This window comes from Vanellus vanellus, assembly GCF_965231255.1.
Source record: "Vanellus vanellus genome assembly, chromosome: 17".
Lineage (NCBI taxonomy): Eukaryota > Metazoa > Chordata > Aves > Charadriiformes > Charadriidae > Vanellus > Vanellus vanellus.
This window is the reverse complement of record NC_138922.1, coordinates 8,040,373-8,177,980: the sequence shown is the minus strand read 5'-3', so window position 1 is coordinate 8,177,980 and position 137,608 is coordinate 8,040,373. Positions and strand designations below refer to the sequence as shown.

Genomic DNA, 137,608 nt, shown 5'->3' with positions numbered 1-137,608 from the left:
TTTGCTGGGGCTTTGGTAGGAAGCAGATGTGAGAGCATCCCAAAGCACGATCGGTCGTTACTCACTCCGTTATATAAAACCATGAGAATTTCCTTCTTTTTCTCCCCCCCCCCTCCATTTCTTAGCACCAGGCCAGATTCCTGGGTGAGAGGCCAAGGCTGGCGAAAGCCACAGCCAAACGAACCCAGGTTGGGGGAAACCTCCGCGTGCATCACCAACCAAAGGGAATATCTCACATTTAGGTCGCTTAGCGGAGAGCCAAGGCGCCGGGGAAGGGAAAGCCACGATCTGGCCTCGTAACAAACCCAGAAACACTTAGGCCTCCTAATTAACTAGGAAATTCAACCCCCTCCAAACCACAGCGAAGCTTCAAAGCCCTCCCAACCTGACTCCGGATGCTCCTTCCCCGGTTCCCTGCAGACGGCCCCGCTCCCGTGGACCCTCCTCCCCATCCGCAGCGGCCAGCAAAGCCGCCGGGGGCAAAAGCTCCCCGGTGCTCCTCTTCCAAGGGAAAATGATTTCATGATCCAAATGAAAAAGCCATCAGGGAGGATCATTTTGGCCAAAGGTTTCGCTCCCTTCCAGCAAAACAGTAGGAAAAAAAAAAAAAAAAAAAAAAAGAAAAAAACAACAAAGGAGAGCTGAGAGAGACCTGGGCAGGGAACTTGGGGCAATCAAAAACTTGGTCTTTTCCGCACGGAAAAAAAAAAGTGAAACAGAGTTTAAAGTAAAAATGGGAAAGGAGCATTTTTCAGCATGACGCCAAAACATCTGCAGGGGGTGCGGGGGGGGGGCGGGGGGGAGAAGAAAGCAGAACATTTTCTATGCATCATAAAATCCTGGGCATTTCCAGACCGGCTCCAACAGCCAGTGCTACTGAACGGGGGAGAGAGAGCACGAAAGCAGATCAAGCCGAGAGCAGCGAGTCCGCACGGATGAGCTGGGAGACACATCGGCCCCACAGATGAGCGGTGGCTGGGGTGGTCCGTCCCCATCCCGAATTACCGCCCTCCTGGCTGAACCCCCCGGTCCTGGGCAGGAGGGGTTGGGAAGAGGCTGCGATCCCCCCCCAGCCATCCTGCCTGGGCTCCTGGCCCCCCCAAAGGAAAAGCAGGTCTCCGGAGGCGGCCCCCGCCACCCCACCTGGGAGCCCTCGTTCCGGATTTCCTACAAGGAGCCAAAGCCGAGCCGTCCCCAAGGAGAGCAGGGTCCCCGGGCAGGACGGGGCCACCCCTCCCGGCCGGGGCTCCCCGCGCCGGCATGACATAACCATGAACCGCATGAGGCCGAGCCTTTTGTCTGCGCGCCGGGAGAGAGGGAGGGAAAGCAAGAAGGGAAGAAAGAAAGAAAACTTCTGGAAGTCATTACGATTCCTCTGCTCCAGTCTCCTTTTTGGCAGACAGCTTCTCTCTCCCCTTCCCTCCCTCCCCCCGCCAGCCCGCTTCAAAATGCCAGCCTATGATTTTTAAATGAGAAAAAGCTGCGCTGTACTCCAGCGCTTGGATAAACTCCTACACAAACTTCCAGATGTGACACAACAGCCTGGAAGAGGGAATTCACAGAAGAATCTCCTTAAAAAAAACACACACACACACGCAGGGAGCAAAGGAAGCGCCCGGCTGCCGGCACGGCCGGGCGACGGATGGGTCCAGAGATCCCCGGTGAGATGCGGTGCATTACCTAGATTAGGATCGACCGGCTCCTGGCTCTGCCGGGGAGGGATGCTGGCTGCTGTGCCCAGCTCCAGGAGGTGAACACCGCCCGCCGCTCCCGCCGAGTTCACTCCCAAAGGGTTTGCGAACAGCGGGGAAGAGGTTTTGCAGTTATTTGTCCCCTGGGAGGAGGGAAATAACCAGCCCACCCTCGTGCTGCCCTCGCTGAAAGGCGATGGGTCCTGCTCCTCTCCAGCATCCTGGCACGGGAGCTGGCCTGAGCCCAGGGATGCGCCAGCACCTGCCCCGGGGAGCAGCGGGATGCTCCGTCCTGGCCGGAGGGGCTGAGGGGCTGCAGGAGCCCCCCCAGCCCGGCATCAGCAGGCAAGGCATGTTTCTCATTTGCCCCCAGGAGCCAGGAAGGGGGCACGGAGCCGGCGGAGGCTCGGCCGCAGCAGCAGGGTTTCCATCTGGCCAGGGAAGGGTGGGAGGCGCTGGATGATGAACCAGGTCACAGGAGAAACGAGTTCAGGTGCCCTGGGACAGATAAGATGCAGGTGAAGCAAACGGATTCTGACTCCTTTGCCAGGTTTGTAAATCAAAACAAGATCCCTTTCAGATGCAACCTCTCAAAATGAAGCATTTTTCTTTGTTAAGCCCAAAAGCGATGTTGGAACAGATGCGCTGAATTTTAAAGGACACTACATGTGCTCTCCCCTCAAAACACACCCTTTTGATAAAAAAAAAAAAATAATAATGGTATTTTTAACCCTGTGCTACAGTTGGAGCCTTCAAACAGCACTGTGTGCAGTGCCCGGCTCTCCCCGTGAGCTGGCACAGCCGAGGAGGGGGTGAGGACCCCGAGCACCCACCGAGGTGACGGGGGTTCCGCTCCCCCACTGCCCGCACTGCGGGAACCCCCCCGGGAGGGAGCACTTCGGGAGGCACCGCCGGGGTTGGGGAGCCCAAACCGCAGCACAGCTCAGTGGGTTCGGTTCACATCCCCGCCACGCAGGAGGCTCCTTGCTCTGGGGCAGTCAGACACACGGACACGCTCCTCCGGGAGAGCCGGATCCATCCAAGGCGATGGGGAGCGGTGCCGGCACACAGACCCACGGGACTCGGGGCGAACGCAGCAGGCGAGGGCTGACCGGCCCCCTCGGTGGGGCCAGCGTTGCCTTCCACGATGCGCTGGGCTCCGGCATGGCAGATCCCACAGTCCCATGAACCAGCCCGGCACAGACCTCAGCTATGCCTTGGCAGGAGACCCCGAGGGCTCCAAGCCCGATCCTGGAGGCCACTGGCCATCTGCAGCTCCACCAACTTCCATGGAGAGCTGGGGGCACTCGGCGGCTCCCCGGGATGGAGCCTTTGATCATCCACCTCCCGCTAATGGGAAGCGAGCGGAGCCGTAGGAGGCGGCTGCTGGAAGAGCCCTCTGGGTTTTATTGCAGACTGAAGGCAGGGCTGGTCGCTGTGACCGGATCGAGCCGTGTTTCTTTCCTAAAGCCATTTTCAAAACCCAAATCCCAGGGACCCCGCACCGGAGCGGCCGGGCGAGACAGGTGCACTCCTCCCAGTGCCACCCAAACCTCCCCTCCCCAGCGAGGGCATTCGCAGAGCTGCCCTCCACTCTCCGAACCAGGAGGAAAAAAGTAGGATTTCAACCAATTCGGGGGGCATCTCCCCAGAACAGCTTTTTTCAGCTCCCCCCCAACCCCCCCATCTCCGGTGCGCTGCTCTCCAGGCAGCAGCGCTCTGCAGGCAGACGCGGCGCGGGGGAAGAGGCAGATATCAGTACTACAATAGAGATCACAGGCCCTTTCAGTTACACTGTTATTTTCCTATTCAGAGCTCTTAACGCCAAGCAGGAGCATCCTCCCCACTTTCTCCATCCCCGCTCTTCAATCGCTCCCGCAACTCTCAAGAAATAGCCTCGTTTCTTGTCTCCGATCAGAGGAGCGGCCTGGCACGGACCCTGCTACAGCCTTTCATCCTCCCAGCCTTCACGGTGCTTTTATTTTATAAGTGAAAGTCAAGTAAGCAGCTTGCCTCCTCTTTTCTCCCCCTCCAGAGACACCCGCTCCTCCTCTCACTGCCTCGCCAGCACGCGCACCAGGACACCCTGCCCATCGCCGCAGCCCTTCCCAGCCCCGAGCCCGCGGATTCGGCACCGTGACCATTAAACACGTCCCACCCATGTCCCTGCTCCTTCCCTTTTGACCCAGGCGGTCCTCACCCGGGGCAGAACCTTTTATCCCACAGCCACCGGGAACACGCGGGTGGGAAACCAGGCTCATCCCCCACGCGTCCTCACAGCGCCTCGAGAGGTTTTCACTCAAAGACCACGATGGAGTAGAGGGGGAGGACACCTTGGCGGGGCTGACACAGTTTTAGAGTTAAACCCCCAAGATTTCAGGCTCTGGAGTATTTCTGAATGAGGACGAACTTCATAACGTCTTCCTAGCCTTAAGGGAGAGGAGGAACAGGAGAGCGGCACAGGTCCCCCTGTCTCTGCTCCAGCAGCAAGGGAGAAACCTCCCTGGCCCAGGCAGAGGATGCTCTGTATGGAAACACTGTAGAAAAGCCTGACGAACCATCTCCATGGGACTTTGCATCCTTGCTGGACACTCAGCACATCAACTGCCACCCTCCTCCTAACCGCACACCCCGGTCTCAGCTACCCCGGCCACACAAGCTGCCCGGAGAAGGATGGAGCGCAGCATCCCAGGAGCTCCATCTGCACCCCGGGGGCACGAGCCACCCTTCCCGGGGCAGGCGAAGGAGCTGCGGGTGCAGGAGTAGCTCCAGCACCTCCTCCCCACACCCTGTCCACACCAAAGTTTATCAGCCACGATTAATGCATGGCAAACCTGCTTTGCCGAGCCGACAAGCCATGCACCTCCACAGGCACAGCTCAGACAAGAGCCCTCCCATCCGATTTCCGCACAGGCAGCCAGCCGCACCCGCGGAAAGGTAAAAATCACCCGAGAGCGCCGCAGAAGCCAGCAAATGCCCCAAATTCCCTGGGGCCGGGGCAGGATTCACCAGCCACGTGAGCCCAAGTGCTTCCACCCCTCTCCAGGGCAGCTGGTGGCAAAAAAGACTTTCCAGCGACGTGATTATACAGTTTTAGCACCAGGGGATGATTCCTAGAAGATTACAGCCTGAGAAGAGCCACTTTTCTGCCCCACCACACTAAAGAAAAAAAGAAAAAAAAAAAAAAAAAGGTAATATAAACAAGCAATGGGCTCAGCTCTGGCACTCGGGCTGCGGAGAGCCAAAGAGCCAAACAAGATGCTGCTCTGCTTAATGGCCCAGCGAGCGACGGGACGCAGCACGGGTGCCAAGCTGGCCACTGCCTTCCTCTCATCTGTCGGCTGAACCGCGCTTTTTTTGTGTTGGTTTTAAAGAAACTCCCCCAGTTCTGGGTCAGTGACCCTGAAAACAAACAGCCACCCGCAGACACGCGACACTGAGACCCACAGCATCGTCGTCCCCCATGGCCCCGGGGCTCTCGGCAAGCGCCTTTCTCTGTCGGTAAGGAGTGAAAAATCAGGGACAAGGAAAACCCCAGCTTGCAGGACTGCACCTAACGCTCATCCCCTGCTCACAGTGGTGCTTGCAAGTGCCTACAATACCACTAATTTTCCAAGGACAAAAGTTAATCTGCTGGTATTTGCAGCCACAGAGGAGAAAATTCATTTCAAGCCATTCTTGGGGTGGGGGATTTTACAGAAAACAACTAAAAACATGCAGGTGTTAACACCTGCTTCAAAACAACATCATTAGGAAGGAGAAAAAAAAAAAAAAAAACCAGACTTGAAAACATATTTAAATCAGCAATCATAAATAATATTAGTCATAGAAGGCAATAAGAACGCACTGACTTGCAGCCTGTCCTTTATATTTCTGCCCAAAACAGAAGGCTTCACAAAGTTGCAAGATTTCCTAAGATGCTTAAATAAACACCGCTTTGAATTGCTTAGCTGGTGTGAAAGAGATTTGGGGGGAAACTGCTGGGAGTATTCATGACTGGGAAGAGAAATCTTGGTTTTCCCCTCCTGGGGGACATTTTAAGAAAGAACGCAGCCTGTTCACCAGATAAATTGTTGCTGAAGCCCAAGTGAAACAATATTCACAACTCTGGCAGACCCTCGCCACTCTTCCCGGGCACACCGACCTCAGCCAAGATGTAATTCCTAACAGTTCCCGCACACCAGGAGCGGAGGAGGACTCGCACAGGAGATTCTGGCCCTCTATACCGTGTAACATGTCCTCCCCACTACCGAACAGCCTCTCCCATTCCAGATGTGGGTTTGCTGCCCATACGTACTCGCCTGCCTTTTGCGCAGGCAGCGCGGCGCGGACCCGGTAACTTCCCCTTCAGCCGGGCAGCGGCTGCCTCTCCCGCACCAGCCCCTGCTGGAAGCCACATCGCTTCGCTTTATTTCATTTTGGGGTTTTGTTTCAGCAAATAATAAATGGAACTGGAGTTCGAGGATGGTAAAACGCTTGCGATGCTACAAACCGTGTGCTGGTTGCAACTCAACTCCAAGGGAGGCTTTAAAGGCACTAAAACCGTGGCAAGAAGCATTTTTTCTATTGTCTTTTCTATTCCCCCCCCCCCCCCTTCTTTTGAAAGCTTAAACTTGACTAAAGCGGCTTGGACACAGAGATGGTGCCGGAGCAGACAGGGAGTTTGGAAGGAGTCCAGACGCCTTTGCGGGGTGACGGCTCACCCCTTGGCCGATGCACGCCCTGGGGACTGTGACCCCTGCCTTGCCCGCACCCCTCCAAGCAAGGAGCATCCCCAAGGGGACTGCAGAGAGCGGGCCCTTCGGCCGGCCTCGCACACCGTGAATCATTTAGGGACCCCGAAGATGGGCAGCAAACCAACACTACCCCCCCCAGCACCACTGCCTCCCCCCAAATTGCCTCCCCCTTAAAACTCTCGGGGAAGGGACCGAGGAGCCTAAAACAGGCAAGAAACGGGGTCAGGGAGGCAGAACGGTTGTGCAAGAGGGGCAGACTGGGGTTGGGGTCCCTCCGTGTGTCAGGGGGAGCGGGGACACCGGAGGCCGGCCCATCCCCGGGGAAGGAAAGGCCGCCCGGGGCTCCCGCCGCGATTCCCCGTGGAGCGGCGCAGCGGAGCCCGCGAGAACCGGGGCATCGCGGCGGGACGGCTCCCCCCAACCCCGCACCCCCAACACCCCGGCGGGGGAGCACCGAGCCCCCGGCAACAGCCCAGAAAACTTCCCGGCCGAGCACCGGGGGAGGGGGCGAGCACCGCCCGGCTGCCCCCCCCCCCCGCACACCCTACCCCGGGGACGAGGAGCGATGGGACCCCCCCAAACCCCGGCTCCGTCCCCATCACCCGGGGGGGCTCCAGCCGGGAGGTGCCCCCCGCCCTGCCCGCCGCTCCGGGGGGGGGGGGGGAGGGGCCGCGGGGCTTACCTCGCCGCCGGCACCTGCAAAGGATACGGGTTACAGACCAGCCGGAGGCACCAGCTCCGCGGCCGGCTCTCCTGGCTCAGGTAGAAGAAGACGACGGGGGCCAGCGCCGGGTAGGGCAGCGCCTCCGCCTCCGAGTCGCCGCTGCCCGCCTCCCTGTCCCCCGGCCCCGGGCGGCCCCCGACCCCGGACAGGTCATTAAGGCGGATGAAAGTCTTGGCTCTGCCCGGTTCCGGCTCCTCCTCGGCCGCTCGCGGTCCATCCTCGTCCATCCTCCGGCCGGCGGCCCCGGGGGGAGCCGGGGCGACGCGGGGAGAGCCGGAGGGGGTGGGGGGTAGGGGGTGTCGCCTAGAGGGGCGCGGCCATGGCGGGGCCGGGGGGCTGGGGGCTGCGGCGGGGCGGCTTCAGCGGCGGGGTGGCATGGCCGGGCGAGCCGCTGCCTCGCCCCCCGCCGGGGCCGGGGCCGGGCCGCCCCCCTCGCCCTGCCCTGCCGTCTGCGGGCTCCGTAGCTCCTCCTCGCCGTGCCTCCGGGGGCCCGAGCCGGGCGAGCCGCGGGCAGGGAGGCGGCGGCGGTGGCGGGGCGGCCCCCGCTGCCGGTGTTGGCCCCCACCCCGCGGGGGCGGGCCGCCCTAGCACCTCTGCCTGCCCCCTCCGCGCCCCAACATCTGCCCGGGGCGAGAGGGGGTTGTCCCGGGGACGGGCGGCGGAGGATGCTCCCGCGGGCGGCCGCGCCGAGCCGAGCGCTCCGCACAGCTGGATCCCTCACTCCAACTTCAAGTCCCGGCTCCTCCTCCCCTCGCCGCCAATGGGGGCTCGCCCCCGGCCCCTCCGCGCCTCCCCATTGGCTGCCGCGGGTGTCCGTCCCGGCAGCACAGCTGGACGGGCAGGCACGGTCCCCCGGCGCGGCGGCGGGGCTGGACGGGGCGCACCCGCCCGGGGCTGCCCGGTTGGGGGGCCGGGCCCGGTCACCCCCCCGCCGTGGGGGGGGAGGGGGGGGTGTCTGTGTGGGGATCTGCAGCACCGAGCGCTGGAGGCGGGGGTGGGGGGAGCGCTGCGCTGCGTTAGACGGAGGCAGATCCCGGTGGGACCCACTGCAGCACCGGGAGAGGGGGAAGCCGGTGAGCGGCGCGGAGGATAGAGTGGGGGGGGGGGAAATATGGGGCAGAGGGGGGAGATGATGGGGCGGGGGGAGACGGCCCGGCTCAGCCCCTTCCTGCGGGAGGGTAGTAGTCCCAGGCGAGGGAGGCCCACCGGGGCCAAGGTGGCGATGGCAGCAGGAGCCGGTACCGGTAGCGAGGCGCTCGCCAACTGCAGCACTCGGTAGCCCGGGGTTCAGCGCCCTCCCGAGTGCCGCGGCTCCGCTCCCCGCGAGCCCTGCCCGACATCCTCGCCCTGCTGCAGGGCTCCGGGCGCCCCCCCCCTCGCCACATCCCCCACCGCATGCGAGCGGAGACGGTGCTGCTGGGCTCGGCGCATGTGGGTCACCGCCCGGTGCCCCCCCCCCCCCCCGACTTCCCGCGGGGGGTCACCCCGTCCGGAGCAGGTCGCCCCTGGGCTGGGCGGGGGCACGGTCGCGGCCAGCAGCTCCCAGGGGAGCCGGGCGGGGAAGGAGGGGACCCGCCACCCGCCCCGGAGCGACGAGTGCCCCCCCGGTCCCCCCTGCTCGGAGGACGCGGCCGGAGCTCCCTCTACCGGTGCGACTCCCGACCGCGACGGGAACCGGCCCCGACGGCGGGGACCGCACCGCAAAGAGCTCACGGGGGGGGGGGCGGACACACGACACACAGGGGCGAACCACGGTGCAAGCCAAAGACCTCCTTTCAGCAGGGCCGGAGTGAAGGATTTTCTGCAGGCACCACTCATTTTGAGTGCAGACATTGGCACAGGCTGAGCCAAGGCCCTGTTTCTTAATGCTTAAGATTTCTTGCCAGTTTAGAACTAGCTTTCCCTGGTAGCCCCTCATGTCATACATATATATATATATATATATATAAAATATATATATAAAGCATCCCCTTCCCAAGAGCTCCAGCTAGCCCAAAACCACCTGCAAGAGCAATAGGAAGATGCTCTTGTTTGACCCAAAATGCATTCTCTGGGCTGAATCCTGCTGGCCTGGGAGCACGCTTGATCTTGGATTCACAGCCTGTGCTGTCCAGCCCGAGACAAATCACATGGCTGTTGGCAAAACTTCAAGGCCAGCCAGGCTCTGCTGCAGAACTGCGAGAGACGGCGCGTGGGCAGAGGAGGAGATACAAACCCCACAGCCCCACCACACGTGGCCAGGAGACCCTCCTGCAGCCCAAGGGGACGCGAGCATGACAGCACATGGTGTGCGTGACACCAGGCGAGCGGAGAGCCTGCGACACGGGTGCTAAGGACAGGGACTCCCGTTTCTTTTCAACATTTCTGAGCGATTCCCTCTTTTGGATGCAACGCCCATGGAGAGCGCAAAGCTCAGCTGGTCTTTGGCCTCTCTCTGCTTCTGCCAAAGCACACAGCTGTACCAACACGCCAGGAGCTCCCTCGCTTCCCCAGCAAAGGCTCCTGCGGCGAGGGAGACACCAGCCTTTGCCCCCTGGGCAGAGCAGAGCCCAGGAGCCCAACAGCTCGGCTCTTGAACAAATGCAATTCACCGAAAGGTCCACAAACACATTTGCATGTGCAAGGTGCAGTCTTAGATCAAGCAATTTCCTCGCTACATATGTACAGCTTGGCCACAGCTGCTTTTGATCCGATTCTCTTTGTATCCTGATAATGTACAGAGAGCCTTTGTGTGTCGGTCTGTTTATTTAAATGGATTTGGAGCAAACATTTTTTTAAAAGCTGAAGCTTTGAGCCTCTAAGTGGGTTACCAGATTATATGCTGTCTCCATTTTAATTACATTTGGCTCGTTTTGTTTATTGCGTACATTTTCAAGAATTATGCTCGTCGTGAGAATTGAAAACATTTTGCTTTAGGAGATACCTGCTCTATAAAGGGATCCAACATCACACAGGAGAGACGATGCAAACCTTCCCATCTCAAAGAGCGCTCCCCCTCCAACTAGGGCAGGAAAAGAAGAAAGGCTCAACAGAGCGATATATCCTCCGAGTTTAAAAGGAAGCATCTGAATGTCAGGAGGATCAAGCCAGCACCAGTCTAGCAGGATTTTGGCATCCGCGTACTACAGCAAACACAGATAAGAACGCTCTTGCCAGGGAAGAACGATCTTGGTTGTGGATCTCAGAGGGATGAGAGCACGGAGCCTGTCACAGCCCGGCCGGGACGTTTGCCATTCCCTGTCTCAGCTGGCAGCGGAGCAGAGGGAGCATCCAGAGCTTTGCTGTCTCAGCTCGGGTGGGCACAGGAGTTAAACTGGGAGCCCCCCCAGCGCTGCCCCAGCCCAGGCATCTCCCCAGGAAGCCCTTCCCACCCACCCAGTGTAGACCGGGAATTTGTCTCCCTCAAATGCACCTGAGGGAGGAGGGTTGATCGGTTGAGGGGAGGGAGCACAGCTCCAGCCCAGAGCCTTGGTGAGAGGGATGGAAAGCAGCAGAAAGCGACCCTGGAGACCAGAGCTGCACATTTTGGGTTTGGGGATGTAAGTGAGAAGAAATTTCGATACAGCATAAGAAACTAATGAGGTCACATTCACCTCACACGCAGTCCTGGCCTCCTAATCATACCAAAGATAGCACAGGGGAGAGGGGCGGGGGTGAGCCAGGGATAGCTTGGGTAACGGCAGGAATTTTAGGGCTAGGGCATTTTTGGAGGAGACGGGGGGGAAAGGGGGCTCTGCAACATCAGTAAACCTCCAGCAAAGGATGCAATGCACTCCAAATTACTCAGCAGTCCCCCAACAGGGACAGGAGCTGTGCCAGCCAGGAGGAAGAGGAGGAGGAGGAGGGAAGCAGCAGCCCTTTCATCCCAGCACAGCCCTTTTGCTCTCCTTTGTCTCCACAGCGCAGCTGTCCCCCACCATTTGGGGGCTCTTTGGGGGGAGCACAGCCCTGCACTCTTAGCAGTACTTCTAGGAAAACATCACGAGCAGCGTTTCGTGTCAGTGGGGGAGCTTTAGCCAAGCTGATGCTCACCAAAGACGACTCTGGCGTGGTAATGGGATTTGGAGTTGGCTGTACAGGAGCTGCACTGAGCTGTAACGGGAAAAGCCTACATCTGTAACCGTTTTAGCAGGAGGCGGATTGAAGACAGCCTCAACAGAGAGACTCCAATCCGATGAGAACTAGTCGCTATTTGTTTTGCTGTTGACATACAGCTGCAGTAGCTGTGGGTGATTTTAATAAGATGGGATAATATTTCTATCAGTTCTGGGAGCTATAGATTGAACCCATATAGGCATCTGGCTCAGGGCTGAGTGATAAATCGCAACAAGATCCAAAGCTCTTCTCATGCCTTGGAACCGGAGGGAAAACACACATTTCGTTTCGGATGTCACAGTTTGGGGGCAAAGCAGGCCTCCCACGACCAATCTACAGGCTCAAGTGTTGTTGAAGAGCACTTTGACGGCAGCGAGCCCGCTCTGTCCCCGCTCCCCCGCCCCAGAAGGGACAGCGAGTGCTGCGGGACCGGAACCCTCTCCGTGCCTGGGGGTCCTGGCAGCCCCCATCAGTGAATTAACCTCCTGAGAAACACCATTCGCCATATTTCAGCTGACACAGCTACAGCCGAGAGACACCAGAGACCACCCTGCCCACCCCTCCTGCCTCTTCCCACCAAACCCGGCCCTGCGCAGCCCCTGCTCCCCCCCCCCACGTCCCCTCCTGCTCCCCCCAGCCTTGGTGCAGCTGGGTTGCTCCCATCCCTCAGTGCCCACAGCTGAAAGAACCCTGGGCTAACGATTTTAGCACATTGGCTTCTTAGGATAGCACCTAACGACCTGGGAGGAGCAGGACACCAGCCCCATATTCGACAGAGTGTGAGACAACAGCTTAACCCTCTCCAAACAGCTGCTCTTCCCAAAAGCTTATTTTGCTAATACCCTTTTTCATGACTCAGATGGTTTCTTGCCCTCCTCAGTTATCCCATCGGTGCCATAGTTGTGCCCTTCACCCTGAGCATCCTGGAATCCCGGGGCTTCCCCATCCGGTGCTGCATCCCCCAGCCCCAGGGCTGGGTACCAGCACCAGGAGATGCTGTGGAGGGTTTGGGAGAAGCAATTGCTTAATGAAAACAACTGCTAGAGGCTACAAGCAGGGCTTCATCTTTTATTTTTTTCTTCTTTAATGAATGTTTTTATTGTCTCTCTCAATCTTTATTAAGTGAAGAGCCAGACAAGTAGTTGGAGGAAAAATATACAACGGCATGAAGCGCAACCACTGTGCAGAGGGGACGTACACAACCAGAGCAATACATTTGGTGCGCAGAAAGGAATTAATAATTTAGTCGGGGGAATGCTTATTTTTGGCTGATGACCAGCGCTTTCCTGCATGATCAATGTTTGCACCTTGACTTTTCGGTACACAATCAATCCGTGCCTGAATACGGCCTGAGTTTTGGGAACTGCTACGCCTGCAAGGGCTGAGCCACTCGGGGCTGTAGCACCAGCGCAGCTGAACCTTCCGACTAGGTGAGAGCTGAATATGATTTGTAGTAAAAGTATGAGCTATAATAAAAATCTGTCTGCCCCCCTCCCCCCCCCCCCCCCCCCTCTTTAAGAAAATTGCATTTTCCTTTACAACTGCTATTCCCTCCAGAAAGGAGGATGGAAACTCCATCCCTGGAGGTGTTCAAGGCCAGGCTGGATGGGGCTTTGAGCAACCCCGTCTAGTGGGAAGCGTCCCTGCCCACGGCAGGGGGGTTGGAACTGGATGATCTTCAAGGTCCTTCCAACCTAAACCATTCTATGAAAACATCAAGAGGAGACGGAATCATCCTTTCACGACTATCCTGGTTGGGCAGATTGGGTATTTTAGTGGCCGGATCCTGGCTCTGACCCTCAAAAGGCACAAAGGTCCCTCAGCCCCACAAAGACAGCTGCCCCAGTTGGGACTCAAGGACCCAGCACCACACTGGACGTTGGCCCTATTCAATACCCTCTCTCATTTACTGTGGCTCCAACCAGAGCCCGTCCTTGTCCCTGCACCCAACCAAGGGCTACAGCGTTTCAGTAAGCGGCTAAGATGGTATTTATGTATCTCTGGAGCATTAGTGGAAAACAAGGCACAGCTTTCAAGGGGGGGGGGGGGGGGGGGGGCGCAAGACCCCAGCTGAAATCCAGCCTTCTGCTTCTGCCGTTTGGTCGAGGCAGTTCCCCTCCTGATGCGCTCGGGAGGCTTCGCCCTGCTCTCCCCTCGGCACCAGCACCCAGCCCCGCTCCCGGCTCACTCCTGGAGAGCCAGCTCTGCGGGATGAGGTTTCGGGTGAGCAAGCCCTGCCCCGACACCCAGCCGAGCACACGCAGGGGGATTTTGAAGAGTCTGTCCCCAGCCCGGTGCTGCCCTGGGAGCCCCTCTGCCGAGAGGGCACCGCTCTGCCGCTCCGGGGGCTGGAGCACAGCCTGAGCCTCCAACCATCCCTCAGCCTCCCCCAGATCTGCATTTCTTGCCTTTTTCTCCCAGGCTCTTTGCCAGCCAAAGCGTCTCCCTTTCCAATACCCTCCTCTCCCCACCCCCCCTGCATCGCTTTCGGCTTTCATCTGGTTCCCATGCAGCGCAAGCACGAGGCACGAGCAGCACGCCAGCACCGCTGCTATCAGCAGCTCCCACTCTAATTGAATCTTCAAATCTTGTTTGACAGGAAGAGACAAGAGGGAAACGAGACGCTTGTTGCCGAGCCCCGGATCCCCGAGCACTGCCGAACACCGGGATGCCGGCGAGCATCGCATGGCACTCCTGAGCACACCCATCTTGGCCCCCAGCAAAGCTACAAGTGCTTCCAGCATCCCAGTAAGCCCTGGGAGGCATCGCCACAGCTCAGGGTGTCCCCAGGAACATTGGGGTATGAGATGACAAAAAGCCAACAGAGCTGAGAGATCAGGCGAGGGGAAGGGCAGGACCACATGAGCCCCCGGCTCGCACCAGGCAGAGGATGGGCTGCGGGGCTCAGCCCTGAGCCTGGCGGGGCTCAGGGCGCTGAGACCATGCTTAGCACGTGCAGGTTTGCAAGGAAAGAGAAACCTTCTGAATAACGGCAGCACACCCGCAAGCCACCCCACCGCCCTCCCAAGCCGCTCCAAGCTGGAGAAACACAACACCCTCATCTCCACCCAGGAACGCACAGCAGCCAGAGGCACCCACGGACATCTCCATCTCCACCTCCCCTGCCCCAGCACAAGGCACACAACGGCAACAAGAGGTCTCACGGCAAGAATTTTGCCTGGGCCCTTACCTGAGCGCTCAGGAGCTCCAGCCAGAGGACACCTTCACCCCAGAGCTGCAGCAGCACCTTTGGGCAACCTCCTGCCCCCGGGGGCTGGTGGGGGAAGGCAGGAGCTGGAGCAGTGATTGGCACCTGCTGAGCAAGCGCTAATTGAGAAAAGGTGGGCTTGGGAGGAGGAGAGGGCATGGAGAGGACAGCAGCTCCTGGTGGCCAGGCATGAGCAAACCAGGTCTTGGTCCATGTGAAAAGGATTAACCAAAATTTGCCCTAGTAAAGCTTTTTCCAGCCAAATCTCCCAGCAAACAGCGGCCATGCTGCGACAGCCCCAGCGGAGCCCCGTGCTGTGGAGGTCACACTCATGAAACCCCCTTGCAGGGGCTGTGCTGCCGTGGGGAGGGGAGTCACCACCCCACCCCAAAGGGCCCAACGCTGGCCCCTGGCTCCTAGCCCCAGGTGGTAGGTCTAGGGGGGCACTGCACCCTCCGCACCCCTTCTCCCATCCCAAAACTGCAGCTTCCCCCACCAGCTGGGGAGCTAATTACCCAAATGGTTTTAAAATAAATGAATATTAAATGAGCACATGCCACTGTAGCAAGGACCAACTGACATGGCATAAATGTCTCCTGCTGTCCCGAGGAGCCATGAATAGCAGTGAGGGCGGGGGGACAGAGAAACAGCCTTTGGGGGGACTGGGAGGAGAGATGCTGCCAATCCAGCGGGATGCTGGGTCAGGACCAAGAGCCCGTGCGCTGCATCCCACCGAGATGTCACTTTGTGCCCGTGGGCGAGCTTGCCCTCGAGCTGGGGGCACCCCTGAGTGCTACTGGCCCTTCTGCGCCCCAAACTTTGCTCCTTTGCTGCTTGATCCCTCTCAATCATTATTCATATTCCAGCTGGCCCCAAACAACCCCTGATGTGGAAGAGGCTTCCCCACCCCTTTCCTTTTTTTTTTTTTTTTAAGGCCTCTGCTGGGAAATGTTTGTAATTAATGACCCTTTAAAGTAAAATATAATTAAAAATAATGTGCAGCACGCCAAAGCCTGCTGGCAGCTTGTGATGTGGGGGGCGGATGGGGAGCAGGGCAGCTGAGGGTGCTGCAGACCCGCCAACGGCAGTGCCCGGGGCAGGACGTGCGGGTACCTGCTGCGAGATGCTGAGGTGGGCTCGTCCTGGCCTCCTTTTGCTCTAAAGCGATTTCTAAATCACTGAGAGCACCCAGGCTTCCCTGTCGCACCCGTGGGGACGCTGGGGTCCGTTTCATCCTCACCCTCCTGCGGGAGATGGGCCGCGGGTGGCCCTGCCAGGAGGAGATGCTGAACACGAAGCACTGGGGCAGGGAGAGACCCCATCCCACCCACCTGCCCGTGGGGCTGTGATGGGTGGGTCCTCACCTGGAGGAGCCTTCTTGGGTAGAAAAGTCTAATTTTCACACTTTTAGAAAACCAGGGAGGGAGAAATGGCTTGCTGAGCCTCCTCCAAAGCCTGTGCACCCCAGTCACCCTCTTGCAGGAGCCGGAACGCCGCTGAAGCGTGCAAATGAGGACTGGCTCATTTAAATTTAATGCTGATGAGGAGATCTTCCTCCTCTTTCCAGCAGAGAGCAGATGTTCTCGTTTCACATAGGCAAGGCATCTCTAAATCACTTCCCCAGCAGCGAGGTGGACGGTGATGTCATTGTTTATAGGTTATTAGTTATTATTTCATAGACAAACCTGACATTTTACCCCTTTAAAGATACATTGGGATGGATTCTGTGTTTCTGCCACCGAAAATATCCTGGCAGTCCCATCGTTAGCCTCCTTCCAAGATTCGGGCTGCTTTCCTCAACGCACATAATTAAAACAGCGCTTTGAATTTTCAGCAGCTTGCAACATCTTCATAATACATGGGAGCCCAGGCAACAGCTCGCTGGGGAGCCCAGCCCCGCCGCGACACAGCGCCCGGCCGGCGCGCGAGCAAGGCGTGCGCGCGTGGACGTGCAAGATGCGAGCGAAGGATGCGGCGTGAGGGGCAGCGAAGCAGCACGACAACCCTGGTGAGCCCCGGGTGCGAGCCCCGTGCCGGCTGCTCGGTGTGGTCCCCTCCGCCGCGCTGCTCCTCGCCGTGCCGGTGGGGAGGTGCCGGTGGAGAGGTGCCGGTGGGGAGGTGCCGGTGGTACCCAAAGTGCTTTTTAGCCGGTTCAATGCTGAATCACGCAGCGCGTCCGTGGCCTTTCTCTGGCATGAATCATAATTACCTTAACGAATCCCCAGGGAGTGAGAGCAGCTTGCTGATGGGGTTTTAACCAGGCTGGTGGCACCACAGGCTGCGAGGGTCACCCCTCGAATGAGGCAAAAGAGAAGGGGTTTGGGGCTGCTCAGCCCTCATGAGCGCACACGGCCGGAGCCACACGGGGCCAAAACAAGACACATGCTTGCAGGAGGTGCTGGATCCAGTGTGTCAGGGCTACTGGTGCCAGAGTAGGGCAGAGTCAGCAGGTATCCGGCTGCCCTGTGGGGCACAGTGAGCCCAGGGGACAAATGTGGGGCTGGAGAGGGGACCGTGGGGCTGCAAAGCCCCATAGCGCTAAGGGGCACCCAGTGCTGGCCCTGTGCTCTTGCTCCACGCACTGGTGCTGACTCAGCGTGTCCCCCTGTCCTCCCTTTTCTTGGGGTACCACCGGGGTTTGGCGACTGCAAGGCAGCGCTGGAGCAGCTCGAGCCTTTCCCACAGGGGCTGCTCCCCCCGGTCCCAGCAACCGCGGGGAGTTTCCAAGGAGCAGCCTGAGTCCCCAGACCGCACAGGGATGGGGGATGAGGGACCTGCAGCTGCCCCACACCGACCGCCCTGGAGCTACCCAGTAAAACACAGGACACCGGTGGGCTCGGAGCCTCTCCCCTGCCTCCGCTTTGCTGCTGCTCCTGCTGCGCCAGAGCCGACGTACTCCAGCAGCCTCACTCTGCCTGAAAATACGGCACAAAAGGCAGTTTGGCGGTTGTTTCGGTGGGAAACTTGGACCCAGTTGTGGCCCAAACAACTTCATCTCCCCCAGGACAGACCTGGGCAACCCCCCAGCACACCAGACCTGGCCGTGGCGCTCGGTCACCCCCAACATGGCAAGTCTCGAGACCTGCCCTGAGAGCCGCTCTCCCGTGGCGGCCAGGTCCCGCTAGCTCAGGGCAGACCCAGCTCATCTTCCCAGGTAGCAGCCATCGCTCAAAAATCACCCAGGGCTTCCTCCTGCCTTGGCTCCATCCCCTTTCTCCACCCAAGCACCTGGCTTTGGCAGCCCAGCCCCACCACAGACCAGCGATGCTTTAGTTTGTGTCCAACCCCATGTGCATCCCCACTTGAGGGGCACCACAGGAGGGACAGGATCCCAAACCAGACTCCATTCAACGCTTGCCCTGCAAAACCTGAGCCTCAGATACCTCCTGCCTCCCCCCAGGCTGTCCCTGCTCTTCCCATGCCCTAGTTCTCACCCGTACTGGTGTGACTGGGGTGGCTCCCACCCACAGCGCTGCCGGAGCGGGCACACGGCACTTGCACGCACAGAGGAGCCGGCAATGAAAGGGAACATATTAGTGCTCCCCTAACCAACAGAGGGGAGTTAATGACATCAAACTGGTTTGTTGTTGTTGGTTTTGATTATAATTTTTTTAAGATCTGGCTTCTATCTGTCATTACCATTACGTTGCATAACAGGGGAGAAATCTGAATGAAGTTAATACCCGCGGAGCGTGGTGCAGAATATTCATGTACTGGGAACCAGAACGAGGCAAATGTGAATCTTTATTACCAGTGGAGGTTGTTAAATATTTATATTTTCTGTTTGAGACACGCTGTGACACATGAAACTCAATTAGAATATAACTAAAACCCATGCTAAATTATAGATAAACGGCAACAAATGAAGGGGAGCAGTCTGAGCTCCCCCGTGCACAGCCTGTGGGGACAAGGGTGACAACTTCGGGCAGCCCCACCGAAGGCACCGCCATCCCGCAGCTACCGGCACAGCGCTGTGTTTCCGCTGCAGGGCTGATTTTTGCCCTGAGACATCCCGACGGACGCCCTCGGGGGAGCGGGATGGATCCTGGCTCCCTGAAATCCACCCTGTGCCTTTTGTGCGGAGCAGCCCCAGGCATCCCGGCCTCCCCGCCGGTCCTGACGCATCGCGAGACCCCCCCCAGCCCCCTGCTCCTGGGCTGTGTTTACTTTAATACAAATGTGCCTAGGAATAAAACCACAGTGAAAAGGAAAGACAGATGTTAAAGAGAAATATATATATATACATATTTTGCTGCGCTGGTGCAGTGCTATGGAAATGGCTGGAGATTCCCATCCCTTGGCTTGCTGGAGATGAGCTAAGGACACGATCAGGGCCGGAAAATTAGGGCCTAAAAGGACCATGGGGTTAATTCTGTAATTATTTGCTCTGGGAGATGCCCGTCACCGCCGGCGAGGCTGGGGAGCGGGGGAGGCCACGCGGATGGGGGCTTTAAGTGGCTGCTGCCGGGGCTGAGATCAAGCAGTGCCTCTGCGCAATATCCACCGGGATATTGCTGTGGGCGGACAGACAGACGGACAGCCGTGCTCCCAGCCCAGACAGGCATTTTCTCCCCGACTCTGCGTGGTGCCAAAGCCCCCGGGCTGCTGGGATTCCGCTCAGTGGCCTTGCCGGAGCATCCCTCGCAGGAGCATCCCTCAGCGTTGCCATGGAGATGTGGCTCAGGAGGAGCCCGGGTGCTGTATCCCTCGGGGGGGGGGGGGGGGGGGGGCTGCGGGACCCCCACCCCACTGCAGCCCTTCCCCCCCTCGGCTGCCCCAGGAGATAAAAGTGGCTCTAGGGCTTCATTAATGCCGCAAGGAACTCAGCCAGAGATGAGCGCAGGATCTGTCCTGGCGATCAAAGCTGTGGCCCTTCATTAGTGGCAGTAACCAGGACTGTGCGTGATGTGAGAGACCAGAGCAAAAGGGCAGACAGACAGACAGACAGGGAGGTGGCGTGGAGAGAGAACAGCAGCATCCCAGAGGAGTTTTTGCCTGCGCTTCTCAGCTTTGCAAACCTCAAAGGACCCCAAGTCCCCACTGTCCCTCCATCCCACTCCCGTATGGGTAGAGGGACAGCGGGGCTCTGCCAAAGCAGCACAGGGATGGGGACACCGACCCCCTGCCCCGCACCAGCCATGACTAACCCAGCCGTGCTGCAGCCACGCACAGAGCTTTTCCTCCCTGAGTGAGGTTTCCAGCCCGATTTCCTCCTAATTTTGTCTCCTACCTCCTTTTGCTCTTCCTCGCTGGCCCTGCCTGCCCCCAGCATGGGGTACTCCTCCTCTTCCTCCTGTCCCCTCTTCCCTGGCTGTCCCCTTGCCAGCGCTGGCCGGCCTGGGCGCCGCGTGAGGAAAGATCCTCATTTTGCCAGCAGGTGAAGAACATGCCATTTATTGAAGAAAACAGTAATATAGAATAAAAATAATAAAAAAATTAAATTAAATGTAAATGATGACTTTGCCAAGGGTCATGAGCAGAATCCTTTCCTCCTGCTTCTGACTCTGCTCCCTCGGAGTGGAGGGATAGATGTCCTGCCCTTCCTGGAGGCGATGCCGGATCTCCAGGGATCCCACACCTGCAGGGAGAAGATCCGTGGGATCCCCAGACCTGGAGGGATGCCCGACCTGCGGGGATCACATTTTCCATGGGGAGAGGAGGGAAACTTTTCCCCAGCCTGCCCCATCCCCACGTACCTGCCGACAGGACGTCCCCGAGCCAACGCACCCTCTCGAACAGTTGAGCCCCCTCGTGCCGGGGGCGCCCGGGGCTGCCCCGCAGCCGCACCCCCCAGCCCACACACCCCATCGGTGCAGGCTCCGACCCCCGGTGTCGGACCATCCCCCCCAGGGCTGAGCCTCAGCAGACAGAGGTTTTAATTCCCTGTGCCCAGGAGGGCCGCTCGCAGAGCGTGCTCGGAGCCGGGGCTGAGCTCTTGGCCGTGCCGCCAACACCCCCAGTACGAGCAGGCTTATTATTATTAATAATAATAATAATGGCAGCATTTCCCGGTGTGGTGTCTGATACCAGAGGCTGATCACCCGGCTCTGGCGATCCGCAAAACAAGCCTCTGCCGGGAACACGCAGATCCTTGGCCGGGGAGGGGATGGAGAGCGGTCAGAGCGATGGGGAACTATGGATGGAGAAGGCAAAGCCCGAGACCTTCCCCCGCCAGAGCTTAGCCCCCAGCCCAGCCTCCCCGTGGGCTGAAGGGTCCCCAAACCCCATGGGGAGACCCACTCTTACCCCCAGCTCGGGCCAAGCTGCCGGGACACATCCAGCCCCCAACAGCCTGGCAGTGCCATCCCCCATCCACGCTTGGGCTGAGGCTTCGCACTGCGACCAGGAGCCCCTCCAGCACGTCTCTCTTCGTGCACTCTATCTAAATTAGATTTTGCTCCTTTCTCCGTTATCCCTGTCAACTCCTTAGGAGCTGGGAAATAGCTTTGTCCCCTTCTTCTCCCCCTTTAATTTCTAGTCATTCACCAAAACACCGGTTCCCTTTCTCGCCTGCTTTTCCTGGAGATAAACACGTCTGTGCTGACCACGCTGTGTACATCCTAGAGGCAGCCGGCATCGGCAGCACGTGGCGGGGGGAGCAGCTCCTGCCCCCCTCGGCAGCTGAATGAAGACATCAGTCACAGAAACCCGAGTTTTAAAGCACAAGATGGTGAGGAAGAGGTGCCGAGAGGGGCAGAAAGCTTGGTGCTGCCGCCACCCCGAGCAGGCTGCCGGGAGGGACGAGGGCATCGCATCCGAGAGCAGCGCCCGGCCCAAAGGCAGGACCCAAGAGCTGCTCGCACAGCCCTGGGGGGACGGGGACCCCCACTCCATCACACCCCGGCTGCAGGGCCACACAACCACCACCCAACGGCAGAGCCGGAGGTGACATCAGTGCCACCGTACCCAGCACCCCGGCTCTATCCAGGGCCCCGTGACTAATTTGGGATGCGGCGGACATTTTTAATATGCTGCTATAAATATTCATGGGCTGTCAGCTATGAAAAAGGACCCTGCCTCCCGCCGCGCTGCCCTGCCAGAAGGCAGCACCAGGGAGACAGACCGAGCCCTTGCTGGTGGCCACGGGGGCTCAGGAACCCCGGGGGCCACTGGGACATCCCCAGTTTACACCAGCAAGCAGCCTGCTGTGAGGGTGCCTGGTTGGCGCACACCTCGCAGATGGCCCAAGCCAGCTGCTGCCCAAATACTGGTTGAACTTCAAACCAGTTTCCTCGCGGCCGTGACGTTGCCGGCAAGCGCGGGGGCGAGCGTGCCAGCACGGGCGGGGGACGGCTGTCAAACCCGTGCCTCGAATCCCGCAGAGCCGAAGCTCGCGCCTGTCACGGCAGCCTCCAGTCTGCTGAGCTGCAAAAAGAAAAAAAACCCGATGAAAGCCTTGTGCTGAGTTGCAGTTCTGCCTCGCTGGCGTGCGTCGCCCGAGGGATCGCCTGCCACCGGCTCCCACGTCCCCACTCTCCCTCCCGGCCCCGCACCACTCGGGCACCACCGCTACCCCGGCCCCAAAAGCATACACACACACACACACACCCCCCCGTAGAGCTATACGGCCCGTCTTCTGCATTTCTGAAAACCTATCGATTCCTCTTTTATGTGCCTCACCCCAACTTATCGATCCAATTTAACCTCCGTAACTCAAACTAAATTAGTTGCCTTTAATCTGTGGATAATTGCGGCGAGCTCAGCTCTGCCTGTCCCAGATTCGCGGGTGTCGGGGACAGGGATGAGAGCGCTGGGTCAGGCAGGGACGTTCAGGTTCCTCGTCTGTGGGTGAAGCCCCCAGAGAAGCCAGCGGGCCAAACAAGCTGGTGTCCTGAGACAGTGGGGGAAGCGGCCTTGGGACAGCCATGCTGCGGTCAGAGACCCGGCTGCTACGGCTGAGGGCGCATCCCGCTATTCCAGCGGGAGATTTGGCCCCAAAGCCTGGGTGTCGCCCCCCAGCGCCTGCTTCCCCCGAGCCCCGGGGTCCCTGACGTGGGTTTCAGCCTAAGCTGACACCATGAAGCGTCGCTGCGTGCTCCTGCCAGGCTGCAGCACACGAGGGGTTAACCCCAAATCCGCCCGGCCGTGGGGAGAGGAGCAGCCTCAGCCCTTGCTGGAGCGGTGTATAAAACCCCAGATGAAAAGCGGACCGGTTCCCCTTTGATTAGCAGCCGAGGCTCCCCGGGAGCCCTCAGCATCTCTCGCCTCTAATTTAGCAGCTCACAAAGCGCCGAAGGCTCCGGAGATGCCACCGGCACATCACCTGGGCTGACAGCCTGGCACAGCACCGGGGGCACATACCCACGCTGGTGACGAGGCCATTTGGGACCCACCGGGGTCCCGGTCTCGCCGTGTGCCCCAAAATCCACCTGTACACCTGCAAACCTGCACCCCCCTTTTTGGACATCCTCCTCCACCTTTCTGTAAAGCCTCCAAAATACACATTTAATTTCGATTTAATGCAATAGTTACCACGGTCAGTAAATACCAAAACCATATTAAAGGAGGATTAATAGCCGTGTAATGGCCGAGTGTCTACTGCATAACCCTTAATAAGCGCTGATGCCCCCCGCCTCCCTCCCACAGGCTCTGCAGGGCCTCCAGCCGTCCCTTCCCATCCTTCCCCACCTTCCCAGCGGTGGCAGAGGTTGACAGTCCCATGAGAAATGGATGAGATCACTGTGGCGCTGCCAGGCAGGAGGGGGAGATCTCCAAGTGGTAAAACTGGTTAAAGGCATCAGTCCACAGCACCTGTTTGGAGCAGCTGAGCATCGCGTGGGGGTGACGATCCCCAAAATGCCTCAGCACGTGCTCACGGCCATGGCAGCCAGCCTGGGAATGGCTGCAAATTCCCCTGCACGGCTGCTGGAGCACATCTGTCCCTCTCTGCCCAGTAAAAAAATAGGCGTTAAACAGCTCGGCTGTATCCTGCTTGTGTTTTCTCCCTCTGGGAGTGAGGCAGGCAGCATCCCCATCCCACCTCCCCACTGCGCCCCCTGCAGCATCCCAACACCAGCCCACTCGCAAGGGCAGAGCCATTAGCTCGTCTCGGGGTTCCCTTCACTCCCCACTTTGGGGGGCACTGCCCTGAAACACAGCATTTGGGGTCCCAATTCAGGCTGGCAAAAGAGGAGCCGGAGCACACGGCGGATCCGGGAGAGGCTGAGCAGGGCACACGCTCCAGGGCCAGGCAGCGGTGGTGGATGGTTGGGATAGGAACAGCCAGGACACCGTTTCACAAGAGGGGAAACTGAGGCAGTGGCTGAGCCAAGCGGGGCCTCCCCGCAGAGCCCCCACACTGCAGTCTGGCACTGCCCACACCCCCCACCCCCAGTCTCTGGCACCAGTCCAAGTGGAAAGTCAGTTTAATAAGACAAACCAGCACATTTTGAGCAAGCGCTGGCCGGCTTCAGCTGCAAATTCCCTTGTCAGGAATATTGGAATTACCGGAGCTGGATGGTGTGAACATCTGTGCAAAGCACACGCCGGGGTGGGGAGGGGGAAGCGGAGCCGGCTCACCCACCAGCCCCCGCCGCTGCCTGCGGATGCTCCGGCATGATGCTGGAGGAGGGGGGCTGCGACCCAACACGGACCCCCACCACCACCTCCCGGTGCAAGGGGACCCCAGTGACCTCCCCAGAACACCGCAGGGAGGAGGCTGTGACTCGGGGGACTCACCATGCCACCTCACCAGATGCGAATTCCCTTTGGGTGAATATTGGAGTAACCGGGCTCCACACACAGGACGGGTGCAGAGGGACTCCTCACAGCAGCAGGGCTCCAGCCCCACATCTCCTGCCCTCCCTGCTGTAGGATCCCCTAATATTTTGGGGTGCAACAGGGCATTTCCATCACTTTCAGAGCAGCTACGACCAGTGCCCAGCTCTTCCCAACCCTCTCCTGCACCAGCACCGCTGCAGCCCCCAGCTACCTAAATCTGCCCATTTATGCCCCAAAATAACCCTCAGGCGGGAGCTAATCAGCCACTCAGGCATGAGCAGATTGGGTGCTCAGGTGTTGGCTAATTGGGTGCTCAGGTGTTGGCTAATTGGCCACCCAGGCATGGCACAATCAGGTGCTCAGGCGTGACCTAACTGGGTGCTCAGGCGTGAATGGGTTGCGTGTTTGGGTGTGAATCGGGCTCCCGCACCCGGGCACCCACGCGGGAACCAACCGGGTGCAGAAACCTCATTTTTTTGCCCAACGTACCTTCTTGGAGGGGCTGGAAAGAGGGATGCCCACAATTGTATCCCCCCGTGCACACGCAGCCCTCCACGTGTGTCCCAGGGGGGGTGGAGGGGGACAGACACTGGAGCAGGGTTGGACCCGGGCTTGGGGACGCCCCTCTCCATCCTCCCACGGATCCAACATCGCAAATAACAAACAGCTTTCAAAGCTCCGTCTCCCATTGATGTCACATCAATGCCAATGGAGATAAAAGCCGAGAGACCAAGAACCAGTGCCGGCTCTGCCAGGGAATATTAATTAGAGGGAAAGCCTCATTAGAGCAGCAAGGGTGGCCGCCGGCATTGCCTCCCCCCCTCTCCCCTCTCCCCCCCCCCCCCCCCCCCCCCCCGCCATGTGTCCCGGACCCCCCGAAGGGGCACAACGGGCGTCAGCCCTCCCGGCTGCCTTGGTGGGCTGAGCTATGGGGTGCACCCAATGTAAGAGTTCAAAATTAAGATGTTGAAAGGTAAGGGGGGGTGTGTGTGTAATTAAAAATTAAAGAAGGGGAAGACCTGCTTCTCCCCATCCACCACTGCTGGGGCTTCCAGGTCAGCCCAGAGCCCCGGGCAGGGTGATAAACACCCCCCCCCACCCCGCACCCTCTGGAGCAGCCTGATGACAAACCCAAGCGTTTGTGGGGAAAAAGCAGCACGTGGGTTATTTAATGCGTTTGAAGTTGTTTCTTTTTTTTTTTTTTAACAGCTCTGCAGCTGGAGAGGAGTGGAGGGGGGAGCGCAGGATGCTGCCTGCTGCCACCCTTGAGCCTCCCTGCTGGGGGGGCAAAGGAGGTCCGGTGGAGAAAAAGAGTCCCCGACAGCTCCTGTGTCTGCCACCAAAGGGAACGCAGGAAGGAGTCAGGGAAATGGATATAGTGAAGTGGCACAGGACCCTTGAGCACCGAGACCCTGCTCCATCACCCCCCCCTCCCCGAGACCCCGGGCCGGCTGGGCAGCACCCTGCCAGCCCTGTGTCCCGTTGATCACCCCGGGGGAGCACCGGCTGGCAACAACACTTGCAGCAAATCACGGCGTTTGCAGTGGAATCGGTGGGTTAGCGACAGGAAAGTGATGAGGAAGGAAGCGTCTCTGGGAGGGTTTAACCACTGTGGATGTGCCGACTCCCTCAGCCACAGCCTCCTTCGGCACCGCCTGCCGGGGAGGAGCAGCACCCATGGGTGCCCCAGCACCCAGCCTGGCCTGGGGACATGGAGGGGACCAGCGAGGGGGGTGCTGCAAGTGAACTCAAGCAAAACCCCCCCTTGCCAAGGCTGGAAAGCTGAAAGGGTGAGGCAGACGGGTGGCTCCGGGGACGAGGCAGAGACTGTCCACGGGGCCACGCAGGACGGGACCACCAGCGGCTCCCAGGGAGCAGCCAGGAGGACCGAGATGGCACAACATCAGTTATTTATTACAGAGAACTTTTCTTCCTTTTTTGTCTTTTATTTTGAGAGGTGAGCCCGATTCATCCTGACAGAGGTTCACAGCGTGTTTTCGCCCGGCGGCTGCTTACAGAGACACACAAACAAGCAAGACGGTGTAGGCGAAAGGCACCCGGTGCCTGTGCCTCGGGGGGCTGGTGGGCACCGAAACAAGCTCAGCACATCGCCCCCAGCCCTGTGCCATCTCGGGGACAGCTACCACACGTGGACCTGGCCGGCCCCTGAGACGTCTGGGCTTCCTCGCGGGTGCTCAGCGCCGGCCCCGCTCTCCAAGGATGCTCTCCTGGCACGGACACAGCACCCACCCGCTGCGAGCGCTCATGAGGACGGGTGTCAAATCAATCCCCTCAGCAGAGATGCCAAGTTTAAAACAAAACAAAAAAAAAGACAAAAAAATCCGACAGAGGAAAGCAGCCAGCCATCTGCCAAACCAGCAATTTTCAGCTGGATTTCCAGAAACACTTCAGCTTTTAAAACCAAGAGAGGAGAGAAAATAAAACCCCTCCTCTTCCACAAGCATAGAAAGCATTCACAAAATGAGGTGCAAAATTCCTCTTTGACTTCAAAGGCATCTCTCCTGGCTTGTTACCCCCAAATCCTGGCGCAACCCACTGGAAAGCCGGCGGGCAGCGTGGCTCGGCATCGCTTCACTGCCAGATGACGGCATCCCGCCGGCCGGGGTGCTGTGCCAGGGGAGCCCTGGGGTGTCAGGGCGATGCTGAAAATGTGATGCTTGCTCGTTTGGAAGCAGGGAGGAGGAGGAGGGACGGGCAGGAGGAAAGGGAGAATGAAGTTTACACTGCAGCAAAGAGAGCTTGTGTGGTTGGCGACAGCATCCCGCTTCTGCTGGGGTGACTTATCTCCCTCTGCTCGGCACGCAGAGATGCCAAACCCAGCAGCACCATCCCCATGGCCAGGGTCAGCAGGACACTGTCGAGCATCCCCAGTGAGGATGGGTGAGACCCTCACCCCAGCCTAGGCTTTGCTGGGATAGTTCAGAGCAAACACCTCCTCGAACGCTGGCCTAAAGCTGTTTTTAGGGGTTATTTCCTGTGCTGTTATTGAAACTTTCTGCAAGCAAAGGCAGGGACCGGGCTGGGGCACGCGCAGCCCTGAGCACCCCGCGCTGGCAGCACCCACCCAGGGCACCCAGCTGAAAACCCAGTCCCAGCCAACCCACCCCACCAGCTGTCCACCCCTGCCTGCTCCAGGCCAGCCGTTCCCCCCACCATGGAGCAGCTGCCGGCGGTTCTCCTGCCAGCCCCGCTGCCTGCGGGCTTGGGGGTCCCCAGCCCCCCGTCTCCTGTCCCAGCAGGGAGGGCTGACAGCCCCAGCCCAGGCGCAGGCGGGACATCTCCCTGGTTGCCATCCCCTCTGGGGAACCCCAACCCGGGCAGCGCTGGCTGGGGGCACCCACCCACAGCGGTGCTCAGGAGCTGTGGGACACACAGGACCCCCACCTCCCGGGGTCCCCAGTCCCAGAGCCTGCTCCCTCCAGCCACCCCAGCCCCGGGGAAGCTCCCCACCTCGCCGTGGGTCCCAGGGGAGGTGGCACAGCCTCACAAGCCCCATCCTAGTGTGGATGCAGGCTGTACCAGGTGCCTGCACCCTTGGCAGAGCCAGGACGGGACGTTCAGCTGTTTGGAAGTGCTTAGGCTGAGTCTTTCAGCCACGACGTTTTCATCAGTCATGGTCATCAGCAGGTTTTTTGCACACACTATACATTAACTTAATATATGTTACAATCTACCCTGTAATGGAAAAATACCAGGGCTGTTGTAACTAGTAGCACTTTCAAAAGCACTTGACTCCCAAGTCATCCAGGTGCTTTTGAAAATGTTACCCTGGGTTGCTATAGGAACCCTAATAGTTTTCCCATCTGCCTTCTCCATTAACGCTGGGATTTATATTTAATTTGTTTTCCTTTTCCTCATCGAGAAGAGGCGAGGGGCGAGCGCGTGTGCAGGGGGAGGAGATGCTCCTGGGTCAGTGTCTCCTGGCCATGCCAAAACCAGCACCGGGACCAGAGCCGGTTCTGCCGAGATGCTGCCAGAGCAATGGTGCAGGCAGAGCCTGACCTGCTGCAGGCAGGGAAGGGCAGAGACGCGTTGCGCCGCCAAGAACCATCCGGGAGGCAGTTGATGTCCAAGGTGGCTTTATTACGGGTCTCTCCCGTGTTCCCAGGCTGGCGTGACAGTCTGTCTCCCCCTCACTCTCCTGCAGGCAGAGGGGCCGAGGGGCTCACGGGCAGAGCATCCCACGCAGCTCCTGGGGCGAGGTGACGGGCAGGGAGCAGGCGAAGTTGCTGCAGAGGTAGGCGGTGGCTTTTCCATCCTTCCTCTCCAGGGAGGCAAGGAAAGGCAACTGGCGGTAGAGGAACCCAGCGCTGTCTCCATCTGCCAGCATCAGCACCTGCCGGAGAAGGAGCTGTGAGAGCTGGAGAGCACAGCCAGCACCAGCCAGCTGGTCCTTCCCTCCCAGCAGACATGCCAAGTGCTGGCAGCGTCCCCCCACACGCTCGCCTGAAGATGGGAGGGGACAGGGAGCCGAGGGGACCTGCGCCAGCCCTCTGCCATGTCCCCATCATGCCTGCGCTGCAGGGGGCCCGTGGTCCACACCTGCCCTGGCAGCCTTGCCTCCCTTTTCCCCTCCGGGCACCCGCCAGACGGGGATGAAGCACAAGGACCAGCACACACCGGCCCAGAGGGGAATGCCCGAGCCAGCCCAGGGGCAGCCCCAACCCCGGCACCAGCAGTAGCATCACCCTGTCCCACCCTGCAGCCCAGTTCCTGCCCTCCAAACGCTTCCCAAAAAACTCAAGACACCAGCAAGCCGTGGGTCGGGGGCTCTCCCGGCTGACACAGCAGCACCAGTCAAGGGTGAGGGCTGCTCTGATAATTAGCTTTTCTGAAAGGGAAAATGTTTGTTAAAGCCTCAGGGCTTGTGGGCTAATCAGGGGAAAGGCCGGAGCTGGCAGGGAGCCTGGTGCCGACACGCATGCGAAGGGTGAGCAAACCGCAGACCCTTCCCGGGCCCAAGGCACGGCAGCAGCATCCCACCGCCGGAGCTGCCTCTCGCCCGCCCCGGCCCCAACCCCGCACGTGTGCCCACCACGGTGCCCGCCGAGCACTGACACGCTCGCCACATGTTCATGCCGCTCACACCGCCGCACTGAGGGATGCCGACACCAAACGCTGCCGCCCACAGCACACACATCTCCCACCGCGGCACCGCTCACCCGGCACACAGCATCCTCTGCCACCGGCCCTGCGGCCAGGAGCGAACCCAGCACCGACCCCCAGCAGGGACGCCCGTGCAGCCTCCCCCGTGCCTGGCAGGGGCTGCCCTCACCCCCTGTGTCCCCAGGGGGTCACCGCGTCCCCAAGCCCCTGCCCTGGGTAACAGCTGCTGCAGTCCCATCCTGTCCCCCATCGCCCCATATCTCCCGCTCGGCCTCTGCTTTAACCCCGCTCCAGCTCAGCCCATCTCCCTGCCTGCCTCCTGCTCCCCCCCCCAACCTCCTCCCTCCTCGCCTTTGTCTGGAATTAATTCCAGGAGTGATTAATTACCAATTCATGTCCAATCTGAAATTCATTATTCATTTTTCTCACAAGCTCCCTAAGGTCCTCTTGCGGGGCCAGGATGAAGGCGAGCGGCAGGCTAGCGCTCTGCAGCTGAGGAGATAATGGGATCCTTCATAATTACCCTAAACACCATTAACAGGGCAGGGATCTATACCAGGAGCCGAGATCCAGCCCCAGAGCAGGGATCCAACCCTCTCCACTCCTGGCCCTGGGACGTTCAGGGGAGCAGCCACTGGCATCGTCCCCGGAGCACTCGCATCCCCGTGGCAGCTCCTGCGGCAAAGGGCTCCTCTGGGCACAGGGTCCATTTAAACCTGTGACCTCAATGCCGTTTTATCATCGGCATCTTGTTACAGCAAGGATTTCAATGTGAGATTTGTAAGGAATTAATTACTGGAACGACCTAATTAATTGTGTTCCTGCAGACGAGCCTAGCCCCCAGCGCCCTGCTGGCACCGAGGGATTGGGGGCAGCAGGGGACACGGCGGTGATGTTTCCCAAACTTCTTGGCAAAGCCAATTCCCAAAGCTGCCGCGTCCCTGGAGCGGGTGACTGAGGGTTGCCCTGCCTTGGGCAGCTCTGCGGGGCGGGGAAGGAGAGCTGGGGAGCAGCTGGAGTGGGCTGGGTGGGAAAAGGAGCATCCATGTCTCCATGCGATGCAGCATAGAAAGAGGGATGGCTGTTGGGAGGCTGCGGGCTGCTCCCGAGGGCAACATGACCCTCTGAGCAGTGGGATTCTCCTCCCTTCCCTCCACCACCTCTGGAAGGCGAGGAGCCATCACTACTGCCAGAGATGAGGCTGTCTGTGGGGAACGAGCATGGCACCAGAGAAGCCCCTGTGGGGCTGCGCTCCTCTGGGGAGAGAACCTCCCCAGCAGAGATCCTCCTGCTGTGTTCCTTCCTCCAGGTAACAAACCCAGGCTGCTAAACGGGACGGCTCCTGATCCATCCCACCATCACAACACGAGACACACACAAGGGCAGACATGCCCAGACCCCTGCCCTGCCTGCTGCCAGCCCCCCGCTGCAGCCCCCCGTGCCCCCCTCTGCGCACAGACCCCTGCAGGCAGCCCGGGTGGGTGACACCATCCTCGGGCAGCTCCGGAGCATCCCCATGGAAATATCCACCCAGAGCACCCAGCCCTCCTCTTCCTCCTTGCTCCAAGAAAGGCAACAGCCCAGGAGAGATGGACCTCCCCCTGCAGAGCAAGCATCCCCCCCAGCCAGGCTCATTACCAGCTCAGCAGGAGGGAACCAAGCTGTGCTCGAGACCCCAAAGCTGTGTACCCCTCAGAGCCTGTGTGGGCTCAGGGGACCGACAGCTGAACCAGTTGCAGGGAAAGGGAGCGGGTTATTAGCAGTGGCGCTGGGCTCCTCGCTGCCACCACGTCCCTTCCCATCCCTGCAAACTGGGTCACCCACTGTAATCCTTCAAAGGGAGAGGAAGAGCACGGGAGCAGCGGCTCCGCCACGCAGCACGGGGACCGGCACGGCCAAGGGCGCTGCTGGATGGGAGATGGCGGAGGAAGGACCAGGAGCTGTGCCCCACACCCGCGCTCCTGGGCAGAAGTTGTGACTGTCCTCCAACACTGGTGTTAAACACCGCCAGGAACACAGGTTGGGGATGTGAACCTGCGTGGGCTGAGCTAAAGTGGGGACAGAGCGGGAATCCTGTGCTGACAGCTCAGCTCACCCCAGTTCACCCCAGCTGGGGTTACAGCAGGAAACTGGTGCTTTGGCCGCAGTGCCAGCTCCCCACGTGCTGCAGCTCAGTGTGCCAGTCCCTGGCATCAGGACCCCGACAGGCGGGGATGAATCTGGTCCAGAGGCTGTAGCGCCGAGTACCCTCGGCCGCAGCCCCGCTTCTCTCAGCTTGACAGCTTTGCCAAGGCAAGAGCCACCCGTCCCCAGGGCAGGGATGCTGCCCACCCAACGTGACAGGTGACGGGTGCCACACTGCCCTTCCCTGCCAGCTCTGCGGGCAGCAAATAGCTCCGTCCCCGCAGCAGCACAGCCCCTGCGTGGGATGTATGGAGCAACACATCCCTGAGTGGGGATGCAGATGAGCAGAGCGAGGCAGTAACCCCAGCACACAGCGACAGCACAGCTGGGGACAAAGATTTTGGGAAGAGCCAGCCCCTCCTGGGCGGGGGGACCCACAACTGGAGCGAGGTACCACCTTGCCGCTCCGCAGGGATGCAAGGGTGGCTCCAGGCAGAAGGTGACCCAGTCACTGGCTGCATCCACATCAGGCATGACACATCCGCACTGGGCATGACACATTCACACCGGAACAAAAGGTTTTCCCTCGGGAGAGCAGCACTGGGGATGCTGAGCTCAGGCTGAGAGCAGTGTAAACAGCCAGGAGTGACAGCAGACGCTGTCCCTGGGCTGGGCTGCCAGCTCTGTGCGCCAGGGAGAGGGCGCAGGGGCTCAGCCGTGGCCCCGCTGGCTGCACTTATAAACAGGGACAGGAGAGGATGCTCCCCTGAAGGGAGGCAGGACAGAGGAGGAGGATGGATGCTACAGCTGCACTGGGAGAAAGGATGAAGGCACCAGCAGCGGCAGCGGGGAGTGTGAGGGCAGCAGGCAGGCAGCAGCTGCGCGGGGGGCAGGGGAGCGCAGCAGGGCTGATGGGCAGCACAGGCACCTCTACCTTGTTTGGGCTGAAGATGGAGTGGACGCAGCGCAGCATCTCTTTGGTGTCTTCTCCTTGGGGGTCCCCGCAGATCACGACCTGTGCGGGAAGAGCGTGCATGGCAGGAGGGAGAAAGCAGAGCTGTGACTGTACCCACACCACTGCTGGGCCCCCTCCCTGCGGCAGGTCCTCTAGGGGACATACAAGCCCCAGCCTGTACCTGTTTGAGGGTGTGATGGAAGACAGCGGTGGCGCGGGCCATCTCTGGCAGGGTTATCGGGATCTTCTTCAGCCTCTCTGAGAAGGCGGCCAAGATCTGCCCGGCTTTTTCCACCCACTCCATATGGCCAGAGTAACAAGCTGCTCGGAGCAGGTTTGTGACAGTGACAGAGTTGGCGGCGGGCTCTGCTCCGTCTTGGTCTGTGGGGGACAACACGTCCTCGATCAGCCCAATGCCTCACCACAGCTTGCTCCTCCAGCTGGGCACCACCACCACCCTCCCTAAGCTGCCCCACACCATAACCCACACAGAGCACGGCCACATCCCCGAGCTCACCATTCTTCAGGCGCAGGAGCAGAGAGGGATCGCCAGCCTCGCTGGAGAAATACGCAAAGCCTTTGGGGTCCCAGAAGAGCTTGTCTTGCATGTGCTGGAGCTGCAGAGCCCACTCCAGCCAACCCTGCTCCAGCGAGGCTTCGTACAGGTCAAAGAGAGCCTGGATGACGAAGACGTAATCCTCCAGGAAGCCCTGGATGGGCACAGCGCTGCAGGGGCAGATGGGTAAGGAGCACCGGGGTCCCTACAGTGGCCAGGTGGGAAACGTTCTCCAACTCAACAAAGCCCTACCTACTGGTCTCTGCTACCCAAGGAGATGCCACCTCAGAGCTCAGTCTAAGATAAGCAGTGGCTGTGACAAGTCATGACACGGCTTAGCACCAGGTTTCTGTACAGCAGGGGAAGGCTCCTGCCAGTTTGGAAGATGAGGAACAGGAAAGGATTTGACCTTAATTCTTCTTCACTAGGTGGGGGGCACTAATCCATCCCAAACTGCACTGGAGGCAGTTCTGCAGAAGGCAGACAGCCTCCCCCCCTCCAAGTTCAGTCCTGCCTGAAGGAAAGGAGGACGGGAACTGCCAGGAGCCTGGGTAGCACCCACGGGGCGGCCAGTCGGTCCGGAGACACTCTCTGTACCACTGCTCACCTCTGCTCCACCGTGTTGTCTTTGCCCCGATAGCAGCTCCGCAGCAACCTCCCACTGGCGGGGTCGAAAAGGTGTCTCCGTAGGAAGGCAGCTGCCTGCGCAGCCCGGCTCACGTACTCCTGCTCAGCCAGGGCCGCCCCAGCCTGGGCAAAACCCGAGATCATCAGCCCTGTAGGCACAGACACAGGGACAGGCTCAGGGGGGCACAAGGGACCAGTGACGGTACCACTGTCTTTCCTTTAAAGGATGCTCAGCGTAAAGCTCATCCTCCCTGACATTCGAGACAGGTCAGGGCTCAGTCATCAGCTCTTCCACTCAGTTCAAACCACTGCGAAAGTCACTTACTGGCACCGAAGAGAAGGGCAGAGTGCTGGAAGGTCAGCCAGAGCTAAGCCTTCTCTTGTGGGCAGAAACAGCGTTTAAAAGTCCTCCTGTTTGCAGGACATGGTATAACTCCAGCTCACAACAGCTCCAGACCCAGCTACCCAAGCACTTACTGTTGGGAACACTGCCTGGGGTACGGCAGTTATTACCTGCTGCAGGACACCCGGACAGATGGACACAGAGCTGCGGGCCCCCCGCGAATGCAGCAGCGGAGACAGGCTCTGCGCCTCGCCTGGGTTCTGAGTCCCCAGCTCAGTCCCCTTCCCCAGAACCCAACTGGGGGAGCCGGGCTGAACCAGAGGAAGAGTTTTGCTGCTCTCTGCTGGCAACAGGGGAGGAAAAGAAAGCCAGAGCAATATCCCAACGCTCAGCAGCCCCATGTCTTGCAGGTGTGGGGCTGGTTCCCCCAGGCGCTCATGCAGCCCTGGACCCCAGCTCACCCACCGCCTCCGTGGGGGCCTGACCAGTCCCAGCAGGGACAAGCCCCCAAAATCCTGCTGGCCCTGGGCAGCCACGGAGCGGTCCGGTCACGGCACACATCCCCGGAGCTGAGCCACCTCTCACCATTCCATGCCGCCAGCATCTTGGTGTCCAAGTGTGGCCGTGGCCGCTGTGCCCGGGCTGCAGACAGCCTCCGCCGGCCCTCCCGCAGCAGGGCACCCAACTGACCCGGCTCCAGCCCGAACCGGGCCGCCGTCAGCTCCGGGGAGCACTGGACAATAAGGACGTTCTTGCCCTTCAGCTCCTGATGGGGGTCCTGAAAGGAGAGCCCCACTCTAGGAATGCCACCGGGCTGAGGAGGGGTTGGACCCCGCAAGCTTTGGGGCTGCTCTGCCATTCCCCCATGCCCAGGGGTGCAGGTCCCACACCGATGCTCCCAGTACTGGGCAGGTCTTTGCTCTCCCTCACCTGCATGGGGCTCACATTGCCATTCTCCTTCACTCCATAGTGGTGCATGAAGACATCTCCCAGCGTCGTCCCCTCTGTGGCTCCCTCAACAGGGTCAGGAAGGAGAGCCCTGATTTCCTCGGCTGCCCACACACAGAAAGCTCCTTCTCGCTTCTCTCCAGATGTGGCGGTCGGGTAGGAATCCGCATCTTCTGCGCTGTAGAAACCTCCTGCCTGGGAAAAGAGCAATAGAGAGACCCTCCAGCTGCCGGGACAGCACCTTCGGCCAGCTCCCCATCACTGCTGGGCTGGCAGCCCAGCCAGCGAGCCACAGCAGTGCCCCAGAGTGAGCTCAGCTGAGAAGGGACAGTCTTCAGCTGGAAGAGCAGTCCCGAGCCACGTCCCAGGGCAGGGTAAGCAGCTCCCTTTGGCTCAGCTCAGGGAACAACCTACATGGTCACTCAGGTCCCGTGAGACGTACAGCAGAATGTCTTGGGCGATATTGGCAAAGAATTCATCGCCAGAGATCTGTGGGAGGCACAGGGTTGACATCAACGTTACAATGGGGAGAGGGGAGGCAAGAGACACAGCAAGATATAAGAAGCGGTTCTGATTTAAAGAGCTGGCAAAGGCAGGGAAACACGTTTGAATGCCCAGGGAATTTAAACATTGGATGGATTCAGAGTATGATAGAAATCTACAGGCACTGGAGAGCAACCCTGGAGTTACACCGTGGTCAGCAGCAGCAGCACGTGTTTGCTGACTCTTGTAAAGACCAGCCTGAAAGCTGTTCCCTTCCCCCATCACGCTCAAAACCCCGGGGCTAAACTGTCACAGATTTGTGCAGCGTTCCTGTCCAGATGAAGACCAGTAGAAGGGGAGCATGGGACTGCTCCATGCCCATGGGATGGGCAACATCTTGGGGAACAGGCTTTGAAGCTGCTCTCCAAACCAAGCCAGCCCTCCCCAGCCAGCACTCAGCGTGCCAAGTGAGCCCCCCCGGCAGAGGGATGCCACAGCTGTACCTGAAATGCTCTGCTATATGTAGCTGCCAGCTGCCCCTGGTCATACAGCATCTTCTCGAAGTGAGGGACGTGCCAGTGCTGGTCGGTGGAGTAGCGGTGAAACCCCTGCAAAGACCAAGTAGACACATCTTCATCCCACATCTCCACCCTACATCTCCACCCGATGCCTCCCAGGCACACCAGGGGTTTACCCCTGAGGCTTTCCTCCTACCTGATCAATGTGGTCATGGATGCCCCCATGGGCCATCATCTTGAGGGTATGCAGAGCCATCTGCAGTGCCTGGGCACCTTCTGGAGTTGTTCGGTGCAGGGCCCAGTACGTGAAGAGGAAATTCAAATTCACTGAAATACAGAGAGAAAGCGAGAGGCTGTGGGGTGGGCTCTGCCCCCCGGCGCTCCCTGCGCCACAGTGGGGCTCAGCAGCAGATGCCAGACTGACCTGGGGTGGGGAACTTGGGGGATTTGGAAAAGCCACCGTAGTCCTCATCATAGGAGTTGGAGAGCTGCTGGAAACAGGTGGCCATCACCTCTTTGGATGGTGGGGGTGACTCCTGGCCCTGAACACGGATCTCAGACAGGTGTAGCAGTGTTTCCAGGATTTTCTGGCTGCTCTCCAACAGGGCATCTTTGTTCTCCTTCCACTAAGATGCAGAGTGAGAAAGTCAGTTCCTCCGTTTTTTGTCTCTCTTTCTGCTTCCTGCATTGCACCAGTCCAAACTGCACCTTCAGTTCTTGGCGCACCCTCCCCAGATCAGTTCCAATCCATCTCTAACCCAGACAAAGCTTTGACATGTTCTCTGGGCTACTGTTTCTCATGACTGTATCTCTTAACTCAGCCACCCATCAAGCCCAGACTAATGTCCCTGCTGTCCCTTTGGTTGAGCACCGCTTGCTAAGCCATTCCTGCTCCGCACCTGCTCTGCGATTCGGAGCAGCACAGTCCGAAAGCCAACACGATGAATTCCATCTTCAGGAGGGAAATATGTCCCCCCTGCAAAGGGCTTTAGGTCTGGAGTCAGCCAGACGCTCATTGGCCAACCACCTCCACCGCTGCTTGCCTGAAAGACAAACCATGGGTGCACCAATGAGGCAGCCATTGCCTCATTGCAAGAGGCACCCTCACAGCAAGAGGCACCCTCTCTTCTGTACCCCGCTGGCACATGCATGTGCCTCACTTGAGGACTGACATGTGCTTCTCTCCCTCCCTATGATCATGCATGGCCCCACTGAGATCACCCCACATACTGGTTCTTCTTGCCTGAGGAACGTGACCACGAACCTCATCTTGAGAGAGCCTCCCGATCCCTGCCTGTGCCTCCCTCACCTGCACGAAGGTCATGTACACTTTGTCCACATCTGGCCGCTCCTCACGATCCACTTTGATGCACACAAAGTTCTTGTTCATAATGTCTCCGATCTCCTTGTTCTTGAAGGACTCCTCCTCCATCACGTGGCACCAGTGGCAGGTGGAGTAGCCAACTGAAAACAAGCTCAGGCGAGTGAGGAAAGGCCCTTTGCAGGGAGCAGGACACACATGATGGGTTGGTCGCTCAGAGGTGGGACACCTTGCCATGGGGAACAGCTGCTGCCTCCCAGGAGAAGAGGTGGAGGAGAAAGGCCTCCTGCGCTCTCCAGCTCTTGCTCCCAAGACCTGGCCAAGGACTTTGGTAGCCAGGAAGGCCCCCGGATGAACCCCATCTTCAACGTGAGCTACTAAACCCTCTCTTGATTTGGTGCCCAGTGTCCATCCTCACTCATGCAGGAATTCACACACCAGCTCAGGACACAGCCCGGCCCATCTGGCCATCTACTGAACAACACGTGGGAACATGAAATATGTCTTGTTTCTAGTTACCTGACAGGAATATCAGCTTGTTTTCTTTCTTTGCTTTATCAAAGGCTTCCTGACCCCAAGGGTACCTGTGGAGGGAAGACAAGAAAGGAGCTTCAGGGGTCACTGCTGCCAGGACACGGGCTCCTCTGAAGCTGCCTGAGGAGCTGCTGCCTGGCGGAGAGCTACCAGGACAGCCTGAGCATGGCTGGCTCAGGAGCGTGGACCCCGAGTGGTTGGGGGGCCGCTCAGGAGGCCCCTCCATGCCCCACGGAGGCCAGGCTGCTCCGTCTGCCATCGCTTCCACATGGGGCCGGGGCGACTGCCCCGGCCCCATGGACACACGGAGAGGAGGAGGAGGGAGAAAAGCACCAGGCGCTCTTACCAATCCACGGGGTTGTGGGCATGCTGCAGGAGGTAGGGAGACTTCTCGTTAATCAGGCGGTTGGTGTGACGAGGGACGCCAGGGGGGCTGGGTGTCCCCCCTGTGGCCATGGTCATGCTCCCCGTTAGAAACACACACCTGCGATGCCAAACGAACTCACCATTCCCTTGCTCGCCACAGCGAAGCACAGCCCCTGGGGAGAGCTGCGACGCCCCAGGCCAGCATCACCTTCACCCCAGCTCCCTCGGGTGCCGGTACGGCCCCGGGACGGGCTGCTGCTCCCCGCTCTCCCCACACCAGGGAACCGCTCTAAGCCCCATGGCCGGGTGGCTCCACTGGGGCTTGGTCCACCTCCATCCCCCCCAGGACCCTACAAAGTCCTCCCCATTTGCTGGAAGCTCAGACAAGGTCGTTCTTTGGGGAATGCCACCCCCAGGGCTTCGTCCCCTCCAGCCCCCCACCAGCATCCTTTTGGGACACGGTCACCCAACAACCACGGGCAAGGGAGCAGCGTGTGCAGGATTTGACCTGTGTGTCATCAAAGAGGAAAATCCCCTCCCGTGGGTGCATGGGTAGGTGCGGGGTGAGGGTCCGGACAGGGCAGCACAGGCTCTTTGTGGTGAGGGGAGCAAGGGACAGGAGAGGACCGGAGAGATCCTCCTGCTGCTGGGCGGGATGCAGGGATGGGGCGCAGGGATGGGAGGGGGACGGACACACAGGGATGCAGGAGGGGGTGCGAGAGGGACGCAGGGAGTATGCACAGTCATGCAGGGACACAGGGAGGATTTAGGGGAATGCAGAAGGGGTGCAGGGAGGATTTAGGGCAATGCAGGAAGGACGCGGGGAGGATTTAGGGAGGATGCAGGGATACAGGGAGGATTTAGGGAGGATGTAGAGGGATGCAGTGAGGCTGCTGAGGAATGCAGGAGGGGTGTAAGGGTGCAGAAAGATTCATTAAGGATTCAGGAAGGGTGCAGGGGGGATTTAAGGGAGATGCAGGAGGGGTGAAGGGATGCAGGGAGGATTCAGGGGAATGCAGAAGGGGTGCGGAGAGGATTTAGGGGAATGCAGGAAAGATGCAGGGATGATTTAGGGAGGATGCAGGAAGGTTGCAGGGGGGATTTAGGGGAATGCAGGGGGGATGCAGGGAGGATGCAGGGGGATGCAGCGAAGCTGCTGGGGAATGCAGGAGGGGTGTAAGGGTGCAGAAAGGATTCATGAGGGATTCAGGGGGGCGCAGAGGGATTTAGGGGAGATGCAGGAGGGGTACAGGGCATTGCAAGGATACGGGGAGACTTTAGGGGGACGTGGGAGGTGCAGGGAGGACGCGGGGGATGCGGGGGGGGGGGTGTAGAGGGGAGCAGGAGAGGTGCAGAGAGGCGGTGACGATGCAGAAAGAGCACCGGCGATCGCTGCCCACCGCCCTGCGGGGGCACAGCGGGGATCGCGCCCGTCCCTCCCGGCACCCCCCCCCCCCCGTACCTGCAGGCCCGGCGCAGCGGCGCCGCCAACATGGCGGCGGGGGGGGGCGGGAGGCGGAGCTGCCGCCGCTCCCCGTCAGCGGCCTGAGGCCTCCGGGGCGGCGCCGCCGCGGCCTAGCCTAGCCCGTCCCGTCCCGTCCCGTCCCGCCTCCCCCCTCCCCGGGCCCTGCCCGTCCCGGAGCCGCACACCGGGTCCGCCAGAGCAGTTTATTGTCTCGCAGGGAGCCCGCGGCCGCCGCTCTCCGGCAGCCGAAGCACCGGCGCCCTCCGCCGCTCCCCCCCATCCCTTTCCCCGGCCCGGAGCGGGGCCCAGCAGCGGGCGAAGGGGCGTCTGCCCCCGCGGAGGCGCTCCCCGCTGCCCCTCTGGAGGGGCGGCGGCGGGGGGGGGGGGGGGGGCAGCGAGCGGGAAGGAGGCGAGGGGCGGGCAAGGAGGGGAGTGACAGCCTGGGGGGTGCGAACCAGCCGGGAACCCCAGCACTGGGGGACACACACACCCCATCTCCCCACAGGCTCCGGGACAAAGCCCCCCTACCCCGGTCGGGGGGGGGGGGGGGGGGGGATCCAGCAGTGAGACCCCATGCACCGCAGCCGCCCCAAACCACAGCCCTTGGGAGGAACCCCACCATGGCCGCCCTCGGCAGCAGCTCCGGCCTTCGCAGGGGAAGGGGGTCCCCTCTTGCCCAGCAAGCGCGGGGGCTCATGCTGGCTGCCCCCCAGCCGGTGGGCACAGGGAGGGGGGTGGTGTGAAGTGGGGAGGACACACACACGCTCCCTTGCAGATAGCGAACCGCCGGACCCCCCCCCACAAGGTCTTGGCGGGAGGAAAGGCCGGGGCGGGGGGTCTCTAACAGCCAGGGAAGGGGCGAGAGTCTACGTCCAGAACCTTCAGAGGAAGGGGTTGAGCCCCCCCGGAGCAGCCGGCGGGGCCGGGGGGCCGCTGAGCGGTAGTAAAGGCTGTGGCAAGTTGGGCAAGTTGCTGGGGAGTTCGGGGAAGGTGCCGGCCTGGGGGAAGGCGCTGGCGGAGGCGGGGAGGGCGGCGGCGGCGGTGGGGACACTGCTGAGGGGCATCGGGAGGGACGCGCTGTAGGTCATGGAGTTGGCGGGGAGGCCGGCGGGCAGCCCCGGCACCGGCGAGCTGGTCCGCATCTGGTTGAGTGTCGGCTTGGGCTGCTCGGCGAGGCTGAAGGGGTTGGTGGGGGACGGCGTGCTCAGACCTGCCATGGAGAGGATGGGAAGGTGTCAGGGCAGCCATACCACCCCTCCAAACCCTCCTCTTCCTCCCCCAAATACCCCTCTGCCCAGCCCAGGGAACTCCCCCCGGCCGGCAGCCCCCACCGCAGCGCCAGCACCTACCCGAGAGAAAGGGGTTGCGTGTTTTGGAGGCTGGTGCGGGCGCGACCAGGGAGTCCAGGTTGACCAGGGAGGAGGCGGCAGGGCCGAGGAAGGCCTCGGGGGTTTTACAGTCCTTCCGCTCCTTGCCGGATTCGGGCAGGGAGTCGGCCAGGTTGGTGAGGTCGAAGCTCTTCGCCCCATCCTGCCTGCCGCTGGGGAACAGGTCGCCAAAGGGGTCCAGCTCTGGGGTAGGAGGGGAGATGAGCCATGTGAGCTGGTCAGGGGACACCAAGGGTGATGGCATCCCCCTCGTCACCACACAGGGTGACTAACGGCACGTTGCGCCCCAGGTCACAGCTCAATGCGGTGGGGCCGAGGCTGCGGCATGGCGTGCCCGAGCTCCTCCCATGGGAAGCAGCAGGGTTGGGGACGTGAGTGCACGCAGGGACCAGAGCTGCCCCCTCGGCTGTGGGGCAGCCCAAGCCTGTCATGGCACGCATAGTTCCAGGTGGAGACGAGCTTTGGCCACCCCAGTGAGCAGCCACGTGCAGCCCAGCCAGCCCTGGAGCTGCCTCCCCGCACTGGGCATGGACAGGTCACCGTCCCCACCGGCCCAAATCGGCCCCTGCCCGCTCCCCCGGCTCTTACCGACAGGGCTGTTGGACTTGGCGGAGGAGGGCGGCTGCGAGGGCTCCTGCTCCGGAGGCTCGGCTGGCTCGGGCGGCTTTGCAAAGAGGTTGAAAGCGTCCCCCCCTGGAGCTGGGGGGGAAGAGGTGACACTCGAGGAGAGGGGGCAAGCAGGGAGGTGAGAGGGGGGAGATGTACGGGCAGGAGAGAGGCAGGGGCAGCTGCCTGCAAGGAGACGGGAGAGGAGGGTGCGTGGCGAGGGGACGCGGGGCTGGGGGTCAGGAACGTGCACTGGCCCGGGGTGCTGAGATGAGCCAGAGCAGGAGCCCGGTCTGGAGTAGGCAGTGCTGCCCCAGGCAGCTCCCGCGCTGCCCGCAGCCACCCCCATGCGGCAGGCAGGTCCCCTTCCCAGCCCCAGCAGGGACAGGTCTGCAGGAACGCTTTAACAACCAGCACTGGCCCCCAGGCCGGATTCTGCCCTCCTCCCCAGGGACCAAAACGGAGGGCGGCGCACGAGGGACCTCCGCGGGGCCGGAGGAAGCACCAAGGAGGAACTGAGAGTGGCACTGGGCTCTCAAACACTGGCTGCTCCTACAACTGCTTCCCCATCTGCAACGCGGCACCTGCGAGCAGCAACCGCCCCGTCCCAGCAGGGCACATAGGGCTGGTTTGGGGGGAGCAAACACCGGGGGTACACCCACCATCACCCCGCTGGTGGAGCGGTGCAGCGGCTGCTATCCGCTCCCACGGGAGGGCTCCCTTAACTGTGCCGCATTAATTAAAGCAGCCTATTCTGTGTAGACGTAAAGCCTAAAAGTTCCTTGAAGTCTCCAGGATGCCGAGGGGCGAGCAGAGGTCCCGCTGCGGGGCAGGAGAGCGGGGAGGGGGTGTTTGCAGAGCTGGCTGCGGGAGGAACGGGGGGAGCGCCCGGGGTGCCTGCTCGCAGGAGGGCAGCGACGGCCAACACTGCCCATGGTCCCCAGCAGAGCCGAAATGCCACTCGAGCCTCTTACCAGCGTTAGGAGGTTGCTCGGCCACAGCGGCCCAAGGGTCGGGAGCCGGTGTAGAACCAGAGACCTGGGCAGGGGGGGATGCTGTCGCCCAAGGGTCTGCCGGAGGGAAGCCAGAAGACAAGGGCGCCTTCCCCCAGGGGTCAGAGGCTGCGGTGGTGCTGGGGGGGAAATCCCAGGGCCCAGCGGAGGTTTGCTGGGTCGGGGCGCTCGCCTGGGAGAGGGTGTCCCCACCAGCGGCCGGGACTGGCACCCAGGGATCAGTCGTGCCGGCCCAGGCAGAGGCTGCCTGCTCCGCTTTGGGTTTCATATCTGAAAGAAGAATTATGGAGTCATTTTGGTTGGAAGAGACCTTTAAGATCAAGTCCAGCTGTTAACCTAACACTGACAAGTTACCACTAAACCATGTCCCTCAGCACCACGTCTGCCCATCTTTTAAACACCTCCAGGGATGACACTTCCCTGGGCAGCCTGTTCCAACACTCGATAACCCTTTCAGTGAAGAAATTTTTCTAATATCCATCCTAAACTTCCCCTGGCGCAACTTGAGGCCATTTCCTCTTCTCCTATTGCCTGTTCCTTGGGAGAAGAAACCGACCCCCGTCTCGCTACACCCTGCTTTCAGGTAATTGTAGAGAGCAATAAGGTCTCCCCTGAGGCTCCTTTTCTCCAAGAGGGGAAGCCATGGGAGAGGGGAACAGTGTGGGGCACAGAGGGATGCTGAGCAGTGGGGATGTGCCTGGGGGACCTCAGCTTCCAGCAGCACTGCCATGGTGTGCAGCGGACCGGACAGCAGTGGGAGGAGAAGTGAGAGGTCCTTACTGTTTTGCTCCTGGGAAGTGGGGAGGGACATAGGCAAGGGAGAGGTTTCTGCCACTGTCCCACGCTTTGGCAGCCCGCGAGTTGCCCCCACCTGGCATATCCCACGGGTCAGCAGACGTGTGGCTGGCGGGGGCTGGCGCCGGCCCAAATATATCTGCCAGCTCCAGGATAGAGGACTGCAAACAGAATGCGAATAAAGAGGTGAAGGAAGCCCAAGGGCAGACCTGCGGGGCCACGGGTTCGCCCCGGAGGCCAAGGTTGGCTGTGTGGCCCTCCAGTCCCCCAGCGCTGTACCTGGCTTTTCTTCATCTTATCTTCTTCCTCTTCTTCCTCCCTGCCCTGGGCAGTTTCCTCCATGGCCCTCTGCAGCAGGGAGTTCTCCCCTTGCCAAGCCCTCACCTCCTGTGGGGACAAGGGACGGGGCCCGTGAGCTCAGCAGCCCTGCAGCCACCACCTTCTCCAGGAGACAGACCCAGCGCAGGAGCTGCCACCGCATCCCCGAAAAGTCCCAGCGTCCGAGCAGATGGCTCCTCTGGGGCTGAGCCCGCCAGGAGAGTGCTCAGCAGACAGCCCCGGAGCAGCGAAAGCAAAGCGAGCGCCGGAGCAAGGCGGCGTTTCGGGCTCCGGCGCCCCAGAGAGAAGCCCAAGTGCAAGGAGAGAGGAGCACCCAGGGCTGCGGGGCACAGGTACCTTCTCGTGCTCCTCTTTGCTCAGCGCGAGCGCTAGCTGCAATTGCCTTTCTTCGTCTGTACTGGAAATTGGAGGAAGTGGCTTCTGCCAACAGAGGAAATTGGGTGACATTTCAGCTTGCCCTCAGCTCACGGGGCTGCTTAGAGGTCCCCGTCCTCACCACCGCCTGTCCTGCGGCCCCTCACCTGCCTGCCCAGCATCTCTGCACCCGGCCAGCTGGCTTTGCCTGAGGAGCCCCAGACTGGTGCCCCCATGATCTCAAACTGGCCCCTGCTCAGGCTCCCCTGTGGCCACTGCCCCAGCTCCTTCCCCTGCCCCATCACCTGCCACTGCACCTAGGCTGGGACAACCCCAAATCAGGCAGCCAGCATCTCCATCTCCCTTGGGAGGTTTTTGGAACTCCAGAGGGGATCGATAGGCGTCCCCTCACCCTGGCAGCCAGCTGGGGAAGAGGGTTTGCGATGCTGACCAGCCTCAGTTCAGGGATCCTGCCCAGCCCCACTCTGCTGGGGGAAAAGCACCCAGATGTGAGACAGATTTTGGAGAGAAGCTGTCCCCATACCACCACGGCAGCCCTGTTCACTGTCCCATGACATTCGTCCAGTGGCGTGGGACCAGCTGGGGCTGGGAACGGGGACCCCGGTGGGGGTGTGCTTGTGCGCTCGCCTGTACAAGTGTGTGTGAGCGTGCACACACGTACACAGCCCAGATGGACTCCAACAGGCAACGCTTGCAAAAGTGTGTTCCTACAGTGCTCATCGCAGCAGCGTGTGGAAGCTATAAATACTCCAATTCCAGGACAAAAATAGGGATATACACTCTGCTCTGTCTCCAAAAGAGCCTCCATCAGGCAGGGGAAGATGGGCAGCGGCAACCGCCGTTTCTGAAGCACGTCCCTTGCCCCAGCAGGACCGAGCTCACGGTGCTCAGTGCCAGCCCCAGGGGGGACGCCCGCCGGCCCGGGCACACAGCCCCCTCGGTCACCACGTCCCTCTGACTTTGTGTGCCTGGCCGTACCCATGTGCTCCACACGGGCCGTGCCAGCCGGTGGCAATCTCAGCCAGTGTGCAAATAAACCGTCCCTGGTGGAGAAGGGACCACGGCCAGCAGATAGGAGAGAGGACAGCCCTGGGGGAGGTTTCATGGTCAGGGACAGCAGCTCACTCGCTGTCCGCATCCCTGACTGGCTGCTCCTGGTGCTGTTTTCCAGCGATCCTTCTAGCCTGGTTCGAAAGGACTGGCCGGTGAGAGGGAGCATCTGGCCCCATCAAGCTCCCAGCCTGGTGCACAGCCCCGGGGGATGCTGCTGGCCCCCCACCCACCATACAAACCACAGTGCCGGGCAAGGCATCGCCTCCTAAAGCCTTCGCAGGAAGGCAAGAGAAATGGGGGGGCTTAGACCAGAAGTCCTCAGTGGAAGAGGGCATCCAGGTTTGGGGGGGCCGGATGGTGGTCAATGCAGGATACACCGCCCCCCCCCCATTCACCCTGAGGTCTAGGAGGCTGGATGGGTCTCAGCCTGGCGCTGTCCCCACTGGTACGAGGACGGGGAGCAGGGACAGCCCGTGCCTCCATCTGCCTGTTGCCGATTTTGGATTCCGGGCACAGCGCGTGCAGTTGCAGGTGCATGCGCTGGCCTTGGGCAGCCCCCAAAATCCTCCCTCCTCCCAGGGACATGACCCACCATGCCCACAGACAAGGCAAGGCGCAGGGCGATGCCCAGCCTGGTGCACCCCAGGGCAGGCAGAGCCACCAGCGCCACCCGAGCCACCCTACCTTCTCCGCCTCCTCCCGGCTCATGGCCAGCGCGAGCTGCAGCTGCAGCTCCTCCTCGCCCGTCGTCTGGGGCCTCGCTTGCTCCAGGTCAGAGGCAAACCGTGGGGATGAGGATGATGCTGGGAGATAAAAGAGGGAAAGGTGAAGGGGTGGCATCAGGACCAGGGTATTTTGGGGAGCACATCAGCAGCCTCCCCCGGGCCCCATCCCAACGCCCGCAGCGTGGCTACCCCAAGGGACTTAGCCCTACATTGGAGGTCCTCACCACAAACGAGACGTGGGTTTATGGGTCAGGGCACCACCAGCTGCCACTGCTCTTGGAGTTCACCACTGGCCCAGCCAAACCTCTGCCTGTGTCACAGGATGGAGCTGAGCTTCACCACCCCCCCGGCAAAAAAAGTAGAGGGGAGCAAAGGGCACCAGGTGGGTGCACACCAAATGCAACGCCTGCTTCCACCCCGCAGCGAGCCCAAGCGAGCCGCCAGCCCCGCAAGCCAGCCCCCAGGCCTCCGACAGCAGCACTCACAGTTAAAGGAGGAGGGTGAGCCCCGCGCCCGGCCGTAGTCTTCGCCGTAGGGTGACGCACGGCGGCCGTAGGTGGCCTGGTGGCTGCCGCTGCCCATGCCCTCGAGGGCCATGCGCTCCTTGGTCTGCAGCGCGTGTGCCCGCTCCTGCTTCAGCCGCTCCTCGTCCTTCAGCAGCGCCATCACCTGCTTCACCTTCTCCCGGATGTTGATGCCCTGGTCCTTGCCATCCCGGTCCACGTACTGGAAGTCCTTCAGTGTTTGGATGGTGTAGAGGTTCTCCCGGCATTGGTGGGTCACCTTCTCGGAGCCGGTTTTGATGAGGTAGTCCAGGAGGGTGAGGGCTTTGTAGACATGACGCCAGTTCTTGCCGCTGTCGTTCAGCCGCCGCCAGATCATACCCATGACCTCGGCGAAGGCCACCGTGTTGAAGGTGAGGTCGGCAATCTCTGACATCAGGGAGCTGGGGGGTCCCCAGGGATCATTGGAGGTGGCCTCCCGCACCTTGATCTCTGCCTCTGAGTAGTTGTGCACGATGTTTTTCACTTGCCGGCGCAGCGCCGAGGTCGTCATGGCTGTGCAGTGCCGGAGACCCACCGGCGGTGGACAGGAACGGTGGAGAAGGGATGAGCGCTCACAGCCGCAGCCTCACCGGCGCCTGCAGCAGGGAACAGGGACACAGAGACCTTAGCATCGCCCCAACCACCGAGACCCATCCCCAGAGCCCTCAGCTGGCACCCAGGACACTTCTCAAGGTGGAAGGACCCCATCCTCGGGGCATCAGGTGCACCCTGCTGGGCTGCCACCGCTCGCTAACTCAAAGATACGCAGGATGCAGGATGCTCAAGGGGAAAAAAAATCTCATAGCAAGCCGATACCCAGCACTGCAGAGCCGCCAAGAGATTTGGCTCCAGATTCAGCAACATTTGGAGGAGATTTTACCCTGCACTTCTGCTTCTAAAAGTAACCACCTGAAAATGGCAGCTCCCTCCTCCAGATCCCGCTGCCTCAGCCCCACCATCCTGGCAAAGCTGGTTTTGGGCCCACCAGCCCTCGTGCCAGCCAGGGGCTCCCCTGTACCCCCAGATGCGGGTCCACGTGTCCCCGCTCGCCCCGGCCATCACCCCGAGGCTCTCAATGCCACTGAGGATGCATCGTGCAAAACCAAAACCCTGCCATGAGTCAGAGCCTGCCATGACTTACCGGCGCTGGCAGCCGCTCGGGTGGGTTATCCCAGCAAACTCGTTAATTTTGCTTCCGTGTGAGGCTGCGGGTACAGAAGCGTGTGCTACTGCAGGGTTGTGAATTCAGGGTGCTATCCTCCAGCGCCAGGTCAGCAAGCAGGATGGATAATGCAACCCCCCCCTCCAAAAATCCCCTGGCTGCCCAAACCTTCTCTGCACCCAGACCCGGCCCTGGGGCAGCAGGGGCTGGCACAGCCGGGAGCTGCCCTGGTACCTCCCCAGCAGGCAGTGCCCATCCTTGGGACACACTGCACCCGACAGGGATGCAAAGTCATGTGAGTCAATCTGGACCCATCTTCACGTGAGCCCATCACCACTCTGTTCCCTTCTCTGTGCTAGTCCTGATCCTCACCTTCTCCCTGAACAGTGGGAAGACACCATTTGCCCTCATTTTGCCAGCAGGCCAAGCAAAGCCGGGAGGCAGAGGCTGCCTGGAGCTGTCTTGCCCTCAGCAGGACCCCAGAGCCGGGCTGCTCCCAGAGCTCCCGCTGCGGCTGCAACAAAACTCACTGGCAATTTTTTCCACGTGCGAGATAACGCTTGCGGGCAGAGGAATATCTCCCCCACACAGCAGTGCCTGCGGACAGCGATTACTGGTGTCCATCCCACCACCCACCTCGGGTACCGGTACCTCCCTGGACCACAGCTGCCGCGCCGTGTCCAGCCTTCTCCGGCTCAGGACACCGCTCCCTCCCGCCAGAGCTGGGCCAGGGCCGTGCCGACGTGCCCACAAGCCACGCACAGCACCCGCCATGCTCCCGCACAACCCGTGCGACCGGTCCAGCACTTCCTGCTCCCGCGGGCCAGCAGCCGGGCGACCCACGGCTCTGCCGGCGACGTCCCCCGTGAGTCAGAGAGGAGCCTGGCACCACCACACTCACGGGCGGCCGAAGTTTCTCTTGAGACACTTCCCTGTAAGGATTCCCTTTCGCAATGCAGCCCGTCAGCACGGCCTTTGGATCCCGCCAGGAGAGCCGGCGGTGCGGACAGCCACGCCATTGCCCGCCTGGTGCAGAAGCGCCTTCGGGACAAAGGCAGAGACGCAGAAAAGTCCTCCGGGACTTGGCTCCGCACTTGGATTTCCACCAACATCCAGGCGGGAGATAAAGTTGCGTTTTCCAAAGGTGCCACCGGCCCGGCAAACACTGGTGAGCACCAGCACTCCTCCTCTGGGGCAGGACGGTCCCTCCTGCCTCCAACAGGTCTCCTGGCAGGGCAAACCCCAGGTCCAGTGTGACAGGCTCCAGGCCGGAGGCCTGATCCCATCTGGACTTTGCCCACCAGGCGATGGCCTGGGAAGCCTCCATGGGACGAGGTGGGAGGCAGGGGCTGGGACAGGGCTGAGAGGAGCATGGCCCTGGATGGAGCACTGCCAGTGGCGTGAAAGGCAGCGAGGTTTATCGAACACAATATCCCCCACCACCATCACCATCACCACCACCACCCCCGGAATATAAAGGGAGTGAAACAGAAGCTGTGCGGGAGATAAGGCAGCAGCACATATGGAATTACTGCAGTGACCTTGAGCGGGAGGCTGCCAGGTGGGAGAAGGACACACGGGCGCGGGGACAGGTCCCCATCGCCCCGCGGCCCGGCGCAGGGGACTGCGGAGGCAAAGCGGAGGCGGCGGCGGGGGGAGCGGGAGGATGCGGGGGAACTAGGATGGAGGAGAAGAAGGGAGGGATGGAGGGGATGGGGGGAAGGAAGAGAGGGCAGAGGGACCAGACGGGCGGAGGGAGGGGGGCCGGGGGGGGATTAAAGCCTTTCTCCATCCCTAATCAGGTGCAGGGCCGGGAGGAGCAGCGCCGACATGGAGGCGGCGGCAATGAACGGCTCCCGGCAGAGCCCTCGGCCTCGCCGCCGGTTCCCGCAGCGCGCCCGGGGGCCGCAACCGCCGCGGAGCCCCGGGAGGCGCCGCCGTACCGGGCTGCCCGCCGGGGCCCGGAATCCCCCGGCCCGCCGCAGCCCGCGACGCGTCCAGAACCTTCCTCCTCCTCCTCCTCCTCCTCCTCCTCCTCCTCCTCCTCCCCCCCCCGCAGCCCGGCTGCCGAGGGGCGCGCGGCCCCGCTTACCTGCGCGGAGCGGAGGGCGGCCCCGCCGGGCCGCCGCCGGTGCCGGTGGGAGCGGGCTGGAGGCGGCCGCAGCCCGCCCGTTGCCTGCTGCGCGCCGCCGAGTTGCCGGGCTGGCTGGGCAGGTCCCGGCGGCAGGTCCCGGCTTAACCCCTTCGGCACCGACCGAGCCCCGGCCCGGCTCGGCTGCCGCCCGGGGAACGGGCAGAGGCGCTCAGCCTCTTCCCACCCCGCCACCCCCTCCCCCGGTTCCCCGCCCCCCCCCTCCCTCCCTCCCTCCCCCCCCTATCCGTCCCCGGTGCGGCGCGGTGCGGTACCGGCCGCGGGGGATGCGGCGCCGAACCCCTGCCCCGCCGCATGCGGGAGGCGGGGATGCTGTAAATGCTCAGTCACTGCCCCTCGCTGGCAGCCAGCCAGGCGCGGCTTGCTGCTGCTTGCTCGGCTTCATTTTTTTTTTTTTTTTTTTTTTTTTTTATTATTATTATCCCCCCTTTTAGACAGAAACCAGCATCCCCAGGGGCGGAAAGCAGCTCCGAGGGATGCCGACCCTCCCCACCGTGCGGCTCCCTCCCTGGTACCCAAGGCCACCGTTGCAATTTGGGTTCGTTAATTTTATTTTTTTATTTTTATTTTTTTTTTTCCAGGTTCTAAATTTGGAGCGGATTCTTCCCCTGCTCTGAACAGCGCCCGGAGCCTGGCTGGGGGAGAGAGGGAGGCATCAGATGACATGACAAAATAAGTCATGTCTCTCGATCGTTTCAATGCCACCCCCTCTCTCCCGGCCTCTGCCTTCCATTTTAATCACTGACAGGCCTTCAAGTATTATGGATATATATAATCTTTTTAATATCACTGACATTTTCCATAATGGAAAGCATCTCCTGTGTGCCGAGACATTCTGGAGGGGGATCGTGCCTTCCTGCTGATGCTCCTGCCGCACAAAGCACAGAGCTGAGATTCGTCTTGCCCCAGGCCCCAGCAGTGCTGAAGGTCCGAAGGTCCTGCCCTGGGTGGCATGGAGAAGGCAGCAGGGAGGCCACATGCCTCCAGGGGCTTTGCAGATCTCATCAGCCTGACTTTCCCAAGAGGCCCTGGCCACGCAAGCTGATTGCGCATCTAGTCCCACTCCCAGCTGCAGACCTTGAAAAGAGCACCTCCAGCATCCAAACTGTTCTCCAGGTCAGCCTGGAGAACATCCCAGCTCAGGCAGTGGGACGCATTCTTCATGGTTGCCTACGATCCAGGCTTTCCTCTTCCTCTCTTCCCAATGCTCCCGGTTCACCTGTGTCAGGCAGCCAGCTTGCCCCTCTTTGATTGATTTTTTTATAAGCAAAGTGAACCTCTCCCTGGGGACAGCACCCTACCAGGCGCAGCAGAGCTGTACAAACGTGGGGTTTGCTTTGCAAGGTGGCCCACAACCCCGCTGGAGGAAGTAGGACCCAGTGAGGCTCTAAAGCTGGTTTCCCTCAGCCTGGGACCCAGACCCCCCCTGCCATTGAGAAGCCTCTGGAAATGCACTGTCACCTCCTGCTTACAGCATTTTCCTTAGAATCCCCCTTCCCAGCTTCTCTAATAGTTATGGTGGTGTCTCCGGGCCCCGACTCATGTGACAGGTTTGGTATGCAACTCCCAAGGCCAGGAAGGTCACTCACCTCAGTTATTTAGCAAACACAACACAAATTATTAACACTAATACAAATAATGCCCATGTTTGGGAGAGGAGAGGGAATATTCTCCTTTCCTGGCTGCTAGGAGTCGGCATTATAGGGACTGGAGCATCCACGTGTCCTCAGAGCACTGGGCTGAGCAGCCCTGAGGGTCTCTGCTCTAACGACAGGACCCACATCTCGGCTCACGCCAGGCCTGTAAATGAGGGGTACGTGTTTGTAAAGGTGATCGGTGGAAGCCAGCTCTAATTCCACTGCAGTTCCAGTCATGTAACTTCTACAAATCAATACAAAAGAAAGGAGGGGGAAAAAAAAAAAAAAAAAAAAAAGGCAGCTGGCTCAGAGAAAGCTGCAGCAGCCAGACAGCAGTGTCTTGCACTTCTTGGCCCAGCACATCCCTTCCTGTGCGCTGCTTCTACCTCGTCCCTTGAGGACACTCTTGTCCAAGGCTGTAAGAGGCACCGGCAATATTTACGACCAAAAAAATTAGACTATTCACAGCATTCAGGTTTGTTCTCCTTTGCAGAAGTTCTTATGCCACCCGCCTGCCCTGGGCAACCAGGCTCCTCCCTTGGAGGGAGAGACCAGGGTAGGACATTTTTCCATGGTACGCGACTAACACAAAACTCACATCTACCTGTTTTTGTAGTAAGAAGTTTTCCTGTGAGTGGAGGTACCCATGGAGCCTGCTTTCTGTCGGCTGGGCTGGAGGCATGGATCGTGCGAACGGGCTTTGCCATCTTTGAAGGCAAAACTACCAAATAAAAGTGTTCCTGCCTTTCAGACAATCACGTTGCCTCTATAATGTGCAGACTCCCTTGTCTAGAAACAGATGGCTCGAGCTGTTTGAGTTGGGCAGATTCACAAGCTGATAATCATCTCCAGGGAGGCAGGAGCTATTGTCAGAGCCTGTGAGACACACCCCAACTTCAGGCCTTTTTCCTTCTAACTCTCAAAATGTTGCTGAAATTCTCACTATGGGAAGGCTGAGCAGAGACATTCCCTTTGTGGGTTTGTGCCCGCTGAGCCAGAAGAAGCTCCTGGCTTCCACAGAAGCCAAAGCGCTTCCTCTCACCCCGGTAAGAGCGAGCATCTCGAAACACGAGGGGCCTCACCTGGCCAGCAAAAAAACCCAAGCTGCTCTTTGCCGTGGTACTGCCAGAATCCAAGGGGAAGAATATATCCTCTCCCCAGAAAGGATAAATGAGGGTTAAAATGAGAAATTAAAAGAAAACAGTTCTGCAGAAGGAACAGTTATTTTACACTACGTGCGGCTCCGAGACGTGTGTCAGCGCGGCTGCCAATGTAAAGGAGCACGTGCCTGAGGCACACGCGCCTGGTGCAACTGCACAGCCACGTACAAAGTTTGTAACAGCAACGCTCAGCACGGATACGCATCTGCTGCCTAAGAACCCCAAAGGTGTCACAAACCTCAATTAATAATCCACACTGATGTCATTTCTCGGGGAATGCTGTCCAGCTGCTTCAGCAGGAAGGCAGCGCTTGACTGACATCCGGCAGGTCTCCCGATGCCAGGTCAAGAGAGACCCTGCACCCAGCTCGCTCTGCCTTGGAAACCTGCTCGGACCCACACAGAGTGTGCAACGCTCAGACATGGAATGTCTCCACAAAAACCTCCGTTCCAGCTGTGATGCACAAGGAAACCGACAGAAAGCGGCGATAAGCCCAGACGCACACGCAGGCTGACAGGGACAGGAGGGGTGACTCTAACACAAGGCCTTACCACGCTCACAATACTTATGGCATCATTTCACTCATTTTAATTCATGAGGGATTAGTCTTGGAAGGAAGCAACTAAGACTTGGCTCAGAATGGGGCATGGGTACCTTGAGCTGGCCGGAAAGAGATGGCAAGATAAGTAAACTCACGGGTGCAAAACCAGGCAGGGTGGCACACCCCTTGGGATCTTGCGTTTTCACTGGGATCTGGGAATGCCTCAGAGAAGCCTTCTGTCAGCAAGTCCCGAGAGGAGACTGGACAAGCAGTCAAGAATACGATCAAAAACGGGATAGATTTTTCCAAGTTACTGTCCTGGTAAGGGACATTCTCTGCTCACTCACCTGCTAGCCAAGCAAGATCGAGAAACAAAGAATAAAGACATATCTCATGTTGACTGGCACTTTTAAATTCTTCTTCCTTAGCAGAAATGCCAGTATTTTCTAGTCTTAACAGTTTCTGAGGCTGTGATATTTCTTGCCTTGTCTCTTCTTGGCAAGCGATCATCTGTAGAAGTAACAGATGATCTAGCAATAGCCTCGCATCACAGAATGTCAGAAAAGAGGCAGCCCAGTATTTCTAATCACCGCTTCAGTTCAGAAAGAAGAATCTCCACTTGATCTGTGTAAATATGGTTCTTCATTTATTTTTTAAAAGTAAGGCTATTTCTAGTCACAAAGGGCTTTACTCTCCCACTTTAGAGCATCTTCTTTCTCCAGGTCCTCAAATAAAGAAACCATTTTGCTCACCATCGAATTCAGCAGCCCATAAACCTGCAGCAGAAATTAACAGAAGACAGTTGCAGTGAAAACACGGGAAGAAATCCCGATGATGAGACTGACAGACAGAGAAATGGTTTCTCGCGCAGGAGCACATTAACGTATGGGCACGCACACAACCACATCAAAGTGGCTGCCTGCTAACACAGCTTAGCTCTAGTAATAACTTTTCTGGCTATGAAGTGTGTTTAACATTATCTGAGATACAATTAATTCTGCTGATCCCTCAAGAGTCCACAAGCATGCTAAAGACATCCCAGATAGAAATCCCGCATGTGGCTATGTGATGGCTGGATTGATGTTAACAGATTCCAGACTGGAATAAAGGACATGTTACCTCCCTTGCATTTCACACTTACCTCGCTACAGAATTATGGACATACGTTTGTCAGTTTAACAAAACGCTTACCTCTCCACCTAAATATCCAACATAAGCTTACAAACAAAGAATAAAACCAAGAAACAAAGATACAAGCTCTGGTCAGACTCACTTCAACATAAATTTTTTCCTGGTATGTCCGAAACAAAACAGGGTCCACCTGCTCCCCAGGAGGTTCTCCTCCCTGTGTAATTAGAGCTTCCAGGGGCTGTGCTTCCTCTTTCACCTCCTGCAGTGACATGGAAGGTTTCAGCTTCGTCTCATCTTTTAACTTTCTACTGTTTGGATGTTCCTATTCAGGGACAGAGGGAGGGGAAAAAAGGAAAAGTAAATAAATAAAAGTGACACAGGTCAGAACACCTTTCAGATTGCCACAAGATGCACCTCCCAGAAAGCAACACCGCTTTCACTGGGTTGGAAATCAGCACAAACTCAGGATACACACTCTCAGAATAGATCACACTGTCCCCAGCACTGCGTTTTCAACAGGCATCTTACCAACATACCTCTTTCTCTTTCCCTGCTGTCTTTGTTGTTCTTTTTTTGCCTTCTTTATCTTTACCACCAAATGACCTTCTCTCTTCTTTCCTAGTGGTTATTCTGTCTTCCTTTCCTCCTTTTATAGGTTGCTGTACTTCCACTAGAAAAAGAAAGAATTTCAATTAGCCAAAAGCAACATTTTCACATCCAGAAAGACAAGCCCACTGCACTCATGCAGTGGTATTACTTTTGCAATGTATTTTCCTCTTTTTATTAACCTGAGCTGCAATGCACTGAAAAACAATACCTTCAAGAGTACTTTGGTTAAATAAGGAATGAGTGAGTCTCAGATGTGTATCAGAACAAGCCTGCAAGACCCTAGTGAGCTAGGGTTTTCTGGGTTAGTCTGTCAGAAAACCACGGCTACATCTAGGTAAATTAAAAAGCTTATTTGTGCGGTGTATTTTTAAAAACATAAAACCACAGATCACAATTAGCATCGCACGATCTGCCATTTTTTCTCATGCACCTTCTTATAAAAGCTTTGAGGGGGAACTGCTGAAATGGCCATTTCAGTTGAAGTTCAGCACGTTTTCTGGATTTCCAACAGCCCGCAGGAACTGGTTGCTGTGCTAAAACTACCACTTACCTGTTTCCTCTGGAACAGCATCTATATAAACGGTGTTCTTCTCAGGCAAGCCAAGCAGGGATCTCAGCCTCACAGAGCAACTCACCAGACCATCGATTGTTTCACGCCACAGCTGGAGACTGACAAAAGTATCAGAATCAGAAGGGAGAGAATGCAGCAATTGCCATCTTGTTTTACCCTGTGCCCAGGCGTGAGCAGCCGAGAGCTGCTCTGTCCAACTAAACGAATAAAATAGCACCCACTGGCTAAAAAAAAATCTGTGCAGAGGGAAGCTACATTACTTTCCTCATGTTTGAACCCTCTGAAGTCTCAACGGTTTGCAAATCAATAGGCTCATATGGGCCCATAAATATTACAGGGAAACTAGATCTCCTGCTCTTCAACATGACACACGTTGGTAAATCAGCATCAACCTGCTCTCTGTGTTTACCAAGAGGAACATGCATCCTTCTAATTTAGAAGCAACTTAGAAGCTGTTGATGTGTTTACAGTCTGAGAGCCTGAGCAAAGAACAGAGAGACTATATGAGGGAGGATACAGTTATCTGAGTAAAAGGGTACAGAAAATTACCCAAAGGTTTCATAAATATAGACTAGAATAATCTTGCCAGAAATAATCTTGTATACTCCCCAAAATTACATGAATTTCATATGCTAAACTTATCTCCAGGAAAAAAAAAAAAAAATATCAAAGGCATTTGGGTCCTAGACAGCTGCTACAATTAAGCTATAAAAAAACCCCAGAGTGTAAAGATGACTTCTAAACCTCATAAAATTATCTGCAGTCTGAATCACAACGCTTGCAAACAGAGCTTGCTAAGGCTGTTGATCCCATGATGCATTTACAAGCTTTATCTTGCAATGGTAACGCACCAGATTTGATACAAAAGGTCTGTCTGAGTTGGCCTCTGTTTAAGACGCAGCTCCAGCGCTGCCTTACTGAGCTGGGCCAGCGCTTCTTCTCGCTGCTCCTCCTTGGGGATCGACTTTATAGCCTGATATGAGAGAAAGCACAGGGGCTGTAGACTGCTTCTTCTCAGTCTTCATTCCCAGTCCGTGGACCCTGAACTCAGAGCACACCACAGCTCTCTTCCTGGACTGAAACCAGGTTGCACTGGGCACTTACGCACCCAGATGTGGCTTCCTATACAGCTGGAATTTGACCAAGGTGCACACACGACCCAAGATCTGGGGAGCAATCCCAGACACCCTAGTTAGATTGACAGTAAGCCCCTTTGCAACTTCGCAGGAGTGCTGGAGAAGAGAGATTCTAGCAAGCTAGAAGGCCCTGAAGTAAACATTAGTTATAAAAGCAGCAGAGAGTTTTCCAAGAGAGCACGACAGAAAAACTGTGCCAAGAGAATCCAAACCACTCTTGCTTTAATCTAGGGAGGTCTGTACTTTATCCACAGCCTGTCACGTGTGGCCCCTTAGTGCTCTGATGAATAAGAAGGATTCTCCAAGGAGAGAAGCCCTTGGGGAAGCCACAGGAGGCTGCAGGATTAGCCTGCCCCCCGCACTCAGTCGTGGGATGACAGAAAGCTAATGGGGGAAGAGCTTAAAATATCTATTACATTGTGTGGTTCTCTTTTCTTCTTCACACAACAGCCCTCAAAGACTCTCTTGGGATTCTCTTTACAAGAGCACTGAGGGTGTGGTCAGCAGAGCTGAAGTGCTTTTCCGCGACACATGTCGTAAATCATCTCTAACTCGCAGCACATTGGAAGCAGACCTTTGGGTGGGCTCACACTGGGGTAGGCCAGGCTACTTGTAGGGAAAATGAAAACACCATCAGCTTGTCAGAGCACTAGAGGGAACAGGGGTGAGCACCTGCTTAAAGTCATCCAAGGAGAGGTTCCATCCTGAAGATGCCTCCTCAAGAGCGTTCTTCACACCTGGGACCTCTGTGGTGCTGCTCTGAGCAGGGAGAGCCTCCGAGGTACTCTCCCAGTGCTGACTGTGCTCCACGGTGCTCTTCTGCCCTGAGGGCACTTTCTCCTCAGAGGCTGAAGGAATGTACTGTCTCCATAGGTCATGCAGCCTCTTTACCACTTGATGCTGATAATAGAACTGTGATAACAGGGAAAAGGTAAATAGTGAAATGAGCTCTGCCTTTCCTCTACAAACCTAATTGCTAAAGCCACCATGGCAGACTATGCCAGCCTCCAGAGCCCCAGGGATGCACCAGCCCCACGGGTCTTCCCTCCCTTCTACTTTAGTTGTGTAGTCCATCAAATAGCAAACGTCACCTTGGGATTCTTCCAGTGGAACAACTCTTCCTCTGTGACACAGGGAGGAGACGGGGGGCGCTCTGGGGTCTGAACAGGATGTCGTCGGACAAGATGTTTTTCCAGATACTCTTCTACTATAGCAGCACCTTCCCGAGCAGCCAGGTCAGTCTGAGGCACCACAACAAGCACATGTATGAGTTCCCATTCCACATACAGACACACAAGCAAATTCACACCCACATTAGTAACCACATGTATACATTACATAGGGTTACAAAGACAAGAATAACTGCAAATCCCGCTAAGCAGACCGATAATTACAACAGCTTTTCAAATAAACCCTACAAACCCTCCTCCAAACCCATACTTTTCAAAGCATAGTGTAATTTTCAATTTATACCTGAACTGATATCATAGTGTATGACATGTAATCCCATCCCCACTAAGTAATGAAATTCATCACCAACAGAAAATTCATTCTTTAAAGGACCGGTGTGAACAGTTTAAGAGACACAATCATGTCTTTATTAACATTACTGCAGAGTTCTTCCATTTTATTTAGCAAACCTGCTCAAGTATGTACAGATACTCTGTAAATAAACCACCATCTCACTCGCAGCCCTAATTGCATAGCAATAAAAATACCATGTCATCCACTCCCACCCTCATCCTCTATTTGCATATTAAGTTCAAAGCTCACAGTTACCCAGTTAAATGCTTGGTTACCTCCAGTTTCTCTGTGAGGTCAGCAAATATATCCTCATACACAGCAATTCCCCAAAGGGTCACCTGCAGGAGAGCTCCTCCTAATAACAGAGGATGCGTCCTAAATTCCCAGGACTCGCTGAAAATGCCAACACTTTCTGACTTGAAAGTAAAGGAAAACTTCCTCGTTTCCCCAGGCAACATTACACCTGAAATACAAGAAAATGCATCAGTCTGCAAGAAACCACCTGGTTAACTTGACCCTTCTTTTCCAACCCCACCCCGAGTGTCCTTATCTCTGCATGAGATTTTTCCCATAGCTTTGCTGGTTATCACACTTCATCCCACTATGTTTCTCCTGCCAGATTTACTCCCAGCCACCATGTTACTGAACTGGTGTTATTTCCACTGCACGCTCCTTTTACAGCGAGCTCAGTACTCTCTCTGGCAGATTCTGCCCAGTTTGCCATCAGACAATGATTCACTTCTCAATATTCCACCCATTTACATTCAGAATAGGAGCAACCTCCTCCTTTAAGTCCCACGAAAGGGATCTGCCTCGCACACCTCTTTTGGTGTGAGTCAGCTCTGACACTCGGGTGGCTTCCGAAGGAGAATCACCCAACACGCTTGCTCTGCCATTAGTCAGACTCAGCATCTCGGAGAACTCCTGAATATGTGCTCTCTGCTCCGTGTATAAAAATCTCAGAGATCAACAGCTCTCATACCTGATCTGGTATCAAAGTAAAAACACGGCATCCTTATCCCCTTAGTTTCTCTGGAGGGAATCTTCTGGGGAAGCCTCATCCAGTCATACCAGACAGCAGTTGTGCCATCATTGCTCACGGTCAGGGAGCTTTCAGCTTTCTCACTAACCAAAGTCTCAAAGGTGAGCCGGGCAGCAATACCAATTTCATCCTACAAGGCAAAGAAAAAGACAAAGATAACAATTTCTAGTCTGTCTGGCAGGATTTACCTCGCCTGAAGGCATATCACAGATAAAGGGTTGAGCCTTGGTAGGAGAACTTGTAAGGCAGGTCCAATGAAGTGGTCATTATACAGAGAGCGCCTGGGAATCTGAGTTCACACCACAGACAGAGCAACCCCTTCTGTTTCTAGATCTCTCCGGACCAAACGTAGGGATAATCTATTACGCTCAGAATAAACCCCCCATTCTCTGGTCTGGGAGTGACACTCATTGTACAGCTGTGACTCGGGAACTCAAGCAGCCTTAGCTTGACTAAACAATAAAAAACGCACAATTACCCTGTGAGAAGTGGTGCCGTTGATCCAACGAGCAGGCTGGCCACAGAAATCTAGAGATGGACCCACTACTGCTTCTGGAACCACACTGGGGTAGCCCCTTAAGGGGTCACTGCTAAAGAAAACAAGAGCCAGCATTTTCACAGAGTGAAATTCACTGTCAGAGAAGGGAGAACCAGATCCTAGAAGAAATAATCCCAACTAATGCTTGTCCACAGAGTTATCTCTTTAGGGACAGAGTCCTGCAGATGTGGTAAACTTCAGCTAGCTACTTGTCACCATCAAGGAGGACAGGACAGCCAGAATATTAAAGAATGATAGCTGCCTAAGGAAGGCTGAGGGTACATGATTGAATGAGAAGAGGCCCTTGGGTTGTGCCCATTACAGATAGGCAGGACAGGGCGGGCAAAAAGGCAAAGTGATGATGGAAGTGGAAGGCTGGAAAAAGACAACCAGATGGAGGTAATTTAGAGCAGAATCCCCACCCTGCCTAATGTAAGCTCTGGAGCCACACAGAGGGAAGACTGGTGGAGGGGCCTCAAAAAAAACTTTTCCCTGATTTTTGCTCCTTAGGCACAAGGCCCCAAGGCACAAGGGAACTACTTGATTCTTAAATCTGGTGGCTTGAATATTAGAATATGCCTTTTATTGTGCCCCAGTGGAGATTCCTCCGAATACTGGCTAATGATGGTTAAGGATACCCTTACGGACTGATAGTACATACTTCATGGCAGAAATAAAGATTTTTGGGTAAAACTTACAGGGTCTCAGACTCTTCAGAAGGGGTGGAACATGGAAAAGGCTCTGTTGAGACAGATGTGAAAGGCCGCCCTTTACCGATCACCTCCAGTCCATCCAGATCCTGGATATACAGAAAAAGGACCAACTCACGATTTCTCGTTATATAGAAAGGAAAATTAAAATACCAGACAAATGTAGCAACTGTGTCAAGTAAAGTGAAGTTGAGATATCTTGCTCCTATGACGGTTTTTAGAGACAGCCAATGAATGTTCAAGAGACACAGGAAGCAACCAATTCTGGGTCTCCTGAGAATCCTAGATGACTAGGATTAGATGACTAGATGACTAGAGCATTCGCCACTACAAATGATGCATGGATGGGAAAAGTCTCTTTCACACACGTTTCTCATCCCCAAAGCCAGGTTTCAGAAAGAAAAAGGTGAGGTTTCTTCAGTTTTTAAGAGGTGGGGATACCTGCCTTCAGGAGATTATTTCAGATGTGTGTCTTCCACATGGGTAAAGGTGCCTTCCCTCTGCCCTGAGACACTAAATCAAAGACCTACAATAGCATTCAGCAGGTTTTTTTATTGCCTAGGTCTTGGCAGCTGCATACTCCTGGTTCAGGGTCCTATTCTGAGGTCCCTAGACCACTCCATGCAACACTCACGGAGCCTAGACAACTCTGTCATAGGTGTGGCCATAGGTGTGGAAACGTAGGAACTTCCAAGAGAAGTACTGTGGGGCTAAGTTTTAGATCCCTAATGCTTTTTCAGATCCAGTTCTTGTCAGATGCTGTAGAGTAACATAAAATTGCCAAGAGATGAGAGATGCAAAGAACATCCTCACTCCTCTAGTCTTACCGGCTTATAAAAATCTAGCTCCTCTAGGACAGATTTTAGCTCGTGCCGTCGCTCGTTCAGGAAAAGACTCTTATGCCAGGTTAGATGGAAAGGGATCCTCTTTGGAGGCTTCAGACCTGCGGAAATACCCATACAAGAGCTCACTGCCTACATGCCCACATGCCTATTAATTTCACTCTCTGCCAAACTTCGGTCTCATGGTGTTTTAAAGAGAAGGTCCAACTGATGACTGGGAAGTAGCTTGTGTTGCAGCTGTCAGAAGGGACAGCTATAACGTGAGCCGCCATACTGACAGGAGCCACTGCTTCTTTCTGCTGCTCCCTCCACACTTGTACCCCATTTCTGTGGAATCACCTCTCTGCAATGTTCCCTCACCCGTTTCCATCTGGACACTGCGGGGTTTCCCCACATGAGTGACTGGCTCTGGGTAGCCACGTTCTCTCTGAGTCAGTGTCATCATCAGGCCAGTGACTTCATCTCCAATATGCTCGGGCTGACTCCAGAACTCGCTTCCTCTTCGGTAGCCCTAGGGTGGAAAACAAGGCTCCCACTGACTCTTTCAGAGGTGTACAGCTGCCTGCTATTTTCACAGGGACTAGAAGCTAAAAGGAAAAAGAGGTCTAACTCTGCTTATATGGATATTTTTAAAGTCTATAAATTATCGCTTTCTGCAGAGCAAGCCAAAATTTCTATCAGGCTGCTGACAAAGACAAAAGAATTTTCTTCTATCTAGTGCTATGTGAAGGTTGAGTGATATTAAAATAGTGCCTCACACAAATGCAAATTCTCTGATAGTGCTATAAGTGTAAAAAAATAATTTTAACATAAGATAGTGCCATAGTCCTCCCAACTTACCCATACCCCTTTCTCCATGGCAATCACTAAAATTCAAGCCTGAAGCTATCAGATCTTTCTGTCCTTGGAACAGCAATTATGGCACATCCCACTTCCCAGTGCATGACAGTCTTTGGTGATAATCAAGAAATGGCACTTGCCCATGTACAGCAGTTTGTTAGCAAAGAGCCAAAGCACACCACCACTGTCCTCTGATTAGTATGGACAGCATAGTTCGTGTTTTTATTTTTAAAGTCACTGAAAGCTCTGATCGCACACTAGGCTGAAGGACTTAAGAGTGGCTTTGATAAATAGCTAATTACAGGTCTTCAGAGACGTTACTCATAACACCAGTGTCTTAGCTCTTTCACAAGAACAGAGCAATCAGGACGCAGAGGAAGCTGGTCTCTCACCTTTCCAGGAAGCAGGGCAGGGAGACACCGGTCAATAAGGTCACGTTCTTCCTGGATTTGCCTGTAATCCTCTGAGGTGTTCATCAGCAATTCATTCTCTGGCCTCTGAAGAATTTCTATAAAGAAGCAACGTCAAATCATTGGTGCTGCTCTTCTGGGCACACCTTTTACCTACTGTTCATGTATAACCCCCTTACACTGTCCCCCACCAAATCCACTGTCCTTCCCTGAGCCAGACCCACCAGCTCACCTCCCCACAGCATCCACGGCCACTAACACTAGCAGCATGGGGAGCTCTGAGAACATGCAACGGCAACAGGATTAACCCCAGTCAGCTATGACCATTACAGTTTGTTGTGATGCCATCAAACTCCCCTACCTGCCCACAGAATGAGGCCTCAGCTTTTCTCACCTCCTAGATATTTCTCCTGCTTTTTCCTGATTGTCATATGATGGTGCCAGTTCTGGAGAGCTTTGTGCTCTGCTGGTGGGGGCTGATGAACCTTCTTCTCTCCTTCATGTTCCTCCTTTAAAGCTGCTGCAGTAACATCTTGATGAGAAACCTCAATAAGATCTGCTATCTGAAGAGAGAGGAAACATTAAATTAACCTCTCTATGCGCACATACTGTCACCACGAGAATGGGAGAGGGGAGAAGAAAAGAATTCTTCAGATTGACAGGACTTCTACCTGATAACTCTGAGAGGAACAAGAACAGGGCACCAAGAACACACTCAGAAACAATGGAAAGATTTATCTGAGTAATTAGACTTGAGCAGTAGCATTGCTGCAACACCAGCTCTTCCCATGCCAGCCTGACGCCATCAGCAGAAGAGGAAGCCTCTGTAATTTTTCCCTCCATGACGTCCTCTTGCACACAGGACTTCAAAACCTGCTGGTGCAGTTTCTCAGAAGGCAAGCCCTCCCCACAGAGTATGAGGCTGGGAAAACCACACCTCAGGCCTGACCTGTTCCTGATAAGTGCTGAAAACCATTGAAAGGTACTGTAGGCACCGCACTCCACCTCTAGAAAAGTGCCACACAACATTTTCATAACTTTACAAACCAACCTGAGTGTTTCCTCTGGTCAAGGCCTCCTCCTTGAATTCCTGGAGACTTTCCAAAATGTGATGGGGGAGAATCTTTTCACGGTCATCACCAAACTGTCCTGGTCCTATAACGCACACACAAAAACCCCAACCCCAGAGCCAGGTCACTAAAGCTAGGCTTAGCAAAACCAAAACCCAAAGGCAGGTGTAAAGTTTAACCCTACCAGAAAAAGTCAGTGGTTCCCTGGGTGTCTTTGGGAAAGCAGGATATGCTACAAGGAGATCTGCTGCCTTCTTCGTTTCTTTGGGTCGATATTTTCGAACGAGGTATTCCTTCCTAACTGGAATTCTCCCAGCATCATGGGGAGGGTGTGGAGCATGGAGCTTCAGAAAACAAACAGTCACAATGCAATTAGGTAAATACTGACTCACCTTCATTCCTTCTGAGCCTTCTAGGATAGGCAGAGAAATCATATCAGCATAGGCTGTTCCTCCCCTAAGAGGCATGTTACATGACTGCAGAAATGCCAGCTTAGTTACTGTCTTACTATTCTGGACTCTGCTTTATAACTGGGGCAGGGAAAAGAGAGTTTTAAATCACTTTCCCAATAGTTTTCTGCTGTGTCACTTCATGTCAAATGCTTCCACTCCCACAGTTTGTCCCGAGCTTTAGAAGGGACACTGTGATAGTTACTAAACAACTTGTAAGTCTTACTAGACCAGAAAGTTGGAAACCTAATTTTGAAGAGGCAGATGACTTATCCTTCCATTTAAAAAGGCTGTGTAAGGATCCATAATCCTTTACTTTTAGCAACTGAGCCTGATGATCTGACAGGTCATAAAAAGCAGGACAGGCAAAATGGAATGAGAACAGAACTCCAAGAGTGGGGTTTGGTTTAAGTAAACGGACAGCACGCTCTGTTAAACACAAAATAAAAGGAGAGCGTCAGTTAAGGTAGCTGTTTCTAGCAGTAAAAATACATACTTTCTCAAGGTCTTCCACCTTAATTGCAAGTGCCTGGATGTCATCTCCTTGCAGAATACATGAAGCAGGCAGAGGCTCTTCTGCAACTGTTGAGGAAGACAGTTCGTTTGTTGTTTCCTTCTTGCCTGAAAAACAGACAAAGAGACCTCCTCTTCAGTCTCCCAAGGAAAACCCGTCTTCCCCTTTCAACCTGGTCATTCATTTCCAGCTAAACTGTGTTTTGTTTTTAAGGTTGCACAGAACAATTAAATTCAGCATCTCTTACAATTGGAAAACTCTGAGAAGCTGCAAAGACCAAAGCGGGCCACTAAGATTCAACCGTCTCACACTTTATTCTAGAGGAGAGACAACGGTTGAGATAAATACACCTGTGCTTCACGCTGGGAGACAAACAAATTCCTGGAAAGTTTCCTACTCCAGCTGCAATCACAGGCACAGAGCCTCCCCACACAGCTGCGCTACACTCACCAACCACAGCTCAGAGAGCAAGCCATTGGAGTTTCAGAAGCTCCGAAATAGAAAAAAAAAAAAAAAAAAAACCACAAAAAAAACCCCAACAACAACAACAAAAAAAACCAACAAAAAACAAACTCTTAAATAGCAAAACCCCTGCAGAGCTGGGCACAGGGCAGCGGTCCCCGGCACAGGCCCCCACGGTGCAGGGTAAGCAGAGGCAATCCCACAGGAGATTTGTTTCTCCCCTTAGCCTTTATCTGCAAGTCCCTCCAGCTGGGACTGGCTCCTTGGTGCGCGGGAAGCCTTTCCAGGTAAAAAAAAAAAAATAAAAAATTAAAAAACATAAGAATAACAAAAGGGGGTGGGTGGGGGGTGGTGCGTGTCACCCCGTGGGGATGGGGCTGCTTATGGTGACTTCAATGCAGGGCTCGGGAGCGGCGTGGGAGGAAAACCCCCGCCGCACCGAGGGCACAATCCAGGCCCGGGGCCCGGTCACCAGCTGCCGGGGCCCCGCGTTGGGTCGCGGCGAGGGGGCCGAAGCGGGCCCTGGGTTAGGCCGGACCGGGGAGGAAACCGGGCCGGGCCGGGCCTTGGGGTGCCGTGCCAGGCTGGGCCCCGCGTTGGGGCGTACCGGGGAATGCCATGCCGGGCCCCCAACAGCTCCGCCGCGTCCCGTCGACGCCGCTCCGCGCCGGGCTGCCATGGCAACGACATCCGCACAACCACCGAGAAGCCTCCCGCGCCGCCTAGAGGGGCTCCTCCCGCTGCGACTCTATGGTACCGCTTCCGGAGGGCGGGGCACCACGCCCCCTGTACGCATGCGCTATCTCCCGCCCCGCCTCAGCCATGCGCATGCGCAGTGCGGCAGCGCTCTGGCCGGGCCTCCGGTACCCAGCACGGCCCCCATCCCCCCCCCCCCCCCGCCGGCACCCCCGGGGACCTGTCCCCGCTGCCCCCCTCCCCCCCCGCACCGCTCTGAGCCAGCGCACAGCTCTCCTGTTTTATTCTCCACTGCTGCCGCTTACAACCCCCGCGATCCCGGTGCGGCCTCGTCACCGTCCCCCGTCGGGCTCCTCCTCGGGGGTCTTGTTTCCCCGTCCCGGGTGCGCCGGGGCGGCCAGCCGGGCCCAGCGGCGCTGCAGCTGGCAGAGCAGGTCGGGCAGCAGGGAGTCCAGCAGGGCCAGGCCCTCCCGCCGGCACCGCAGGCCGCTGGGGAAGGAACGACGGCTGACCCCCGGCTCTGCACGGGAGAACCACCCCACACGCTCACCCCCACCGCCCCCCCGGGGCTCACCCGCCATCCAGGACCAGCCAGCCCCGCTGCTGCAGCGCCTCCGCCTCCCCCGGTGCCCCGAATGCGGCCTGCAGGCTGAGGTGGGGGGAGAAGTGCCCCCAGCGCTGTGCGCCCGGGGAGGATCGTTGTTACCGGAGGGTCGTTACCGGCCGGCGGGTGTCGGTTCCCGGTGTGCTGCTCCTCACCTGGTGTGTAACCCCCTCGTCTGTGCGCAGCCCCAGGACCAGCACCTCCTCCAGCCTGCGGGCACGGGGAGAGCTGGGGGGGCAGCACGGCCGGGGAGGGGGTGCAGGACACACACGGACACGGAGACACACACACACACAGAGACCCTACTCACTGCTCCAGCGGGCTCAGCACCACCCTCCGCCTGGTGCCGTGCCCACGGCTCTGCACCTCCCGCATCCAGGCATCGGGCTCCAGCGTCTGGACACGGGCCTCCCGGCTGCGGCCACCCTCATCTCGTGGCACAAACCGCCCATGCGCCCCTACAATGGCAGATGGGGGGTGCACAACGGGGTGCAGGAGACACACATGGCCACGCATGCCACCCCTCTTCCGCATCACCCTGGCTTACCTGGTCCTACGCCGATGTACTGCTCAGCCCGCCAGTATGAGAGGTTGTGGGTGCTGAGGGCGCCCTGGGAGAGAGCGTTGTGTGGGGTGAAGGGGCGCTGAGCCTGCTGGGCAGGTGGCGTGGCATGGCATGGCATGGCATAGGGGGGGGCACGGCATGGAGGGTACCCCACCTTCCTTGCAAAATTGGAGACCTCGTAGTGCCGGAAGCCGGTAGCCACCAGCATGGCGCAGGCGGTTTGGTACATGTCGGCCAGGAGGTCCTGGGGGGGTGCAGGCAGAGCCCCCCCCAAGACCTGCGCCGCCAGTGCCGTGCCCCGCTCCAGCGTCAGCTGGTACAGGGAGACATGGTCATCGCAGAGCCCCAGCGCTGCCTCCAGCCGCTGGGCCCAGGCGTCCCGGCTCTGCCCTGGCAGCCCAAAGATGAGGTCGATGGAGGTTCGGCCGGGGAAGAGCTGCCGCGCTGCCTCCACAGCCCCCCGCGCCTCTGCCGCCGTGTGCTCCCGGCCCAGCAGCTGCAGCTCAGCATCATCCAGTGACTGTGGAGGGACCACGGTGGCAGTAGGGGGCACAGGAGGCTGTAGGGGACAGGACAAGGGAGAGCCCTTCTCACCTGGATGCCAATGGAGAGACGGTTGACACCGGCTGCTCTGAAGCCGGCGAGGCGCGGTGTGCTGGCGGAGCTGGGGTTGGCCTCCAGTGTGACCTCAGCACTGGCGGGGAGGTGGGCAGCCCCTGCCACAGCCTCCAGCACCGCAGCAATGGTACAGGGGCTGGCCAGGCTGGGGGTGCCCCCACCAAAGAAGACGGAGGTGACGCTGTAGGGCAGATAATGGGCAGGCTGCAGGTGGGCACCAAAGGGCCCCGGTGACCCCTCAAGCCCCCCCCACGCACCCACCTCTGCACCTGGCTGAGGCGGAGCAGGGTGCGTGTCTCCTGCACCAGGCAGGCACGCATGGCCGCCTCGTCCACCGCCGACACCACGTACTTGTTGAAGTTGCAGTAGGAACAGCGCTTGCGGCAGTAAGGCCACTGCGGGCACAGGGCGCTGTGGGGGACAGCTGTGCCCCCCCAACCCCGGGAACCCCCCTTTGGGATTGGGGGGGGGACAGCCCCAGCGTTCCCCACCTACCCCAGGGACACGAGGCGTGCGCCCTGTGGGTGCCACCCTTCATATGTGTGGCTCGGGCACCCCCTCAGCACCCCCTACATGTGCGCAGCAGGGGAGCCCCACCTGTGCCCCACATGTGCAAGGCTGGGATGCCCCCACCACGTGTGCGAGCCCCGGGGTCCTGCATGCACCCACGCGTGTGCGAGCCCCGGGGTCCCACATTCACCCTACAATGCGTGCAAGTCCCGGGGTCCCATGTGCGCCCCCCCGTGTGCAAACCCAGGGTCCCCATGCAACCCCCCCCGTGTCCCCTTCACTCCCCCCACGTGTGCAAGTCCCTGTGTCCCCTCGCCATGTAAATAAAGCCCGGTGTCCCCCGCTCACGTGCACGTAGACCGCGGCCGTGGCGGGGGCGGCCGGTTGCGGGACCGTCTCCGGGGCCGGTTCCGATGCAGGACCCGGTCCCGGACCCCGTCCCGGGCCGCCCCCGCCGGGTCGCGCCGCAGCGATCGCCGCCGCCGCCGGCCGCCACCCCCGCGCCGCCATCGGGTCCCGCGGGCGGCGGCACCGCCCCGGGGCGGGCACCGAGCCCCGGCACCGCCCCCCGCGGGTACGGTGGGGAGGGCAAAGGCGGGTGGTGGAGCAGAGCCTTTTGGTCCGAGAGTGGCTGAGCGGGGGACGGTGCCCGCTGGGGATGGCGGGGCCGGTGTCCGCCCCCGGGCACACGGTCCCGACCGGGCTCGGGCACCCCCCGCGACTCGTCCCCGCTCCCCCCGCGGCTGCAGGAGGGTTTTCCAGTTCAGGGGCCACTCAGCGTTTCTGAGAAGGGATCCGTGGCGTGTCTCCGTGCAGGGTTGTGCAAACCCTGCGCTGACGATCCCAAATGTTATTTTTTTTTCTTAATTTGCGCTATTAATAGCCATGGAGAAGTGAGAAATGCCTACGACAAAGGCTGTGGCCACAGATTCCTGTTCCCAGGCCAGAAGCGGGTGGTTTGGAGTAACCCACCCCTGACGTAACCCTCCTTCCCTGGGAAGACCCCCCCGTTACCCGGAGTTTCCGAGCTGGCAGCGAGCGCTATAAGAGTGGGACTGAGGTAGGGGCAAGAGCAGAAGCCCTGGAGCTCTGCCTGCAGCCCCACACACATGCCGAGGCCATGCTGCCAGCCATGAGGGTCTTCCCTTCCCCTCCTGTGAGTATTTGCAGACGTGTCTGGGGCCATCCTGGGGAGGGTGGAATGCCACGGGACATCTGAGGAGGTGGCCCGGGTGGGGAGGGCTGGATGTGCCCCAGGGAAGGGGACAGGGATGGCAGGGAAAGCTCCCATGGACGGTGCAGCGCTGCTCCTGGGAGACGAGCAGAGCTCCTGGGAGAAGGGATGGGGTGACAGGGGCCTGTACCCCCATGTGCTGGCTGTGACCCGTGCTTGCTGTGTTCCTCAGCAGCGTGTCTACCCACACGAGCCAGGGCTGAGCTCACCTTCATTTCTTACCAGCAACCCCACTGTGACGGTGAGTACCTCTGGGGCTGTGCAAAGGGGGGAGTTATCAGATGGGAAACAGAGATGCTCCTCTTACTGCAAACCTGTCCCGCACCTGGGTCAATGCTCTGGGAAGGAAAGGAAGATAGAAAGTCCTTCCCCTAGACATCAGACCCAGAGGTCCACTGTGTCCCTGCATCACTGTAACGGAGGTAACACTTTCTTCTCCGGAAAGGAAGGTTTACAAGGGTCCTAAAACCAGGGCAGGGAGGAGGAGACTGGAGTTTTGCTTGCGCACATCCCACTTACTCCAGGGTGGGCAGAGGTGAAGCTGGTCAAATACGGTGACACCAAGCACCACGAGAAGTTTGGGAATGGTGGAGGAACTTACTGCAGGGATACCGTAGGGAAAGGGTCTGACGCAAACCATCCCATTTGATTTTCTTTCAGAAAGCAGACACGAGCTGTGGGCTTCTTGTCCACTTGGTCTGCTTCCATGGGTAGAACCCACAGTCCAGCTGGAAGATCCAGGATCAAGACCTCGCTGATGCTTCACTTCTCTCCCCATTGCACCGTTTCCCCCCACTCACTGGAGGAAGCCCCAGCGCGGAGGTGGAGGCCCAGCCACTAGCCCTGCTCAGGAAGGAAGCAGGAGGGAGACAGCAGGAGGTCAGCGAGCGTTGGCAGCAATATTATCTGCATCTCAGCTGGGGTGGGACACTTCTGCTGGGAAGGAAGAGGAGCTCTGCTCTTCCACTTCTCAGCGTAGTATTTCATGGTTGGGAGGTACCAAATAACTCCCGTAAAACGCTGTCCCGGGTATGCTCTGCTTCACACTGCCACTGGGACAGGAACTTTGGTATTTCTGCTAAATCTTTACTGTCTGTCTTGTCCAAAACAATAAAATAAACTTCTCCAAGGTAGCTTGGCATTGTTTCGTTGGGGGTCAGAAGGCCCAAGGGAGGTGTGGGAATGGGGTGAGCTTTTCCAGCCAGCTTTACGGAGCCCCTTCCCACACAAAGTTTCACTTTCTAAAGCCCCTGCCCCTCATTTCAAGTTCATCAGCTCAGTTTACGTGACTTAGGAGTCCCAGCACAGGAGGCATTCACCTACTTTGAGAAGCCAGACCAGGCTGTCATGACTTAAAATATCAGTGAAATATCTACCAGCATCTGTTCAGGGACGCAAAGTCCTCTGAAATGGCTGCAGCCAAATTGCTCAGAGATGCAAGATTTTAAATCCTTCATAAGGTCTTTCAGTAACAGGAGAGAACTCCAGAAATAAGCATCCCTTCCTCACACCACAGTATTTCTGTTGGCAAAGGAACAAACCCAACTGGGGAAAAAAAGGCGCTCTGTTTTATTAACTAAAAGTGCCACCAGCCTGATGTCAGGAAGAGAAGGTATCCACTGCATAGCCCAAGGCACAGGTGAAAAGCAGAGGCAAAGCTGGCTGGAGTTGATTTATCCCAGTTTTTTTGCTCTCCCTTCCCAAGCTCAGACCTGAAGGTGCTTCTCCATCTGCTCCCTCAACTTGTATTTCTGAATCTGGAATATAGTGCAGAGAGGAGGAGGAGGAGGAGGGACTCAGACAGGAGATGGGACAGGAGGCATGGGCTCCTGCCCTGCCCCAGCCCCTCTTACCTTGCCTGAGACGGTGAGCGGGTACTGACCCACAAACACAACATACCGTGGGATCTTGAAATGGGAGATCTGGGAAGAGAGAACCAACCGCTCTGCAGCCTGCCGGGAACAGCACAGCCAGCCCAGCTGGCACTGCCCAAGCCGGGACTGCCAGGGCTGAATCCCCAGTTGCTCTAAATCCCTGGGCTTTCGTCTGCAAGTCCCCAGCAGCTGCTGGGTGTACTGGTCTGTCAGGGAATTGAATTACTGGGCACAGCAGAGCGGGACACTCACCTTCCCTTTGCAGAAAGCTTTAATTTCTTCCTCAGTGCAGTCCTGCCCGGCCCTCACTCGGATGCAGGCGCAGATCTCTTCTCCCATCCGTGAATCCTTCACACCAACTACCTGGTTGAGACAAACAGATGGTGTGACCCCTAGGGACATCCCTCCCCTCCTGCAGGGTGTGTGCTGGCCCATGGTGTGAGCCCTGACCCACATCATGGGATGCTGGAGTCATGGCATGAGGCTGCGTAAAGGCAGCCTGAGCTGCCTGACCAACCCACCAGTGCTTTCTACAGGACATCGAGCCCTCCTGGAAGGACTTCCCAACCAGAGGAAAGGTGGCAGAGCAGGCTGGGTGCCCAGACCCCAGCACCTTCCTTTGGTTTTGCAAAGTCACTGGAGTGAGGGCACAGCCAGACCAGCCGTGCGGCACCTCACTGTAGGTGCAACGTGGACCTGTCACCGCTCTGCATGCCTCTGCTTCCCCCCAAAATGGGGCAACAGGTTTCATGACCAACAGGGACACTTGGGAGGCTGCTTCAAGTGCTTTGGGATCTCCAGATGAAACAGCAGGAGAGGGATGAAGCGGAATTAAAGGATTAATTTGAAACCCTTATAATGGCAGATCTTAGCAAACCACTGCCTGTGACACCAAGAGATGGGCTTCCCAAGCCTGATCTCCCTCTAAAGTTTGCTCACGCTATTTCACAAGAGTCCTACTGTCATTCCCTGCCTTGAACCGGTATCTCGAAATCCTAGAGACACGTCGATCCTTTTGAGTCCAGAGCAGTGACATAAAGCCCTAGAAACTACATAAACAGGGCTGGTTTGCAACCCATCTGCACTGGGGCTGTTCCAAGGAGAGATGCTAGCCTGGCACAGGCACAACACTGACTAAATAACTGGTTTATTTATGGGGAAACTTGTCTGGCACAAAACCTGGAGGAGAACAATCCCAGCAGATTGGGAGCAGCTGCTCAATGCTGCAAATCATTGCTGTCTTGTGAAGGGGTGAAACTAAATCTCACTCCTCATCTCCAGGGACTCGTTGGAGGAGTCTTTTTGGATTTAGGAGTTTAGTAATTAATTGTCAGTAAAAACTGTCCTTCCAGACTGCTTTCCAAGTAAGAATTTCAGAGAGAAGCTACAAAAGCGGACAGGCAGTTTAAAAACTGCAGAAGAATGACAGTCACAACTTTGCAAACGTGAAGCTGGTGCACGAGGGGATTGCCTGAACTCATGCGCCCCATGCCAGGAGCTCTGCCTGCCCCTTCCGTGCCATGAGCCTTTCCCTCCCAGTCACCAGCCAATATTACACAAAAGGAGATGCTGAAAACAGGGAAAGACAACCAGGTCCCAAGCAGCAGTCCCAGCAGCTTAGTGTACAGGTTTCCCACCACAGAAACCATTGCAGCTCACCCACCCCACCTCCCCTCTGCTCACCTGGACCTCCTCAACTTTGGGATGGGTGTGGAGAAACTGCTCAAGTTCTGCTGGGTAGATGTTCTCTCCTCCCCGAATAATCATGTCCTTGCAACGGCCTATAATTTTGCAATAGCCGTGTTCATCCAGGCTCGCAAGGTCCCTGCAACAACATCACACTCCTAGGCCTGTCCCAGCTGGGTGGAAGAATAGCTGATGCTCCCACCCAGCCTGGTCTGGAGGCCAGGTCAGGGTATCCAGAGGGTAACGGCTGAGATGCCACCTGAACACATGGAGGAGATCAGAGAGCTCCTGCCACAGCTGGACACCGCCACGGGCAGCGTCCATACAAACAACTGGGCTCTGGGAGATTCCTGCCTTTGCTGTGTACCCCGACAGCCCCTCCATCGCACCAGTAGCAATGTGACCATCCCCATCTCCAGGGGCACTTGGCACCGAGGGCTCTGTGCTAAAAGCTGTTCTGAACTTTCATGGACAGATCAGAGGGCTAAACTGGGTCAGTTTTCCCTACTTTGGAAATCACAGCAAGGCACTCCTGTACGCAGCCATCCCCATCCAGCACCACCCTGCAGGACAGACTGGGAGGAGCAGGGCTGTTCCCAGACTCACCCCGTCTTGTACCACCTCTCAGCAGTGATCACTTCACTCGTCTTGGTGGGGTCACCCCAGTAGCCCAGCATGACGCAGTAGCCACGGATCTGAAGTTCCCCAGGAGTGTTCAGAGGCACAGGCTGCCCTGTTTCTGGATCCTCAATTTTTGCCTGCAATTCAAGAGAAGAAGGGCTTAGGAGGGGATGTCTGAGCCAAACGTGATGTCATGCTCCAACTCCAGCACCAGACAGGGAGGACAGCCTGAGGTCTGCTGTGGGCAAGGGACCTGGAGCAGGTGGGGAGGGTCATGGTCACCTCTGTGTGGGGAAAGATGCATCCCACTGTCTCGGTTTTTCTGGTGATGCTGTCATTGGGGAATCCCATGAAGGTGACAGGGCTGTTTTCTGTGGTCCCATAGGCAACCTGCAAACACAAGAGGAGAAACACGCCTCAAGGGAAAAAAGGAACGAACAGCTCCAGGCAGGCGAAAGATGAAGCTATTGATAAGCACAGGGGAGACTGGGGTGGGAGGAGGATGTCCTCACAAGTCACCCAGGTTGCAGGCAAGCATTCTGCTCTCCTGGCCAGTGGACAGGGCCCTCCAGACACTCCTGCCAGAGAGTTCTGGAGAGACAGCAGCTAAAGCAGCACTGCACATGCCTGCCACGGCCTTCCTCACCTCCATCACTGTGCTCCAGACCCCAACCACCCACAACGCTTCGGGTGTTATGCACTTTTGACACCCCAACTATTTTTCTTGGAGGGCCCCAGGGTTCACCCTCCTCTTTTTTAACCTATGTCTCTCCAAGCCCTGTTCCGTTGACCCCCTACCATCTCTGCCTGACACTGATCTTGCCTTGGTGCCCTTGCAGCCATTTACTCAGCGTGCTGAGTTCATCTGCTACAGCTCAGAGCACATCGGTCATTGCTTTGGAAAAACCCTGAAGCCAGCAGTGGGCTCCTGTGGGAGACCGCGTGGCCCACAGCACGGCTGCTTGCTCCAGAACCTTTTGTGCAGACATCAGCTCCTGTAACCCTTGTAAAGGCATCACGAGGCTGCACAATGCTCAGTGCAGCTGCACTTACAGACTGAAAGCCTCACAGCAGGACAAAAGCTTCTCACTGCTAAACCTCCCTCACCGCTAATCCCAACGGCAGGCTCTGAGTCACCTCAGCTGAAGGTCACTTCTCCTCAGAGGAAAATTCCAGCTCTTTATGCCCAACTCAGCAGCCAGCTATGACAGCAGGAGCTGGGCAGGAGCTGCTCTGGGCAGCTCTGAGCTGCACCAACAGCACCGTTGCTAGAATTGCTGCTTCACCTCCAGCTCTTGGGAGCTCCATTTCAGCGGTGGGACATGCTGAACCACTGCTCTGGTCTCTCTAACCCACTCAGCATGTCGTTTGTTGTCAGCAGGGCTTCTCTCCCACCCACTAATGTCACTGGTGGCTGCTTTGCTCACACAGCACAGCTGGGAAAGGGCTGATGCTGTTTGCTCCTTTCTCCTCCACATCTTCAGACTGACACATGAGCAGTTCTGAATTGCAACAGGGCCCGACCATCTTCCTACAGCCTTGGCATCCAGACCTGGGCTGTGCCTTTAGAGCAAACGCCCGAGCTCCGCCACTGGCTGCAAGGGCACATCTGCACAGTCACGGCTTCTGCTCAGTGCTCACCAAGCTCCAAGCACTGCACCCAAAACTAACGTGGAACTTTGCAAAGGACTACGATGAGGCATCTTGAAAAAACATGCATATATCCTGAACAAGCTATACGTAATATTGGTGGGAGCACTTGGCGCTTTCTGCTGCTTGGGGCTCCTGGAGGATCTCACGTTGGGCACAGTCTGTCATAACAGCTGATGCTCTTGTTTTACTGCACTGGGGTCAGCGTGAATCTGAGCCGGAGGTTTGCAGGAGCCTCCTCTTAGCCAGGAATCTGGAGGAGATCGACTTCAGAATGCTGCAGGGACCATCTGGTACAAACTGCTCTGCTAGGAGCCTGGCGTCCCACAGGGAGCGACTGTAAATAGGCTTCTCCTACCAGACTCAATGATAGCTTCCCAGCCGGGGTGGAAACCTACAGCGCCTAATGCTCAGACAGGATTTCTCTCCCACCCACTAATACGAGTCCTGTGGCTGGATCAAATGACTGACGAGACACAAATCCAAGATCTTAAACACTTATTAAAAATCCCAGCGCCTTTGTTTTTTTGTTTTACTCTGCTGGATGAATTGCAATGTTGGTCCCAGGATCCCAGCCAAGCCTTGAGTCAACCCTTTCTGCCTCTCCGGGTCGCTCCAGCAGTTTAATTGGACACAGCAGCAGGCAGCTCCCTGGCAGGATGATGCTGCGGGTGCCGCGGCTCACCAGGCTCCTCTAGATGCCTGGCAGCCTGCCGTGTACCCCAAGCACCGGCTGTCCATGTCTTGGCTGGCGGCTTGTCCCCATAAACACCCTCACACCCTCAGTAACGGGCTTCCCGATTCGGCCCGGAGAGAAACGCGGGTCTGAACCTCCAGCCTTCACTCTGCTGCCTGATGGCTGCCTTCCCCTCCCAGCCTGCCCGCACCGCTCTCTGCAGCCAGACACCAGCATGTTGCTCCCGACCTTTCCAAGACAGCATTTCTCTCTTGGGATAGTGCTTTCCCCATCTGCATGCCCAGGACCGAGGCAGTGGCTGGAGCAAGCCCTCGTGCCAGCGCTGATGTCCTTCCCGACCCTTATTTGACATGCGTAGCATCCTCCAACAGCTCCATCGTCCCAGCCGCAGCTCGTGATGCACGAGATGAAATACTTCCACAAAATCCCACATACCAATTTAAGCTTGGAGATATCCATGAAGATTCATAGCTTTCATGACCCAAAGGGACACTTAGCATCATCTAAGCCTTGTCATCTGGTATAATTCAGTCCAGAAAACCTCACCCAATAATTTCTGCATCAGCTCCACAATTTCCACTGGAGCTACATCTTGTGTCAAAGCAAATCAGAGGCAAGGAGTCCAGCTCAGGCCCTTGGCTTTGAGAGGAGCTACAAGAGTACAAAATATAATTGACTGGAAAGCTTTTTTTTTTTTTTTTTTTACTGTGAGGACCACAAGTGACCCCCCCCAACGCCCAGCACGACCCCTCAACGCCCAGCACGCAGATCAGTCCTGCCTTCTTCAGCAATGACAAGGACAGCTCCAAAACAAACTGCCGCTGAACTTACTCCTACCGACAAGAGATTCATTCTTTGTGAATCCTAAGCCTCTGTCTAAAATGGGAATAAAAAGAACATCTTAGCAGAACTGTGTTTTTTAAAGCACATTTCAAAAACATTTCCTGCTAGCACTGTTTAAACACTGGCCACTGCGGAACAGGCAAAACAGCCTGAAGAAGGAAGCGTCTAAAAATTAAAAATAAAGTAAAAACAATCAGACTCCAGTCTCTTTAGTAAACATTTGGGAGGCAGATTGATCTGGTGGGGAGAGCGGGGACTCTGAAGACCCTGGGTTTTTCCCAACCATGCCGCTTATTTACTGCATAACTTGGAACAAGTCACATCAGGTCTCCGCTCCTCGGTTTTCCCCAGCGTTCAACAGCAATAAAAACACCCATTTCCCTCCGCGTTAAACTGCTGCTGAAAGGCTGCGATGAAAAGGTTGGCTTCAGGACCACCAGTACCCCAAGTGGGCGGGACTGGAGCAGAAGGTCAGGGCTGCAGGACGCCATGAAGTCCTTGGAGGAACCCCCCCGCTAGACCTGAACGATGCTCAGGGAGGATCTTCATGCCCCTTGTCACCACCCTCTGGTTATGCCACGCTGGAGGATGATGGCAGGGCTTGAACCACCAAACTAAAACCTACAGAGAAATTGAGCTTCACTGAAGACAATATTGGCCTTGGAAAAAAAGCAGTAAATTGACCATGAAATAATAGGGATTTTCAGACTTCAAAGAGGGCGTAATGAACAACAGAAAGCAGGCTGGCAACGCAGGAGATGTGCTAAGGGACCTCTAAGAGGCCCTTCGAACCCGTCTCAGTGTAACATGTCGGATGGATCTAATTATCCCTAAACCCATGCCAAGTGTGTTGTCTGCCTCAGATATTTCCACCAAAGTCAACCCCAGCCCTTCCCTTCACAGCCAGCTCCAAATCTCTCTCAATGGAGCAACAATCTTCCCTCATTCATTTGCTGTCTACCAAGATCACCCTGAGTTTTGCTGTCCTTGGGGGACACGTGTCTCCTTGCTTTGGAGCTGTACCACTATCCCAAATTGTATTGGAATATTCCTGAACCTTCAGGTCAACTTTGCTGCTGCAAAATACAACTTCTGATCACGTCCAGCCTATGTCATACCGAGATTTCATTTCCTTCCCCAGCAACAGTACCATCTTTGTGCCAAAATCGTCAGGACACAAACAAGCAGGTCTTGTAGGACAAACCTCCAAGGGTGGCCACCCTGTTGGCATTTCTCCCCACCCGGAGAGCTGCCAGACAGTCTCAGTTTGGATGGGGCTTAAAAAAGTTCCCAAAAATATCAGGTGCCCAAAGCACCGTCTTTGTGTTGTAGCACGCAATGGCTTTGCCTCAGGAGGAGACCGCTGCAAAAATGGCAACCCAGCATGCCCAGGCCAGAAGGCTGTCGCTGAAAATTAACCTCCTGTTATTGTACAGTCAGGACAAGCTGCTCCTCGTGGTCTGGAGTTAAAGCTGCCTCTCTTCTTTTCAGGCTGAGCAGAAGTCTTGAGGCTTGCAAGTATTTCCCCAGTCCTGCCAGCATGCCAGAAGCACTGCCCAGTGGCAACCAGCAAAGAAACGTGCAGTTACTTGCTGGTTTATCCACAACTTGATAAAAGGTCTTTGCTATGTAATTAACTCCATCCTCCCTGGCACTGGGTGCCAATGCATTTAGGAAAAGTGCAATTAAAAGGACAAAGTGAGAGGAAATGTGCAGAGACAAAATGTCTTGCAAAGATAGAAAACCACTGGATGGGGCGTATCTGAATGCTCAAAGCTGCTGGAGAAGGAAATTTAACAACATCTAGGGGTAAAAGTAACATCCCCACAGATTTTGAGAGCTCAGCTCCCACCAAAGACATGGCTGGAAGTCCAGGGGCTCGTTGCTTCCACACTGCATTTTAAATGTTCTCACAGCACATTCCCATAGCTTCTACAGCTACTGAAACCACCTACTCCTCAGGTCCTCCCCAAAAATGAGGTTGGGATGGGATGGGGAGGTCTCACTTTGACCAAGGACAAGCAGGGAAGTTGCCACCGAGTTGAACTGATTTTCCATTTTGAGAACAGGGGGGACTTATGGCTGGGGAGCATTTGGGAAAGTCAGAAGCCTTGCATGGATCGGTTGTGTTCTGCAAGGGAAGAAAGCTCCACTCATCTTCAGAGCCTGCAAGAGCTGCAGAGAGGACAGCAGCCCTGGGCAGAGCAGCGGGCTGCTGGGGGATGCCTGGTGCCTTGCAGGGTGGACACAGCAGGGCAGGGGAGAGGCAGTAAGGGCTGGGGGAGCTTCACAGGAGAGGCCAAAAGTATCATGCAGCAGCTGCTGGGATCAGACAGAAGGGAAGGGTGGGTGGACATCAACAGGGAGCCAAACTGGAAACACACCAATGGGTGGAGGCCACGCTACAGTGGAAGAAAACCATCGGAAGGAAGGAGGTGCACCCACCACCACCTCCTCCTCCAACTCATCAAGCAGCCTGGGCCCCCACACCACAGTGAAGAGTACCCTTCAAGCATGTCAAATATAAATGATAACTTGAGTCTGAACTCAGAGAGACAGACACCACTGTCGCTGATGGGTTATTTGCACATCACTGAAAGCCACGGATTTCTGAGGTACTGCCTGGAAGGGGGCGGGGGAGGGCTTGGAGACCTTCTAGGGCTCCCCATGCCCACCTATCAGTGCTCCTCAAACACTGCCTGGAGAGTGCTCTGCACTTGTGACAACCTCCCCGGGACACTACAGAGCTTGCACCTTCTCCTGCCCCGCTCGCTGCCCAGCACCCAGTGCCAGGCAGAGATGAGGGCTCAGCTCCGCAAGGGCTGGTGCTGTGCGGGCTGTAAACGGGGACAGCATGGGCACCCCAGGGCACCCCCCAAGCTGCCTCAGCCCTCGCCTCCAGCCTGGAGCCCAAGGCCAGCTACACCAGTGCCACTTCAAGAAGGTGATTGCTATGTGCACGGACATACAAAACCAGATCTGTGTCCCCTTAAAAGCTACAGAATCAGGTTTAAGTGAGCAATGGAATATTTTAACATGGAGTACTGCATGTGCAGCTCTCTTGATATGCCAGAATTGTGAATACTAACAAAAATAAAGATTAAACGTGGAAAAGACCATCTCCAATGTTGTATCAAAACAGCTCTGACCTGCAGCACCAAACACCCCAAATCTATATTTACACTGTTTCAAAACCTGTATTTATTTACTTAGCCCACAATGCCTCCAAAAAGGAGAGGAGGGGAGTCCAGCATCTGCAAACTACCAGGCACCGGGAATGTTTGCAGAACTGTTAATCAATTAAGAAAGAGAGGATGGCAGGATAATCCTGCCTCTTCTGCGATGTCCTAGCAGCCCCGGTCCCAGGGGACCTGTGAGGTAGGGGCCTGGACGGGACCCAGCTTGCTGCGGTATCCCACCGCAGCAGAGGGAACACCGACACTGCTGCCATTGTCACCACCAGACTGTGAGCCACCCACGAGCGGGACCCAGGCAAGCTTTTGAGGATTGCTGGCCAGTCGAGGGCTGCAAAACCCGGTGTGGGAAGACCAGACCCCGCCAGTGAGCAGCTCAAAACACAAACAGCCGGGAGCCCAGGGGCGAGGTGCCAGCTGCAGCAGATGCCAACCAGCTCCCGCCACAGGAATGTGCTCACCGAGGCACAGAAAATCAAAAAACATTAGGGGAAAAGAACTTCCTTTTATTCAACATTTGTGCCTGGAGAAATGGAGCTGACAAGCAGACACCTTTTCCCCAGCAGCACTGCCCTGCTGCTACCCCACCACGGGACCAAAAATAACCCGGCATCCCCGAACCTCTGCTGCAGGCACTGGGCTGGTGGGGAGCCCTCGGGGTAGGGAAATCTTCCCACCTCACACCAGCATCATGGCAGCTACATCACGGCATCTTCATGGGGAAGCTATGGGTCTTACATGTGTCCACAGCCACCACACACACATCCTGGCAGGGAGAGAGTGGCCCTGTCCCCCAAAATCTGCAGTCCCATCCAGCAAAGAGATAAAGGGTAGAAGAAAGGGAAGTTTATCCTCAGAGGAAGAAAGATGAGATGGTTTGAGGTTTGGGCAGTTTAACCTCTGAAAAGGGTCTTGTTCCAGAAATACACATGGGTGGGAGGTATTTATGGATGGAGTTTGCAGGGCTCTCACCAGCTTTTTGCTCTGGTCTGACCCACACTGGCAGAAGTCTCTGCAGAAGCAGTAAGCTGTTAGCTGGTATTTTTTGCAGGGGGATGGGAAAAGCAAGTATCAGACATCAGCTACACTTGGGGAAGGAGCACAGCTAGCTGCCTAGTGTCAGTGTCCAGCGGAAACAGGCTGGATTTTAAATCTCACCCATCAGTTGCTCTTGCTCAGTATAGCTGGTACATAACTGCAGGAATTGATCGTCAAATGACTACAAGTAAGACTAATGTGGTTGAACTTGCTCAGAGAAAGAAAATCAATCAGTGGATAGAAGATGATGCTTTCCAGGTGACTTTTTTTTTCTTTTCCAATCATTCACCCAGCTCTTTGTCTGAGCTTTACCAGCAGCACACATGTAAGGGGCACTCTCAGTCCTGATCAACCTGGAGAGGCAGAAGAAGAAAACACAGAGGGTTCTTCTGCCCACCTCCTCTTTTGCTGTCTCAAAGGTCCTGACCAAGACACTCAAAGAGGTACTCTAGAGATGAAAGCATATGCATGACCATTGCAGTGCCTACTGAATCAGGCAGAAGCAAAAATACCATTGTTTTGATCAGAGAGTTTTAAATCCCACAGTAACTACAGTAGAGAGTCCTGCAGGAGGTGCCTCCAGCAGCATCCTGCAGCTCCTACGGTCCAAGCATCCCTCAGATGAGGCAGGAGAAGCACTCGGTGCCAAGGCGAGTGGCGAGGCCCCGGCTGCGCGACAGCAGGGCGTTGCATCTCAGGGCTGACAAACATTGGAAGCCTGACGTGGCCTGGTTTGCACCGAGGTCCCACATTACATCATCGTTTGGGCAACCCCATCTGCCCCACAGGCTCACCAGAACCTACATTCACACCCCAGAAAGCCTTTTTCTCCCCCCAAATTAGTCATGCAATGGAAATGCTGTTCAGACTGACAGCTGCCGACCACAGCACGGGCTGCCAGGCAGTTTGCATAACACCATCCGGAGCATGCTCGGCAGCGCTGGCTAATTCCTCATTGCAACAATGGAAAAACCCAGAAAACTCGGTGAATAAGCCAGTCTGTGTCCTAAGTCAGCCCTTGGATTTCCTCCCTTTCTTGAGCCTGTCTCGCCTCTGCAAAAGCTCCGCTGGGGCTCCACAGCCAGCCTCAGGAGCAGAAATCTCAACAAGCTCACAGTTATGTGCTCGGCTCTCAGCTGTTTGCTGCAGCCAGGAACTGGCTGGAAATCAGTTCAAAATGTTCCACTTCCAAACCCCACCCCACAACCCCTGGATCTCTCTCTTCACACTCACAGAAGCAGGCGCTGGGGTTTTTAACCGCTTTGCCTTCTCTATTGGGAGAGCAAAGGACATCCCCTGTGTTGTCAATTCACCTCTGCCACTGCTACCCCAAGACAGGACCCAAGGCAGACCCTAGTCCCAGCTCCAGCAGTGATTTCCTTGCTCTGCTATCTCACCATCCCACACTTTTCCCTGTCCACAGCTTCATCTCAAGAGCCGCAGGCATTGCCATCCACCTGATCTGAGCTGGGCATCGCTGTCTGGCATTTCATATTGTCCTCTCTCTTTGAAGAGGGGTAGAGGGGAGCATCTGTCGGTCCCGTCTGGGGTCCCTCGGGACCCCAGTGGTGGATTTGGCCTAAACCACGACACATATCCACCACCCATGCCCAACTGCTTCCCCGCAGGCTCTGCCACTGCCCCATCCCCCATTGGAAGGCAACAGCCACTGCTCCACAGTGCCACATGCTGAGAAAACCCCCTCACGTAGGTCTCCTGACCATGACCAGGTCTGGATGTATCATGCTCCACTGCCCATAGGAAAGTCACATCAGAAATTAAGATTGCTTTTGCTTTCCCCTTCTTCAGCCAACTCCTAGGTGCAGTCTAGATCTGGAAGTCTTCAACCAAAATTTTGGCATTGCAAGAGCAACTACATCACCGTTGGCCATTGGCTTGACCCCATACTGGTCCCATCTTCTCCCATCCCTCCTCAGGCAAACTCCTCTGAAATCAGCAAGACAAGACTCCCCAAAAACCTTCCTCTGTGATAACATGACAAGATGCTTCTCCCAAAACCAGCTGAGGCTAAATACAGCCCAGGAGCCCACTGAAACCTTCAGCACAAGGTGGCTGTGGAGCACAGCAGTGCTCCCTACTATGCTGTTCAACCAAAACAGTTTGTTTCCCCCCCCCCAGTGATGAATCTGGGCCCCGCTTGGCTCAGCAGGGACCAGAAAGGTTCCCCACAGAGCAGATCTGCATGTGTTCTTCCTGACCATTTGCCTCCCTGTTGCAGAGAGGAAAACTACCTCTGCACAGTCGCCTCAGCAGCGGGGCCAGGCAAGACCACGGACACTCCTCTGCCTGGTGCCAAGGGGTTAAGCTCACGGTAAGTTCCCAAAGCCAGTTGCTTCCAACTGGCTGCTGCCTGCGGTTTGTGGGAAGGGATTTTGCTTTTTAATAACGTTATAAATAGGGCTGTGTTCAGCATGCTGCAAACCCAGTTACTCTCTCTCTCCCACCCATCTCCCTCCTCCTCCTCCTCCTCCTCCTGCTTCTCTTCCCACCACACTAATTCCAGATCTGACCATGAATCGGTCAGGCTTCCTCCTCAGTGTCCTCAGCCTACTGGCGTGTCTTGCCTTCATCGTGCAGGCATGTCCCCCGAGCTGCCACTGCCACGGCGGAGACCTGCAGCACGTCATCTGCGACAACGTGGGGTTGAAGAAGATCCCCAAGGTGCCTGAGCAAACGCGGCTTCTCAACCTGCAGAAGAACAACTTCCCTGTCCTGCCAACCAACGGCTTCCGTGACATGAAAAAGCTGGTGTCCCTGCACCTCCAGAGTTCACGAATCAAGGAGATCTCAACTGGGGCCTTCCGGGGGCTCAAGAGCCTGGTCTACCTCTATCTCACTGACAACCAGATCAGTGTCATAAAGCCAGGAGCTTTCGATGACCTGTCTGAGCTCACCTACCTGTACCTGGACCAGAACAAGATCCCAGACCTGCCCAAAGGGCTCCTCTCCCCTCTTGTCAACCTCTTCATCCTGCACTTAGGCAGCAATAAAATCCGGGAGCTGAAACCAGGGGTCTTCAATGGGGCTAAAGACTTGCGCTGGCTCTTCCTTTCTGACAACTCTCTCACCAACCTCCTGCCTGGGGCCCTGGAGGACGTAGAAAACCTCGCTGTCCTCCACCTGGACAAGAACCAGCTGAGCAGCTATCCTGTGAATGCAATGAGTAAGCTGAGAGTGCTGGAGGAACTGAAGCTTTCTCATAACCCAATTGAGGTCATCCCTGACAATGCCTTCCAGTCCTTCGGGCGATACCTGCAGACACTCAACCTGGACAACATGAAGCTGAAAAAGGTGAGTCCTTTCTCTTTCCATTTATTTCAGATAAGCAACACAGGGTTTGATTTTCTTTTCCTTTACAAAGCTCTTGGTTTGCTGTCCCTCCCTTGCAGAGGAGGTGGGAGATGCAGGTCTGGACGCTCTGCAGACAGCAAGGCATTGGCCAGCTGATAACACCCCTGACGGCCCAAGCGAGGGATGAGAGAGTACTTCACCCTTCTATTGAGTTAATTTTATGCAAAACCAAATTATCTGGAGCTGAACAAACTCCCTGGAAAGGCAATGCATTCCCTCCCGAGCTGGAGATGACACCAATCATTGAGACAGGCATTTGGGGTGCTCCAGGACAATTAGCAACCTTCTACCATCCCAGACACAAGATGTGGGATGAGAGGCCAGCGTCTGCCTCGTACGCGAGGGACTGAAGGGCGCTGCCACCTTGCAGAACTGAACTGTTCTGCCTTCTTCGTTCAGCCTGGGTACCTGTTGTAGGTTGGGAGGGGGAGACTCCTCGGGAGGGGGCTATGAATAGCAGCGGTTTCTTACCTACGCCTTGCAGACAGGTAGGCATACGGACCTTCACCTTCACCTCCCCCCATGCCTTCCAACTTTACACGTTATAAAGAAAGGTTTGTTTATTGATGTCTCAAAAGGAACTCTCGCAGCATCTTACAAAGGGGCCCTGTTCCCACTGGAGAGGAGGAGGGACATTCAGGTATCTCGAATGGCAAACCAACCCTCTTCTTCATCTGAGAGAAAGCACGATCCATAGGCAGGAGCATCACACTCAGGGAATCACCTGCATTAGGACCTCTGCAAAGCCAGGCAGTGCAAGAACAGAAACGAGCCCAGTGCAAGAGCAGCAGCACCCTGATGTCCTAGGTGCACCCCGTGTGGCTGGAAAGGGAGGGTGCTGCAGATGGAGCAGAGCAGTTGTCCCCAGGATGATAGTTTTCCAGGAAGCCCAAAGACAAAGGGCATCCAGGTAAGGCAGGTTAGGACTTCTCAGCAAAGCAACACCCACCACAGGAAGATGTGATGAAAAAGAGAATTTCTTAGCAACAAAGAGCAAACTAGAGGGCCTCACAGGGATAAGCAGATCCCCTGAAAGATACCAGGAATAGAGCACACCACAGTTTTCAAGGGTATATAGCATCACAAAATGCTCAAAAACTGGAATTGCAGCTTGCCCAGATGGAGAAGAACACTACCTAAAACAATTTGGTAGCACTCGGTCAGTATTTGAGCCCATGTCCACCCTCAGCACTAAGCTCTCCAGGATGGAAATAAGCAAACTCAACACTTGAAAACAATCCACTGACCTCTCTAGGCAATACCTTAGACATGCTGTCACAGCACTTTCGTAGACTCAGTTTTAAGGCACTTTCATCAAGCACAAGTAAAAAATTACAGGTTAAATGTTGTACCAGCTGTAGAGACATTAGACTACCAAGTTATATGCTGGAAAAATCAGACAATCCCATGATGCTGGGGTGCTGCAAGGAAGTGTCCTTGGATTGGCCAAAAAGCAAATTCTAGCCAGCAAAAAAGATTTTCTTCTTTTCAGTGACCACCTGTGGACAGGACCTTTAAAGGCTCCTCTGCAGCCAGATGCCTCCTTTCCTCCCCAACAGCCCAGTAAGACACCAGTTTACAGGATCAGCACTAACAGGGGTGGCTTCTGCAGCTTAGGGCTTATGTTATTTTTTGGGAAAACAAAGCTCCCACCCCAGCTGAGGGTTTTCTCTTCGAATCCTCAAAGGCCTTGTATCCAAACAGCCCACACGTGAACTTTACACTGCTAGGAGATATCTAATCACACAGGTCTCATGACCTAGGAAATTACTACCAAATACTTTAAATGTTCCTGGCATCCTGACTGCAGCTCATCCTCCTTCACAAAAATACTGTCCTTAGCTGTTCCCTGCATGGCTGCAAGATTTTCAAGCTGATCAAGTGCAAAACCCTTCCAGACGAAGCTACCCCAGCCTGTACTGTAGTTGAGCAGGAGGAGAGCCCTCAGGCTGCTCTGCAGCTCCAGCTCAGAGCTCCCCTTCCCCACCAGCATCACGGACCCGCACCAGTCACCTGCAGGGCTGCATTGCACGGGCCAAGATCCACCGCGAACATCAACAAGAAACCAGGCAATGCAGATCCTGGAAGCTTTACTTATGCCCCTCTCTACGTATTTATTGCAAAATAAATTATAGCAGCAATCCTCCATCTAAATAAGGAAAAAAAACCACTAACTTCTTTACAAACGCATGCTCTGGCAGGCAGCGCAGCAGCCGTTACCAGCAGATGCGAACTCTTCTCATGGGGCCAGGAGAGGAATGAGCAGCTGAGACAGTACACCACTGTCCAAACCAGAACATGGCCAGGCAACCGCCCTGCTGCACAGCGTGCCAGCATCTCTCTGAGCAGCTCCACTATCAGCACAGTAAAACCTACCAAGGTCAGCTCAGTTTGGGACCGCAGAGGCCAACACTGCTGACTGTCCAACAGCTACAGTACTCTGGGAGTCTCTTAGCTAAGCTCTAATCCTATCCAGCATTGCTTAATTTGGAAGATGACAAAAGTTCACAGCTTAAAATAGTGCATTTCCTCTGTCAAGCTTTTCAGCTTAGAGAACTTGAACACACAGTGATGGTCCCATCTGAAGTGCAAGCTTCTCACATTCAGAAATGGGAGTACAGGTCCTTGACTGGGGGAGTTTTGGTAGACCTAGTGAGTCTCCTCTCCACCCTTTAGAGAAAGCTTTCCTGCGCTTCGAGAAAGGGGAGAAATGGTGTGTCATAGCCAAGGGCAGCTTTGTGCCTTGTCAGTGACCCCCTCTCCAATTCATCAATGCCAAGAAAGTTTGTGTTGGGGGTTTTGCTTTCAAGAAGAAACTTTCCAACCTGAGTAACTAAGGGCTGAGAAAACCCAGAGATGAGACCTCAAGGAAGAGAGGAGGGGGCTGCAGAGCCAGGTCTACAGCCTCTCACCTCTTTTTGGCAGCTTTTTTAAGGGAGGCCTTCCCTTAAAGCCTGCCCATTAATTGAGAAGAGACAAATCTTACAGCATCCCTTGCAAGTAACCCACTGGAAATGGGAAAAAAACAGAGGAGGTTGAGGTGCTGGAAACCTGCCTCTATTTCTACACTACTCAGATGCCAAGTGTAACTTTCCACTCAGAGCCCCCGGGCACTGCCAAAGTCTACAGCCCCTTCAGACACCGCAAACACTCCTTCCTTCAGCCACTCCAGGACAGGCAAGGCAACAGGCACTGGGAGGATTTCCAGCCTTGGAAAGGAATACACCCAGAAAATATCTTCATTTAGAATGAAGAAGCATGGCTCAAAAATAAAGGGGGCTGCCAGACTTCACTTTATTTAGGGATGTAGCTGTAAAGACAATCCCACATGGATTTGGGACGTAGCTCTCTTCAGGCAGGAAACGCCATCACCCATGAACCCACCAGCCTCATGCCTCTCTTAGGTGTCCAGGGCTTCCAGCAAGCCAGGACCCACCTCCACCGCTCCTTCTCTAGCTCCCTCCATGCTTACACCTCCTAAAGTCTTGAACACAGGCACTCAGGTTTTGAACTCCCCTTCCCCAAATCAGTGTTCCTACCATAAACTTCTGTCCCTTAGTTTGCAGACAACGCATTTGCCGGCGTGACCGCGCTGAAGACAGCTCACCTGGAGAACAACCGGCTCACCCAGCTGCCCCGCAACTTCCCCTTCGACAAAATGGAGACACTGATGCTCTCCCGAAATGCCTGGCACTGCAACTGCCAGCTAGCACACCTGCGCAAGTATGGCACCAGGCGCCCCTTCCCTCCCCTTGTTCCCTGGGGTCTCCTTGGGGGTCCACCGAGGGAGGTTCCCCCCTGAGTTGTGCCACGCAAGAGGAGGCTGCTGAAGGCTGCACAAGTGCTCAGCAGCTCTCTCCCCAACCCGCCCTCTCCCTTCATGGTATGACTGTTTTCCGTGATGGTTTGTACCTCTTGTAAACTCCTGGTCTTCCTTCTCCCTCTGTCCCAGGTGGCTGAAGGGCAATCGCACCCGCGCTGAGGAGACCTGCTCTACGCCTGCTCAGTACCGGGGGCAGTCCATCAGAGACACCCCAGCCCTCCGCACCTGCAAGCTCCCCACCAAGAGGTCCAAGAAGGGAAGCCGCCATTAAACACGTAAGATGGTTCACTTTTAGTCAGACCTACAGCAAAACCTGATGCCACCAAAGGTATGGGGACTTCCGTCTCTGACTTCAGTGACACTAGGGTTTGGCTCAAAACAGCCCATCCATTCACCCACCGATGTCTCTGCTCAGAGCTGCTCCATCTCCTGGCAGTACTGGGCTCCATGAGCTCCTAGAGCAGAGAATCTGCCTGGAGCAACAGGGATGAAGTCAACCCTGTCAAACAAACATGGGGCTAAAGACAGGCCTGGGGCAGCAAGTAAGGGTGAAGCATGTAATTAAGTGTCAAAACAAGGGTGGATTTAGCCCACTCTTACCCTGAGCTGGGATCACACACGCTTTACATTTTTAACCGACTGGAGATGCTCAGCCTTTTGCCCTAGTAAAGGTCCTCTGAGTCTGGTTTGAAATCCAGGGCAGGACGTTGCTGGAAAATCTGGCCCCAGGCTGCCCAACCCATGTGAAAATAGACATCTTCCATAAGGAGCAGTTCACGGGCCAGCAACTGCCTTTCAGCAGCTACAATTCCCATCCAAGACACTCAGGTATTTAAAAACAAAGGCTGATGCCTTCAAATTAGTGTCCCAGAAGAGGAAGGTTTGAGACAGCAAATATTCTTTGAATAAAATGTTCTAGGCCAGAAGGTGATTCAGAGACAGGGCTGACTTTCCCTTCAACAACGAGCTTGCTGACATCTACCAATCCAAACACCAACCATGAAAACCTATCATACAAACACCTTCCACAACTGGAAACTACCAAGCGTATTAAATTCAGTGCAGAGAGTAGCAAAAAACCCACAACTGTCATCACTCCATCCCAAGCATTTTACTTTTTCCCCACCCCAGGAATAGGTCTGGAGCTTGTATGGATTCCAAAGGACTTTGGATGAGCCTGAAAGTTTGTAGGCTCTTGGGATAGGGACCTTTGCTCATTTGTTAAGTAAAGTGCAGTGACCCTGCACTGCACTGCACGAACAAGGGTTGTCACTGTGCCCTTTCATAACAGAAAGGAGAGGCTGAAGCCCAGCTATGGCCATTTGGTCCCCAGTTTACTAAGGATATGCATAACAGGATGGAGAAAGTAAATTTATGACCAAAATGTGAGGGATGATGCCAGCTGCTCGGCACCTTCTTAAAGTGGTTATTTCTCTTGCAGTGCCAGACGTTTTATGGATTAGAGATGGAAATACCAGTCGTTCCATATAGGGCGGGTAAAGTTCCGCTCTAAAGATGGAAAAACTTCAGTTTTCTAAACCACAATACTTAAATGTACTTTATTTACAGGTCTGGCCCTTCTTAACCTTCTTCTCTCTCCCCGCCTGAACTCAATTTCAGTTCGCTCCTCCATAAGAGTAAGAAAACCATGACAATAACCATTGTTTTTTCTCTAGCACCTTCCATCCAGATCTCTCAGAGGTTTACAAGTGTTATTGAAATAGAAAACTATTTATTCCAGTCTTGCAGAAGACAAAGCTCGGTACCTTCAGGTGTCAGTGCCAAAATGCAGGCACGCAAACCCACTCCAGTGTGGTGAACATGATTTTAAGGAATATGAAGTACTTCTGCCTCCATTGTGCACCTCTTGAGAGCCAGGCAGCTTTCTGAGATGTCAGCTATGGGGGTCTGTATTTCAGGGATGACCAGTGACTTGGGTCACTGACCACATTTCAGATGAAAAGCTGCTTGGCATTTTCTAAAAATCTACCTGCCCTGGATTTCCAGAACCAGGACACCAAAATAATTCACTACTCTTGAAAATTCCGCTCTCAGGTTTCTTCCTTTACAAAGAATGTGCTCACTGCCCATCAACCCTTTGGGTAAGATACTTAAGAATCACATAGCAAGTTGGTAGGTCAGAGACAGGACTAACCCATCTCCTCTACTGTGGGAACTCGTAACAGCTCCTTGACTCTTAACTCTTCACTTTCAAGTATGGGTTTCATTCACATACTGTAAAAATAAACAACACTACAAGTTTACTGATCTGCTCAAAAAAACCCTTAAACATGCTGCCTTCTCTCTTTTTTCCTCTAGCAGGCCCCGGTATGGCCTGTCCTGGTGACCGGTCACTTCAACCATCAGAAAACTACTGACTTCCGAGTCCTTCCTTAAGCTTCTCCTACCTGTCAGGAAACATTTCTGATATATCTGAACACCTCCAGCCTCCTCCAAATCCCCGCTTCTCTGCTGATCGCAGGATGGAATCCACCTTTTCAATCTTTTCCAACATCTATATATTTTAAAAGAGGCATTTTTAAAAACTAAACTATGCATGACCATACTAAGACAAGCTAACCTAGATTCTGCCGGTAAAACACAGTCATCTTTCCCAGAGGCAACATAACCCATGTCCCCGATCAACCAGTTGGTCACTGTCTCTCCCCTTCCAGTGGGGTGGAAGCAAATGGGAAGGTAGGAGTATCCCTCCCCCAGCTGCTTGATCAGGAAAATTGGTCTCAACCCAAGCAAAGAGACTCCTCTGCCTTCCCACGGAGGGGATCCCTGCAGGCCAGGGCTGAGGGGGATAGGTGAAGCAATGACCAAGAACCGGTGGCCCTGAGACCAAGCTGCCCTTTCACACCAAAAGGCAGCGATCTCTCTAGGCTGGCCAGAAATCCTTTAAGTGAAGCAGTACTGGGAAACACCAAAACTGGAGCCATCTGAAGACTGGATTCCCTCCCACTCTGTGGGGTCTACCAAGATGCACGTACGTCAGAGAAGAGAAGGTATGCACCGTGCAGCCTGGCTTGGACACCCCTCCTCTTCTCTCTGCCCATACTCCAGAGGATCTAGCAGGACACCAGGATGACTGTGGTTTATTGTCAAGGCTATTACAATACCACAGTTGCAACTTAACTGTGTTTTTTAATCCTAAAGAGTTATATAAATATATGTATATTTATTCCTCTGTAACTGAGTGTAAATGACCTTTAAGAGGATGAAAACTCCTCTGTCTCCTATATAGAAATCAAATTGTATATTTTCTTATGTACATCTTCTGTATAAAGCTCTTGCTGCAAAGATGAATTCAACAAGTCTCCCTGTGTCTCTCTGAGAGCTGGGGGATCAGAAGTAACACGAGATCGGTGGTATAAATATAGACTTAATCCTCTTTATCCTATGGGCAGAGCAACTGTTTGGGAGGGTTTTATTATTTCTCTCTCTACAAAGCAGGAACATGTGACACCTAATGAGTCCTGGGCACTTGCAGTAATGTCTGAAAATATTTTGTGACGCCAAATTCAAGCCTACTATAAAAATGGGTAGCTGTCACCTGACAGAGTCCGAGCCACAGCACCAGGGCTGTCCCTGCTGTTTTCAGCTCAGCATTAAGAGAATCACATCTAGGAAAAATCCCTGGCTGCCTCTGAGACGGCTCCAGGACAGATGCCCTGGACTCCACTGGTCCACGGCAGAGCACACAGTCGTCCCTGTAAAACCCTGGTGCTGGTGCGGTCTGGATCTGCCAACAATAACACGCCTAATCTGACTCCCAGCCCCGCGTGTTTATCCATCGCAACAGTCTGTTTCCTCAGCATTTGCAAGCAGTGTGGCACCAAAGTTATTTCCTTTAAAGTAAAACAAAACCTGCTCACAAAACCTGTCACCTGAAATGCCACCGATCCCCTCACTGGTGGCTTGTCCTCCTCCATATCCAGGACACACTGATGCTCTTGCACGGGCCAAGGGTGCAGGGACATGCAATGGAGCAGCAGCACGTGTGGTCTGACATGTGCTGCACTTCTGGCAACATGATGCCTGGTGCTGCACATGTGGATGGCGCCATTCCCACGCTGAGACTCGAACATGTAGCATGCAACAAGGTTTTACATCTGCATGCAGTCCAGGATGGTGAAAGAAACCTGACAGCTCCGCAGCAAGATGATCACGTGCACCCACCCACACCGATACAAACCAGCAACGCCTCTTCCATAATCATTCATCCTTGCAGCATGTACAACAGAAGGGTTTAGAAAAGCTTTGAAATGCACCAGCAGAAACTCAGTTTATGACATCGAACACAATGTCTTCTCTTCTTACAAAGCTTCCTCCCAGACACCTTACCAGCAACCAGGCAGAATCCCCCTTCTTCCTCCCAGCCCCTCGACACCTTCACTCCTCAGCCTGGCCTCACACCCGTGGTCCCATCACACATGTTCCCAGCAGCTCCGGCACTGCTGCGGTGCCGAGATGCCCAAACTCAGGATCTCACCACGACAAATGCCACTTGCATCTCTAGTCACAGCAACCATGACTCACCACGATCTCCGGCATGTGCATCTTGGTGATAACCATCTTCATGATCTCGGGGGGAACAGGAGAACCTGCAATGACTCCTGGAAGAAAGAGGAAGAGATGACTGTCCTGGAAACCATCTATTTATTCCCAGGAGTGGTCCCTCAGAAGGTTTTGCACTCCCAGATTTTTAAACGCTGGCAAGACCTTTGGGATACACCGGTTCCTGTCAAAATACTTTCCATTTTTATGGATACAGATCTTAGTTATTCTAGAAGCAAAGGCTGCAGCAAGGTCAGTTTGCCTGACTGAATTAAGGGTTGGCAGAGTTCACTCATTAGGAAAACAAACTCTATAGACCTAGTCCAAGCTGCGCTTCCCCAAAATAAAAGACTCAGAGCAGAAAAAGGCACAGAGTTTTAGCAGGACAAACACTCCCATCAATCACCACCACCATAAAACCAAAACCCTTTCCTCCTGCCTTGCACAGAACCCCAAAACCTTTCCTCCTGCCTTGTTCCTCTCCTTTGGGAGAGGGCAGATCACATTTTCACCTGTCCCATCCTAGGATGACAGAGTAAAAGTGCAGAGTAATATATAGGCCTTTCTGCGGAACAAGATGAGACAGGATCATTTTTCACATAGCAGAGATGATTAGGTAATCTGCTTAAATGTTTCTTCATGCTCCAGCACCATCTTCTCTCCGTACTGTTATTGCCTCAAAAAGGGCTACTGGTCTCCCCGTTTGGGCTCAGCTATTTCCGAGGCTGTCTGTGATGAGAGAGAAAGCTCCAGCACACGTTATCACACCCTCTCCAGTATTTAGATGAATGACTTCAAAAACGGGCAGGAAACTTTAGGTCAGAGGCATCACAGCTCTGCTTTAGGGACTGCACCAGCCTAAAGCACATAAAGCATCTGCTGCCACACGGTGGTGGCCAGTGAGACGAGAGTCGAGCAAAACCAGGCTTCCCAGCTCCTGGATCTAGCAGATAAAACAGAAAGGTCCTTCCCCAATCTGCTTTAAGATGAAAGAAATCATAAAAATGCATAATTCTTGAAGGAAACCCCAAGGAAAGGAAACATAGCATCAAATTAACAGCGATACACAAGGCTCATGCAACAAAACTCTTCCCTCCAGCAGAGTGATTTGCTCGCAAAGCTTCATACAGCCTCCCAGCGGAGAACCAGTAATATCCAGTTTCTCAGGATTTTTCCACTTGAGCTGTCAGACTTACCTCCTCGGAGACTTGACAGGTCGTAGGAGTCAAAGTCCGGCTGGGAGAGCATGTCTATATACATGGTTGGCGTGCCGTGTAGAAAGGAGCATCTTCAGGAAGGGGAGAGAAAAGGTAAAGCTGCAGAGTTGGAACCGGGGAGAGCCCCAGATCAGCACCCCAGCCCAGCCCAGCCCGTCCTGTCCTGTCCTGTCCTGTCCCATCCCGTCCCATCCCATCGCACATGGGGCTGCAGAGCAGCAGCACAGAGGCAGGCACAGCAGACATGCTTTTCATACTTGTACATATACATATGTATGTATAAAATATATATAAATATACATATGTGTGTGTATTATACACAGACAGTGATAGCTCTTTTGTTTTACAAGCTACACACAAAGAACAACGTGGAAATGCAACTGTCTCAGCAGCAGAGCTGGCCTTGGAGAAGGAGGGCGGGTGGTTAGGTGTAAAAGCACACCAGCCATAGCAAACCAAGACACCACTACACTTTCCAGCCAAAGCCCTAGAGGGATCTGATCACTTATTTTTGGGAAACAGAAGCGTGGCAAACACTCAAGCGCAGCTGAAAAGGCAAGATTTAGGCACCTGAAGTGCTTGTGCAAGTACATGCACTGCCAAACCTGCCTCTCCCATCGTGGGAAGGAAGAGCGCAAGAAATGGCCTGGCAGGCGAGACAAGGGAAGAAAGCATTGCCTGAAGGCGATGAACTCCTCTGTAGCAAGGCACAAACAAACTCTCACTTCTCGTGAGACACTGCCTCCAGAGCAGCCTTCCCCTCAAAACTCGGCGATGAGAAGATGCAGGAGGACCCGTGCAGAGCCATCACCATGCAGCCTCCCACCGACGCCAGGCAGTGATAGAGCGGTGCGGGGACGCCAATGCAATAGTCCTGGGATCAAGCCAAAGACAACAGTGAGGAGAGTTTTCCCTGAGCCACTGAAAACTTGCTAGAAATCTGACATTCATCTGTGTTATCATTAGACGGAAACACAACGCTGATGCTTCCTGCCTTTAATAAAAATCTGTTTGGGATTTTTTTTAAATGTCAGAATTTCATTCTGTAATTTTGCAATGTCTTTTCTTTCTGGACTTTTTAGTCTGGTATTGCTCACACATTATTTTATGATAAGCCAGAAGAGAAGAGTGCTAGTGCTAAGACAGGCATGAAATATGCAGGACATATAGCACATGCTATTAATTTTATTTTGTTTTTGAAAACACCAAAGGCTCTGAAGACTGATTGAAACAATCCATCTTTTTTCTGGATCAAAGCTGTTGTGTTAGAAACAACTACTTCCGAACTTCAAAAGAAAATATTTGCCTTTAACAATTTTGAAAAGAAACTACAAATGGAAAGGTCTTACCCTGACAAGTTACAAGACTATACATGACACGAAATTAAGTCACGTAAGACAAATTAAAACCTCATTCAACAGAATTCAAAGCTAACACTGAGAGTCTCATAATTATTTGAAATAAGTCTTCACCAAAAAGAAAAGTGATTAATTTCACCATTTTCCCCCCACAAAAAGGTATCTTTTTTTTTCCCCAAAAAAAGCTTCACATGAAACTAAAATGAAACATCGACAAAACTTCATTGAAATGAAAAATGTTATGCATTATCCCTCGATATCATTTGTGGCAAAATATCTTGCCCTTCTGCTGAGTGAGCAACAACACTCTCCACACACGTGGTCCCTCTGTGGCCGTGGAGACCACCCCAAACTGTGTTCCCACCCAGACCCACCTGCTCGGTGATCCCCAGCCTCAGACCGATCAGATTGGCATTATTCACAATGTTCCTGTGGGAGAGGGTGGCTCCTTTGGGGCTTCCCGTTGTCCCCTGAAAGACAGAGGGCATTACGCATTACCTTTTCCGAGGATGAGCTACATGTGCTCTCAGGAGCAATCTCCCAGGCAGATCCTGGGCTGATCTTGCACTTCATTCTCCATTCAGACCTGGGAGACTTCATTTTCTTCTTTAACAGCATCTTAATCCCAAACCAAACAGTTGGACCAAACAGTGTCAGTTGGACACCCTCTCATCTCCATCAGCCCTTGAGAAAGGGCTGAGCAGCAAGAGTGGAAAAAGCAAGGGGAAATGCTAGAACATTTCTTCCATCCTACAGCAGAAGATGGAACCAGGGCTTGGTCTGAAAGGGCAGAAGGCAAAGGAAATGGAATGCTCAGCATCGCACACATCTTTCCCTGTGTCCCCAGCGAGAAATCCAACCACAAGGCATGAAGCAAGCAGAAGCACCTACTGAAGTGAACTGGATGTTGATGGGCTCATTGCAGGAGAGGGTCCGCTGCACGGCTCTCAACTGCTTCATATGGCTACTGTCCCCAGCCTGCATCACTTCATCCATGTGGAAGGTGCCAGGCATCTTGGAGTCCAGTGTGATGACAATGGATAGGTCAGGTAGCCTGGTAGAAAAAAAAATACCATCAGCAATAATGGACCAAAGGAGAAAACTGCCTGGATAGGTGTACACTGGTCAGGGCAAACCTCCAGGACAGTCTAACCCATTCTCTTCAGGCGAGACCCTGTGCAGATCCTTCTTCTGCTGCAGCCTGTGTTGTGCAGCTGAGAGAACACAAGGCGGGACACAGCTGTGAGGTCAGTGCAAAGGCACCAGATGTTCCTAACTCACCTTTTGCTCTTTATTCCCCCTGGACTGGATTTTTCTAGCTCGGGACATGACTGCTTTAGAATATCATAGTATTTCTGGGTTTTAAATTGAGTGGGAAACACCAGTGCCTTACAGCCAACCTGTGAAGGGAGACAGAAACTCATGAGAAGTCATGTCGGGTTCAGGACATGATAAATAGCAGTCCCCACCGACACAGGAACGTGCACGGCCCTGTGACCCCACACAGCAAGTGTTAGCCATTAACACCGCACTGGGATTTTCTCCATGGCTTGTTTCTGTGAGCACATGATACAATGAGCTCTCTCCAGACTGAACCTGGAGATTTTTAACTCTTCCTAGTAAGAGCTGCAGTGTGCAGCGGTTTAAAGATTCACTGAAGAGCATGACATAGGTCTGTGCACAGCGAGGGTGCAGCAGCCACACTCCCGGGGCTGGGGACATGCCTCCAGCAGGCATGTTCACCGAGGGCAAATGCAAACGGAGCTGTAGGTGTGCGCTCATAAAACCCCGCAAGCGCAGGACAGGGTGTTGTTGCTGCACACTCAGCACCCCAAGCCCTGATCAAGGTGTGCAGCCGGTGCTTTTCTCCTCCCCGGTGTCCAGTTCAGGATGGGCTGGTTGCTTTTTGCTGAGCAAGAGAGCAGAGCTACAGCCCGAGGTTCGCCCTTCTCCCAGGATCAACACTCTTGATTATTGAGAGCACAAGCCAAATGACTGATTTTTTCTGATTAGGAGTCCCAACACTCACAAAAAGTCCAGTCCCAAAATAGGAAAATAAAAAAAAAAAAAAAAAGTCATTTGAGTTAGTCTGAAATGCAGATGTTTGAGGAACTTTGGAAAAACAAGGAAACCTAAAGACTGCTTCTCAGGTCAAGCCAAGGTTTTGTTGTGGGATTTTTTTAAGGCATCCTGTTTCATAAGATTTTTCCACCTCTTTTTAAAGTGTTAGCTATTTATTTTGAAAATTAATACATTTTTCATTCAGCCTTTACACAATCCCAAAACAAAGTGCTTTAATTATTCCAAGAATTTCTATTTCTTTTTCAATAGAGATTTGCTGAATTTGACCCAGATTTGCAAACTACTTTCATCTTCCAAAACACGCATTCTTGTCAAATAAACTATTTACATAAATTATTTACTCGGCTGTTTTCATTATTTTCCCAAGGTCCGTGAAATAAGGACACCAAGGCTATGCCAATAAATTATGTCTAAGTACCCTCCGGGGTTTGTCAGAAGGGAAGACAAACATTTGCTCTATTTTCTGGAACAGTCTGCCCAGAACCCAGGGGATTGAGTCTGTTCTGGGATGTTTTGGGCCTTCGTAACTTTTTACTATTAGTTCCTTCAAACTGCTATTCTGCTTGAACTAGCTTTGCAAAACAGACGCTATGGGAGGAGAGGAACTTGCAGGGCAGATGCTGTATGATATAAGGGTCTCTAGTTGAGCATCTCCCACTTGATTTCAACCTGAATGGCAGCAGACCCTTCTTCAAAGGACCTGTCGTATAAGCGCTGGCACAGGTTTGCTTTATCAAAGCCTTGGAAACATGGCAGGAATCAGAGAAATGGTTATTCAGCGTGTATTTCTGTATATACCAAAGGGAGGGAACCTGATGGGGCAAGGAGGGGGCAGCACAGGCTGACAGGATCAAACAGGCAAAGCCCTGAAGTCTTCAGGCGTTTTGTTGTGCGAATAAATAAACACAAACAAATAATTAGGGGGGTGAGGGACACCAGAGATCCCAGTGCCAAAGGTACCTGGGAAAGCTAAGAACACTAGCAAACCTGGGAAGGCAAGACAGGAGTAATCTCCAATGGAGCTGATCTTACCCCATCAACACTTCAGATTTAACCTGGAGGAGAAAAATCAGACCAGAATCTGATACACAGAGATGGAAGGGAAAACAAAAGCCAGGTCTCACTGGGGAAAAAGGAAAGTACTGCCATTTACATTTCCAACTGGTGAGAGAAGCAGGAGGACATCCAGACTGGAAGATATGAGCTTCACTGCACGACTGTGTTTAATCATAACGCACAAAAACAGGAGTGACCCCGGTGAGACTACTGTAAGAGGATTAAATGAAGGATGAAATGGGAACTCAGGTTGCAGCCCAGCAACCAAATTACAGGGTTACTGATGGAAGAGAAAAGTCTCTGTTGCTAGAAATTATCCACTTCTTTCTGGGTAAAGCCAAAACTTGGATGGTGTTGGGAAGATCCAGACGTGGTTCCAGCTCCTCTAATAATCAGCCTTCGATTTAAAGCTGAACAAACCATAGATGAGCAAGTCAGCTTCTTAATCCTAGGATTAATTTCTAGTCATCCAGTGTTTAGTAGCCTGGATTCCTCATTAGTGGAGCAAAGAAGCCAGACCACTTTAAACTGATCAGCGCTCTGTGCATTGCAAACTCAAACCCAGGCCTGTATACGAGGGCAGCTGAGGCAGCCACAGCAGAAAGATGTCAAGCAGTGGCAATAGCTGGGACTTAAATCAGGTTAAACTCAAAGCCAGCAAGGCCTAGGAGAAGGAGAAAACAAACTACCAAACAGGCTGGTCCTTTCTTAGCCTTCCTTCTTTCTACTTTCAAGGTTAAACTCCCAGATGGCGAATTCTGCCCCAAACAGGAGGCAGGCAGGATGGCACCGAGTCAGATGGGACAGCTGTACGGTGCTCTCCCTCCTGGGCAGGCTGCAGCACGAGCGTGGGAAAGTTAGAACTGATTTAAGACAGATGTTGCCTGTAGAGATTGCAGCCACACTCTTACTACGTATTCTGTGCTGTCCTGGCTGCCGGCTTCTTGAGTAGAACAGTCCCTGGGTCAGATATTTAGCCTTGCCTTTTTTCTTTTTCCTCATTCCCCAGTGAACGATTGCTGGCAAGTATGGTTGTTATTGGTGTAATATTGGCAGTACATGGTTGTAAGCAGAGAGGGAGAGGGATGAGAAGGATTCAGAAGTCTCCACCAAACAGACAGGGTGGCAGCCACAGGAAACAGCAACAAATGTGACCACTGAACTGCAGCTTCATCCCCTTGGTCACTGTGTGGTGGTGTTCCCTCTACATGGCCACCACCAGCCCTGCTCTCCAAGCAGCTCTCCCTGATACACCCAAGTGCTTAACCAGAAGGTCATCTGTACTGTGTCCCCACTATCCCCTTTAACAGACGGCTGCTTGTATGTGCCCTCATAACAAATCAATTAGCATTACCAGCAAGTGCCATACAAACCTTATTGATGACAAACTCCAGCTCAAGGGCCTGGTAGGCTGGATTAACAGACACCTTAAGAGGGAGAAACAAGAAGGTTGATCAGTTACCCTCGCCTTGAAAACCCTCTCCTCTAACACATATTCCAACAAAAAAGTTCTCCCAGGGACAAGCCACACTCAAAGCCTCTCCTCCTCTCCAACACACAGAACTAAGAGCTTCCCACTACAGGGACTTCACATTCACCAGAAAAATTAGCAGAATCCTGCGTTTGCACAAAATAAAACAATCAGAAAAGAGAAGACATTTATGTGAGGTCAGATAGTCACAACAGAGTTTCAGAAACTGAAACGAGACCGCCTGTCTCCCAGGCAGACGTTCAATCCACTGAACTGAAGATTCAAAACTCAAGAGCAAGTCAGGTTTCTAACAGCCAGCCATGAAAATACCAACTTTCTTCTGTCCAACTTTCCACAGAAACCATATTGGCCACTGGAGTTGAGTTCACCATCAGGTTCATACTGAGCCACACTCATCCACCCTGTTACTGTGTCTTAGCAGACACCGGGATGAACCATGATGAAGGAAACAGACCAGAATTACCACGGTGCGCTGTCTAAATAAGATGCATTTTGGTGAATGTGCCAGGTCATACTCTCAAATAAAAATTGGCTTTGGGGTATAAGCAACTTGAACTAGATTTTTAAGTGTGTGTTTGCACCTTGAAGCAATACAGGCCCTATTTAGGAGAGAGCTAAATAACTGGTAACTTTAGGACAGCAGCATGTAACATAAAAACTGTCCCATACACAAAAGCATGTCTCCATCTATCATCGGCTACTGCAAGCTAGTTCACAGCAGTCCGTTTCTCACTGCTCCTTCCTCTGCAGTCTGCTTTCCTACATAGGGGAGGACAAAGACGCAGAGGGCTGCACAGATCTTGTTTAAATATTGGATTCAGTTATAGCCAAAATGCTGGGTAAGAGCATGGAAAAAAAAAAGAGACAATAAACTTTATTCTCCAGAATCCCCTGTTGCTTCTTTGCCTCCATTTCCTTTCCCAACAGACTGCTAAAAAAACAGACACAGCAAACACCTTACCAGGATGATTCCTGCCTGGGCAGTTGCAAACTGCATGAGAACCCACTCGTATTTATTGGGACCCCACATTCCCAGCCGATCGCCCTTCTTCAGGCCAAGAGCCAGAAGCCCAGCTGCTGCCTGGTCCACCTGTAAAATACAAGACTGAGGATCAGACACAGGATGCAGTGAGGGATATCCGTCTCTGGGCACCGCTTTTGGGGGGAAAACATCATCTTTGCAACTGAAATTGCACAGAATGTACCTCTGCTGCAGTCTGTCAGCCTACTGCTGCAGCAGCATCATCTTCTGAGTCACAGAGTACAGACCAGGCCCTGCTCAGCAGGTTGACTAAAAGCATAAAAATAACAAGCGTGGAACAACACAACAAAGTAGGAAGGAAACCAAAATAGGCAATGATGTAAAAATAGTTGCAAATTAATTCTTGCCCAAAGACTAAGTGTCTAGGTCCTCATCAACTCAACTTCGGACTAAGCCTTACCCATATGCTGAGTCCACCTACACCATTAGATCTGCCTCCGTTCTGGCATCGCTTACTTCAAGAAGGACTCAGGTGAAGGAAACCACATCAAGTGACTTTTGACCAGTCTGGGGTTCCTACCCTCATTAAGTTGAATTCAGCGACTATATTGGCACGACTACTTTATTTTGATAAGATGGTAAGCGTGCTTCAGGTGTGCAGATGTACGTAAAAATATTCTGAGGTATTTGGGAAAGTTTGTAGAGCTTTGTTATGTTCTCAAATGAATTTATGAAGTCTACCTTGTAGGAGATATGAATGTGAGGAATAGCTATTCTCTGATTTAGTTCTGAATAGCAGCCTACTTTTTAAAATTAGGGTGAACATAGTTAATCTTATTTATCTGGATGCATGTAACCAAAACACTAGTAAATCTGAAAAAAAAAAAAAAAAAAAAAAACAAACAACAAAAAAAAACAACCAAAACCCCCCAAAAACCAATTCTTCCTATCCAAGATCATATAATACATTTAATAGAAACTTTCCAGGTACTTAGCCTTGGAACATTGCCCATCCATTCAGAAAACATATAAACATATTTTTGTATGCAATATGCACCCATATATACACACGCATAGATACACCCACACACATTTTTGCATATGATACTCAGACCAAGTCCTTGACTTTGCTCAGGTGCCTTTGTGGTTGGACTAGAAACCTCCACATGCTCAGGACCAGAGTCAGAGCAGAGTGACTAATACAAGAGCTGAAGCCTGCTCCAGTGCAGAAAAACACCATGACTCAGCCCATAACACATCAGATAGGGGTGATAATTTTTAAGTATGAAAGTTCATTCTGAGATATTCAGCAAGCATTTCACCTACGTTGCCTTCTCCCTTTGATCTCGAGACTCTAAGGAGGACAAAGGCAGCACACACCCATTGGTGGTGCCAGGGAGGTGCTGTTACCCTCTGCTCAGGGCCAGGATGAAGATCCACATAGGACACACCACACTCCTGAGCTGAGCGATTAAACCACTTCCATTTCTCCATCACATCTGCTGCTGCTGCTGCTGCTATCCAACTCCCTGGGCTCTCTGAGGGGTGAACCAGGCACTCACCTCCTCTTTGAACTGAGCAAATGTCTTCCGAATCCCATCTCGGCAGAAGACTAAGGCGTTGCGGTCGGGAAAACGCTCGACAGTATCATCCAGGCACTGGCCCATGGTTTTGGTGAGAAGAGGGATGTCTAAGGTCCCCTGGACATAGCTGTTGGTCACCCTTTGGGAGGCAGAGGGCATCCCTGTGTGCACACCACTGTGAAAGAAAAGGAGAAAAGTCTGTTTTTCAATATAGCCCATTAATACAATTCTCCTCATCTGGAAGGATTATCAACCTGCCAACAGTATCAGGAGTGCCCAATGCACATCCAGGTACCCGTGGGAGCCACAGGCAGCCGCTTCAGTGGGTCAAGATGAGGAAGACCTCTGAAACCACTTGGAAAGTGCATGCAACAGCCAGGGGGACACTGGGCAGGCAGACAGCTTTGGTAACCCCAGTGCACCCACCTGGACCTGTCCATGCCCACAGGCAGCACAGGCAGAGCCTCCATCCCTCCGCTGGAAACCTGGACCTTGCTCACTGACGGGGATGGAGCCTGCACCAGCCCTGCAGCCTAGGCACAGCCTGGTCCTAGAGTCATTCACCTGGGGTGAAAGCTACCGTGGACATTTTGGGGTATCTGGACAGATGATGGACTTTGCTGAGAGATGGCAACTGGGTTTGGTCTTTCTGCAGCATTAAAAAGTGCAAATAAATTAAAAAGGGTTTGTACAGAAATTTGCCCAAATGGCTTCTCTCTGACGGAAAGAGCAGATGACCAAAAAAGAGAAATTAAAATTGAAGTCAGACATCTGTCATTTTATCAGTCTCCAAAAGACTGAGAAGAGAGAAAAGACTGCAGAGAAGACTCTAATCCTGCAGAATAAAAACTGTTTAGAAAACTTCAAAGAAGTTGACCTGTAACTGAGAGGCATTTGCAAAGTAATGGTCTGCGTATACAACAGCAAGCGGGCTGTACATGCTTCACTATCTCTGCCAGCTGGAGCGCAAAGAGTTTATGGCACTGAAGACAGCATCAATAAACCGAGGAGCTATCAGCGAGATGAGGGGAGAAGTGCAGGGGCAATAATACAACAGGCTCACAGGGTGGAGGAGCCTACACCCACTGCAAACATGGGCCAGGAGAGGAGGAGGAGAGCAGGGAGGTGTTCCAACAGAGCAGCACCTGGGCAGGAATGTCACGGCAGGGTCCTTGAGAGGAGCATGGAGATATTGTGTTGGAGGCCAAGCTGGAGAGGGAACATAGTTAGGAGAGGCAGCAATGAGAAGATGTGGGAATGGTGGTAGGGAAAAGCATTTTAAAATCATTAAGGCTTTCACCGAGCCCTCAAACCACAGCTCCTGACCATCTGAGCACTGCAGTTCTTGCCCCGGTTTCTCTCTCCACCTCCTCCTGCTCCAAGCCTCCCTCTGCCCCAGCAGCCCCCCTGCCACACTGCCCATGTCCCTGGGCAGCCCTCCGCTTTCCCTGTCCCTCCTCACTTCTTCCCTGCCTCCCTTCATGCTCCCAGCTCCTCCATTCCCACCTGAGCAGATGACCAGGAAGGACAGGGTGAAGTGACACTTGTAGGGCGCGTAGCTCGGAGGCAATGCCCTGATTTTGCAGATTGAGCGTATAATTGGGGGGGGATCCCTGCCCCAAAGAGGAAAACCAGATTTGCCTGAACTCAATTATCCCTCCTTTGTTATGGGATCAATATTCTGCAAAAACTCAGTGCTATTTAGCACAAAAGATTTGTTTTCCTGCCCACAAGAAACAAAATCTAGCATGAAATTACTTGCTCTACAGGGTAGAGTTCAGTCTCCAGAGAAGCACAGAACAAGATTTTACCTTCCGGGGGAAGTTTTGCTCTGAGAGCCAAGCGAATGGCCTGACCCTCTTCCCCCACTACTTTTCAGCAGATAGAGGGTTGTGCAACTACCGCTGACTCTGATCAGATGTCCCTCCTTGCTCTGCTCTTGGGCAACTCACATCAAGGCTGTAGGGCTGCCCGAGGAGGAGGGGGAGGACAAATGCTAAACTGAACTATCTTTTATTGTTTGAATGCTCCTGGGCAAGGCACGTACATAAACTAGGAGATGAAAGAAAGGTCTACAGAAGAAAAGCCTTTATAAATATAGGTTACATAAAATAAAGGCTGAAAAAGCTCTCCCTAATCCAAGAGAAAGATGAATGCTCCTGGCAAAGCAGTAAAAGCCACTGCAGCCACTGCCATGGCTGCTCACCGTTTGAAACGGCGACCGGAGAAGCCACTGTCCCATTGCCATAGGGTGGCTTCAGACAAGTAGCTCCAGCCGCTCACATGGGCAGACAAGGAAACTGCAGACTGTTTGCAAAAATGTTTAATGGAGACAACCACACTCACATCTCTCTAAAGCCGAGTTGCCTCCAGTTTCAGCAGAGCCTGTCCCTAAAGACTGCACGTTTCTCTGCCAGCTGAGGCACAGAGAAGTCCCCACCTCTCCCACAGCCAGAGAAGGGCTGGAGTGGCCAGAGAGCAGCTGCTGACTGGCTTGCACAAGAGCAAACCAGGACAGAGCCCTTTCCCTGAGCACCATCTCAGGGGTCACTGGGAGCCGAGCAGGCTCGGCACTGGGCTGGAGTGGGAGCAAGTAAACAAAAGCATTTCAGGACTGCACAGTTCTTCTGAGGATACCACCCAAGGAACTAATTGGTAAAATTTTGGTCCAACATATTCCTCCACCACAGGACTGAAAAACACAAACCCCACCACAAAAGGAGACTGGAGAGAGGAGGAAAAATTATTAGAAAATTCAATCAAAATTCAGAATATCCAGATGAAACAGTCGCCTGCTCTCTGCAGTCAACAACCTTCAACAGTTACTTGCACAACCCTCTACCGTTGCCAATGAAAAGGGTAGTATTTTACACTGTCATGTCTTGGCAAAGCACTAGGCAGATCAGACTTTCAGGTCTTATACTCTCCTTTTTCCTTCCGGGCCTGAAGAGCCAACAGGTTTCATTGACCTCATAGAAACCAGACTTTTACACTAAATGCAGGAGTTCGCAAAGCCAGAGCCAAATGACGGTTCCACTTCCGGTCTTCATAGCCATGGCTTCGTCCATACCCCCAAATGTCGGGATAAAAAAGCATCAAAGAGCAGTAAAAAGTTTCTTTACAAAGCTCTGCACGCCAAAATACTGTGAAAATATTGCTGGTTCCCCTCACAGAGTGAAAACACACAGAGCTTGCTCTCAAAAGTGCCAAGCATCCACATCTTCAAATGAAAGCATCAGCAGCTTTGAAATTAGGGCCTAAGATACCTCATCCTCATAACCCGGAGTCACTAACTTCTCTCAAGTGCTTGCTCACATGGTTTCTTCAAATACATCAGGGGAAGCAAAATTCACAGCTGTCATCTTGTTTAAGCTCCCTGAATTCTAGTCTGGTGTTTGCATGTGCTTCAGCATTTCTGTATCGCTTATCTCCTGGCCATGGCAGAAATGAAAGGTATGGAATAAAAGGCTGTTGGAAGCACTGGGACTCAGGAATGGATGGAACACGGCAGTTACAAGATACGTTCATTATCAGTAACATCATGCTGGAAATAATGTAGGGTTGGTCTCCCTTCTGCCTATAGCCAAGAGCAAGTGTATATATCTGATCTGAAATAATTTATCGGGACAATTCTACAGAGAAAGGGTCCAAAGGATTTAGAAATAATCTTTTTTTTCCATCTTTGTTACAGAAAACAAGATAAAACAAGACCAATGGTCTGATGATCTGATCTTACAGCAGCTCTCTCTTCCCTGCCTCAGCTGGAGGAGAGCAAGTAAAACTCCACTTGCAGTCTCAGCATATACTGTTAAACACTACTCTCAGAGACCTCATACCTTCTGTTAGCAACACATTCCAGAAGCAAGACAGCCTGTGGTGCCTCCAAACGAGCCAGCCTCATCATCAGGCTGCTCTTGCAAAACTCCGTAACCCTGGAGTCCAGCAGCACAACTAAACAGAGAAACACCAGAGACCCAGGGAAAATGTATGGGGCAATGCATCTCGTGCGAAAGGTGGGCAAGCAGCCGAATCCTGGCAGACGCAGAAAGCACTCCTGCCTGATGGCAGCAAACAGAAACGATCAGACTGAAGCAAGAACTCTTGACTAATCCTAGGAGCTCTGTGTATTTATCTCTGAATAGCTCTCACTAACATTTTATAGTTGTTGCTATATGATAACCAGCTTCATTTTCCACCTTTAACTCTTCACCAGTCTCTATAGAAATTATCAGAAGGGATGAGAGACGAACACAAGACAGAGGCATCAGCGTAACCTCCTGTGCCCTATGACGAGCCCACAAGCAAGCTCCTGCTCTACAGCTCTGAAGGACATCAACCTGACCTGCGGTGCCATCCCCTCCACATGTGGATGAACAGCTCTGCCCTCCCAGGGCCTGGGAACCATCCTGACTGCGGAGTTCATACTTGAGGAGGTTCATGGACTCCCCAGACAGTTCCTTTGTTCATGGATGTCTACCAGGAGCTTTTCCCCCCAAAGCAAGAGCTTTTGGGTCTTTTATGCAACACAACTGCAATGAACGGGTGGTGAATGTTAGTCCTGCTCTGCTCTATCCTTACCTCTTCTTTACTCTTTAAAACAAGCCTGTTGACTAGAGAGTTAACCAGCTTCTCATTACTTCGTTTGTTTTGGCTGGAGGACTGATCAAGTCCCGAGAGCTTTCAGACTCTTACTACAGCAGACTTTTGTGGTTTCATTTTCCACCGGGCCTCTCTCCCCCCTGCACTCTTCCTGCCAAAACGATAAATGCTGCTTAACGCTAGGAGCAGAATTTAACAAACTGTTTTATAATGTTACTAGAACAAGTTTACTCCTTTAAATACATTCTGTTTTCCTCCAAGCGCTTTGTGATCCCACCCCTCAGTTTCACTTCTGGGCTGGAGTCTAAACTGCAGTGAACTCTCTGTCATGCTTCCCTTCTGATCCCGTTTCCTAAAACCGGATTCCGAGATGGCAGTCTTGGCCCCAGCTACACACATGGGCTTCAGCCACTCACTCCTAATCTCAACCCAGCTGAAAAGAAACACCTGGACCCTGCATGTGGAAAAACAAGGGCTGCTCCCCATGCTTCTTGGGCAGTTGCTCCCTGGAAGTCATACCTCCCAGTGAGTATTAGGCTCTGAATATCAACTAATCCCTCAAAGCCTTTCCCAAAGCCAGCTGGTTTCCTATTGCTATTCTTTCCCACAAACTTGCTCCAAGAGGCAGTGTTGAAGAAAAGCAAGGCAAAGAACTGGCCCGATCCCCCCAAATCCAGAGGTCCTCAGTGCCCCAGACCTGCTGGCACCCCAGTGCTCCCCACCACCCTGCTGGACCACAGGAGGACAGGGACGCTGCCCAACGAAGCATGCAAGTCAGAGCGCAGGAGGACAGAGAAGCTGTTTGATACATTTCACATTACTGCAATCAGGATGGAGCTGCTGCACAAATAAAGTTCAGTCCAGGGCACATGTTCACATCCCTCTGCATGCTGTGTGGAGTTCATCCCTGCCCCTGGTCCCCTCTGAGGCCGGAGAGGGGGCAGACCTGTCTTCTGCCACTTTGGAAGGGTTTTAGAGGAGCCAAGGGACAGCAACACACAGCGAGAGCGAGACGTCCAGCTGGACCTGCTCTCCCTACAGGTGGCTAGCCACTTGGCTGGACAAACACATCACTCTGCAACTGCCCTATAGCCCCTGTCACACATAGCCTCCATCCCCTAGAGCCCCCTATTCCCTATAGCCCCCCACCCCCTTATCCCCTATAGGCCCCATCTCCAGTCCTCACAATCCTCCATCCCCTGTAGCTCCTCATCCCCTATAGCCCACACCCTCATCCTCACACACTTCCTTCCCTGCCCCCCCCCTGCCCTCCGCAGCCCACTCTCCCCGTACCCCAGCCCACGGCCCTACCTGCCCGGCGGGGCCGCCCGCCGCCCTCCCGCCCGGGGCAGGAGGGGCAGCCCACGGCGGGGCAGCGCTGCCAGCCGCGCCGTGGCCATCCCCGTAGCGGCGGCAGGAACCGGCAGCCCGACCCGGCGCTCGATATCGCAGGGGCGGTGCGCACCGCGGCCCGCCCCGGCCCCGGCTCCGCTCCCGCCCCGCCGCGGGGGGCTGCGGCTCTCCGCTGCCCCGGGGCCCTCCGCGGGCCGGGGGCGCTGCCGGCTGCGGGGAAGCCCCCGCCGGGACGGGGAGCAGAGAAAGCGTCCGCCCTGCCCGAGCCGCGGGGATGGGGGGGTCAGGCCAGGCAGAGCGGGGGACCCCCCCACGGCACACGGGCGGCAGCACAGAGCCCCACGGGGCACCTGCCCCATGCTCTGCCACCTTCCAGCTCCCCACGCTGCGCCTCCATCACCCTATCAACCCCCTCCGTGATCTCTTTTTTCCCCAGACTGTCCCATCAGCCTTTTTCTGCCTAACCCTAACCGCTACTGCAGCCCAACCCCGGCCCCGTGCACCCCAAGGAAGCCCCACATCCCGGCTGAGATGGACTTCGGTGTATGACAACCAACACCACTCTGTCTATACCGCGTGGTGCCTGAGCCCCATGAGGCACTAATTGATTTCCAGCCCTCTCCACTTAATGACTTATCAAAATTACTACCTCGCTAATAGCTTTAGGCACTCCCTGGCTGCCTGTGCTCTGCTATGGGAGGATGAGAGACCAGCAAGGAGCCAACAGAGCTGCTCCAGAGCCAGGAGGGCTGAGATCCTCTCACCCAAGGGCAGAGGTACGGGCAGGCATGCAGGCGAGGAGCGCTGCGGTGCTGAGCTCTGCTGAGCCCCTGGCCACGGGAGCAGCACTGCTCTGCTGCAGCAGCACTGATGCTGAAGGAGAAGCGGTGACACACACATCATTCGACATCTAAAATGACCGACAGCCTTTCTGGGCATTGCCTGCAGCAATGGCCAAAAGCAAATTAATCCTTGTGAAAGGTGTGGGGTATAAATTTGAGCTCAGAAAATCATAGAATGGTTTAGGTTGGAAGGGGTTGGAAGGGACCTTGAAGGTCATCGAGTTCCACTCCCCCTGCTATGGGCAGGGACACTTCCCACCAGATCAGGTTGCTCAAAGCCCCATCCAGCCTGGCCTTGAACACCTCCAGGGATGGGGCAGCCACAGCTTCTCTGGCCAATCTGTTCTAGTGCCTCACCACCCTCAAAGTGAAAGATTTCTTCCTAATATCTAATCTAAACCTACCGTCTTCCAGTTTGAAGCCATTCCCCCTCATCCTATCACTACATGCCCTTGGAAAAAGTCCCTCCCCAGCTCTCCTGTAGCCCTTTTAGGTACTGGAAGGCCACAATAAGATCTCCCTGGAGCCTTCTCTTCTCCAGGCTGAACAACCCCAACTTTCTCAATCTGTCCTCACAGGAGAGGTGCTCCAGCCCTCTGATCATCTTTGTGGCCTCCTCTGGACCCACTCCAACAGTCTTTCCTACGTTGGGGACTCCAGAGCTGGACGTGGGACTCCAGGTGGGGTCTCACCAGAGCAGAGTAGAGGGGAAGAATCACCTCCCTTGACCTGCTGGCCACACTTCTGATGCAGCCCAGGATACGGTTGGCCGCCTGGGCTGCGATGGTCTTTTAAATACCATATGGGCATTAATCAAACAGAGCTATGGGTGCTGCCCTCAGACACGGGCTGTTTCTGGCTCAGCCACTGACCTGCTGGGGGATCACTCACTGCCGTTTTGCAGCTCTGCCCAGACGGAAGCTGGAGTCCAGTGGGTCTGGACACAGTGTGTCTGTGCCACATCAAGCGCACTGGTGCTGATGAACAAGGGTGTCAATATCAGCCTCAGAATGGCAAATCTCAGACACCAGAGCCATAAATGTGCTTGTAACACAGCCGTGTAGTTAAATGCTGACTGCAACCAGACCTCCGGTGTTAGATACTTGGGTTTAGAAGCAAGAAGGACTTTCCCCAACACACATCTTGTTCACTAGGAGTTTGTTTGGTGGCAGTGTTTTCTTTGGTAGGGGAAAGGAGACTTTTGTCTTTGAAATGTGAAAAAAATGGTGTTGCTGCAGAGGGGACACTGGGTGAGTGGATATTACTCTGGAGATATTAAAAACATGCCTGGATGTATTCCTGTCCAACCTGCTTTAGGTGAACCTGCTTTGGCAGGGGGATTGGACTAGATGCTCTCCAAAAGTCCCTTCCAACCCCTACCATTCTTTGAGGCAGCCCAGAGATCTGCTGAGGGTCTGGGAATGGTCTCCAGCCCCCAGCTGGCACGGTCAGCTCCTACCTCAGGGCCATAGCAAGGCTCGTCAGATCAGGATTAGATTGACAGTGTTCATCCTGCTTCCCTCAGCTGTTTCTGCTCCCTTCTCCTTGCTAAGGTTCTTACAGCCTTCCTCTAGCAGAGCATGCAAATGTGCCGTGTGTTATGGTCTGTTTGTCTCATGGAGGTTTGAAGTCTTTTTAGACATGCACAGGAGCTCTGTTTACATGTCACTAAAATCAGAAGCTAGGTGTGTTTATGCGTTTCCACAGCCGATATAAGGCTGTATGACATGTGCAGCCAGAAGTTATCCTTTCACCATTTCAGCACAAAGCAATTATCTTCGTCCTTCGGGAGCATCAAAGTGTGCTCAGTGTTGTATAACCACAGAGGGAAAAACCCCAACATCTGGGACCCAAATACCCCTCACCTTTAATAAATAAAAATCTGACTTTCAGTTTGACCTTCCCACGTTCCCACCAGTAGCCTACAGGGTGAATCCCGGTTAGGTATTAAACCAAGAATTATGCAGAAGTTAATGTGACCTTGACATTCGGGTACATTTGTTCAAGATTGTCAAAGCAAAGGCAGGCTGAACCAGTGACACTCCATACGCCACGGAGTAAGGTATCATTTCTCTCTAATGAAGGTTTAAAAATCTGCCTTCAAGTTAATCCCAAATAAGCAGGTAGGTTTTGTAACTGATCTACACCCTGGTTTCCTTCCACCAAGAGTCAAAGGCACTTGGGCTCATGTAAACTTTGAGCCCCGAAGTGCAGGTTTCAGTCTCTGCAGCGCTGCATGGACCAACACCTTTTCCAGCCATGCAGAGGGTCTTGCCCGGGTCCCCCCAAAGCCTTCCTGGGTTTCTCCCTCGGGAGCAGATCTGCACATGGTGCCTCCTGGCTGGGGAAGGGAGCAGGGGGCTGTGCAGCTGCACAGCACCTCACGTGAGTCCCTCGCTGTCTCGGGGTAATGCGGGGCTCAGGCAACCAGTTGCCTCCCTTGGTGGCCGTGCTGGGACATCTGGCAACGCGAGGCTTCCCCGCCTGTCCCTGAAGCAGGTCGTCCTCTGGCTCCTTGCTCTCCAAACCTTGTTGGGAAAAGCTGAGGGACAGGAGAGGTTCTTGCACACATAGACCCCTCTTTTCTCAAATGAGGCCTCTGTAATTTCAGCTCATCTTTGGAGGAACAATATCCTGTTCCTAGAAACTTCTGTAACCTCCTGGCCCAGGCGCATTAACCTCAGGCAGATTTTGTTATACTTTCTATGAGGCAAATCCTTGTTTTGGAGTGCCTTTGCTCAGAGACTCTGTGGTCTCAGTTACCTCTGTGCTCAGCCAACACAGATCTTAGTGTTGGAAGAGACCTACTGGCAACTCGAAATCTAACCAAAGCATCCATGGGGTAGGTGTGCCGGGATAGTTAAAACGTCTGTGCAAGGTTTACATCATGATTGGCATACAGGGGTCAGGAAATTCAAGGTTAGTCCTCACAGTAATCCCTTTACTGGGGAATACTAATTTGGCTCTGCCCCAGGCTCCTTTTCTCTTGCACTGACTTTCTCCACAGAGGGTCAGTTGAGACGAGAGAGTGCTCTGCTCGTGCGGCGCTGGAGCCTTTGGATCAAAGCGGGAACATCAATTGCACGTTTTCCCCTGTGAAGAGACATCTTGGTGTGAGAGCCCAGCGGAAAGGGAATTCATCGCTCTGATTGTGGAGCCTGTGAAGAGATTGAAGTCACAGTAGCTGCCATTGTAAAACGAGGTAGAGATTATTTGGTGTTTGTATTTGGATTATTAGTCATCAAACAGCCATTTTTTCGTGGGGCAGTGCGTGACCAGTGGAACGGCAGGGTGTGAATCCCACCTGCCCGTGGGGTCGGGCTGAGAGATCCCCTTCCCTCCGTGGGACGGAGCCAGTGAACCAGCCTGGCGAGGGGCCGCCGGTGGCGGCGGAACGGCTGCTCTGGCTCGGAGCGCCGCCGGTGCCCGGTGCGCGGCGGGTGCTGCTGTGCTCCGGACCGGCAGGGGGCGCGCTGGCGGGCGGCGCGCGGGCCCGGCGCGGACGTGGACGCGGAAGTGTGTGACGGGGCCGAGCCGAGCGCACCGCCCCCGCCCCCACACCGACCCGCGCCCGCGTCCCCTCCTTCGCGGTTCCCGGAGGACTCCGGCGGTGCCGGCGGCCATGTCGCGGGGCGGAGGGAAAGGAACGAGCCTAAAGGACAAGCTGGACGGTAACGAGCTGGATCTGAGCCTCTGCGACCTGAACGAGGTGCCGGTCCGGGAGCTGGTGAGCGTCCGGGCCGCCCGGCGGGGACGGGGCCGCAGCCCCGGGGACCGGCACTGCCAGCCCGATCCCTGGGAAGGGGCTGCGCGGGAGAGCCAGATGTGTGCAGGGGAGCCAGATGTGCCGGAGGTGTTTGCGACCCGGCCCTCGGGTATTTAGGAGAGCCGAGAGGAGGGTGTCGTGCCGCGTTGGCCGAGCAGCTGCCGCTGTTCACATCTATTTCAGGAAAAGTACAGCCTTTGGACCCAGAAATCAGTCGAGATATGACGTGACCTCGGAGGCAGCCGCGGGGGGATGGACAGACTGACACGGGAGGAACCGCAGAGGCATAACTAGTCGGTGTCGGGAGGGTACGGGTGTACCTCGGTGGTGATTTAGTGCTTCGTTTCTCTTTCAGGCCGCTCTTCCAAAAGCCACGATATTGGATTTGTCCTGTAACAACCTCATTTCCTTGCCGGTAAGGTGCTAGAGAGCCCTTGGGGGGATGAGTCTGTTGGGAAATATTTAGAAAAGGTACCTAGTGCTTCAGTGGAGGTTCAGCAGGAGGTTGGGAATGGGCACTGTCCTCATCCTGGGGTGGCTGGATGACTGACTCTGCTGTGCGGGACGGGCCAGCGCTGGTGGCGGGTTTGGCAGAGGCAGGAGAGAGAAAAGGTTTGCACTGCATGAAGATTGCAGCATCTTCCTGCCAGAGGATCCCCATGTGAATACAGACCAGTTTCATCAGCAGTGGAGGCTCGGGTTTGTTTCAATTGTACATCACCTTGTCAGTCTGTCTGTCTGTCTTATCTGCCCCTGCTGTTTTCTACCTCTGTCTTCCGAGGAAAGGAGGCAGGTGATTTTCCTCCATTGCAGTTCTGTAGTAAGTTAAGGATTTGTGGCATATGTAAGGCACAGGCTATCTCCACATACTCCCTGCTGAGGTTCCTTCATAAAGGTGCTTGACAAGCTTTGGGTTTTGTCTGTGTTTGGGTTTTAGTCAGACTTCTGCAGTTTGATGCACCTGGTGAAACTGGATTTGAGTAAAAATCGGCTTCAACAGCTGCCCTTGGACTTTGGCCGCCTTGTCAATCTGCAGCACCTGGACCTTCTGAACAACCGTTTAGTCACCCTGCCAGTCAGCTTTGCACAGCTCAAGGTAAAACTGTTTGCTGGGCAGTTACGTAAAGCTTTGGGATGCAGCCCAGGGTCTTGTGATCCTTGTCAAGTTGATTTCTCCAGTAAAGCATCCCTCCTGCTGACTACCCATTCCAAAATTCATCTGGCTCTGCACCACAGCTCAGAGGAAATTCTCTCACATCTATTGAAAATGTCTCTGCCTATGCTCTCTGCTTGTCTTCCCTACCTGTTTCGTTCATGTGGAAACTAAGTAGTTCTTTGCTTCTGCTTTGGATTTGTAAATAATCACAAGACTACTGTGCTCTTACAGCCTGCGCTTTATCGTTCCTTTCTGCAGAACCTGAAGTGGCTGGATCTGAAGGACAATCCATTGGATCCTGTCCTAGCTAAAGTAGCAGGAGACTGTCTGGATGAGAAGCAGTGTAAACAGGCTGCTGTCAAGGTAAGGAATCTGTTGTTATTTCTTTTTTCCTTACTTCGCTTTGTCGGTGGTGGTTTTTCCTCTTTTTGCTTAGCAAGCTGGGCAGCTGCTGCAGCAGTGTGAAGTTTCTTCAGCCAGTGAGGTGCATGTTCACCACACTTACTTCACCGCTTCTGTGCCTGGAGAGAGCAAACACTAGGCTGAGTAGAATTCTCTTCCATTAGTGGAGTTAAGAGAGGACTAAATGCTGGTTGCCAAGAAAGCGGAGGCATAATCAGACAATATAATCCATGTCTAAGCTTATAGTACAGAGTACAAAAATCTCAGGAGAAGTTCTGGCAAACTGTAGTCTCACATAAATAGAAGTGTTCTGTGATCCTCTGCATGGGCTAGCACGCGTTTGGCAGGTTTGGGTTTTAATTGAAAGATCTGTTTCTTAACTGCAAAGATTGACGTGGGGAGGCGCGAGCTCTCTTCAGAGCCATCCCACAGGGGTAAGTCAGGGTGGGTGGTCAGCCCCAGCCGACTGTCCTCAGCTGTGCCCCAGCTGTTTGCGTTTGAATGGACTGCACAACGAGCCTTCTTCAGAGACCTCAGGTTGTTTTCTTGGACCTTGAAGGTACTGCAGCACATGAAAGCGATCCAGTCTGAGCAGGATCGACAACGGCAGCGGAAGCTTCAAGCAGAGCGAGGTAAGCACACAGTCCTCACGTACTCTCTGCAAGGAAGAAGGCAATGACAACCCTTTAAATAAAAGGAAAAACCTTCCTGTTAATCCCCAGAAATGGAGAAGAAGCGTGAAGCAGAACAGCGAGCAAAGGAGGCTCAGGAGAGGGAACTGAGGAAGCGAGAGAAGGCAGAAGAAAAGGAACGCAGAAGACGGGAGTATGATGCTCAGAAAGCTGCAAAACAGGAGATGGAAAAGAAAACTAAAAAAGAAACTGTGCAGACCCGAAGTAAGTAGTATGCATTTTGGGTGGGATTGCATCAGAGTTCACCTTCATCACATTGTGATGCTGCCAGATTCGCTTTTATGCGGCCCAGGTACTGGGAGATGGTGGGAGTTGGGGGGAAACCTGTAGGACTTCTAATAGTCTCAGCTGCTGTGCCCTTTTCCCTTTTGTCTCTGTTCCCAATGAGCTGCTGAGCTACAAGTTCTTCAGCTGTTCCTAAGGAGAACTTTCCTCCACACATTTCTTTTTAAAGGTACTGAACTACATGTGCAAAACCCGATCTTTTGTAACACAGCAGCGCTTCACACCTTTACACCACTGCCCATGAAACTAAATCTGAAACTTTTCATCCTAGATGGGTAGATCCTGTGTGTCTATTTATTAACCAGAATTAACTGATGAAAATTCATCATGATGAAAATTCATTCATCATGAAATAACATCACAAAAGGGAACTGCAGCAGAGGCTAAAGTGTCTTACCTTATGTTTCTGAATATAGACTCTTAAAGATATTTAATTCCTCACGGTCTCCGTCTTGTAAATGTTCTTGTTACAGAGCCCGCCTCCGGTTCTCGTCCCCCTCAGCCGCCCCGGCACAAGCACTCCTGGTCGCGGTCGGTGCTGCGGGTCCTGCTCGTTGTGCTGCTGTGCGTGCTCTGTACTTTGGCCGCCTGCAAGCTGACAGAGCTGCACCATCAGCCTCTCTGCGTCAGCCTGAACACTCTCTACGAGGACGTGTTAGCCGCTCTGCAAAACCACAAAACCCTGCAAAATATGCTACAACATAACTCGCAGCAGTGATTGTCCTGGATGGGCACTTGCTTCATCAGCATCTCCCTCCACCATCTACGCAGCCAGAATTCCTATGGAATTGTGTTCTGATGAAACTGCTTTGACTCAGTCAGCGTTGGTTTGCTGGTCCACTCCACACAGAGCAAAGTTATTGTTCAGATCATCTTTGCTGTGCATGTTTTGCAGTTGGCCTGTAACTCCCATCATTTCCCCACGTTAACTTAAACTTGTTAATGCTTCTTACCTCCAAGGGATTTTTACCTAGATTGCAATATCCAGAAAGCTGCCGATCTATAGGAGTGGAAAAAAACAGCCCATGTGTTATCTAGGTAGCTGTAGCTGTATCCTGGAGGTAGAAGGTTTGTAATACATATCCCTTCCCTGCTCTCATTCCTATCCGTGCTAAAATTGGTTATATGGCTGTATGGGAATAATATATTAAGGCCTACTCCAGGACCAATTACAAGTGTGTAGGATGGCTGTGCATCCATATGTTGGAGCGAAGAAGCTGATGTACTATTGAAAGGAGCTGAAAATTTTCAATACAGCAGTTTTCGCAGCAATTTGTCTGAACTGGATGTTTATTAATGGTGGTTGAATTTTAATTAGGTCTTTTAGGAACAGCCAAAAATGATTTCTGAGTATACACAGTACTGCGTTTTGACTACATTAATTTGAACCAGCTAGTGCCAACAAAGCAGCTACCGCTTAGGAAGGGCTTGTGGCCAGTCTGCAGGCTGGTTTTGCGTCTGCAACAAGAGGGGGGTGTCTGAGACCCACAGAGAGACAGCAGGCGAGTTGATGGTGCCAGTGGGCAAGTTGACCACCTGTTGTCAGCTGCTGGCTGCAGCAGTGGCAGGCAGCACTGGGTGGCACTGTGGCAGCATCGCAGAGAAGGGCTTCACCTTGGGGCTGTTGGGAAGGCTGGGAGGTTTGGCGGTTTGCACCTAGAGAAGAAAACTTGCCTGTGCAAAGGCCTGTGAATTATTTATAATTTTCTGAAAGAGAAAACAAAACCAAAGTTTATCATATCCTTAAGGGCTTCGTGAGCACTAAAATGAAGTGTACATGTATTGTTACATGCAGGTTTCAGAGAACAGCCATGCTACAGACTCCACTGAGACACCCCACGTTAGTCACCAGAATCACTCCCTCTCTTCTAACACCTGGGATTATTGCTGATAAGAGCAGTGCCATGAGGAAATAATCTATAGCATTTCATACCAAGGTCATTATTGAAGCAGTAAGCCTTCACCTTTTTGTAACCTATTGATAAGACTGTGGTTCTCCAAGTACCACGCAGAAAAAAGCAACAGCTTGAATATCAGATAAAAGTAAAATGGCACTTGGGCTCTTAAGGAGCATTATTGGATTTGTGGGCAGAATGCATATCAAAGGTTTTCCCCAAATTGGTCGGGAATATGTTACATTGGATACATAATGCCCTTCTTGTTGTCTCAAGCACAGGCAGCTGGGCTGGGAGTTCACATAGGAGGAACTCAAAGAGGGGGGAAGATGAATGGACCCCTCAGCATATTATAGAGACTTATGGGCTGGCAACATGGGCACAGGATGGCATCTGGGGATATTATTAGCAGCACAACGAACACAGATGATAAATGGCATCTACCAGAATAGGCTAGTAATGCCATGTTTTATAAGGTTAGAAGGAATGCAATTCAGCCTATTATGTGCATTTGCTGGGTTATAAAGTTAATAGAAGCAGCAATGTTTTATAAGGTTAATCCCTAGTAGAAGGAATGCAGGTAAGCAGCTGCAGATGGCATTCTTGGGCCAGAATATAGCAACTCAGAAGATCAAGGTGTTGAAGAAGAGACATCCAAAGAAGGAAGGACAAGATGAAGAGACTGTGTATGGGCTTCAGCAAAAAATGGAATAAGTAAAAGGGGGTGGATTGTGAGAGATGGAACTCAGGGATTGTTTTGCTTCAGCCATTTTGAATGTCGACAACATGAGCACAGCTATGAACAGCCATTTTGTGTGTCGATGGCACAAGCAGAGCTGTGTAACTTCAAAAAACAACTCCTTAAAAGGAGAAAAATATGAATAGAGTTTGTGGTAGGCTAACTGGTTGTGAAGGTATGTGCGCCCTAAAGTACCAAACCAATGGGAAAAGGGGACAGGACATAAATACCTGAAGTGTTGTAACTAGATGTGCTCTTTTGGGGATGCACCTGCAGGCGAGTTGGTTATTTTGATCCTGAATAAGCTTTTATCTTTGCTTTAAAGACTTTGTCCTCTGTACATTTTTATCCATGAGCGAGTGTTTCTCACAGTGACAAAATTGAATTACGCATGGCAGCTGACAATTTCTGTGCACAGAACCCGGGTAAGAAAATTGACTGCTAAGTATTACTTGGGCGGCTGGGAGAGTCTGGGTAAGAAAATTGACTATTAAGTATTACCCCGGTGGGACAGCAGGACTGAAAGTGTGTGAATGAGACGCAGGATGATCTGTGAAGTGAGTGTGGAGCCCTTATCACCACCGTTCCGTTTCTCCATGAGGAGACCGGCCAGGGAAGGGGTGAAGCGAAAGGGTTGCAGGTGAGCAGAGTCCCGCAGGAGATCTGCGAAGTGAGCATGGAGCAGGTAAAACAGTGATTTTGCTTCTCTGTGAGGAAAGGGACCAGTAACGGCTTTTCCACAAGGAGAAGGTGCACCAGGGGGGTGGAGTGAAAGGGTTCCGGATGGACAGAGTCCTGCGGGAAACTGAGATAATAGGAAATAGGCCTAGACTCGGTGGAAAAGGTGAGCTTCTTCCTACTGTGTGCATTTGTTGGGTTCTAGTGTAGTAGGAGGAGTGCAAGTCAGCCTATTATGTGCATTTGTTGGGTTTTGATGCCATGTTGCATCTCTCCTACACACCCAGACATAATGATTGCCATCTAACTCATGCTTGTGGCTGTCAAAGTCCTCAGGACTCTGTGAGTAGTAGGGTAGAAGAGCTGGAGGGAGAAAGACAGCCAAGGATAACTCTGTGATTTCTTGCCTGAATAATAGCTCTCTAGATGGAATATGCTATAGGTTTTCTATAAGAATATGAAAGAAGAGCACAGGATTTATTTTAAGGGAAGCCTAATTTTGAGGGAGCAAAATGCAAGGTATGTAATATTAAAAAATATGAAACTCAAAGATAAAAGAGGATAGTTATTTCATTCGTTTCCTCATTCCAATGGGAAACCGATAAGCAGGTAATAAGTAAGAAGGCAATGACAACCCTTTAAATAAAAGGAAAAACCTTCCTGTTAATCCCCAGAAATGGAGAAGAAGCGTGAAGCAGAACAGCGAGCAAAGGAGGCTCAGGAGAGGGAACTGAGGAAGCGAGAGAAGGCAGAAGAAAAGGAACGCAGAAGACGGGAGTATGATGCTCAGAAAGCTGCAAAACAGGAGATGGAAAAGAAAACTAAAAAAGAAACTGTGCAGACCCGAAGCAAGTAGTATGCATTTTGGGTGGGATTGCATCAGAGTTCACCTTCATCACATTGTGATGCTGCCAGATTCGCTTTTATGCGGCCCAGGTACTGGGAGATGGTGGGAGTGAGGGGGAAACCTGTAGGACTTCTAATAGTCTCAGCTGCTGTGCCCTTTTCCCTTTTGTCTCTGTTCCCAATGAGCTGCTGAGCTACAAGTTCTTCAGCTGTTCCTAAGGAGAACTTTCCTCCACACATTTCTTTTTAAAGGTACTGAACTACATGTGCAAAACCCGATCTTTTGTAACACAGCAGCGCTTCACACCTTTACACCACTGCCCATGAAACTAAATCTGAAACTTTTCATCCTAGATGGGTAGATCCTGTGTGTCTATTTATTAACCAGAATTAACTGATGAAAATTCATCATGATGAAAACTCATTCATCATGAAATAGCATCACAAAAGGGAACTGCAGCAGAGGCTAAAGTGTCTTACCTTATGTTTCTGAATATAGACTCTTAAAGATATTTAATTCCTCATGGTCTCTGTCTTGTAAATGTTCTCGTTACAGAGCCCGCCTCCGGTTCTCGTCCCCCTCAGCCGCCCCGGCACAAGCACTCCTGGTCGCGGTCGGTGCTGCGGGTCCTGCTCGTTGTGCTGCTGTGCGTGCTCTGTACTTTGGCCGCCTGCAAGCTGACAGAGCTGCACCATCAGCCTCTCTGCGTCAGCCTGAACACTCTCTACGAGGACGTGTTAGCCGCTCTGCAAAACCACAAAACCCTGCAAAATATGCTACAACACAACTCGCAGCAGTGATTGTCCTGGATGGGCACTTGCTTCATCAGCATCTCCCTCCATCTGTGAGCAAAGGAGGCTCAGGAGAGGGAACTGAGGAAGTGAGAGAAGGCAGAAGAAAAGGAATGCAGAAGACGGGAGTATGATGCTCAGAAAGCTGCAAAACAGGAGATGGAAAAGAAAACTAAAAAAGAAACTCTCTACATTTTTATCCGTGGTCGAGTGCTTGTCACAACAGCAAACAACATCCTCTCTACAGACATTCCTGCCAGCGTCTGGCAGGACTCCGCTGTTTTGCCATCTAGGAGAGTGCTGCTTACGTTCGCAAATGCCAAGCTACTAAGATTTACCAGTTCAGGTCAGAAGCGTGCTACTGGCCAGGCAAGGGCTCCTGCTGAATGCCCAAAGCCAGTGTAAGGGATAGGTGTGTTTTCATTTGAGGCAGCACGGTTCCAAAGGGTAACGTCCCCATGCTGGATGCAGTTTAATTCACTCTCAAAACTCATCTCAGTAAGTGCTGCTTTCGTGAAAGACCTCAACTGTCCTTGTGTGCACACAAGTGCTAATGGCTTCGTGGACAGGCAAGCGTGTTCCTCAATCTAATTAAAAGAAAGCTTTTTCTGCCAACTGTTTAGACCTCATAATTCCAGTGCATATAATCAGATTTCAAGACCTTCTATAGATTAAGCTGTCTGGAGACTGAATCAGGGCAGTCTAAATTTATATCTGAAAATTAGTCTTACTCATTCCCATCTGCCACAGCGGAAAACTGAGAGTCTATTTTGTGAGGTAAAGTTCCTCCACCTCACTAGAGCAGCTGCTAGGGGGGCAGCACCACGTTGCTTTAGCATTAGGATTTCTCTTGCTGGAGGGAGAAGATAACTACTTTCAGTTTAGGACAGCAGTACAAAGCATTCCTTTCAACAGATGACATACCTGTCTATATTCAAGACAGCATATTAAAGAAGCAAATATCATTATTATTATTCAAAGTTAGTTATTTTCTAGGAAGACAAATAAAAGGAACTATCAGTACTATAAGCCGTGTCCAACTCATGCTGTTATGGAGGATGTTCACCATCTTTCTTGTGTAAACTCCAGCCAATCAGCAATTTTATCCAACCTTCTTCTGCTACAACAAAATCTAAACGCGTTTTAAGTCTTTAAACTAGAATCAATGACTCTGTTATCTCAGCACTTCTTCCCAAAAGGAAGCTGAATACTGAAACCAAGCAAACAGTAAAATCCTCATCGCCTGGGGCTACCCAGTGAAATCCAAATAGAGATTAGGATCGTGGGAAGTCATCTGCAGATAGATTCGTCGGGAGAGTTCTGGTCCGATCCGCCGGGAGGTGGCTGTCACACCATCACCACGGTGCACAGGGATATTGGCCAGCATGTTTTCCCGCTCCTGCTCCGAGGAGCATCTGCTATAGGCCTAAAAGCAACACAAAAGAACAATGATATCATCCATTTGCATCCAATGCTTAAAAAAAAAATAATCAAAGCTATGCACCCATGACTGCTCTACCCTTTCACAATGTATGTTCATTTTTCATGTGGTCTCTCCCCAGATCTCATTTGTGAGCTTAGAGGATGATGCAGAACCAATACTGCTCCCTCAGTAGTCTGCTCTGTAAAGCCAAAGCAATGGGTGCCAAGAAATCGGTTCCTTCCCTGCCTTACTAAACAGCTCATACAGAATCGTTGTGTCAAATTTAATACCAATTGAATTATTTCTTCCACTCCTTACATTAGCTGGCTGCCTGCACATAGTACTTGGTATTCCCAAGGCACCCTTACCTGGGTTAGAAGCAGAGGAGAAGAGTAGGCAGACACGATAGCCTCAGCCATCTCACGGCTGACACGGTTAAATTGTTGTATTTGCCTCTTCCAAACTTCTAAGAGACCCTTTCCAGAACGATCCACCTTCACCCCGCTGCACGACCCCTTCTCTAAGTAGAAAGAGAACCCCGTCTTCTCTCGCTCTCGCCTAGGGAGCACAAAGGATGGGAAAGCAAATGAGACAATGAGGCTATAAAATCCTATTCCTGCATCCCTTGTCATGTAGCCAGAGACAGAGCGCCATTTCTCACTCCATGCTGCTATAGACACCATTGGCATCAAAGTAAATGCTAAAAATTTGACCCTATTTCCTTTACATGTATTACCAATTTCCTTGTTTAAGATGCAAATTTCCTACTGAAAAAGAAACAGTCCTGTACTTGGGGGCAATCCTGACACAAGCCAACATGTACACAAAGTGGTAAACAAGAATTAACTTTCTGACTGTCAACCATGATAAAATACTTTTACATGTCATTTTTAGTGATGTGAAGTACAGCAGCTGCTGTGATAGGAATACTCAGATTGTGTGAGACTGCACAAAATGGCTTAAGAAAGCTATCGCTGTGCAACATGCTGCCGTCCTTCCTTATCAATGGAAGCAGCTAAATGGTTCATTCTCAGTAACGTCTCTCTTGGTTACATACTGAAGAAGAAAACCTGATGCTGTAAGAGCCCAACCCTACTTGCATTCCCTTCCTACTCCTAAAATCAGACTGGAAGAGCTTTACTTGATGTCAAGACTCCAATGTGAAACCAGGGTCTGTGCTCAACCCTCCCCAGGCAGGACATCAGTTTCCAAAAGGTAATGCTGTGCTGAAGGAGCTGCATTAACAGCTTCTCTGTGTTACCTGCTCCTTTGAAAATCATTATACTGTGTTGTACAGAAGTACAGCTGCGTACCTGCTGTTCGCTCCCAGTAACTGCAAAATTGCAGCCTCTCCAAAGATATGACCAAACCTCATCTGCTTACTCACTTGAATGGTGCTTCAGCCACAGCTTTTGTGAACATAGTGGCAAACTCTCCGAGCTCCTCCCAGCTCTCAAATAAGCTGACTTGAACTTGTTTGCACACCTGCAGATCTGCCAAGGCCTGTAAACGTCATTGGAAACAACAAATGTAACAATTAGTCTTCTCACATTAAACCCCACTCTTGTCTGAAACAAAAAAGGGTCACAACATCTAGCTATTGGACAAGAACTTCCACTCTCTCCCCACTTTGGGAACAGTTAATTTAAGGCACTCAAGTATTTAGGGGCAGCCTGTCTCCTGTCAATTAATATCGGTTTAGCACCATTTCAGCTGCCGCAGCTCCTCAGTAGCAGGCTCTCATTGCACACAGTCCACCCAGCCCAGGGCAGCACTGACGTGCTTTGCCAGCAGGCCATGAAGGGTGAGAGATGGTGACTAAGACTGCTGTTTCAGTACCCAGGATCAAGGTGAATGAGACATGTTTGTCTGGGAGAGGAGGTACATACCCGAACAGTAGCAAACTAAACCCAAAGAGCTCTCTCCACAGACACATGGACTAATGAAGGCTGAATGTCCCCGTCCAAGAAAGCATGTGATTGGGTCAAATGTTCAAATAATTGCAGACAATAAGAGACAATGGCTGTATGCCTGTTTTAAAGGTACTCACTTCTTCCACATCCATTCTGGTTATCTCCAAGTCAGAATCTTTAACTTTCTTTTTTCTCCGTTTTCCCTGTTCCTCTTCTTGGTTTCCACTCGCTGCTGCCTGTTGCAGTCTCTTTTTTGACTGAACTGTGAGAGACCTAAGAAGAGTAAAGTAAGACTGGGAGTTCATGCTCCTCCCCAGGTATTTGCCATTGGTCACTGTGATGACAGGCTGGATGGACCTTTGCTTTTGTTTCTGTATAACAAATAGTGGAGCAGTTCTGGGTGGGAATACCTCTTATGCTCCAGTCTTTGCTAGAACGAATTAATGTAAACACCTATGGCAAGCCTTTTTCAAGGCTAGAGACAACAGAGAAACGTCTGGAGGGAAAAAAGTTTAACCTGAAATAATTTTCTACTTCAACCACTGCCAGTGCCAGAATTTTCCCAGGCATTTTCTCCATCACATGATCTACATAGCTCTGTAGGGTCTCCTTCTGTCCTGCTGTACAGCCCTTGGCCTCCTGCAAAGATCAACAGAAAAAAGGCATTAAACCATTCTGACTCACACATGCAAGCGCAGCAATCTACGGCTATGATTCTGCAGCTGGATCTGCAGATGAGAAAGTCTGTTCACATCACTCTTCATGGGCAAGCAGGCAATATTGGTCTAGTATAAAGTTATGGCAGAGGTAAATAAAAAACAATCCCACTTGATCTGACAACGTTATCTCTTAAAAAATCTGTGAAAAACTGTAACTAGGAAAGAAAACTTGTCAGAACTTTGCGTTATACAACCCTAGTGGTTTTGATCCACTAATGGCTTCTAAAACCAGATTTCTGGCTTACTGAAACCATGGCTCCATCCCACATCAAAACCTTCCTGCCATGAAGAGGGATGACAAACACCACCCTTACAGCAAGGCATGTTCGAGAGCACAAATATCATAAGCATTCTCACTTGTTTGTAGTTGTGAACCATGGACAAAAACTTCTCCAAGCAAAGCAGAACCAGGACATTTGGTTCTTCTGTCCATTCATCTCCATCTTCTACCTGTCCAGAAAACAAACAGACAGACCAACAGTCTGTTTATAATTCACTCACTCAAACTGGTGCTCCCACTCAGACCTCTGAGGCAGGGAGATTAGAGGGTGTTTACTTGTGTTGCTAAATACAATACTAATGAGTACAAATAACAGGAAGAAAACGGCAAGAACATTGAGATTTTGCTTGCACACCTGAGATGACACAATTTTTCGCCTCCAGGTGATGCTGCAGGGAACAGCCTGACTCTCAACCACACAGGAATAATTTGCAGCCTGCAAAGCACTAAGGATCTGCCCACCACCTTCTACCTGTAAGAGAACTGAAATTGACACGTCTCAGGCTTCCGCAGCAAGAACTGACAGTCAACATAAGGCAGATGCAGGTTGTGAAGACAAGTACCTGGATCTAGCACCACGGTTATGTATTTCTGGCACTCCCCTGGTCGCTGAGCTTTCAGCATCTTGGCAAGAGCCCTCTTCCTCTCTTTTTCCTGCTCCTGCTGCCTCCTCTGTGCTTCTCGCTCCTTCCTCCTCTGCCACGCAGCCTGGCAGATTGCTTCCCTTTCCTTCTGACTATATTTTGACTTCTTGGGAGGGGGGGATGTTTCTGGGCCTGCTCTGCTTACCAGGGGCATAGTCGGCTGGTCTGCAGAGTCAGACTGAGAGGCTGGCAGCGAGCACAAGGAGGTCCTCTCAGCACCTCCCGTGCCTTTTTGGCTGCCACAAGACAAATCTCCAGACGACACCAGGGCATTCTGCGGCCCTCTGCTGCCAGGTGCCAACAGGTCACCGCTAGCGCTAAGGCCAGCTCCTCCTGCTGCATCCCCACCGCCCGGCTGGGGGTGCTCCAAAGCCCTCCTCTTGATCCTCTCGGGCAGAGGGACGACCTCCTCCACCTCCTCCTCGTCTTCGCTCCCACTGCTCACCACCACAGCCAGCCCCGTCACCCTCCGCCGCTTGGGAGCGGGAGACGAGGACCGCCGGTGGCCCAACCTGCCGGGCGGCAGCGACGATAGCGAGGGCTGCAGCAGGGAGGCTAAAGTAGGCAGCTCCTCCTCATCGCTCTCCTCAGTCCTCGGCCCGCTCTCCGCCATCCCGCTTTCCCCAGAGGTGAAGCCCCCGGCGCCTGAGGGAAGCAGCGAAACCAGCGCTGGCTGAGGGGAAGCTCGCGCGGGCGGCGATTACTCGAAACGCACGCGCGACTGGTGGCGGTTATTCCGAACGCGTGCGCATGAGCGCGTTCGAACCAACCGCCGCCAGCCGCGCGCGCCCCGCCCTCCCACCGGAAGAGGCGCTCGAGAAAATGGCGGCGCTGGGACGTTTGTGTGAGTGAGGGAGGTTAATTCCCCCCCCCCCCCCCCCCCCCCAGCTTTAGCCCTCTGCGGGGTGGGGAGAGGGGTCCGACCGGTAGAAGGGGTGCTCCGGGGGAAATCACTGCCGGTAGTTCGGTGATGGAGATCTTCGCTTTTACCTCAGGCGGCGGCTCGGTTGAGGCGGTACTGTGCTGAAATGGGGAGGGTTTCAGGCCTTAGCCCTACCGCATCGTGCGGGAAGGGGCCTCAGGTGGTTTGTAGTGTGACCTCGGGCTGAGGTGCTGAGAGCTTTATCCTCTCTGGACTCGAAGTCCTGCAGGGATAGGGAGTGCGCAAACTCTGTGCTGCTGCTTGACTGCCCTCAAGGTGAACAAAATCATCTTTGGAAAAACAGTATTCGTGTGTGCTAGGTAGAGACCAAACAGCAAGGGGTGCCACCCTCTCCTTGTGCGGTGCAATAGTCAGGAGGCTTTAAAACCCCCCTTTTTTTAATCTAGAAGTGTTACAGGCATAAATATCCTCATAGTTTCTTTGGTGGGACATCAGAATTATGAAGTTTTTCCACTGATTCCCAACGTGACTTCAATCAAATTACAAACTTTCTGTCTCATTCTTCTTTAGATAACTGCTTTTTCCCTGCAGGTTTGATGCTTTGAGGTTCATTATTTTTTTTTTTGTTAGCAAGCTTCTTTCATGCAACACCACATGTAACCCTCGAATCAACCTGATGGAGGTTTTTTTTTTGATAAAAGTTAATTGGACTATAACTTTGTAGAATTTGTGCATATGAAACCATAACTCTCATTCATCTTTGCCTGCTTCCCTGTAGTTTGTCAAGTCTCAGATCCTTTCTTTTACTTAATGGGTTAGCTCCTGAAATTAATGGCTCTTTGTAGAGTAATTTCCCTTTTCTCAACAGTATTTCTAGCTCACTGAGTATCTGTGATAATTTAATTAAGATTAAATTAATCCAGCAGTTTTACTCAGGATACGAAAAGAAGAATGTTACGATAACCACTCTTCTGTACTAACCTGCTGCTTAAGAGGTTGAATAGAGGGATTCAGAAAAATTGGATTTGCCTGCTAACTGCATGAAAGGAGGTACTGAACAGATTTTTAAAAAGAACTAATTATATCTCAATTAATTTTTACAGAGAGAAGTACACTAGAGGGTCAGCTTTCTTGATAAGAAAACCAGTGTTTTCTGTCAGTGTCTTGTTTATTTAAGGAAGTTTGTGGTGTGAATAATATTTTGTGTTCCAGAGACACTCAGTGTCCTTAACAACTGATTTTTTTCCTTGACTTGTCCTGATTGTAACTCAAAGATTTGCACAAAGTGCTTCAGTTAGTATGTTCAGGGTAGCGATTCTATATATCATAGAATTATAGAATGGTTTAGGTTGGAAAGGACCTTGAAGATCATCAAGTTCCAACCCAATGCTTATACATTGTCCTGAATTGGACTCTTCTCATTTGTAAGATTTCAAAATGTTATTGTGTAAGTAAATGCCATTTGATCGAAGGGGAAACTGAAACAGAGATCACTACTTGTCTTTTCTCAAAACAATGTAAGGCCAATCCACAGCAACCTGAAACATCTGTACCTCATTGTACAAGACCTTGCTGAAACAGGAATTTGGGCATGTCCTTTAACATCGTTGCCAAGAGTTTCATTCCTCCCTGGGCAGCAGCAGCACTTGAGATGTGGCCTCTTTGCAGGGGACTTAGGCCATGGTGGTCTAATTATGATTTGTCTTGGAAGTAATTTTTTTTTCCCCCCAGGGCTTTCTTTTGCCTTTAGTTTGAAAGCCTGTCTTAACTGACATCCTTTAAATCTGAAAAAAAGAAAGTGTGTGTAATAGGTTTTTTCTTTCAGCTGACAGTTGTTCTTGCTCCCAACCTAGTTCTAACTACTCCCCAAACAAGCCTGGTTGCTGTCAGATGTGCTTCTAAGAAGGCTGGAGGCAGCTCAAAAAACTTAGGTGGCCGCAGCCCTGGGAAACGCTATGGATTCAAAAAAGTAGAAGGTAGGTCTGAGTATCTGCTGAGTCTTAATCTGTGTTTCATTGGGTTCTTCACAGCTTCTCCCCTGGTACGGGTGTTAGTTGTTGAGCATTTCAGGAGGAAGTGGCCGGGGTGCTCTTCCAAGAGAAAGGAAAGGGGAGGTTCAGTGAAACCTTGTGATCAAGAGTAGCTGGTGGGAGGGCAGGGTGAGTCAGCCTCCCTCCCAGATGGGCCTGCAAGCGGCCAGCCAAAATTGCTTACAGAAGACATACTTTGATTCTAACTTTGCCTCTCTGGAGTGCCTGGGAGGAGGGTAAGCTGTGGGACACCTAATAAGTTAAGTGCACTTTCCCCCCACGCTGTGTTGAAAAGCTGGGCATTTGGATGTTTACAAAGGGGAGAATTATGAGGCTTAGCAGATGCCAAAGTACAGATTCTTGCAGCTGAGTACTTAATAATTATTAGCTTTCCTGATGAAAACATATCGATGTAAAAGGCAATAAAACAAATGCCTTCAGTAACTAGAAAATGCCTTGTACCCTAGAAGTAATCTTTTCAAAGACTAGAATTGCTTTTTGCTATTGTATATCAATTGCCCTTTATTTCCTGTTAACAGCATTTTTGTTTAGATGCTTTTAGCATTCAAGTAATTTTTCCTTAGAAAATTCCCACAGAAAGCTGGGGTTTGTAAGTTCTGGAACCATTTGTGTTCTGCCAGGGCTTTGGGGAGCTCTGTTTCTCTGCAGTCTGACTCTGTCACTCTATTGCAGGGGCATTCGTGCACGCAGGCAACATTTTGGCGACACAGCGGTTGATACGCTGGCATCCAGGGGCTCACGTAAGTTGTTTTTCCATCTCTTCTTTGGTTCTCAGAGAACAGCAGCCCGCAACAGAGTCCTGTACTCGGTGCCTCCTCTCTTTCAGGCTCCTTAATGCTCTTCCCTATGCTCTATATAATCCTGAAATTGGGTTTCATTACCCGCTATTTCTTAGTCACAGAGCCTGCTCAGAGTCACACCTGTGCTCATGTGACTGAGGAAAGGACGGAAAGCTGTGGATATCCCCAAACACTTCTTTAACCTAACTGAGTGTTTGTGCTTCAGGGTGGAATCGGTATCTCCTCCATTGTAGTGAGCACCATTGCATACTGATTGCTGGAAGCAAATAGTGTAGTTTTCTTAAAATACAAAGCAACAGATGCTGTTGAAGCCAGGATGTCAAACGAGACAGACCAATGATCGGATCTGCTTTAGTGGTGGACCTCCAGCCTTTCCTTTCTAACACTTCTCATCCTTTTCCAGGTGGGGATGGGCCGTAACAAGACACTCTACGCCCTGGAGGATGGGATAGTGAGATACACCAAAGAAGTCTACGTACCTCTGCCCCGAAGCAGCGAGAGCAGGGAGATGATCTGTCGTCTACCCAAAGGAGCAATTCTTTATAAAACCTTTATCAATGTTGTCCCTACCACAGAAGTAGGAAACTTTAAACTGGTCACCATGCTCTGAGCTTCCCGTGTCACATAAGGATGGATGGGAAGGAGCAGCTGGGACAGACGACTCCAGCTGGACTGGCATCCAAGGACAGGAATATTCTAGCTCGGAAGACACCGGTTTAGGACTTTGTTTTCTTGGTCTTAAAGCACACCTGGTCAGTGTTCAGCCACTGAGGTCACCTGCTGGCATTTGTAAGAGTATTTAATAAACACTGTGGGTCTGTTGAAGGTCTTGACTGTTCATAAAATGTGTTACTTATGTTCATTTAGTATTGAGCAGCCTTTCTCTGGAGAACCATTGTGCCACTGGATGAGTTTTCTCTGCAATCACTCTTATTTCGGTACTTGTCCCACTAATAATTACCTCTAGCTATTTTTACTCATTTTTAGACATTACTGTTCTATTTGTATCTTAATTCAAAATACTGCAGGAGAGGACAAATCCTTTTCCACTTGCACCTAACTCTGCATCTCGGGAAGCTAGATTTTTCCTTCTAACTCACCTCAATGATTAACTCAAATATCTGAAATACTGAAAGTGTTCCGTTTACTAGCCACGTGAGGCAAGTTCACGCTCATGAAGCGAACTCATGACTAACTTCAGAGTGCCTGGTAAGATGCACAAGTCTGGGGTGGTATTTGGAGCTCAGCAGCTGGGGACATATCATAAAGCCATAATCCAGAAGACTTATCCTTTTGTCTTCTTCGAGTCATTCCATGACATTTTCAAGCTTATGTTGCTTGAAAGAAAGGAGCCCGAATGCCCTATGGCTAAACTGATCTCACTTTATCTACGTGTTTGTAAACAATTTAAAACATTGGCTCTGCAGTAGAAAACAGGTTATCAAAGTCGGTGGTGGCATTATTTGATTGTCTGCTCTGCAGAAGGCAGCTAGGTAAACGGGGTCAGCCACGCGTGTCCACCTTTGCTTTACATTCTTCATGGAGATCACCAGCTATTTTGTCCATGCTTTTCCTGTCCTTTCCCAGCTTGCATATCCAGTCAGAGGGTTCATCTTGGTGGTCGGTATTTGCGTACAGCAGGTGTCACAACCCCTGGTCCCTCTCCAAATCTTTATCTGAAGTCCACACAAAATTGCTGTCAGTCACAGAGGACCATTGCTGTGAGAGCACAGGGCGATGCTCCGATGCAGATTTGTTCTGCTCCTCACAGGTGAGGATTCCCCGCTGGTATCCGATACACTGATAAAGTAGAACATTTTATAACCTAAAAAATAAGTAGCACAAGACGACCACTGTCTGAGGTCTGATCCTTGGCGTGCCGGGCAGTGCTTGCCTCACGGAGGTATGGTACGCCAGCTGCCTGGAGGAGCTCTGGCTGAGCAGACCTTCACCTTGGCTTTGCCCCCTGTGTAGAAGCAGCTGATCCATCGCCTTTGGTAACAGTACATTTGCCAGAGAAGAGTGAGCAACGTTCATGGTTGCTCTGCTCGGAGTGTGATACCTGGTGGTGGCGCCATGATTGTCCTGGTGCTGTGGGAGGGACGACTCCGCTGGCAGGGTCTCACCTGCCTGTGTCTCGGCTGATCGCAAATCTGGATGGAGGTCTGAGGTTTGGCTGCTCCTTGCGGACGAGAACAATGTCACAGGCACTTCTGTTGCTGACACCACAAGAAGAAGCAGTATGCGGAGGCCAAGGTCTTACACGTCTGTGTTTCGCTGAGTTTGGTAGCTGAGAGGGGCCTGGAAAGGGTCTGGCACACCTCGTCTGTCCAAGGTCTCTGAGCTTATTACTGTTCCTGAGAAAGCTGGAGGATGCCTCAGAGCATGCTCGTAGGGAGGCGGCATCTATTGAGAAGAAAGGAAAAGCATTACGGCTGATCCGAAATAACCAGGAGATTATCCCACCTCTTCTTACAGAGCGGATGACAAGGCTCACAACCACCACTGCCTGAACTTCAACTCCTGCAGTCCTCAGAGCAGCGAGCTGCTGGCCAGAGGAACGGCTGGAAAAGGAGTGCTCATCACTGGTTTGCAACGCGGCGAGGCAGAGATCCACTGGAGAGGCACGTTCCCCCCTGCTCCCTCCCCCCATTCTGTGCCAGGTCCCTGCTCTTCCCTGTCCCCCTTCAAGGACTTGTCACAATGCCAGAAGAAACCTGACTTTTGTTAAAACAGGACTGTTGTTGGCTTTCCTTTGACCAAGGATCAATTACTGGGATTTATACAAGCACCTTCAGAGCGGGTCATCTGCCCAGGATTTGTTAGCAAGCACAGCAGCGGAGAGGAACCTCCGGGCTCTTGTTACGTTTATTTTGGCAGAGCTGGGCTAGCTTTGTCCCCGTAACGAGTGACAGGAGTGGCACGGGGATGTTATGGAAGAGCTCCCGTTGCAGTTCAACTACTCGTCTTTGGGGCCTCTCCTGTGCCCTCAGTGCTCTGGTTTCAGGGCAGGTATCATTAGTTACAGCTCCAAACACCGAGCGGCAAGTGCTGACTATGCCAAACTTTATGGTCCAGCTTTAGGAACCCAAAATCCAGGTAAATCGATGAACATTTAGTGCTCTACTCAGGTTTCAAATGTTTCTGTTCTGCTTTAGTCGATGAGGGCTCCTTTGTTCAACAGGAGTCTCTTGGGCCGCTGCCGCAGGACCTACTTGGCAGATGCACTCGCTTTTCTCTATTCTATTGCGGGAGTGCAAATCTTAAATGTTGTAACAGGCAAAGCCTCTTGCTCATAAATAAGCCATAAACACTTCAAGGTAATAGTGAGGGACCTCCCAGGAGGTGTCCTGCAGGGAGAAAGGAGCAAGAAACCTTAGAAGCCTTACAGATCTAAAAATAACATTCCCAGCTTGGGCTTGTACCAAGCAGATGATCCGAAGGGCCTCCTGCCCTTTCATCAGCAGCTCTACCCTGCCTCCCGGCACGGGCATTTCTGCGAACACACCGGGAGAGATCGATCATTAACCAGCACAGATGTACACCAAAGGAGCCTCCTGGTACACTTTGTGCCCTTCCCAGAGATAAAAGCTATCAGAGAAAGGCAATCGCAGAGAACAGAGTCCTTAGCTACTGCAAACTGCTGAAGCAAAACCCAGATACAGACCAGAGCGGGGACTGCCCCCCACGTCTCTGCCAGCACCCTCGTGCCGGGGAGGGAGAGCTCACCTCCTGGGACGGCTCTGCCCACAGCCCAAACCTCTCGGCGATCATCTGATGGATTTCCCGCTGGCGATCTTTCTTCCGCACGCTCTCGTAGCTCGGCAAGCGGGGTTGCTCCCAGGAAGGGAGCTGGTAGCTGCTGGTGGGTCCGACGCAGAAGAGCTCGTCTCCCTAGAAATGCCCACCCCAGAAGAGAAAAGTCAGCGTGGTGACAGCTCTCTTCGCTTGGAAGTTCATGGCCTGGTGCCACCTCAAGTTACTTCAGGGTTCGAAGTTGTGGGTGCCCTTCCTCGAATCCCGAGAGAGGAAATCCCCCCTCTGAGGATGTAATTCCACCACGACCTGCTTTGCAAGATCCCAAGTCCCCCGAGGGACTTCATGCCCACACCCCTCAGGGCACCACGGTGTCCTCTGCAGCATTCCTGGCCTCCCCTGCAGGTTTTTACATACGAGCAGCACTTCCCAAAATTGCTCCTGCTCTCCAGCACCTTCTCCCTATGCCTCAGGAGCTCCCCATAACCACAGCTTCTTCCCAAAATCATCGGAATCTTCACTACCATTCCTCCCCCCCAGCTCCCATCGGGGACCCATCCATCACCTGCACACCGGCGTTCTCAGCACCGCTCTCCAGCCGTGACGCTCCGCACTGGGGACCCACCAGCCGCTGGCTGCTGCTGAAGTAGGGCGGGGGGCAGTCCTGTAACGAGGGGTCGGGAAGGAGGACGTGAACAAAGCCGAAATCCCTCACATCAAAGCCCAAATCCCTCACATCCCGCTGGGCGGCGAGTGGAGCTCAGCCAGCTGACCCAGGCCAGCCTGGGAAGCGGGACTCCGGGCAGGGGGGAGAGCTGCTACCTCTGCCCATTTGGCTCGCACGGCTCTCGCCGCTGGTAGCCAACCTCTGCCTGCCTGCCACCAACGCCAACAGCTCGGGCACATCCTCACCGGGCAGTGCGGGCAGGCAAAGAGCCGGGGCCAGGCAGCACCGCTACGCAGCGCAGCCGGAGGGATGGCAGCCCAGGGCAGGGTTTCATTCAGACTCAGCAGAACCTTCTCCCTTCAAGGGATGACAAAAAAACAACCCAACTATTCCGCTAGTGTAGATAAGAGCTCCGTCACATGCTCAGAGTTACAGAATTTGTAAATGCTTATCTACCGAGGTAGTCATTTCAGGATAACGTAGCAAGCAAATCTGCAGAGCGATAGCTGTTCTGTTCCCCAACAGTCTCGCTCCAGTTAAAACTCAATTCTCGATCAAGGTGTTAAGCAACCACAGGGATGCCTCTCGCGGAGAGCAGCCCCTCGAGCCAGAGCCAGGACTCAATCTGCGGGCCGTCCCTCACGCTCTGAAAAGCCCCATCTCTGCCATCAGAAAACAGATTCCCACAGCAACCAAGGATTCGCAGGGAGAACTAGGAATGACAGATTTACTTTTGCTCTTAACGACTGAGGAACCGTTTGTCTTGGCCTTACGGCGCAATTACAGAAGCTGCAGGAAACAAGGCTGGCTGGGGGTGCAACTATTTGTTTTAATAACTGATTATCAAAACCAGCACAATCAGCGCAACCACTTGAAAGCTGCCTCACATCACTACAACCACTTCACTTTTTCTGATGGAAATACATCCTAGATACGTTCCCTTTCCATATATAGTTCTTCGCATCCACATCCATCTGTCCCCACAGCCCTTTGCTAAAGGCAAGATGCCTTCTCCTGGAACCACCCACCTGAGGGCCAGGCCTGAGCACAGCAAAGGCTCTGCAGCTCACGGCGCGTCCTGCACAGCCCTGGGGAGCCACTCTGCAGCTCCGAGACCTCACCCCAACACGGCCACAGACAGGGCGTGGGGAGGAAGAGGGGGAAAGGAGTGGATGCGGCCAAGCAGGCAGGGGACACCACCAGCACAGCCCATTCCCACCATGATTTCTGTTGGGGACTTCCCAGCCTGTGCTGGACTATTAAATTTGCCTTTCGCGGCACAAGACTCTCTGTCCCCAGCTAGCCAAGGCTGGATGTCCCCTCTTCTCGCAGGGACTCGGCACCGACAGCCCTCCCATGAGCAGCCATCCCTGTGGCCTTTGGAAGCTGAGCCTTCCCCAGGCGGCCACCACCACAAAGGCAGCGCTGGCTGAACACGCTGCTCTTTTTCCATCACCAGCTTCTCCGCTTAAAAGCCAGCCCCAGGAAATTACAGATGCAAGCAAAAGGGCTTTGTGTCTCGCTGCTCCGCGCCTGGGAGCTGTGCACAAGAGAGCCAGTTGCCGGGGATGCGAGCGGTAGCAAGCGGCATTGTCTGCCTTTGCCCTGAGCTTCCAGCCCCCTTCCCCGCTGGGCCCCTTCCCTGCAAAACAGAGCCCCACACGGCTGTGCCGAGGGAGGAGGACACCCCTCCTGAGCTGCGTGAGGAGCTGCGGAACCAGATATTACCCCCAAGAGCACAGCCAGGCAGGGTTGGGCGGTTGGATCTCTTGGGTAGAGTGGGAATAAGGAGAAAGCAGAGCCTGTCTCTGCTCAGAGGTCCCACATCCATCAGGGAGTGCAACAACGCAGTCCCGCAGACCCCAGCGCAAGGGACCAAGGGCTCAGGGGGCAGCGGGGGGACTCGCGGGCAGGAGGGGGAGAGGGAGGACACTCACATACTGGCTGGGGGTCTGGAAGAAGCGACAGGAGCAGAGGAACTGGCAGCACATGGGGTCCCGGTGGTACAGGAGCAGCAGGAGGATGAGGATCGCCACGATGAAGACGGAGGTGGACACCGCTGCCAGGGGAAGGGAGAAGAGGCGAATGAGCTGGTGGCCCACAGGGTCCGTGGGCCTCCCGGCCCCCTTCACCCTCTGGGTGTCTCGGCAAAGAGCAGCTTGGAAAAGCCCTCGAGAAGCCAGGTTCACCTGCTGCCGGTCCCGAGGACGCCGAAAACCCCGTTGTGCCCCACATCCCTCCATCCCTGCGAGACCGGGGACGAGATGCACAGCCGGAGGGACTCAGCCCCCGCGAGGAACGGCTCCCCGGCATCTCCCGCCCGGGGCCAGGGCTCCCGGCTCACACTCGGTACCTCGGCAGGCTGCCGGTTCCCCCACGCGTTCCGGGAACCCGCGGCTCCCACCCAGCCCACACTCTGCTCTGCGGAGCCCACCCGGTGCCGCCAACCCCTCCCCGCCGGCCCCAGGAGCCAGCAGGGATCCGGAGAAGAACGGGAGCGGGGGGGAAGCCTACAGCGAGCGCTCCCCCGGCGCGGGGGTAGTCGTCTCGCCAGTGCAGCCCGAGGCCGCTCCGGGAGGCAACAGCGGAGGCTGATCCCGCACGGCGGCCGCCCCCACCCGCCACTCACTCGCCGCGATGACGATAGCCAGGACGTTGCTGTCCATGGCCGCGCCGGCGGCCGCCGTGTGCGCCGAGGCCTCGCTGGGCTGCGCCATCCCGCCACCGGCGGCCGCTGCACGCCGCCCGCGCCCCACCGGCCGGGGGGGCGGGGCCAGGCCGAGAGGGGCGGGGCCAGGCCGGGAGGGGCGAGGCCGCTCCCAGTGCCGTGCGTCCAGCAACGGCCTGCCGCTTCCCATTGGCCGCCGGCTGTATTGGGCGGGCGGAAGGCGGGGCCGGCGGTTGCCGTGGCGACGCGGCGCGCGGCGGGAGGCGGGGCCCGGGGCGGACGTGCGGGCACTGCCGCGCTGCAACCGCGGCCCCGATCCAGACCGGCCTCGGGCCGAACGGGCGGGCTCCGCTCCCCTCCGCTTACAAGCGGCCCCCGGCCGAGTCACGCCCGGGCCAGCCCAGCTCAGCTCGTCGGCCGGTGTCCCAGCCCCACGCGGCGCCGTGCCGGGATTACCGAGAGCACCGCTGTCCCGGCAGCAATCGGGTGTCGCGACAAGGAACAGCCCCAAGCGCTGCCCCGCTCCCGGGGAGGGAGAGCTGGGCTGGGCTGCGGGAGGCTGCCAGCCCTCATCCTCTGCTCCAGCCCTGCAGGCACCGGGAGGCGCCCCATTCATTAGCTAATTAACGTTTTAACTTAAGCGCTAAGTAATCCGATCGGGCAGTACCTACAGGGCACCCGCCGCCAGGACCGGCCGCACAGAGGAGCAGCAGCTCCGGCTGCTCCGTGGGTGAAAACACGGGTGGCAACTGGGCTCCGAGCTCTCACCCCCGGGCCCCGGGCTGAGACAACCCAACAGCTCGGGTCTGGGTCGCCCATCAAACAAGTGCACCTCTAACACTGCACATCCTGGTGCCCAGCACAGATTTACACCCTCCCCAAGGTGGCGGGTGGAGGGAAAGCACCCCCAAAAAGCCTTTTGGAAACCCAGCAGCTCCCCCCACCCCTCACCCCTTCCAGCACATGCTGCAAAAACCTGACACACCGCACTGTAGAGATATAGATATATTTGTGGTGATGTTGCATATTTAAGACAACTTTACATAATGCTTCCGACAGAGTTTTGGTGTCCTCCTCTGCAGTGGGGCCAGGCCCTTGCACGGTCCCCCACTCACCCCACTTCCCTCCCCAGCCCCAGAGCACGCCACGAGGGAGTGGGCGCAGGAGGGGTGGGCTGGAGCGAGGGGCAGCAGGTATCTGCCCTCTTGCACCAAGGTCTCTGTCTCCCTTCGGTGTGAGGAGGAGCCTGTTTCACAACGTGCCTCTTGCAGCACCAGCATCCTTCAACCATGGAGACTGGGAGTACGAGCCCTGTCAGGCGGGGAAGCCCTGGGCTTTGGAGGGAGGTGAAGGATGGCACAGATCTTTGGAGATAGCAAAACCCGACTGGCCAAACCACTGGCTCCTGCTGACCCTGCCTTGAACAGAGGGGTTGGCCCAGATGGTCTCCAGCTCATCCCCAGCAGTTCCCCCGTCCCTGCGCAGGGGCAATATCTCTTCCCAGGCTGTGTCCGAGTTCCC

General features: G+C 54.1%; 10 protein-coding genes across 15 annotated transcripts; 4 read left to right on the top strand and 6 right to left on the bottom strand.

Annotated features, from left to right (window-relative positions):
* Window positions 1-28,257: 28,257 nt before the first annotated feature.
* On the bottom strand, window positions 28,258-38,268 carry SPATA20 (spermatogenesis associated 20). Of its 2 annotated transcripts, XM_082492101.1 has the most exons (15): window positions 38,057-38,268; window positions 37,696-37,760; window positions 37,165-37,319; window positions 36,755-36,898; window positions 36,280-36,481; window positions 36,052-36,182; window positions 35,841-35,945; window positions 35,269-35,343; window positions 34,837-35,049; window positions 34,492-34,684; window positions 33,544-33,712; window positions 32,898-33,106; window positions 32,562-32,761; window positions 32,360-32,440; window positions 28,258-28,531 (listed from the first exon to the last, which is right to left on the bottom strand). In XM_082492101.1, the coding sequence occupies exons 1-15, from the start codon at window positions 38,170-38,172 to the stop codon at window positions 28,361-28,363; spliced, it is 2,229 nt and encodes a 742-aa protein (XP_082348227.1). In that variant the 5' UTR covers window positions 38,173-38,268; the 3' UTR covers window positions 28,258-28,360. The 2 variants fall into 2 exon arrangements, with proteins under 2 accessions (XP_082348227.1, XP_082348228.1); XM_082492102.1 differs by lacking the exon at window positions 36,755-36,898.
* A 1,808-nt stretch (window positions 38,269-40,076) lies between these two features.
* On the bottom strand, window positions 40,077-46,891 carry EPN3 (epsin 3; the record flags this gene model as incomplete). Its single annotated transcript, XM_082492404.1, has 9 exons — window positions 40,077-40,751; window positions 40,891-41,112; window positions 41,518-41,628; window positions 42,510-42,818; window positions 43,420-43,504; window positions 43,623-43,730; window positions 44,019-44,102; window positions 45,795-45,913; window positions 46,321-46,891. The coding sequence occupies 9 exons, from the start codon at window positions 46,889-46,891 to the stop codon at window positions 40,423-40,425; spliced, it is 1,938 nt and encodes a 645-aa protein (XP_082348530.1). The 3' UTR covers window positions 40,077-40,422.
* Window positions 46,892-53,659: 6,768 nt separating this feature from the next.
* MYCBPAP (MYCBP associated protein) lies at window positions 53,660-65,756 on the bottom strand. 2 transcript variants are annotated; one of them, XM_082492346.1, is made up of 19 exons: window positions 65,488-65,752; window positions 64,401-64,525; window positions 63,640-63,799; window positions 63,437-63,540; window positions 62,780-62,948; window positions 62,368-62,483; window positions 61,496-61,646; window positions 61,121-61,236; window positions 60,282-60,382; window positions 59,524-59,635; window positions 58,986-59,175; window positions 58,279-58,466; window positions 57,571-57,720; window positions 57,152-57,391; window positions 56,195-56,316; window positions 55,323-55,441; window positions 54,700-54,833; window positions 54,306-54,485; window positions 53,660-53,808 (listed from the first exon to the last, which is right to left on the bottom strand). In XM_082492346.1, exons 1-19 carry the CDS (start codon window positions 65,498-65,500, stop codon window positions 53,704-53,706), a joined length of 2,595 nt encoding a protein of 864 aa, XP_082348472.1. In that variant the 5' UTR covers window positions 65,501-65,752; the 3' UTR covers window positions 53,660-53,703. The 2 variants fall into 2 exon arrangements, 1 of the variants encoding a protein (XP_082348472.1); XR_014269809.1 differs by lacking the exons at window positions 53,660-53,808; window positions 54,306-54,485 and having other exon boundaries at window positions 54,707-54,833; window positions 55,323-55,434; window positions 65,488-65,756.
* Window positions 65,757-65,835: 79 nt separating this feature from the next.
* Window positions 65,836-68,383, bottom strand: RSAD1 (radical S-adenosyl methionine domain containing 1; the record flags this gene model as incomplete). Of its 2 annotated transcripts, none has more annotated exons than XM_082492370.1 (9): window positions 65,836-66,065; window positions 66,151-66,254; window positions 66,336-66,390; window positions 66,491-66,638; window positions 66,728-66,791; window positions 66,900-67,265; window positions 67,340-67,544; window positions 67,625-67,758; window positions 68,222-68,383. In XM_082492370.1, 9 exons carry the CDS (start codon window positions 68,381-68,383, stop codon window positions 65,909-65,911), a joined length of 1,395 nt encoding a protein of 464 aa, XP_082348496.1. In that variant the 3' UTR covers window positions 65,836-65,908. The 2 variants fall into 2 exon arrangements, with proteins under 2 accessions (XP_082348496.1, XP_082348497.1); XM_082492371.1 differs by having other exon boundaries at window positions 65,836-66,034; window positions 66,186-66,254.
* A 2,210-nt stretch (window positions 68,384-70,593) lies between these two features.
* Window positions 70,594-108,237, bottom strand: ACSF2 (acyl-CoA synthetase family member 2; the record flags this gene model as incomplete). Its single annotated transcript, XM_082492218.1, has 16 exons — window positions 70,594-70,864; window positions 70,961-71,029; window positions 71,234-71,344; window positions 72,665-72,806; window positions 73,274-73,425; window positions 73,571-73,678; window positions 92,451-92,527; window positions 93,665-93,756; window positions 94,411-94,559; window positions 95,418-95,513; window positions 95,935-96,097; window positions 96,325-96,443; window positions 99,555-99,608; window positions 100,635-100,763; window positions 102,218-102,413; window positions 108,149-108,237. 16 exons carry the CDS (start codon window positions 108,235-108,237, stop codon window positions 70,814-70,816), a joined length of 1,797 nt encoding a protein of 598 aa, XP_082348344.1. The 3' UTR covers window positions 70,594-70,813.
* Window positions 83,222-91,218, top strand: CHAD (chondroadherin). The gene is made up of 4 exons (XM_082492217.1): window positions 83,222-84,022; window positions 87,642-87,805; window positions 88,035-88,180; window positions 90,225-91,218. Exons 1-3 carry the CDS (start codon window positions 83,243-83,245, stop codon window positions 88,174-88,176), a joined length of 1,086 nt encoding a protein of 361 aa, XP_082348343.1. The 5' UTR covers window positions 83,222-83,242; the 3' UTR covers window positions 88,177-88,180; window positions 90,225-91,218.
* Window positions 108,238-112,572: 4,335 nt separating the features above from the next.
* LOC309678977 (leucine-rich repeat-containing protein 59-like) lies at window positions 112,573-116,599 on the top strand. 2 transcript variants are annotated; one of them, XM_082492189.1, is made up of 7 exons: window positions 112,573-112,759; window positions 113,154-113,213; window positions 113,736-113,894; window positions 114,213-114,317; window positions 114,916-114,988; window positions 115,079-115,252; window positions 115,807-116,599. In XM_082492189.1, exons 1-7 carry the CDS (start codon window positions 112,655-112,657, stop codon window positions 116,049-116,051), a joined length of 921 nt encoding a protein of 306 aa, XP_082348315.1. In that variant the 5' UTR covers window positions 112,573-112,654; the 3' UTR covers window positions 116,052-116,599. The 2 variants fall into 2 exon arrangements, with proteins under 2 accessions (XP_082348315.1, XP_082348316.1); XM_082492190.1 differs by having other exon boundaries at window positions 112,608-112,703.
* A 2,666-nt stretch (window positions 116,600-119,265) lies between these two features.
* LOC309678904 (uncharacterized protein) lies at window positions 119,266-120,292 on the top strand (the record flags this gene model as incomplete). The annotated part of the gene is made up of 2 exons (XM_082492100.1): window positions 119,266-119,497; window positions 120,052-120,292. The coding sequence occupies exons 1-2, from the start codon at window positions 119,322-119,324 to the stop codon at window positions 120,290-120,292; spliced, it is 417 nt and encodes a 138-aa protein (XP_082348226.1). The 5' UTR covers window positions 119,266-119,321.
* Window positions 120,293-121,115: 823 nt separating this feature from the next.
* EME1 (essential meiotic structure-specific endonuclease 1) lies at window positions 121,116-126,014 on the bottom strand (the record flags this gene model as incomplete). The annotated part of the gene is made up of 9 exons (XM_082492308.1): window positions 121,116-121,709; window positions 122,075-122,264; window positions 123,094-123,209; window positions 123,757-123,892; window positions 124,137-124,258; window positions 124,696-124,788; window positions 124,974-125,101; window positions 125,182-125,907; window positions 126,005-126,014. The coding sequence occupies 9 exons, from the start codon at window positions 126,012-126,014 to the stop codon at window positions 121,533-121,535; spliced, it is 1,698 nt and encodes a 565-aa protein (XP_082348434.1). The 3' UTR covers window positions 121,116-121,532.
* A 50-nt stretch (window positions 126,015-126,064) lies between these two features.
* MRPL27 (mitochondrial ribosomal protein L27) lies at window positions 126,065-129,821 on the top strand. Of its 2 annotated transcripts, none has more exons than XM_082492060.1 (4): window positions 126,065-126,106; window positions 127,999-128,121; window positions 128,869-128,936; window positions 129,400-129,821. In XM_082492060.1, exons 1-4 carry the CDS (start codon window positions 126,085-126,087, stop codon window positions 129,604-129,606), a joined length of 420 nt encoding a protein of 139 aa, XP_082348186.1. In that variant the 5' UTR covers window positions 126,065-126,084; the 3' UTR covers window positions 129,607-129,821. The 2 variants fall into 2 exon arrangements, with proteins under 2 accessions (XP_082348186.1, XP_082348187.1); XM_082492061.1 differs by lacking the exon at window positions 126,065-126,106 and adding an exon at window positions 126,334-127,195.
* The last annotated feature ends 7,787 nt before the right edge of the window (window positions 129,822-137,608 follow it).

Bases quoted from the DNA above. Each gene is read 5' to 3' on its own strand.
- CHAD (XM_082492217.1), top strand. From the start codon at position 83,243: ATGAATCGGTCAGGCTTCCTCCTCAGTGTCCTCAGCCTACTGGCGTGT. The intron at 84,023-87,641 runs GTGAGTCCTTTC...TCTGTCCCTTAG, and splicing joins ACAACATGAAGCTGAAAAAG to TTTGCAGACAACGCATTTGC. The intron at 87,806-88,034 runs GTATGGCACCAG...CCTCTGTCCCAG, and splicing joins CAGCTAGCACACCTGCGCAA to GTGGCTGAAGGGCAATCGCA.
- SPATA20 (XM_082492101.1), bottom strand. From the start codon at position 38,172: ATGACCATGGCCACAGGGGGGACACCCAGCCCCCCTGGCGTCCCTCGT. The intron at 37,320-37,695 runs GTAACTAGAAAC...GCTTGTTTTCAG, and splicing joins CAAGCTGATATTCCTGTCAG to TTGGCTACTCCACCTGCCAC. The intron at 32,441-32,561 runs GTACAGGCTGGG...CTTCCCGCACAG, and splicing joins TCCATCACACCCTCAAACAG to GTCGTGATCTGCGGGGACCC.
- MYCBPAP (XM_082492346.1), bottom strand. The intron at 55,442-56,194 runs GTGCGTTACCAT...TACTTTTGTCAG, and splicing joins GACCTTTTGTATCAAATCTG to TCTCCAGCTGTGGCGTGAAA. The intron at 54,834-55,322 runs GTAAGTGGTAGT...TTCTTTTTCTAG, and splicing joins TGCTGTTCCAGAGGAAACAG to TGGAAGTACAGCAACCTATA.
- MRPL27 (XM_082492060.1), top strand. From the start codon at position 126,085: ATGGCGGCGCTGGGACGTTTGT. The intron at 126,107-127,998 runs GTGAGTGAGGGA...CTCCCAACCTAG, and splicing joins GGCGGCGCTGGGACGTTTGT to TTCTAACTACTCCCCAAACA. The intron at 128,122-128,868 runs GTAGGTCTGAGT...ACTCTATTGCAG, and splicing joins TGGATTCAAAAAAGTAGAAG to GGGCATTCGTGCACGCAGGC.
- LOC309678977 (XM_082492189.1), top strand. From the start codon at position 112,655: ATGTCGCGGGGCGGAGGGAAAGGAACGAGCCTAAAGGACAAGCTGGAC. The intron at 112,760-113,153 runs GTGAGCGTCCGG...TTTCTCTTTCAG, and splicing joins AGGTGCCGGTCCGGGAGCTG to GCCGCTCTTCCAAAAGCCAC. The intron at 113,895-114,212 runs GTAAAACTGTTT...TCCTTTCTGCAG, and splicing joins TCAGCTTTGCACAGCTCAAG to AACCTGAAGTGGCTGGATCT.